General features: G+C 34.3%; 12 protein-coding genes across 16 annotated transcripts; 5 read left to right on the top strand and 7 right to left on the bottom strand.

Moving 5' to 3' along the window:
- Positions 1 to 2539: 2539 nt before the first annotated feature.
- On the bottom strand, positions 2540 to 4344 carry LOC110682641 (leucine-rich repeat receptor protein kinase EMS1-like). The gene has a single exon (XM_021858977.1). The coding sequence runs from the start codon at positions 4108 to 4110 to the stop codon at positions 2938 to 2940; it is 1173 nt and encodes a 390-aa protein (XP_021714669.1). The 5' UTR covers positions 4111 to 4344; the 3' UTR covers positions 2540 to 2937.
- A 4186-nt stretch (positions 4345 to 8530) lies between these two features.
- Positions 8531 to 13957, top strand: LOC110682609 (kynurenine formamidase-like). The gene is made up of 7 exons (XM_021858964.1): positions 8531 to 9043; positions 9296 to 9340; positions 10630 to 10702; positions 12170 to 12267; positions 12659 to 12729; positions 13346 to 13481; positions 13575 to 13957. The coding sequence occupies exons 1-6, from the start codon at positions 8635 to 8637 to the stop codon at positions 13469 to 13471; spliced, it is 822 nt and encodes a 273-aa protein (XP_021714656.1). The 5' UTR covers positions 8531 to 8634; the 3' UTR covers positions 13472 to 13481; positions 13575 to 13957.
- Positions 13958 to 14702: 745 nt separating this feature from the next.
- LOC110682624 (kynurenine formamidase-like) lies at positions 14703 to 18072 on the top strand. Of its 2 annotated transcripts, none has more exons than XM_021858965.1 (7): positions 14703 to 15118; positions 15652 to 15696; positions 15930 to 16002; positions 16242 to 16339; positions 16506 to 16603; positions 17100 to 17235; positions 17769 to 18072. In XM_021858965.1, the coding sequence occupies exons 1-6, from the start codon at positions 14767 to 14769 to the stop codon at positions 17223 to 17225; spliced, it is 792 nt and encodes a 263-aa protein (XP_021714657.1). In that variant the 5' UTR covers positions 14703 to 14766; the 3' UTR covers positions 17226 to 17235; positions 17769 to 18072. The 2 variants fall into 2 exon arrangements, with proteins under 2 accessions (XP_021714657.1, XP_021714661.1); XM_021858969.1 differs by having other exon boundaries at positions 14707 to 15118; positions 16533 to 16603.
- A 2966-nt stretch (positions 18073 to 21038) lies between these two features.
- LOC110682600 lies at positions 21039 to 23426 on the top strand. Its single transcript, XM_021858958.1, has 2 exons — positions 21039 to 22086; positions 22597 to 23426. Exons 1-2 carry the CDS (start codon positions 21162 to 21164, stop codon positions 23367 to 23369), a joined length of 1698 nt encoding a protein of 565 aa, XP_021714650.1. The 5' UTR covers positions 21039 to 21161; the 3' UTR covers positions 23370 to 23426.
- Positions 23427 to 26627: 3201 nt separating this feature from the next.
- On the top strand, positions 26628 to 33757 carry LOC110682583 (DNA-directed RNA polymerases II, IV and V subunit 3-like). Of its 3 annotated transcripts, XR_002503425.1 has the most exons (5): positions 26628 to 27321; positions 31338 to 31575; positions 32633 to 32910; positions 33198 to 33270; positions 33591 to 33757. XR_002503425.1 is itself a non-coding variant. In XM_021858949.1 (4 exons), exons 1-3 carry the CDS (start codon positions 26873 to 26875, stop codon positions 32900 to 32902), a joined length of 957 nt encoding a protein of 318 aa, XP_021714641.1. In that variant the 5' UTR covers positions 26628 to 26872; the 3' UTR covers positions 32903 to 32910; positions 33198 to 33569. The 3 variants fall into 3 exon arrangements, 2 of the variants coding, with proteins under 2 accessions (XP_021714641.1, XP_021714633.1); XM_021858949.1 differs by lacking the exon at positions 33591 to 33757 and having other exon boundaries at positions 33198 to 33569; XM_021858941.1 differs by lacking the exons at positions 33198 to 33270; positions 33591 to 33757 and having other exon boundaries at positions 32633 to 33140.
- Positions 33758 to 55880: 22123 nt separating this feature from the next.
- On the bottom strand, positions 55881 to 60670 carry LOC110682574 (cyclin-D3-1-like). The gene is made up of 4 exons (XM_021858932.1): positions 59681 to 60670; positions 59369 to 59570; positions 58506 to 58636; positions 55881 to 56897 (listed from the first exon to the last, which is right to left on the bottom strand). Exons 1-4 carry the CDS (start codon positions 60188 to 60190, stop codon positions 56460 to 56462), a joined length of 1281 nt encoding a protein of 426 aa, XP_021714624.1. The 5' UTR covers positions 60191 to 60670; the 3' UTR covers positions 55881 to 56459.
- A 13758-nt stretch (positions 60671 to 74428) lies between these two features.
- On the bottom strand, positions 74429 to 86565 carry LOC110682566 (extensin-like). Its single transcript, XM_021858924.1, has 7 exons — positions 86419 to 86565; positions 86115 to 86219; positions 85855 to 85981; positions 85676 to 85747; positions 75289 to 75334; positions 74838 to 75186; positions 74429 to 74740 (listed from the first exon to the last, which is right to left on the bottom strand). The coding sequence occupies exons 1-7, from the start codon at positions 86459 to 86461 to the stop codon at positions 74703 to 74705; spliced, it is 780 nt and encodes a 259-aa protein (XP_021714616.1). The 5' UTR covers positions 86462 to 86565; the 3' UTR covers positions 74429 to 74702.
- Positions 86566 to 87083: 518 nt separating this feature from the next.
- Positions 87084 to 93588, bottom strand: LOC110682550 (tRNA(His) guanylyltransferase 1-like). 2 transcript variants are annotated; one of them, XM_021858914.1, is made up of 14 exons: positions 93141 to 93278; positions 92600 to 92714; positions 91627 to 91758; positions 91490 to 91534; positions 91165 to 91334; positions 90958 to 91043; positions 90046 to 90153; positions 88980 to 89236; positions 88578 to 88709; positions 88441 to 88485; positions 88120 to 88289; positions 87866 to 87951; positions 87644 to 87748; positions 87084 to 87421 (listed from the first exon to the last, which is right to left on the bottom strand). In XM_021858914.1, the coding sequence occupies exons 2-14, from the start codon at positions 92701 to 92703 to the stop codon at positions 87248 to 87250; spliced, it is 1614 nt and encodes a 537-aa protein (XP_021714606.1). In that variant the 5' UTR covers positions 92704 to 92714; positions 93141 to 93278; the 3' UTR covers positions 87084 to 87247. The 2 variants fall into 2 exon arrangements, with proteins under 2 accessions (XP_021714606.1, XP_021714599.1); XM_021858907.1 differs by lacking the exon at positions 92600 to 92714 and having other exon boundaries at positions 93141 to 93588.
- A 3630-nt stretch (positions 93589 to 97218) lies between these two features.
- LOC110682542 (phosphatidylinositol 3,4,5-trisphosphate 3-phosphatase and protein-tyrosine-phosphatase PTEN2A-like) lies at positions 97219 to 104821 on the bottom strand. Its single transcript, XM_021858895.1, has 13 exons — positions 104645 to 104821; positions 103590 to 104080; positions 103060 to 103161; positions 102891 to 102947; positions 101006 to 101071; positions 100175 to 100351; positions 99967 to 100053; positions 99811 to 99875; positions 99652 to 99728; positions 98860 to 98906; positions 98618 to 98748; positions 98465 to 98534; positions 97219 to 98073 (listed from the first exon to the last, which is right to left on the bottom strand). The coding sequence occupies exons 2-13, from the start codon at positions 104034 to 104036 to the stop codon at positions 97516 to 97518; spliced, it is 1884 nt and encodes a 627-aa protein (XP_021714587.1). The 5' UTR covers positions 104037 to 104080; positions 104645 to 104821; the 3' UTR covers positions 97219 to 97515.
- Positions 104822 to 106402: 1581 nt separating this feature from the next.
- LOC110682534 (low-temperature-induced cysteine proteinase-like) lies at positions 106403 to 110195 on the bottom strand. Its single transcript, XM_021858882.1, has 5 exons — positions 109654 to 110195; positions 107718 to 107953; positions 107463 to 107603; positions 106894 to 107355; positions 106403 to 106780 (listed from the first exon to the last, which is right to left on the bottom strand). Exons 1-5 carry the CDS (start codon positions 110147 to 110149, stop codon positions 106703 to 106705), a joined length of 1413 nt encoding a protein of 470 aa, XP_021714574.1. The 5' UTR covers positions 110150 to 110195; the 3' UTR covers positions 106403 to 106702.
- Positions 110196 to 122479: 12284 nt separating this feature from the next.
- On the top strand, positions 122480 to 124308 carry LOC110682526 (uncharacterized protein At4g06744-like). Its single transcript, XM_021858871.1, has one exon. It carries the CDS (start codon positions 122558 to 122560, stop codon positions 124028 to 124030), a length of 1473 nt encoding a protein of 490 aa, XP_021714563.1. The 5' UTR covers positions 122480 to 122557; the 3' UTR covers positions 124031 to 124308.
- A 5559-nt stretch (positions 124309 to 129867) lies between these two features.
- Positions 129868 to 131217, bottom strand: LOC110682515 (protein IRX15-LIKE-like). The gene has a single exon (XM_021858861.1). The coding sequence runs from the start codon at positions 131114 to 131116 to the stop codon at positions 130175 to 130177; it is 942 nt and encodes a 313-aa protein (XP_021714553.1). The 5' UTR covers positions 131117 to 131217; the 3' UTR covers positions 129868 to 130174.
- Positions 131218 to 144179: the final 12962 nt, after the last annotated feature.

Below are 144179 nucleotides of genomic sequence, written 5' to 3'. Positions count from 1 at the left end.
AAAAATTCAAGTGGGGGATTGTTGGAACAAGTGTGTTTTGGTGTAAATTTTGTGGAAAACAAAAAGTCCCACATTGGTGGGAAATAGAAGTTTGTCCTCCCTTATATTGGAGAATGTGGAGTATTTGGGTGTGGCCCTTGGGCTACCCACATTTTGTGGAGAGGGAGGACTTACCTACCAAGCCCACTTATCACACACGCGCGCCGAACCGAACCGAGCCGAGCCGGGCTGGGCTGGGTTGGGTTGGGTCGAGTCGGGTTTATTAATTAAACTTAATTTTTGCTCAGTTTTTGAACAAGGCTTAATTACGTAATTAGTGCCTTGATTTTTGCTAAACGTTTTGACTGGTTATCTCTCTAACGTTTATTTCCAGATTAATTAAACCTTGGCCGTTTTACTAGCTGTTTTGACTGGGTAAATTAACGTTTTAATTGACCGTTTTTGGCGTTAATCACGTTGGTGTTGGAACGGTTTTTGCTACCGTTATATACCATTGTTTTGCCTATAAAACATCATGTTATGTTCACTGTTTTTATATAACAAAAAATCACAGAATTTTTCTAATCCCTTTTTTCTCTTACAAAATATTCGAGCAGTGTTCTTTATATTTTTTGGTGGTTAGTTGTCCACTGGTTCTGTGCAAATCCACTGGTATTTTCCTTGCTTAGACAGACTGTTTTATCCTGGGGAACATCCGGTTGTTGTACGAGCTGCTTGCACAAATTAAAGGGCAGTACCGTGAATGTTCTAAAGAGAGCGACATAGTCCGCGACTCAGTCTAATTCCCGGTAACTTTGTTCTGTTTTTATTGTTTACAGCAGTTCGGTTTATAACAGGTAATATACATCTAAACTCCTTCAATTTTCACCATACAATTGTTGAAATACAACTTTCTTTATATATATATATATACACACACACAATAAAGAATTTTTAGTCTAATTAAGAGTTTGGATGATCATAAAAAAAAAAAAAAAAAAAAAAAAAAAAAAAAAAAATACACTAGTACAGTAGTACTTGCAATTGTTGCAAACAAGCGAGAAACAGTCATCCAGTAATTTAATACGAGTGCTAGAAAAATCATCTTAAAATGTAATATAGTCCGTACTATGTCAATGATTTATACGGAGTAATAGCTATAAAAAGATTTCTGACTAAAGTCAGTCCAGTCAGTCATTGATTCCAATTAACGTCATTTCTAAGTCTAACTCACAATAAACTATGTGATAAATTTGATCAACGAAATTTACAGTATAGTTGAATATTGGTCATTTTATTTTATCCAAGATTAATACAGTCAAATTAATTAATCACTCCGTATCATATGATCGATCAAACTACGGAGTAATAACAGTGTCTGTACCTGGAGCTTAATTAATTGACAACATATCTGGACTGAAAATTTTGTTTTTATATTTGTACCCACCATTTATTTAATTTTTTGGGTGTGTAATAGTTTTTGTATTTGCATGGATGACATGCGATGCTGTTACTACCGACATTTACCCAACTTGGCAACGGGGTGAATCTTTGTTTTTCAATATGGACAATGTCTCGATTAGAGAGTGAGGGATAACTCAAATGGTTAGAACTTTTTTTTTTCTGATTTTAGAAAATTTTGAGATTAATCCTCACCTTCGTCCTTGTGGCTCACACTAAACTACTAAAGATCAAAAATACAATACCTCAACTATAAAATTATAATCAAACTTATGTTCCGGTAGTGACAAACAAATAATAATGTTTCGATTAAACAGTTGCAACAATTCAAAAACAAGGGTAATATATAAGATCGAGTATTATACTACTCAATTGGTACATATGCTATAGTGCTATTACTAATACAAAGGTTGCCAAAAGGTGACTATAGTTTAATATTCTTACTAAAGATGATAAATTGATTAAAGCTATGGTATGGGTAGGCATAATTTAGCAAAAGTGATTACTTTAGAAAAATTGAATATATTCTTCCCATCATACAATTAGAATAGATGACCAAGTGTTGTGCCATCTTTAAGATGAGTTCATAAAATTATTTATAAAGAAAATAGACTTATAAGAAAAGGAATCAAGGAACATAAAAATAAAAAATGGACATAATATATAATAAAAACATTAGCTAGATCTCAAAAGGGGAATAGACAATTGAAATTAAATACTAGTACTTGTTTTGAGTTATTTCCTACAATATTGTGAAAATTTGAGCAGTGCGCATATACATGTAACACACTAACACGTATCATGTTTATTGCTACTAATTTTTACTCCTTATTTTATTTACTACCTCCGTTACATATTATCTGCAACGATTAGACATTTTTTCTCTCTACTTTATGTCAAATCGTTGCAAATAATATGTAACGGAGGTAGTATTTATATACTGTAAAAGCTATACAGTGGCCTAAAAGAGCATAGTTGTAGATAAAGATTCAATCCCTAATTTGATATTTATGTTCATTACTTACATCAAATCTTTTATTCATTTACATTAATTGACAATCTTAAAATGACTAAACAAAGAAATTCATACGACAAGTAATGAATACACTACTATAAATCTGATTATTTGAATAATTCTAATATACACATTATTATACACTTTTACAAAGTAGCATAGTCCTACACTACACAAAAAAACCCATCCTCTCCAAAAAAAATAAAAAATAAATAAATAAATAAAGCAAAACTGAAAGTGAAAGAAATGAAATCTACACGCGCATGCAAATTAGTTTATAACCCTTCAAAAACACCACAAATCTCAGTTGTCCACGTAAGCCCACGAAACCACGCTACCGCCCTCTAACCTCATCGACGCCCAAATTCACATTTTCCCACCAAAGAGTATCCCCCACGCGCCACCTCAGCAAGTAGAAAGTCATTTATTCAAACAACATTTATCAAAATAAATTAATTAATTTTTCCGACAAAGTTGACTATTCAATTTTTGCCATGTCTTTTACCGCCGTAAACTTGCTTACACACTGACATCGGTTTTTGCAAAGGCAGGCATAGCTGCGACTTCGGTGGACACCCCCGCAGACAATTATCCCCTAAACTTCCGGCCACCGGAGATTCTTCTCCGACACCGGGAAAGAATCCCGCCGGTGGAATCCCCGTCAAATAATTTCCGTCAAGAAATAATCTCTTTAAACTCGCCTTTTTACTCAGCTCCAATGGGATTGCTCCACGTAAGCGGTTGTACCGTAACGAAAGTGAGGCTAATACAGGGTATTCCGTCAAATTCACAGGAAAGTACCCTTCGATTTTGTTAAACCCCAAATCAACGGCTACTAATGAGTTGTATTTCCTAGGCTTCCAGATCTCGACACGTGTAAAACTATTGTTCGAGAGGTTGATTTGTTGTAAACCCGGAAGTTGGAAGAACCATGATTGTAAAACTCCGGTGAACGAGTTAGCACTGAGTTCGACCGTTTCAAGCTGAGTCAACTCGGAGAAGGAGGATTCTGAGATTAACCCAGATAATAAGTTTGATTTGATTGCAAGTTCGATTAGATTAGGGGGTAATTTAGGGAGATTACCGGAGAATCTGTTGAAGCTAAGGTCAAGCCTGGTCAAATGAGAGAGAAAATGGAGAGTATTAGGGAGAATACCAGTGAGTAAATTACCAGAAAGGTCAAGCTCTTGAAGAGATTTAAGGGATGAGAATGAGGAAGGAAGAGGGCCAGAAAAGGAATTTGATCTAAGAGTGAGTTGTTGGAGGAGAGAGAGAGAGGAGATAGAGGGTGGGATTGAGCCATGGAATGAGTTTTGACCGAGGTCAAGGATGATGAGTTGGGTGAGTTGAGAAATGAGGGGGGTGAGAGTGCCGGAGTACCCGGCTGAGTCGAGTGTGATTGAGGTGAGTCGGCTGGATGAGCAGGAGAGTCCACAAATGAAGTGGGTTGTAATTGGTTTGGAGCATGGGTCGGATGAGAAGTCCCAGCTTGAGAGGCAGGAGGAGGGAGGGATTGATGAGGGGGTGATGGAGGATTTAAATGATTTTAAAGCGGCGATATCGGCGGGGGCGGTGGTGGAGAGGGTAAATGGGAGGTGGAGGGATAGGAATAGGAGGGAGAGGAGGTGGTAGAGGTGGTGGTGGTGTTTAAGCATGATGAGGGAGTTTTGGAGGGGTTTTTGTTTTTGGTGGAAGAAATGAAATGTAATGTGGTATGGTGTATAAATTAATGGGGTTGAATTTCACTTATATAGGAGCATTTCTCTTCTTTCAATTCTTGTCGTATCTTCAAGTAACAAGGTACGGTACTCTTAAGTGTCCTTGTTTGTTTAGAAAAAATTTGCATAAATTATCGCTAATTTATAACAAGAAATGAAAATTCAAGTATAATTTTAAAATCATAATGAAGAGATAACTAAAACTAACAAAGAGAAACAAAGAGAGTGTGTTAAAAAAAAAAAAAAAAAAAAAATTCATAGTTTCTTAAATAAGGGTCTGTTTTATTCAGATTAATTTCAGTTCAGTTACTAATTTTCTTCTCTCATAAACAATTCATTTCAGCTCTGTTCAGTTTAGTTCAATTATTTTCAGATTATTGGAACATGCCCTAAGTTAGATTACATTCTTAGAGAAAATTGTCATAACTAGCTCATAGTTTTTTTTTTTTTTTTTTTTGAAAAACTAGCTCATAGCTTCCTGTTAATGTTTATCAATAAACAAAATAAAATTTGAAGAAAAAAAATGATTTTTAAAAATATTTCTTGGACCAGGTGGAATGCACTAAAATCTAGGCCAATAATGTGTTATTTGTATATGGTTAAGTGTAATGAGAACCGGAGGTTGGGGCTGCTTGAGGACAGAGTTAGTTGAATATAACAACCAAGTTTTATCCAATTGTTCTTGTGGGTCATGATTCATCATTCATGGCATGATATAAGGTTGGTATTGTGGAGGATGTCTGATTCCTAATCATTTCTTTTATACATGTGTATAAAGTTTTTATGCTGAATTTTACCAATCATCGATTATTACTTAGTTAACTGCACTCATATTCAGGGTAAATTAGATCTCACATTGAAATGATGTTAGGATTATTTATTCAAGTCAAATTGGGCTTAAAACAATCATTTTAAACTTAAGCTATAATACCATTTGAAATTGAAACCAAATTCAAAGTTGTTTGAAGTAGTCTTATTATTCTTACATCCAAATAATAACCAACATGTTTAGTTTTCAACATGTATGGTACTTAGTATGTGTAGGTTGTTAAGTGTTCTTGTTTTAGTTAGTATTAGGTTGTAATTCTGTTTTTCTTTAATAGTATCTTTTGTAAAAAAAAAAAAAAAAAAAAAAAAAAAAAAAAAAAGTAGTAGTTATATATGATCATAACCGTATTAAAATAACGATTTCTTGTATGTAAAGCGTCATGCACTTAGATCATGCTATAGCTAGAGACCAAAGACATCAAAATGAACAAATTATAACCCCTTTTACTAAGGTAAAACCTAACGAACCCCCCCAGACGTTAAATATTAACATTAATTACTTTGTCATGTTTCTCCAAATTAATACTACTTTAGGTGATATTTAAATGTCTATTCAACACTCCGTGGGCGTTCGTTAGCAAGATCCTTTTAACAATATATAAAGAAATCATAATAAAATTAAACAGCCTATATTAGTGTAGTATCCTCTTTAGAAGCTGCATTTTTATAAAATTTTGTTGAAGTTGTTTAAATTGTTGAGGTTGGTAACATTCATATTAAGTTAAGCTAGTTGACAAAAGAATAATCAACTACTCAACTGTATATAGCCATTAGTTAACAAATCCTAAATTGGGCAATTATCCATATAAACAAAGCCAAACTCGTAGAACCATGGGAATCATATCTTTCACAATCATTAAATCAATTTAGTTAACAGCTGTTGGATGACCTGTTGTTGGATATGCACTACTTCGTACTTCATAATTTAATCTTCAAAAACAAGGATTTTCAAACTCAAGTCAAAAAAAGTAACAATGTGTACGTATTGTACGTGTTTTCTGGTCCAAGCAATATAAAAGCATATGATTGTCACTTAAATATGTGCGGCTTATATACTTGTATATTACTGGAGTGAACTTTTGAGAGTAAGACATTTGCTTAGTTGTGGACTGGCTGTGTAGCAATTTAAGTAACCAAGTACTTCTATTATATCATGCACCATATGGATTTAAAAGCTAGTATAACGGAGTGACGGATGATAGAGGACCAGTTAATTTTGATACTCGATGACGCGACATATTAAATGGATATAACAGTTACTTTGTATATAAGATATAATTTATCATGAGATCAAGGTATAGTAGTGATTAATCAATAATAGTAAGATATAAGGGCACATAACTTTTAAACATGTAGTATCGAATTGAATACTATCGATTTATCCACTTACAGGTATTATTTTGAGGCTAGGACTTGTAATTGATGGAGTATTATACAATGGTAGTGTGAGGTTTGAGAGTTGAAGTACATAGGTAAAATAGAACTATAGAATGATTTGGGCGATACGAAGTACATAATAAGCAAAAAAAAGAATCGAGAGTTGAAGAACATAAAGAACCTCGGCCAAACTGGCTAAAGTTGGACCCTGGAGTATATTGCTTAGGCCAACATGCATTATTTGGGCCTGAACATATAGTTCAACACTCATAAAAGCCTTTTTTTTTTTTTTTTTGGTAAAGAAAACAATCATGAATTATTAGTGTGTAAATTTGGAAAATTATTCAATGTTTAGGATTGTTTTTTTATTTTATTTTTACAAGGTAATATAAAGAACTTTACTAAATCGACATCTCAGTTCCGCAGGTCAAACGCTTGAGAGTAGAGGGGAGAGGTATGGGAATCCCCTTATTTCAATGGTGTTTTTTAAGGACTTGATTGCAAATATGAAAAATAATAAAAGTGTTGCTAACCATTGGAGCACTATTAAAATACCTGCTCTCTTGAGTAGTACTGTTGAGTTAAGCTACACTGCTTGAAAATATTAAACATTTATAAATTAAATTAAAAATATCATTTTTTATCTTTTGCTACAAAAATAAATATTAAGATATTATTTTCATTATTATCAACTGACATATAGATAAGTGATATTGAACCTTTTTTTTTTTTGGTGAAAAGTTTTTTTTTTTTTAAAAAAAAAATAGGAGTTACAAGACAGTAGGTTTCATGTAACAAATTCACTCGTAATGTAATGATTGTAATCTATATCTTTCACTTTTCATATTTTTTTTAATTTTTTTTTTTTATTTTTACAACCATTGGAGTACTTTGTAGCTTAAAAAGGTTGTAGCTCTAAAAGTTAACATGACAAAGCAAGCTACAAGCCTTTGTAGCTTACCGTTGGAGATATTCCCAAGCAAATGTAGTTGGTGGGGCTCAAATTCGTGATCTCAAGGTCACAAGGTGAGTTCCCCACCCACTCTACCAAGTTTTGTTACATATAGGTAAAATGCAAGCATATGAATATGATTCTAAGTGTTTGTTTGATTGACAAAATTTTTTTTTAAAAAAAAAAAAAAATTAACACCTTTTTATATTGTGATTTACTTCGTAATCCATACTCCGTACTATCTAATTTTTGAAATACATAGTACTTATAACGAAATGTGTTTTAAGAACGAGGGATAACTCAAGTGGTTAAAGCTTCTCTTCCCGTTGACATCATTCATTTATCCATTTTGTACACGTGTTAACTTCTCCTATAAAATATATATATATATATATATATATATATATATATATATATATATATATATATATATATATATATATATATATATATATAACACATGGTTTAATTATTTTAAAAAAAAACATATATTCATTCAAAGAAAATTAAATCATAAATTACAATGTATATTAACGATTAGTGAGTTTCATATAACTAGTTAAGTCTTTAAATAATGGAGTACTCTATAATTTTTAATTCTTATTGAAAATTATTACTCCATATATCTCAATCTTTTTTGTTGTTATTATTTTTTTTTCAATATCTTATGACTCAGATTCACATCGCAAAATTCCAATATGAAAAAACTTGAAGAATTAGTGTATTCGTTCTCTCCGAGCCAATTAGTTTTACCATGTATTAGGTTCTTGGTTACACAAATTATGCAAGGTCACTTGTGACAAAGTTTAATCTCATCTCAAATACTAAAAAGTCTTCATTGTTGGTCAAAAGAATAGACTAATGGACTACTAGTCAATTCTCACGAATATCTTAATTAGTTTTTGATTCTCCATTCAATTTCAAATAAAATCAAATTTTCACCTTATTTATCCTCATTTAACCCAAAAATGAATTTTGATAAGGTTAAATAAGTTTTGATAAAGATAAATTCAAGAAAAATAAGTTTTGATAAATATCGATAAAGGTTAATTCAACTTTAAATTACAACTACTGGTATATTCAGATAAAATTAATATATTTAGATAAGTCACCGAGTACCGTAATTCTGATAAGATTAATGAATTCAGATAAGTCACCGAGTATTGTAATTCACATCAGATTAATAAATTCAGATAAGTCACCGAGTAGGCGAGTATGATACGCAGTATTTAAAACAATAGTTCTCTCCAACTCCAAACAACTTCAACTCCCCTCTTTCAATCTTTCCCACCAACTCTCTCGCCATGAATCATCAACTCCATCTCCTCCTCCTCTTCACCACCGCAACCCTCCTTCTCTCCGCTACCATCTCCGCCGCAACAACCTCCGCATACCCTTCTTCATATGGCGAAGAATCATGCGGATTCTCCGGCGCCGCCGTAACCCCGGAAAGAAGGGAAACATACGGTAACGGACGAATCATCGACATTACCCACCTTATTCACCCAGATATGCCGGCCTTTGAATCTTCCGATGGTGTTGGTCAGTTCATTTGGCTTCTTAAGAGTATGAAAAATGGGTCCATTGCTAATAATTCTGAGATGAAAATCGCCTCTCATACTGGGACCCACGTTGATGCTCCTAGTCATTTCTATGATGATTATTTGGATTCTGGGTTTAATATTGATTCTCTTGACCTTGATGTTCTTAATGGTACGTTTTTGGTTTTTAAATTTCTTTGGTGGGTTAGTGATTATTGTTTTCGAGATATCGTATGACTATTTATTAATGATATTTCTCGTGTTCCCCGTTGATACGGGGATTAAATTTGATGATGGTTTAGTACTTTAGTTGTTTATGATTAGTTGATTTTTGGGTAGTGTTTTATTTAATGATTATGATGGTGATTAATTGGTTGTTGATTTTCTTATTTGTACTGTGTACTGTGTTTTGTTGTTATTACAGGTCCTGCACTATTGGTTGATGTACCAAGAGATAGCAACATAACTGGTACTTTTTTTTAGTTCAGAGTTGTCTTTATTTGCTATTTACTTCAGTACTTTCTAAAGTGTTTGTAATCTTCATTTGGTGTGAATTAAGAAATGATTAATTTGTTTAAAAGGGTGTTACTTGTTACTTTGTTGGGCTGTAAGTTGCATTTTTTGGGATGATTATTGTTAAAGTTCAGTTAATTTATAGTGGGATTTCGGATTGTCAAAAGCAAAGTCAGTTAGTCACTAGGATGAGTATTCCTGCACCCTTGGTTGATTTATCAATACCAAGGGATAACAAAAAGGCATACACGGGTTTAGAGATTGAACTTTGATGTTAGTTGCTCTTTATACTTACAACGTAAGAGCATCTCCAATGGTTCAATTATAAGGACTTGCTTGCAATTTAAATAAAGTTCCTAGCTACATGCTTACCATTGGAGAATAAAAAATTGGGCAACATGCAAGCAATTGTAGCCCAACCAAGCCACATGCTTGATTGAAAAAGAGCACTCATATTGTAACATGTGTATAATTATCTATTATTTTTTAAAATTTTATTTTTTGCAAACTACAATATGTTATGGCTTACCATTGGAACAATTTGTTGCTTAAAAAGTGTTGTAGCTTAGAAATTGATGTGGAAAAGCAAACTACAAAGCATTGTAGCCTGCCATTGGAGATGCTCTAAAAATCATAGCATTATATCAATTTTTTAAAAGAGATTAGCTGATAAAGTTATATTCTAATGGATGTGCGTGCATTATATGTAAGTATTATGAAAAAGAGGGGTTAAGTAATGATAATTGTAACTTCTGTCTGTAAGCTGTTTACTGCGCAGTACATGTAGAGATGTCAAGTCTTTAAAATCTTAAATCATTTTCTGAAAATAATTTCTGTTATTCTTTTATTCGAAAAATGTGTAATCATAATCTTGTTAATATTTTTGTAAAGAAGTATTTATTTAGTCTTGGAACTAAAGAGGATGATGTCAAAAATAGTTTAGGCATGAAATTATTTCATTAGAAGTTGACATGTTACCCTTTGATGTCAGCATGGCTTAGTCTTACATCACTTTTGATCAGTGCTTATTGACTAGAACAACTACTACATACTCTGCATAGTTTTACAGCGTCCTGTATCATGTTTGTTTCCTTTGAGAATTCCTGAAACCATGGACTTGCTGTAGCATTTGAAATGATGTATTGCATATTCTGTTATTAGGAAGCCTAATCAAGCTAGGGCTTCTTTTCCAATTGCTGAAATGGATTAATAGACTGATGGGATTGTGAACATTTTTTGTTACAGCAAGTGTGATGAAATCTCTACACATCCCTAGAGGAGTACGTCGGGTTCTTTTCAGAACTTTAAACACAGACAGGTAAAATTGATACCTGCTGTTTCTTTCTGCTGGCATATGTGATCGCCTTTTTCTTTTGAACATATTAAATTATTAGGCATTCTTTCCATAGCCATTTCTCATAGTTATAGGAACATGTAACAAGAATGGAATATTGGGTGTTTATTATAGGGATAGCTGACTTTTCATTGCCTTTTGGTGTGCGCAATAAAGATATGCCAGAGATAACTTTATGATCAGATTGCATCCTACATTTTGCTTGCAAACTGTATTGCTGTGGGCTGCATAATTGCGTAGGAATTTCCTGGCATTTTGTCATGTGGAGGTCTTTCTATTGGAGATATCATCTAAGCATCTAACTAACCTCCCAAATCTTATCAATTTTCATTGCAATCACTTCGCACATTATTTCTTCAGAAGACCATTCCCTTTAGTTATATTGCAATTATGAAGCATCACAACTCGCCTTGCCAGTTTGTTTTTTTGGCATGTGATGTGGAGTCTTGGTTGCTTCCGTGCATAAGTTTGTTATAAGGACTGTATTATAAGCTATCACAACTGAAATGGGTTGATATATTTATTGCCCTTGGTGAAGCCTATGGACTGATGGAAACCTAGGTGGGAGCCACTTCATTAAGTTTTATGAGCTGGGTTATTGGTGCATGTTGTTGCTTTGTATCAGCCACTTCACACACCTCATAAAGGGTAATATACTGTGTTTTTGCTATCTTTTAGTTCATAAGTTTTGCTGGAGTCATGTCAAAAGCATTGTTGCTATTGTGGCATATCTTCTTGCTTGATAATTAGGATTCCGAGTAGATGATAAATATTGTCACTTAACTGATTATGTTATCCACCCTCCCCTCTCCCCTCTGGCCCCTTCCTTGTCTGGTCAAAAAGCGAAGAAAAAAAAAATCTTGGGGGAAAGAAGCTCTGAAATCATTGCATGTTTTTGGGTTTGTCTTAGTCAAGCTTGTAGTGCCTGGCTCGAGTGTTATTAGGCTGCTTCATTTCTTTCTGCTTTAAGCACAGTGCATTAGCAGCTAGACAGGCAAGTAGGTGGGCTAACTGTCCAACTGGGAATACACTTTTATTAGTCTAGCAGACTTATAACTTGGTACCTAATAAACTTCATAGAAAATATGGGTGGTAGCGTAGATTATTGTACTCTGAATTAAAAGGACAGCTATAGAACTTGTTGAAAACTTTTAGTCTTGTTAAATTTAACTGATCGTGAATCCTGTAGAAATTGTGAATCAAAGATTGCATTCCCAGTCAAGTGATAGTTTTCTGGGTGAAAACTTCTCATGTATTCACAATGTTATTGATCTCTCACTCTCTCTCTCTCCAAATTACTGAAGCTAGGATCTAATGATCTCCGTGATAATTTTAGCTGGAAATTTTCTCTTTTTTGTCTTCTGTTGATGCTTTGTCCCAAGGACTCAAGGTTATTATTTATAATGAAATTTATAATTCTTCTCATTCTAGGCGCCTTATGTTCAAAAAGGAGTTTGATTCTAGCTATGTGGGTTTCATGGAGGATGGTGCTCAATGGTTGAAAGATAATACAGACATCAAACTTGTTGGTGAGTTTTTTACTGTATGATTTTACCACCCCTTCAGTCCTTATACTTACTCCTAATCACTTATCAGTCAAAGTATTATCTCTGTTAAAATATTTTGTCAAGTCATGTCTTGTTTTCCTTACAATGCTATTTGATTATGTAGTTTATCTTGCGCTTGAGGCAAGCTGAATCAACAAATAAGGCCATATGGCCCATATCATTTAAAATCGTGATAATTTGTTCTAGTTGCATATAATTTTGGCTTTTGAGACCTCAGCAATGGCCTGATAGATATTAGATGGTGATGGTAATTTGAGATGCTTATAAAAAAAACATTACTGAAAATTTAACTGTGTAGGAAAGTTAAAATTCTCTTCTTAAGATGGAACTAATAATCCTGTTGGCATTGTAGGTATCGACTATCTATCTGCTGCTGCGTATGATGACTTGGCTCCTTCTCATCTTGTTTTCCTTGAAAGCAAGGTAAGAGCCTACTTCAATATTTTTTTTTAGTTGGTTACATACTTGCATTAAGTTAAACTTCTTATTATAGCTTCGAGGGTGGAAAATTGTAATATTTGTGATAAGGACTTGAGGAGGAAAGCGGTGTTATTCCTTTTATAACTCTGGAGAGGAAAGGCAAGATCTAGTGCGGTGTCACACAAGGGAATTGTTATTTTGGATAAACAAAGGAAGTATAAGATTGTGAATTCCCAAGCTCCTCAAAATAATTGCTACTTTATACTGATAATTCAACTAAACTTGTGACTGGATATAATATAGAAATCAGTCAAGCTGGCATGATCTCGTGTCTAATTGAGAAATAAATTTTCAGCCTATATTTTTATAGAAGGATAAATTCTTGCCACTAATATGGCTTGGTATTAATAGATGTTCAACCATCTTCCCAAATTCCTACAATAGCATTCTCATATGCTGCAGCATGCAATTAAATTCTCTTCTATTGATCCGAAACAGGAAAATTTGTATTGTTTATGAGTTCCTTGTCACTGTGCTTTTTACCTTTAAGTACATATCCCTTCTCTTTTTTAACTCTATAGTAAGTAGGAATAACACTGATCATTTTGTCATGCTGCAGGAAATTATTCTAGTCGAAGCTCTAAAGCTGGATAATGTCCCCGCAGGAATGTATAATGTGCATTGCTTGCCTCCACGGCTGTCTGTTGCTGAGGGGGCACCTATAAGATGCATTCTAATAAAGTGATACTTCCACCGTAAGTGAATTTCTCTGCATTGGATTTGCTGGAGCTCCTATTATTGTTTTGATGCCCCCTTCACCTTATTTATATGCACATGTTTTTGTTCAGGTGAATCTCCAACTTGACAGAGCGTTTCTGATATGTGGATTCAGGGATGGGTTCTGGAAGTGGAATGTGGTAAGGCTGGTAACTGATGGTTGCAAGAGATTGAAGAGATTATATATGTTGTGCCACGTTACGTTGCAGTAGATATTGTGTCATAACATATTAATGTAAATTGCTTATATATTTAGCCAGGTTTCGACCAACACCCAAAATGGCAGACTTGCTGTGATGAACACAAAACAGGGTCTTGTATTGTTTCTACATAAAGCCATCTGCTGGCTAACTTCTTTGGATGCAAATTGGATTAGTTTGATCTTTATTTTAATCTATTCCAGAATAGTGGATTCTGAATTTGGAATAAGAAATTAAGAATACAGTTTAAATCACATCGTAATTTGATCAGAAGAGAACAATCTCTGTCTAATATCTTAAATTTTATCGGTTTGCATGTACAGTAATCAGGAATTCAGGATTGTGGAACCTTGTTTTCAACTATACCCTCTCCGTACCTAAATAATCACCTCATTTTACAATTTTACACTCAACTACGGTCAAAGTTTGATTACAACGTTATTTGATCAATTTTTGAAAAAATCAACATGGCTTACCTTTTATCTAAGTGTATTTTGAATTTTTGACGTTTTAGACTTTGGTCCTTTTAATAATAATCAAAAGTTAAAATCTAAAACAGTACTAACTGGTGTGGAGTATCTATTACTCTATACGGAAATTTTTCCTCCTAATTCTTTTTTATACATAATTATTAATTTTCCTCTAAGAGCATTAGTTTTTATCTAATTATTTAATTGTTATGCACATTTTCTACCCACTCTAAATTAATTAATTAACTTCGTCAAAAAAATAAAAAAAAAATAAAAAAATTTTATTATTTATTTACAAGTTAACTATTATTTACATTTATATAGTGACTTCTATATTTCAATTACTTTTCCGTATTAACTTTTAAAAATTCGAGCATGGATCGGGCTTTATCTAGTTGAGTATAACGAGTAATAATTGTGAATGAGGTAGGAAAAAGAGCGGGATGTTTTCATATGAAACAGTGAATCATCAACTTTGACTATTATTGTATTCCACTAGTACAATCATATGGATTTTAGTAGTAGTATTTAACATCCTTATCAATGGTATTTCTGTGTCAAACTCTTACTCACCAACTTCACTAAACTCCAACATGAATTCCAACCACCACCTTCTCTTCCTCCTCATCCTTTCCACCACCGCATACGGCGGAGAATCATGCAATCTTATCCACCAGAGCGTAGAGACTTTCGGGGAAGGCGGCCGGATCATCGACATCACCCACCGCATCACCCCTAACATGCCGGACTTTATCCGTATGCCTGATAGTTTGGGGCAGTTTATATGGTTTGTTAAGACCATGAGAAATGGTTCCATAGCCAACTTCTCTAAGATGAAATTTCACACTCATACTGGTACTCATGTTGATGCTCCTAGCCACTTCTTTGATCACTATCTCGAGGCTGGTTTTAATGTTGATACTCTTGATCTTGATGTCCTTAATGGTAATACAAATAAATTATGTTTTTTTTGGAAATTAATTATTTGTTGGATCAATGATTTTAGTTCTGTGTTATATAATGGGTGTTTGTGGTTGACTTAATTCTAGCTTATCAGATAAAGTGGCTTATTTGGTTATAAAGTCGTAGAATCGTAGTGGTTGTACTCAAGACTTGAGATTTAGTCGGGCTACATCATTGTCTTTTATGGCTCTAATACACGAAATAGAGTTAAGTGGGTCTTGTTAGTACTCAAGACTTGGCTTTTATTTGATTTTTGGATATTTGGCTAATGATTAGATATTGTTGATCATTTAATTGCTTATTGCTGTTGCTTGTTGATTACACAAAATAAGTGTTTATGGGTACTTGCTGTTATGTTTAGCTAGATGATGGTGATGCTTGTTATTATTTGGTAAAATTTTGGTTTTATTGAATTGATAGTACTTGGCTTTTGTTTGATTTTTGAATATTTGGCTAATGATTAGATATTGTTCAACATTTAATTGCTTATTGCTGTTGTTTGTTGTTGATTACAGGTCCTGCCCTTTTGGTTGATGTACCAAGGGATAGCAACATAACTGGTACCCTTACTAAATTCTGTTTGTTCACCTTCTGTTTTGTGCATTTAAAAGTGTGTGTAGAGTTTAATTGAAAAGGTTGACCGAAGAGTTTCCATTTCTCTCATGAGCTAGTTACTTGGCTTAAGAAAAATTTAGAGGAAAAAAGGCTACTAGAATAATGGTTTCACTTGTATCCCTAAAATGCTGTCACAGAATAATAGACTGACAGCACCATGTATACCTTTTTTTCACAGCGGATGTAATGAAGTCACTACACATTCCAAAAGGAGTACGCCGTGTGCTTTTCAGAACTCTAAACACTGACAGGTAAATTTAACATCTGGTGCTGTTCTTGAACATACTTGATCATCCATTTGCTTATTGGCAAGGACCAAGGTACAACTAGCCAGGTCTTGCATGTGGTATCATATTTGCTTCCCTGCACAAGATTGCTAGAAGAGTGTACCGAAGCTTGAACCAATCTGCATTGACATATTCTGCACCTTTTTCTTCAATCATTTATCCAAAGGTGCAACAATTCTAAAAATGTAATTTTGTCATGCTAGGGGCCTCATGTTCAATAAGGAGTTTGATACTAGCTATGTGGGTTTCATGAATGATGGGGCAAAATGGTTGGTGGATAATACAGACATCAAGCTTGTTGGTAAGTTTTTTCACAAGGATTTCACATCCCTTCAGTCTGCAGATAATTTGCTTCACCTGTCAGTCAAATAATGTCATAGTAGATTATTTGTTGCTGTCATCCTTTGAAGAGGTTTATAAATGAACAATGCTGAAATCTGTGATATTATAAGACAGTTTACTTGCAGTTTACTTGTATCACATCAATGTTGTAGGAGTTGATTACTTATCTGCTGCTGCATACGATCACCTGGCTTCTTCTCATCTTGTTTTCCTCGCAAGCAGGGTAAGAACTTTGCTCAAATTGATCCTCATTGGTTATATCAGCTAACATTGATTAGAAATTTTGAGTACAACAGTCTAACTTATGTGAACTGAAAGTTATCCTTGGGGGCAAGACGGAGCTTCTGAAAAACAACATACCAAACAATTGGTAGGGGCTTTGCAGAGCTTCTGAAAACACAACTTTTTATTCAGATGACTCAACCTGACTTTTTATTGGGTTTATTTGGTTCCATACTAGGTTCAGTAAAGCAATATATGGCCTGACCTTCGTTAGGGGGGCAAATACCTTGAGTTTGATTTCGTGTATGTAACCAATGGCCATTGTGTAGCCATAGAAGTTGATTTTTCCCACTGTGATTGAAAGGGTATTATAGGTGTGAAACTGTGATTGTGAATGTAACTTTTGAAATTTGGCTCTGGCAATTTAGGGTGTCATGTCATCTGAATCACAACAGTTTTAGCGTGACAGTAGTACTAATCCTATTGTTATGCTGCAGGAAATTATACTCGTAGAAGCTCTAAAACTGGACGGTGTCCCTGCAGGAACATACAATGTTCATTGCTTGCCCCTTAGGATGCTTGGTGCTGAGGGATCACCTATAAGATGCATTCTCATAAAATGAAACTCTGAATGTAAGTTAATTTCGTTCCATTTAGATCAAAGTCTAATTGGGATGTACTTTGTTTTTAGCAAATTATCATGACCAAAATTAAACTTCAATAGTTGATTGATCTTATTCCAATTTGTTCTTAGCACAGCTGAAAAACCTTTATTCGGAGAATAGTTGTAAACTTTCACATGTTTGTACTCTGTGTACTCTATTACCTCGAATTGTGAAGCCTCATTCATTGGCCTGCTCCTAGGTTGAAAATTGTGTTCCTGTAGTGATACATCAGTCCCTGTAATGGTTTAACCTTCTGAAATTTTCTGTCAGTTTATTAATCTATTCTCTATAGTATAGAAAGCCGGTATTATTTAACTTATCCCTCCATTGTTGCTGTAGCATTTTGAATGTTTATTAATTCCACTCTGCTAGAGTTGCCTAATTGTTTCTTGTTTTCCAGTATCATCCTGGTAGGAAGGTAGTCTTTGGTGCAATTAAGGGTTATATTGCAACCAAATAAGAAGCATGCATAATATCTGACAAATGAAACTGTGGTTTCAGGTTCTTTGCAGGAATTATGAGTTTCTGGCTGTGGACTGGGGATACCAATTGACTTCTAGTGATCATACTATGTTGAATACCGATTAACGGAACGCTGGAAGTCCATACCAGTTGTGCTGTGGGCATGTGGTTGCATGATGCTTCTTATTGTAAATAATGTAATCTTGATTTTAGAATGCTCAAACAGCTCATACAAAACTAGCAACTAGAATAAATTTCTCCAAGTCCTGTTTGTTGTACCTTTAACTTTAAGCAGTACTTCTATACTCTGAAAAACCTACAATTCCAATGAGTTACCCAATAATCCATCAAGTAAGAAACAACAATAATATGATCTCTAAAACTGAATCAACTGAATCATAACTCGAGTATGACTTAAACCGAACTTGAACAGAATCGACTTGTACTAAACTTCAATTTACTAACATAGTGTTGTGAGCATGTGATGCAATGTGGAAACTCTGTTTTCTTGTAGTCCATATCAACCAACTTAGCACTGAAGTAACATATGTTCTTTGAATCTGGCCATGTTCATGTAGAGGCAATTCCAATTTAATTTCTGAATTTCTTCCTAAGGTTACTAATCCAAAATTATTCCTAGAACTAAGTGTTTCAAGTGACAATTAATTATCTTGAGTCGATCATACTATGCAACATAATTAATTTGTAAGACAATTATTAATAAATCCCTTTCTAAATTTAGCTTCAATTAAACTCAACCTTACCTCAAAAGGCAAAAACCCAATTGACTAAAAATAAAGTATTTGATTTCTTATTTGATAATTAATCTCTCCAATTTGTTTTGCATTGACCCCTTACTTATTTGATATATATCCATCTTCAATTATAAGCATCATAAGATAAGCTAGCTCTCATTTAATTGTGCCCATTAATCTAGTTGTTGCAGTGTTGCTACATTTGAAAAAAATTAAAATGCCCCTCTTTTCTTTGGATTAGCATTCAATTTTGGAAAATTTTGACCTTTTTTGTCCTGAAATAAAAATTGCCGAGATATTTACCATGGTCCCTAATACCCCCCGGGAGTACAATTAGGTGGGTGGAATGAACCATCCAATTTGCTTTAAAACGGTAAATTTATCCGTTCACAATTTGCACCGATTTCGTGAACTCAAGCCTACCACGGACATTTATGAAACATATAATGGTCATATATGGTTCCAAACGACATTATATGACCATGAGAAGTATCCCCTAGGGTCTTAAGACTATTCGCCAACCGGGCCCCGTGACCTCCGAAATTTCTCAAAAAGTGTGGATAATAATAGCCTTCAATTTTGGAATTTTTTGACCTATTTTAGCCCGGAAATAGAAATTTCCAAGATGTTTACCATGGTCCCTAATACCCTCCGGGTGTCCAATTAGGTGGGTGGAACCATCCAATTTGCTTTAAAACGGCCAATTTACCTATTCACAACATGCACCGATTTAGCGAACTCAAGCCTACCACAGACATTTATGACAACATATAACGGTCATATATGGTTCCAAACGGCATTATATGATCCTGATATGTATCTCCTAGGGCCTCAAGACTTTTCGCCACCGGACCCCGTAACCTCCGAAATTCCTTAAATAGTGTGGATAATAATAGCCTTCAATTTTGGAATTTTTTTTACCTTTTTTCTCTCGGAAATAAAAATTACCGAGAAGTTTACCATGGTCCCTCATACCCTCCGGGAGTACAATTAGGTGAGTGGTACCATTCAATTTGCCTTAAAACAGTCAATTTACCATTCACAACTTGCACCGATTTCGTGAACTCAAGCCTACCACGGACATTTATGACAACATATAATGGTCATATATGGTTCCAAACGGCATTATATGATCCTGAGATGTATCCCCTAAGGCCTCAAGACTTTTCGCCACCGGGCCCCATAACCTCCAAAATTCCTCAAAAAGTGTGGATAATAGCCTTCGATTTTGGAATTTTTTGACCATTTTTCTCCCGGAAATAAAAATTGTTGAGAAGTTTACCATGGTCTCTAATATCCTCCGGTAGTGGGTGGTACCATCCAATTTGCCTTAGAACAACCAATTTACCGTTCACAACTTGCACCGATTTCATGAACTCAAGCTTACCACGGACATTTATGACAACATATAATAGTCATATATGGTTCCAAAAGGCATTATATGACCCTGAGATGTATCCCCTAGGGCCTCAAGACTTTTTGCCACCGGGTCCAGTAACCTCTGAAATTCCTCAAAAACCATGGATAATAGCATTCAATTTTGGAATTTTTTGACCATTTTTCGTCCGGAAATAAAAATTGACGAGATGTTTACCATGGTCCTTCATACCCTCCGGGAGTACAATTAGGTGAGTGGTACCATCCAATTTGCCTTAAAACGGTCAATTTACCCGTTCACAACTTACACCGATTTCGTAAACTCAAGCCTATTACGGATATTTATGACAACATATAATGGTCATATATGGTTCCAAACGGAATTTTATGGCCCCGAGATGTATCCCCTAAGGCATCAAGACTTTTCGCCACCGGGTTTCTTGACCTTCGAAATTCCTCAAAAAGCATGGATAATAGCCTTTAATTTTGGAATTTTTTTACCTTTTTTCTCCCGCAAATAAAAAATTGCCGAGAAGTTTACCATGATCCCTAATACCCTCCGGGAGTCCAATTAGGTGGGTGGAACCATCCAATTTGCTTTAAAACGGTAAATTTACCTATTCACAACTTGCACCGATTTCGGGAAGTCAAGCCTGCCACAGACATTTATGACAACATATAATGGTCATATATGGTTCCAAACGGCATTATATGACCCTGAGATATCATTAAATAAATTGTGAGAGCTTTCACTACATCATTTGTGTAATATAAGTTATAAGCTTGCGAAAAAAAAAGTTGTAAGAGCTCACGGAGTCGAATTCAGGGTGCATAAGAAGTGCATTAAGCATTAAAAAACTTAATGACAAGATTGACAACCAATTCAATGTAAATTAACCTTCTTACGCTCTTAGCTAGCTAGTCTGATATAGCAGAATCAATTAGGCCCTTAACATGTAGACAAGCATAATATGAATTATAATATCTTGGACCGCCATGCATGCATGTGGAAGATAACTTAATAAAGGCATACTCGTATTCATTTAGTTAATTTGTGCTCAACGCATACATTGACCCGTAATCTAAGGGACTACTAATAAATCCTCAACATGCATGGATCGGACTACATACGTACCAAAACATCTATATAAAGGGTTGGTTTCCTTTGGTACTAGATATCAGTCCTCGGCTCAAAACTTGTATACACATTAATTAATAATACAAGTTTATTATCCCTAAGTTCCATAGTTAGTCGAGGGTAAAAAAAAAACACTAGTTTTTGCTTGATTTTTTTTTAGAAATGGCTTTGCCCAAGGTAGTTTATCTTGGGTGTTTTCTTTTGTTGTTGGTTGTTGTGATAGAGGCCGCGACTCCTCCAGGAATTGCCAAAAATCCTTCAAGAGCGTCATGTAAGATAAAAAAGTATAAAATGTGTTATAACTTGGAGCATGTTTGCCCTAAGTTTTGTCCTGATAGTTGCACAGTTGAATGTGCTTCATGTAAGCCCATTTGTGGTCCTGGATCGTCGCCTCCTGATGATGAGTATGTCTCTCCTCCGTCTGATTCAGATGATAAAGGTGGTAAGAAAGACGATGGTGATGATGATAAAGAAGAAGGTGATGATAAAGGTGGTAAGAAAGATGGTGATGATGATGATAAGAAAGGAGGTGATGATGATAAAGGTGGTAAGAAAGATGGTGATAAAGATGATAAAGGTGGTAAGAAAGATGATGATAAAGATGATAAAGGTGGTAAGAAAGATGAAGGAGAAGATGATAAAGGCGGTAAGAAAGATGGAGATGACAAAGATGATAAAGGAGGTAAGAAAGATGATGATGATAAAGGATCACCATCCCCTTCAACTACAACTCCACCAATCTACAATCCTCCTACACCTACAACACCCTCTCCATCTACTCCAACCCCACCATCTTCACCATCCCCATCACCACCTTCGCCAACGCCTTCAAGCCCTACACCATCATCCCCATCCCCATCACCACCCTCTACCCCAACACCTTCACCAAAACCTCCCACACCACCATCTCCTTCTACTACCCCTTCGAAACCATCTTCTCCTCCTAATTCTTCTGGTGTTGCCTCTAGAAAGAAAGTTCGATGCAGGAATAGTTACTATGGACAATGTTATAATCAAGAGCATGTCTGTCCTGCTAATTGCCCTACTTCATGTCAAGTTGATTGTGCCAGTTGCAAACCAGTCTGCAGTAAGACTCTATTATCTCTATCTTTACCTAGAGTATTTTCAACTTAATTAATCATTTTTTTCTTTTTGAACGAGAAATTATCTGTTTCTCATATTGAGAAACGAAATTTGTTTCTCATGTCTCATGGGGGCATTTTCATGAATAAATTACCAACTTTTTCATTATCGTGACCTCCACAGTTGAATAAAGTTATTGATTTATTTACGAAAATATAATGTCATATGAGAAACAAAATTCATTATGAGAGATTGGGGCATCCGCTGTTTGAACGCATGATGAAATACCTTTAAAATGTCAAATTTTATTACAAAATAAAGAGAAAAAATAATTTATTTTTATAGCAAGTAATATTGCTATTTATAACATATACATACACCAAGAACAAATAAATATCATGCTATATGCTCATTTATTATGCTAATTCTAATTTGAGGAGCTTTAATGTAATCATGTTACTCCATATCATCTATAGTATGCCTTTCTAATTCATGTTTGATTGGTTCTACATAGGTTGTGACTATCCGGGAGCAGTATGTCAAGACCCTCGATTCATAGGAGGAGACGGCATTACCTTCTACTTCCATGGTAAAAAAGAACTAGACTTTTGCCTTGTAACCGATCCCGACCTCCACATCAACGCACACTTCATAGGAAAAAGAAACATAAACATGGGCCGTGACTTCACTTGGGTTCAGTCCACCGGAATCCTCTTTGACAACCACCGTCTCTTCTTAGGTGCCAAGAAGACCTCGACATGGGATGATGCCAATGACCGCCTTTCATTAACTTTCGATGGAGAGCCAATCTTCCTAGAGGAAACCCTAGGGTACAAATGGCAATCCACATCTACACCACAAGTAACAATAACAAGGGTTGATAGTGTTACCAACAATGTTGTTATTGAAGTTGAAGGAAAATTCAAGATCACAGCTAAGGTTGTGCCTATTACCGAGCATGAGTCTAGGGTGCACAACTATGGGATAACCAATGAAGATTGCTTCGCGCATCTTGACCTAGGATTTAAGCTCTACTCATTAACCGGTAAAGTTGATGGTGTGTTAGGAAAAACTTATAGGAATGACTATGTTAGTAAGGTGAATGTAGGAGCAACCATGGCAGTTGTGGGAGGCGAAAAGGAGTATGTAACTAGTAGCATTTTCAGTACTGATTGTTTGGCTTCAAGGTTTAATGGTGGCCAAGATGAGGCTTCATTTGAGGCCTTGGAAGTTGCTAGCATGAACTGTGCTAGTGGCACAGGAGCTGGGGTAGTTTGTAAAAGATAATTACACGTCAATATTATATATTCCCATGCTATGCAAGAATATTTGTACTAAAAAAAAGGATTTATTATTAGATACCTAAGATGTTTGTAATAAAAATTATATATGAAGTATATATGAAGTTGTAAGATGATGGTCGACTTACACACATCATCAAAAGAAGATGTTAAAGTGATACAATATAATTATATATATATATACATATATATATATATATATATATATATATATATATGAAAGGTCGGACTAGATCAACCCCTAGCTACCACACTTCACACCACGATATTCCGGATGACTAGGGACTATGAATTTCTTTTGCAAGACAATATCATTCTATGTTTAATCTTATCAAATCTTTGCTTATAAGAACTTAAGATAATAATGTGGCACCTTATAATTCTTAACAGAGGAAGTAATTCAACTCTTACAAAAAAGAAGACATTTTGTTAGATTATGCCTTGAATATGCTTGTACATATGTATATGTATATACACAAGAGTTTGTTTGAGCTTTTTAAATTTTTGTTATGAGAATACTACACTACTATGCGTCACTTTCATATATTTAAACTATCCTATATATTTTTGTAATTTGAATTATTTATCAAGATCTATTAAACTTTTAATCCTCTTATCAATCTATAAAATGACATAATATGTGCATTGTTTTTGGATGTTTTTTGCATCAATTGTTAGTTTGTAACACATTTATTGCAACCATTAACATCAGTACCTTTTCCCAAAATTATACTTGTTGAGGTCTATTACATACAATTCAATTTAGTTGGAAAATCTAATTAACTATTCAATCTGGTGATAATTTATTCGATCTCTTCCAATTCTAAACGTATAATAGCTGTAAAGTTGCTTAAAATGCTTGAAAATTCCGAATGACTATGGATTAGGCATTTCTTACTCTAGACAAAGTACCATTATCTAAATCCTATTATCACAATTCACTCAATTATTTTACATTTTTGCTTCATTTTTGAGTGATTCCAATTTCTTAAATCAAATTATTATAGGATTATACTTATTATACTAACCAAAAGGGTTGATTGTGTGTTAGGAAAAACTTATAGGGATGATTATGTGAGTCGAGTGAAAATGGGAGTAGGCGAGTAGCCATGCCAATTATGGGAGGCGATAGGGAGTATATTACTAGTAGCATTTTCGCGACCGATTGTTTAGCTTCAAGGTTTGATGGTGTCCAAGAGGGAAATTCATTAGAGGCCTTAAACCTTGCTAGCATGGATTGTGGTAGTGGGATGAATGGCGAGGGTGTAGTTTGCAAGAGGTAATAACTTAATATCTTAACGGTCAATCAAGTGAGGAAAATTACTCTAGTTTACTTTTATGTAAACATTGAATTAATTTTGAACTCGTACACAGGATAAAAGATGATCAATGAAAAGCTTGTGTAACAAAATTATCATTATTATAATTACAAATTCACAATGATTTTTGGCTATGATGATCAATGCACATACTTGGATGTGATTTTTTGCAATAACTTCCACATATCTTCGAATCAAGGCTCATTAAAATTAAAAGAATGACATTTATCCAATTATATATAATTTTAGTTGATTTTTTTTCAATTTATTTAAAAACTAAAACACCAAAAGGCTAGCAAAATGCTTGTATCATTTACTAAGCAAGGCCAATGAATTAGGTTAAATATGTTGCACAATACGTACGTATTATAGCCTCACATATTTAGATAAAATGATTTGCATGTTCAATACTCGATGCTTCCCAATTTGAAATGTTGCACAATAAACATATATATTATAGCCTCATAGGTTTAGATAAAATGATTTTTAATACTCGTTCCTTCCCAAAATTGAAATGGAACTACAATTTCCTGTTAATCTTATTCTATGTAAGTAGAACTCACCTCTATCAACTCTTATGCCTATAACAAAAAAGCTTATATATATGGCTAATTGGCTACTAAAATGAGCACAAATCTAGCTAGTCTCATCATTGTATGTGACCAAATATTATTATTTTTTTGTGTTCATTTACAAATATTACGGAGTATATTTTTGTGTGTTCATTTACAAAAAATCCTTGCATTGAGTGTATATACTTTGTTATAATTTTCTTTTAGAGTTAGGATTATTTCTCCTCGTGATAAAGACTTTTAATTACTTAGTACCATTTTTATTTAATATATTTCCTAGTAATAAAATGTATTCTTCCACATTCCCAAATCTCGAGAGAGTGAGGTATAGCTCAAGTGGTTAGAGCTAGGGCTGTGCACAATAGGTTAACCGTACCGTTTAGCCTTAACGGTACGGTTAACCGTTATGTCGGTTACTTAAAATTTTGAACCGTAACCGTACCATTAAGGAACGGTTACAGGTTAACCATTAACCGTTTTATAAATTTTAAACCCTGCATTAGTGCATTACTTCCAATAGTTCCAAACATCCAACTCTAATACAAACTTAAAAATAAAGTAATAAACTATAAAATTCATGTTCTAATTAAGATTACAAATCTACAAACCAAATACATTACAAAGTTTTAATTCGTATTAAGTTTTTTTTTTAAAGCATAATAAGTAATAACTCAAATATTAAGTGATCCTCTTCAAAATAAGACCATGGCAGTAGATTGGCAGCAAGCTTGAAGATCACATTGCATCATCAATCATCCAAAATGGAATTGGATTCATCTATCACAATTGTTGGTTGCTGGACAGTTAAATCCTTCATCCCTATAAAATTATTTTAAAGAACAAAATAGGCTTAGAAGTTAACATCAAATTTATAATTAAAATAATACAACTATACAAACAAATAAATAGTTTGGAAAAAAAAATAGTAAGATAATAGAAGACTTACCTTCCTTGGACTCCGGTGAGTCGGTGAAGGCTCCAGTGAAGGCTCCGGTGATGTTCTAGTAAGTGAGGTGAAGTGAGGGACTGAAAGGAGTGAAGGGTGGAGGCTGAAGAAGTGAATTGGGAAATAAGAGTTTTTTTAGGGTTACATTATATATTTTCCCTATAAAAAAAATTAAAAAAATATATATATATTTATTTATTTTAACGGTTAACCGATGGTTAACCGTTTACAAAAACTTGTAACCGTAACCGTAACCGTTAACCGCTATATTTAGCGGTACGGTTAACTGTAACCGTTTAATTTAAACGGTTCGGTAAATTAACCGTTTAAATGAGCCGGTTACACCGGTTAACGGTTACGGTTTTTTTGGAACACCCCTAATTAGAGCTTCTTTCCCGATTTCAGAAGATTTTGGAATCGATTTTCATCACCCGCATTTGTGATTCTCTAAACACACACACAAAAAAAAAAAAAAAAAAAAAAAAAAAAAAAAAAAAAAAAAAAAAAAAAAAACGGAGTAAAAAAGTAAAAACATTCCCAAATCCCGAACACTCACTCAGGCAAAGGGTTTTAGACTTTTAGGCTTCCCTTTCTCTCTCCCTCACAAAAACCCTGCTATCAAAAACCTCCGAAATCCAAAACCCTAACAACAATGGAGGGAATCTCCTACCAACGCTTCCCCCAAATCAAAATCCGAGAAATGCGAGATGATTTCATGAAATTCGAGCTCAAGAAAACCGATTCAAGCGTCGCCAATGCACTTCGCCGCGTTATGATCGCCGAAGTTCCGACCGTCGCCGTCGATCTCGTCGAAATCGAAGTCAATTCCTCCGTTCTCAACGACGAGTTCATTGCTCACCGCCTCGGCCTCATCCCTCTTGTCAGCGAGCGTGCAATGGCCATGCGCTTCTCCCGCGACTGCGACGCTTGCGACGGTGATGGACAGTGCGAGTATTGCTCAGTGGAGTTTCATCTTCGGGCCAAGTGTATTGGCGATCAAACCCTAGATGTTACTAGCAAGGATTTGCTGAGTTCTGATCACACCGTTACTCCTGTTGATTTCTCTGAGGCTCCTGCTTCTGATGATGCTACTGATAATCGGTATAATTTCGTCAATTTTCATCAATTTTTCATTGTTTTGTTGTTAATTTTTGTTTGATTACTGGTATTTGGTTGAAATAAACGAATTTTCCCTTATATGGGGTCATATATTCTAGAATTGTTAGGGTTTGGGATTTTCTGTGTTTGCATTTTGAGTTCTTCGTTATTCTGAATGCTTGTGATTTGGGATTAGTGAGTAGCTTGGAACCCATGCATATTTTTGGAGTTGGAAAATAGGTTGTTTATGTTATTTCTAGGTTTTTGGTGATTAAAGTTGATTTCTTTGGCCAATTATTAGGGATTTTGGCACAGTGAGGTGTGTATTTGACTGTATGAGCTTTTGAGGTAGTGAGGTCAGTATGATTTATCACTATTATGAGTAAATAGATTGGACTGTGGGATTTGGATTGCTCGTTGAGTTTCCTCTTATTGGATTAAGAACATGTTTTGTGAGGCATTAGGCCAATGAGATAAGTCACAATTGCCAATGAAATGGGCAAGATGTTGTTTGTTCTTATGGGCTAAATTGAATAATAAATGCTGGTTAGAATCTTAGAAGATGTTCAGAAGTTCAGAGGAGTTTATGAGAACTTTGTTCTAATTTACTAGGATATTATCTATTGGTGTTTGATGATTTTATAAGCTTTAAATTGAACAATTACTTTGATGTGAGAGAAGGAAAGAGAGAAAGAGAACTGGTTAAGGCTAGATTTAAAAGCTTTTAATGGATCAACATACTGCACTCATGCAACATGCAACATGCAATGCTGTAATGTAATTGCAAAAGTCATCTAGGATAAGTTAGTTGTGACTTTTGGTTTGGATGCAAATCTGAGATGTTTGTAGCCCTTGCTATTTTACGTTTAAAGGGTCAAGAAAACTATAGATGTTCGGGATCACCCTCAAAAAGAGAAATTTTGAAGAAAGTACTTGGATCCATTTTAGAGAACAATATTGAAGAAGAAAAAAAAAAGAAACAACAACAGCATTGTAGTTAAATGACAAATCATGTTTTTGTTGGTTCGATACGTGGAAATAATTTCGGGATATATTTGAATAGAACCTACATCACATTTGGATCTCGTTGTTAGCAGGGGATGAGGTTTAGAGTTTCATTTTTTAATATTTTAATATGATTGAGAGATTTTAATGTGAATAGGGGCTTATCAATGGGTGTGGTAGGTCTTAATTTTTGAGGAAGAGGTTTTAGAGGTAGAACGGCAGGGGATAGATTTATCAATTATGTGTGTTGGACACTTGGATGTGTAAATCTGTTAGTAGATAAATCATGCTTACACTGGATCTCTTGAGTGTGGTCAGTCATGCTACTGCATTTATAAATCATGCAGTGCGCAAGTTGATTACCAGTGCAAAAAGTGTACATTGAGCTGCAATAACAACTATTTTGAATCCTAGTTTTTCGGATTATGGAACCTAGCTTAACTTGCCGCTAAAGAGTTGAGAAAGATTGAGAAAGTGTTTTGGACTTCTGGGTACTCTCAAAGAAATTTATTTGAAGTGTAAATTGTGTGTATAATGGCAGCGTTGAAACATTACTATCAAATGTAAATGACAACATTACAGCATTGTCCTATGTTCAGTGGTTGATGCAGGATTTCTAACTTGGGGTAACTTGTGTCATTGAATAATAAGAAGAAAAAAAATGGTTAGAATGAGTTATTATATACAGTCTTTATATTTTAAACATTTAATTTGGTATATAAATTTTTGTTTTACAAATATGAAATAATTTTATATTATAGGAGTAGTTATCAATATAATACAATGATCAACTTTTAAAGTACTTTATACGTTCAAAATATTACCTTTTTATGTAATACGTATCATCATTCACAAGTTTAAAAATTAGTACTTTGTATATGGTAATTTGTACTTATATTATAAATTTTCTTTATTACGTTACTCATATATATAAATTTAAATAGGTAAATAAATTACTTACATATATATGTATTGAAATAAGTACGTGCAGTAGAATGGTAAGAATTTCATCAGATAAAGGAGTTTTTAAAAATAATAAGTTGCTCATTCAAGGTTTAAAAAAAATAAATAAATAAAATTGTGATTTATATCATTAAAAGTTGAATACATGATTAATAAAATTATGCACACATAAAGTAGAAGCAAAAGGAAAATAGGAAGGAAAAAAATACTATAAGAAACCTGTTGTGCTGTACAGAACAGGTCTTTTCTACTCCCTCCGTGTTTTTTTAAGTGACACACTTTCCTTAAACGACCGTTTTTTTTTAAGTGACACACTTCCTCTTTTAGAAATTCCTTACATTTTAATAATATATCTTCACCCCACTATTTCTTACTTTATCATTTCTCACTCCTTTCATGGTCCCAACTTCCTCTCACATTCTTTAACTTTTTCATTTCTCACTCCTCCAACCTACCCACTAACATCTTATTTTATTAAAGTCAATAAAATCTCCTAAAACTACGTGTCGGTCAAATTGTGTCACTTAAATAAACACGGAGGGAGTAGTTAAAGAAGCAAAAAAATCAAGAGACCCTAAGAGACCGATTGTGTACACAACGGGTCTTTTTTAGTTTGAAATAAAAAGCACGGGCTTTTGTATGGAGTACAGTCAATTTGCTATTGCTAAATCAAAGAGACTGCCTATTTATAATAACAGGTCTCTTTGATTAACCTTTTTTTTTTTTTTTTTTCCAGGGGTAGCATGTGCTACCCCTTGTGCCTTCCTAGGTCCGCCTCTGCCTATGTTGCTATGTTTGTCTGTATGATGTTCGATAAATCTGTGCATTAGAAAAAATTGTGGGCTATAAGGAATTTGGAACATCAGGTTTTACGGTTTTCATTTTAAAACTACATCAAGTTAGATTATGTCATTGATGATTTGATGGGGATTGGGGGGTTTTTAATTCTTAGCTTAGTTTTAAAAGGCGCAAGCCACCAAGGCGTAAATGGTCCTTGTAGCCTAGGCGCACGTATTTATATATTTATTTCAAATTATTTTTTACTTTGATAGTACTTAATACCAATTAAAAAGATTCATAATAAATTAAATAATTATATATTTAAAGCTAAGGTAGTCTGAATTTGAAAAAATGTCCATCATTCTTCAATTTTTAACTTAACTCTTAGTTATTTTCTTTGAGGCGCAAAGGCGCGCCTTACCAAAGGCACTTTGTGGCACACGAGGCACGCGCCTTTCGTAGGTGACTGAGCCTTGCCAAGCTAAAGCCCATTTCCCAGACTGAGGCGCGCTTTTTAAAACCAAGATTCTCAGTCACCCCTTACCAAACCAGAGACCACTCAAGAATGGATTTTTCTTATTTGAATTAGGTTGTATTCTAGTTCAGATTTTTGCCTTGTATAATTGTACTTTGATGATTTGCAGGTTATTCAATATAAATGACTAGTAGATAGCAGTTTATGTACAGACTAGAGAGTTTGGTATATCATACAGTCATGATTTCATGAATCTACCAATTTAGAATTTACATACATGTTAACATATAATTAAGTATTTGGATATATGAAATGCCACCCAAGGACATGAATAATTCTTGCATTGATTAGAGGTGAAGATAGATAACTGATTTTTCAAGGGTAAATTATGTATTTCCTCTGCAATTAATCGAACATTACTTTGTTTAGACAATGATTCCCTCTCCTCATCACATGGGTCCCTTTTATTTCCCTCTATCTTTCTAATCTCCTAAAATACAGTAAATCCCCTTCACGTTGCAACTAAAAGAATAAGCAATAGTAGATTGATTTCTTTCTATTCTCACAAATGATGCCTTCTCTTATTGCTGTTTTGGTATCTTTGATAAGAGGAGGTTCTCTCTTCAATTTTGCCAAGGCCCTTCCAAAATATAGGTTTCTTCCCCTTGTTCTTTGAGATGCAGTGCTGTGCTTTGATGGTCATGTGTTTTCTTTGGCGCTACTGAACAATATATCTCACATAGTTCGTATATTTAATCTTGCTACTGAGGTTCATTTTGGCTTTTGCGTTATGCAGAGGAATCATAATTGTGAAGTTGCGTAAAGGTCAAGAATTGAAGCTTAGAGCAATAGCTAGAAAAGGCATTGGAAAAGATCATGCCAAATGGTCTCCTGCTGCTACAGTAACCTTTATGTATGAGCCAGAGATTCTTATTAATGAGGATATGATGGAATCCTTGTCACTAGAACAAAAGAAAGAGTGGGTTGAAAGCAGTCCTACTAAAGTCTTTGACATTGATCCTAATACTCAACAGGTTGGTATCTCATTAAATTTACTGGCATGATTGTATCATTTTGCTTCTGTTGAGGTTATGTGATAAGTTGTGTGTTACTATTAAGGCAGATTTGCTGATAAGTTTTATCAGGTCATAAATAGAATTTTAGTTTAGTGAAAAATATGATTTAAGGAATCTATTGGGATGGATGGGGTTATTTCTGAGAGAGCAGCTTTGTCATATGTTGATGAGAATGAAATACCCTCATGACCTCTTTGTGAAATAGAGCATTATAAGATGGAAAAAATTCCAATTTTTTGATGTGTTGCGACATGGTTATAAGTAGGCCTCTTTGTGCAAAGCATGGTTAGTGATAGAATTTTCAACTTTGAATTTCGTTAGCTTGCTTATCAGCTACATGATTATTTATTGGGATTGTTATGGAGATGTTTTCATTCCCTATCTTGGTTTTGCTAGCTTTTTCTATGACTCGCTTAATTTGCCATTTGTACCAAAAGAATTTCATTATGCATAGCTATATCTTTCTCCTCTTGTTCCCTGTTGTATGGAGCCTTTTTCTATACAGGGCTTACTTGTACCATAAACTACAATATTATCTTATTTATATTTCATCACTTCTTTGAAACCCCTTTATCTGTTAATGTATGATCCTGCCATCTCAGCCATATAAGATACATGGCATGGCAAGCTAAATTAAGTATTCTATGGGTCAACAGTGTAAAAGCCTTTTGAATCACTTAATATATTCATGCTGAGTATTTGCTTGGGGAGGTTGATGGTGATTGAAGCTTTAATCTGTGAATATTTATAAGCTAACCTGTCTAATGTCTAAGTTGTTTGTAGAAGTGTAATGTTTGATCTAGTGGCCCACTTGGAACAGGATGTGTTTTGAGGTGTTATCCAACTTTGTTATGACCTTAATAGGCCAACACCCAACAGGTTTAACTTTATAGCTTTGTGGTTGTGTCTATTATTTATACTTAGACTCCATGCATGCATTTCATATTTCAAGATATGAACAATAATGTGGTGCCTATACTGAGCACAATGTATCTTTGTTTTGCCCATCTTACAGGTAGTTGTAGTTGATCCTGAGGCCTATACCTATGATGATGAGGTGATTAAGAAAGCCGAAGCTATGGGAAAGTCCGGGCTTGTAGAGATCTACCCGAAAGAGGACAGTTTTATATTCACAGTTGAGTCTACTGGTGCAGTCAAGGCTCCTCAACTATTACTCAATGCAATTGAAGTCCTAAAACAGAAGCTTGATGCAGTTCGGCTGCCTGAAGACACCGTGGACGCTGATGATTTTGGTGAATTAGGTGCCCACATGCGAGGCGGTTAATTAGCTTGGTACAGTTTGTCTAATTTTATATACTCGTGTATGATTGAGACAATCCTCAACTTGTTCATTACCTACTGGATATTAAACTCGTGTAATGTAATCCTAAACTCAATCCCTAAGACCCTAACTCCCAAGAAGTGGCCTGCTATTTTGTTCTTAATTAACAATCACTGGCATAGACCACTGCTGTATAGACTCTCCTTTGTAATGCATTGTCTGGTTGACCTGTTATTCTTTGTGTGTGCATCTTTTTCTAAATTGTTAACTGATGCAGTTTTATTTGTGCAACTCACAGTGAAAAGCAGAGTCTAAAGCTTTGACAAACTGTAAAATGCCGCGTCATCCTGTTATAGCAACCATATGATAAGGTATTAAGGTGTTCTTGCTTCTTAGTCCCTACTCCCTACTGCACATTCAGTGCCAGTTATTTAATTATGCTCCTAACTACCTTACACTTTTGTTGGTTAATTGTCCCTTAATTCAGTATATTTTGGAATGTCTAGTTTTGTTTGTGTTATGAATTTGAAATGAGTTATTTGTGACAGCTGCTCTAATTGACTCTTCAACATCAGCAATTATACTGCCTGATTTGAGACAAATTATAGTACTGATTTGTCATCTATGTAGTAAGCTAACTCTTGATTTCCTCCAAGCTTTTGAGTTTTGATGATAAAATTTGGTTTTGTAGGACACCCCAAACCCAACTGTTAGTTGTTGAAGCAGTCACGAGATTACTACTATGTTTTAAAAAAAGTTAATACTATCTGTTATATTTGTGGTCCGTTTAATTCCCAGTTTTAGGTGTTATGTTATGTCCTTGTTTTTGACTATGACATCTTATTTTTGGATATCTCATTTACCTTAGCTGTTGTTTGTTTTCCATAGTTGAGCGTCTTGTTAATTTATACTTATCATTGGTACCGCCTTCTTGTGGTGGTTCTAACCCCTTCTAGGCCTGATATGTTTGTGGCATCGGCAACATGTTTGATGATTGAATCGCAACTAATGTTGTTTAGCTTAGAATGGCCAAACAGATTTTTACATTTCTTTTAACTTCTAAGATGTTTGAGATATGAAAGTATTATTTGTGATTTTGTGTTAGCTCTCCAATGAAATGTAGTACTAATGCTACATTGGTAATATATTGTATTAAAGATTGTAACATAGTCCTGCTGTTAACTCTTTAATAGTAATGCTCCTATGATGCAAAATTAATTAAGAACTGGAAAACATGTAGAACGTAGAGATACTATCTTGGCTTGGATAAGTTTAGCCACGCTTTTGGAAGGAAAATGCCGCAATAAATTGCTCATTTGAAGCAATTGAATAAATCAAGATTTACATTTGAAGAAAACCACTCATTTACGCGATTAACTACACCTGATAAACATACACCCGAATGTATTATAGGAACATTAGGAATTGATCAACAAGTCAATAACTTTATTTGTTCTTTTTGAAAGTAATGTATATGATAGTTCATACTTCTATAATAAACCTTGCCTCCATTTTTTTTAGGAAACCTATCTCCATGATTATATCTTGCAAATTAATTTAGAAAAACAAATTCTCAGTATTCTCATGATTATTTATTTACACTCGACCGTAAGCCAAGGCCCTTGTTTTTGACGCTTCTCACATAATCCTGTCATGATTTGCCAATCATCCATCTTTTATCAAAAAATAAATTAAGTCAATTATGAGTTAATTTCTTTCTTTTTTCTTTTTTTTTTTTTTTTTTTTTAAAATAAAAATGGTCCTTTCTGCAATATATATGTAAAATTCAGGATAAAATCTGAGAAAAAAGGGCTGTTGTTTTCTTGGTAAACCCACATCCAAGTGGGAGGTCAGACATTGTGAGATTGTACATTCATTTCTTAGCCAGTCTTTTTTAATTTTAGAGGGTAGGGTGGTTGTAGTTGTGTCCCCAAAAAAAAAATTACACATAAATATAAGGGAATTTTGTGTAGAACTACCCTAAAGATATGGTCATTTGTGAATAACTACCCATTTTTTTTATTTGTTTAGAACTACCCGTAAGTTTGGAGAAGTTTGGGTAGCACTACCCACTAACGTTTTTCGTCCATTAAAACGTTATTTTGGCCCAATTTTTTACTTTTTTCAAATACAATAGTCAATTAATGCTAAAATAAGCAAAAACCCAATTCAATTAAACCCCAAACCTTAGAAATTAAAATCCCCAAATAATACTACACTCATGAACCCTAAAATAAATTATGATTAAACTCTTAATTAGGTTAATTAAGGTAAATTAAAACCTTTATACAAATTGGGAGAGTTAATTGGGTGGCAAAAGTGAAAAAAGTGAGCTCCGATAACGTCTTAATTGGACGAAAAATATTAATGGGTAGTGCTACCCAAATATTTTCAAACTTGTGGGTAGTTCTAAACAAATAAAAAAAATGGGTAGTTTTAAACAAATAAAAAAAAATGGGTAGTTATTCACAAATTACCCTATCTTTAAGGTAGTTCTACACAAAATTTCCTAAATATAATTAATAATTTAAAATTAAATAAAATTTATTTAAAATAACAGTATCTCTGTCTGAAAAACAAACATGCTTACAAAATTGCAGCTTAGTATCACAGATTTGAGACATACTTGTATATAAATGGTGTCCAACAAATTTTCATAGAATTATAAATATTCAATTTTAGCACTTGTCCTTTTCTTTGGCCCTGAATCCCTGATAATAGGGACCTCTTTAGGCTCCCACAGGGGCAAAATTGTAATTAACTATATAATTCCCGAAATTTTTATTTTTGAGTAGTTAAGGAGTTCATGTCTTCCTTCAATGCCCCTATTAATTTGGACTCCTTAACAAATTCACAATTCACTATTTTTTTTCGTATATTTACTCTTTTATAAGATCTTTTTTGGTGAAATATACATAGTATCATTTAATACATGATAGTTTTTATTAATCTTACTATGTGGTATAGGAGTATGTTTTTTCTTGACCATAGAATAACATATACTCCGTACTAAAAATGTTTTTTTTGGAGATTTCCTATGACAGGTTTCAATCTTGATTGTACAACATGTTTTTTTCTGGTTGGAAGTTTACTCAAAACTTTGACGGTTATTTTCTTTCAATATACTCGTATGGCATTGACAATAATGAAGTAAAAATTGTATGAACTTAATAGTAAGTAAATGATTACTTTATATAACAAATTAGATGATAATAATGCACAATATTAATCTTACACGGGTTCATTAAGAATATTCATGTGAAATGTTACGAGAAGTCTGTTTTGGAATTTCATTCTACAGAGAATTCTTGAACATACTTTTCAAAATTGATACATATTAAGGAGTACAAACCTTGTGTTTAGTACATTGTCTCCAATTTGAGTTACTTTTATTTAATGACTTACATTATCTCCAACTAATTCCCTATATGGTCCACAACTCTAAAGTAAAGCTGACTTACAATGCTTATTATGAGACGTTAAATGTAACTTTTAATGTATGAACTTCTAGTAGTAAGAAAATTTGAGAAATAGCTCAAGTGGTTAGAACTCCCCTTTCAGTTTAAGAAAATCCTGGGATCGATCGATTCCCACAAACTATAGTATGATTAGTATCCTTAGTTTTTCGACAATAATTTGCAAGAACATAACTTCTAAAGAGAAGGGTGCTCCTAGTATGATTTTAAATGCTAGGACCAGCATGCTTGCTCCTGTAGACGTCGCGCTGAAGTGTGTAACACAGAATGGCTTAGTTAAAGGACATCAAAAAAAGATAAATAAGCTTGTTTATATCCAAAAATACCAACATCTTCTTGTTTAATTTGTTTGTGAATATCATATCGTATTCAAATTCAATTTTCATTGATAAATACAAATTCTAAAAGTAAGATTGCAGAAGCGCTCCTATAAATGGTTACATGCTTTTTGGCATTACATTAATTTTTTTTCATTCCCTTGATAATTGCATTTTTTTTTATGACCTTGATGAATGATTGTTTAACGTTACATTAGATGGTGACATCTTCGCATTATTCTACAGAATAATACAGATACATTTCGTCTAATAGAACGTACTAGAGCTGTCTATTCGGTAAGTGGGTCGGTTAAGAGCGGGACAGATCAATTCAGATTAATTCCATAACCTATGCGAGTCGGGTTTTGGTTGGATCATGCTTGAGTCGGGTCACGTTAGGTCATATTTCTTATCGGGTTTGGATTGGGTTAATAACGGGTCGGGTTACATTCGAGTCGGGTGAACAATAGGTCGGGTTTAATTCAGGTTTTCACGGGTTAAAACGGGTTACGGTAATTCTCGGGTTCGAGTCGGGTTCGGTTCAAGCCAATAATTTGCGGGTTAGAATCAGGTCGGGTCATTCTCGGGTTTGAGTCGGGTTCGGTTCAAGTCAATAATTTGCGGATTAGAATCAGGTCGGGTCATTCTCGGGTTTAAGTTACGTTCGGTTCAAGTCAATAATTTGCGGATTATAATCAGGTCATGTCATTTTCAAGTCGGGTCATTCTCGGGTTTAAGTCGGGTTCGGTTCAAGTCAATAATTTGCGGATTATAATCAGGTCAGGTCATTTTCAAGTCGGGCCATTCTTGGGTTTAAGTCGGGTTCGGTTCAAGTCAATAATTTGCGGGTTATAATCAGGTTGGGTCATTTCCAAGTCGGGTCATTCTCGGGTTTGAGTTGGTTCGGTTGAAGTCAATAATTTGTGGATTATAATAAGGGCAGGTCATTTTCAAGTCGGGCCATTCTCGGATTCAAGTCAGATTCCGTTCAAGTCAATAATTTGCGGGTTATAATCAGGTTGGGTTATTTCCAAGTCGGGTGATTCTCGGATTTAAGTCGGGTTATGTTCAAGTCAATAATTTGCAGGTTACAATCAGGTCGGGTCATTTCCAAGTCGGGTCATTTCCAAGTCAGGTCATATTCAGGTTCAACTAATTATAAATAGATAATTATTATTTTTATCAAGTTAATTATTTCCTTTGACTATAATATATATGAAAATATACTAGGGAATTATAGTCTATAATTTAGGAAGATAATTATCTCCTTTGACCATACAAAAAAGATATACTATATTTAACTCTTAAATTTGAGGATGATGCTCCTTTCTTTTGCTAGCGTGGACGGACTTGGTCTCCCAAGACAAAATGCTTTGATCAACAATAATAAGGTGGTCTAAATTGCAGTTAAAGTGATTTGAAATCGGGTCAGGAACAATTTGGGTTGAATTTAAGTCAGGTTAATAACAAATCGTGTTAATTTCGAATCATGTTAGTAATAGATCGGATTAAATTTTTAGGTTGGGTAAGTAATAGGTATGGTAAAATTCGGGTAAGGTCAACAACAAGTCGGGTTGAATTTTGGTCAGGTCCATAACAAGTCGGGTTGATTTCGGGTCGGGTTAAAACAGGTTGGGTTAAATTCAAGTCAGGTTAGGAACGGGTCGGGTTAAATTCAGATCAGGTTCATAACAAGTTGAGTTAAATTCGAGTTTTGACGGGTTAAAACGGGTTAGGGTCAAATTCGGTTAAAGTCGGGTTCGGTGCAAGTTAATTGAACTGGCCGTTGTAAACCGGTAAATCGGTGCAAGTTGTAAATCGGTAAATTGGTCGTTTAAAAGAAAATTGAATGGTTCCACTCACCCAATTGGACTCTCAGAGGGTATAAGCAACCATGGTAAACATTTCGGCAATTTTTATTTTTGGGCAAAAAAAAAAGTCAAAAAAATCCAAAATCCACGCTTTTTGAGAATTTTGGAGGTTTCGGGACCCGGTGTCGAAAAGTCTTGAAATTCTATGAGATACATCTCGGGGTCATATAATTCCGTTTGGAACTATATATGATCATTATTTGTTGTCATAAATGTTCGTGGTAGGCTTGAATTAATGAAATCGGTGCAAGTTGTAAACCGTAATTTGGTTGTTTAAAGGAAAATTGGATGGTTCCACCCACCCAATTGAACTCCCGGAGGATATTAGGGATCATGGTAAAAATTTTGACAATTTTTATTTCCGGTCGAAAAAAAAAATCAAAAAATTTCAAAATTAAAGGCTAATATCCACACTTTTTGAGAAATTTTGGAGGTTTTTGGGCCCGGCGTAAAAAATAATAATACTTTAGGGCATACATCTCAGGGTCATATAATGCCGTTTGGAACCATATATGATCATTAAATGTTGTCATAAATGATCGTATTAGACTTGAGTTAATGAAATCCGATCCGTGCAAATTGTAAACCGGTTATTAAATTTGTCGTTTAAAAGCAAATTGGATGGTTCCACCAACCCAATTGGACTCTCGGAAGGTGTTAGGGACCATGGTAAACATTTCGGAAATTTTTATTTTTGGGTGAAATAAAGACAAAAAATTCCAAAATTGAAGGATAATATCCACGCTTTTTGAGAAATTTTGGAGGTTTCGGGACCCGGTGTCGAAAAGTCTTGATATTCTATGGGATACATCTCGTGGTCATATAATTTCGTTTGGAACTATATATGATCATTTTTTGTTGTCATAAATGTTCGTGGTAGGCTTGAATTAATGAAATCGGTGCAAGTTGTAAACCGGTAATTTGGTCTTTTAAAGGAAAAATGGATGGTTTCACCCACCCAATTAGATTCCCGGAGGGTATTAGGGACCATGGTAAACATTTCGGCAATTTTTATTTCCGGTCGAAAAAAAATCAAAAAATTTCAAAATTAAAGGCTAATATCCATAGTTTTTGAGAAATTTTGGAGGTTTCGGGGCCCGTTGTAAAAAAGTATTAATAATTTAGGGGATACATCCCGGGGTTATATAATGTCGTTTGGAACCACACATGATCAATAAATGTTGTCATAAATGATCGTAGTAGGCTTTAGTTAATGAAATCCGTGCAAGTTGTAAACCGGTAATTAAATTGTTCATTTAAAAGCAAATTGGATGGTTCCACCAACCCAATTGTACTCCCGGAGGGTATTAGGGACCATGGTAAACATTTCGGCACCTTTTTTTTTTGGGTGGAAAAAGTCAAAAAATTCCAAAATTGAAGGTTTTTAAAAATTCCACGCTTTTTAAAAAAATTTGAAGGTTTCGGGACCCGGTGTCGAAAAGTCTTGAAATTCTATGGGATACATCTCAGGGTCATATAATTCCGTTTGGAACTATATATGATCATGTTTTGTTGTCATAAATGTTTGTGGTAGGCTTGAATTAATGAAATTGGTGCAAGTTGTAAACCGATAATTTGGTCGTTTAAAGGAAAATTGGATGGTTCCACCCACCCAATTGGACTCCCGGAGGATATTAGGGACCATGGTAAACATTTCGGCAATTTTTAATTCCAGTCGGAAAAAAATTAAAAAATTTCAAAATTGAAGGCTAATATCCACAGTTCTTGAGAAATTTTTGAGGTTTCGGGGCTCGGTGTAAAAAAGTATTAATAATTTAGGGGATACATCCCGGGGTCATATAATGTCTTTTGGAACCACATATGATCATTAAATGTTGTCATAAATGATCGTAGTAGGATTTAGTTAATGAAATTTGTGCAAGTTGTAAACCGGTAATTATATTAAATTGTTCGTTTAAAAGCAAATCGGATAGTTCCACCAATCCAATTGGACTCCCGGAGGGTATTAGGGACCATGGTAAACATTTCGGCAACTTTTATTTTTGGGCGAAAAAAGTCAAAAAAATTCCAAAATTATTGAAGGCTAATATCCACGCTTTTTTTGAGAAATTTTGGAGGTTTCGGGACCCGGTGTCGAAAAGTCTTGAATTCTATGGGATACATCTCGAGATCATATAATGTTGTTTGGAACTATATATGATCATTGTTTGTTGTCATAAATGTTCGTGGTAGGCTTGAATTAATTAAATCTGTGCAAGTTGTAAACTGGTAATTTGGTCGTTTAAAGGAAAATTGGATGGTTCCACCAACCCAATTGGACTCTCGGAGGATATTAGGGACCATGGTAAACATTTCGGAAATTTTTATTTTTGGTCGAAAAAACTCAAAAAAATTCAAAATTGAAGGCTAATATCCACACTTTTTGAGAATTTTGGAGGTTTCGGGGCCCAGTGTAAAAAAGTATTAATAATTTAGGGGATACATCTCGGGTTCATATAATGCCGTTTTGAACCATATATGATCATTAAATGTTGTCATAAATGATCGTAGTAGGCTTTAGTTAATGAAATCCGTGCAAGTTATAAACCAGTAATTAAATTGTTCGTTTAAAAGCAAATTGGATGGTTCCACCAACCCAATTGGACTCTCGGAGGGTATTAGGGATCATGGTAAATATTTCGGCAATTATTATTTTTGGACGAAAAAAGTCAAAAAATTCCAAAATTGAAGGCTAATCCACGCTTTTTGAGAAATTTTGAAGGTTTCGAGACCCAGTGTCGAAAAGTCTTGAAATTCTATGGGATACATTTGGGGTCATATAAGCCGTTTGGAATTATATATGATTATTATTTGTTGTCATATATGTTCGTGGTAGGCATGAATTAATGAAATCAGAGCAAGTTGTAAACCGTTAATTTGGTCATTTAATGATGATTCCACCAACCCAATTGGACTCCCGGAGGGTATTAGGGACCATGGTGAACATTTCGGCAATTTGTATTTCCGGTCGAAAAAAATCAAAAAATTTCAAAATTGAAGGCTTATCCACACTTTTTTTAGAAATTTTGGAGGTTTCGGGGCCCGGTGTAATAAAGTATTAATAATTTAGGGGATACATATCGGTGTCATATAATGCCGTTGGAACTATATATGACCATTAAATGTTGTTGTAATAGGCTTAATTTAATGAAATCCGTGCAAGTTGTAAACCGGTAATTAAATTGGTCGTTTAAAAACAAATTGGATGGTTGCACTAACCCAATTGTACTCCCGGAGGGTATTAGAGACCATGGTAAACATTTCGGCAATTTTTATTTTTGGGCGAAAAAAAGTCAAAAAAATTCAAAATTGAAGGCTAATATCAACGTTTTTTGAGAAATTTTGGAGTTTTGGGACCCGGTGTCGAAAAATCTAGAAATTGTATTGGATACATCTCGGGGTCATATAATATCGTTTGGAACTATATAGGATCATTATTTGTTGTCATAAATGTTCGTGGTAGGCTTGAGTTGATTTAATCGGTGCAAGTTGTGAATCGGTAAATTGATCGTTTAAAGGCAAATTGGATGGTTCCACCCACCCAACGGGACTCTAGGACGGTATTACTGACCATGGTAAACATTTCGGCAATTTTTATTTCCGAACGAAAAAAAAAGTCAAAAATTTCAAAATTGAAGGCTAATATCCTCGTTTTTTGAGAAATTTTGGAGGATTCGGCGCCTGGTATCGAAAAGTTTTGAAATTCTAGGGTCATCTCGGGGTCATTTAATGCCGTCAGGAAACATATGTGATCATTATTTGTTTTCATAAATGTTCGTGGTAGGCTTGAATTAATGAAATCGGTGCAAGTTATAAACCGATAAATAGGTCGTTTAAAAGCATATTATATGGTTTTGCCCACCCAATTGGACTCCCGAAGGATATTAGGAACCATAGTAAACATTTCGGCAATTTTTATTTCCTGGCGAAAAAAAAAACTAAAAATTCCAAATATGAAAGGCTTAATCCACGCTTTTTGAGAAAATTTGTAGGTTTTAGGGTCCGATATCGAAAAACCTTGAGATTTTAGGGAATACATCTTAGGGTCATATAATGTCGTTTGGAATCATATATGATCACTATTTGTTGTCATAATTGGTCGTTAAAAGAAAAATTGGGTGGTTCCACCCACCCAATTGGACTAACGGAGGGTATTAGAGACCATGGTAAAAATTTCGGCAATTTTTTTTTCAGGCGATAAAAAGTCAAAATGTTACAAAATTGAAGTCTTATATCCACGCTTTTTGAGAAATTTTTTAGGTTGGGTACAATGTCGAAAAACCTTGAGATTTTAAGGAATACATCTCAGGGTTATATAATGACGTTTGGAACCATATATGATCATTATATATGTTGTCATAAATGTTCGTGGTAGGCTTGATTTAATGAAATCGATGCATGTTGTAAATCGGTAAATTAGTCGTTTAAAGACTAATTAGATGGTTCCACCCACCCAATTGGACTCATAGAGCGTATTAGTGACCATGGTAAACATTTCGGTAATTTTTATTTTCGGGCGAAAAAAAAATTTTAAAATTCCAAAATTAAAGTCCAATATCAACGCTTTTTGAGAAATTTTGGAGGCTTCGGGGTTTGGAGTCGAAAATCCTTGAAATTTTAGGATTACACCTCGGGGTCATATGATGTCGTTTGGAACCATAAATGATCATTATATGTTGTCATAAATGTTCGTGGTAATCTTGAGTTAATATAATTGGTGCAAGTTGTAAACCGGTAAATTGGTCATTTAAAGGCAAATTGGATGGTTCCCTCCACACAATAGAATTCCCGGAGGGTATTAGGTACAATGGTTAGCATTTCGGCAATATTTTTTACTAGCGAAAAAAAGTCAAAAAATTCAAAAATTGAAGGCTAATATCCACGCTTTTTGAGAAATGTTGGAGTGTTCGGGGCCCGGTGTCTAAAAGTATCGAAATTCTAAGAAATACATCTCGAGGTCATATAATGTCGTTTGGAACCATATGTGATCACTATTTGTTGTCATAAATGTTCGTTGTATGCTTGAGTTAATGAAACCGGTGCAAGTTATAAATCGATAAATTGGTCGTTTAAAGGCAAATTGGATGGTTCCACCATCCCAATTGGACTTTCCCAGAGGGTATTAGGGACCATGGTAAATATTTCGGCAATTTTTATTTCTGGGCGAAAAAAAGTCAAAAAAATCATTATTTTTAATATATATCCACGCTTTTTGAGAAATTTCGAAGGTTTCGGGGCTAGGTGTCGAAAAGAAATGAGATTTTAGTAGATACATCTCGGGGTCATATAATGACGTTTGAAACCATAAATGACCATTATATGTTGTCATAAATGTTCGTAGTAGGCTTGAGTTAATGAAATAAGTGTAAGTTGTAAACCGGTAAATTGGTTGTTTAAATGCAAATTGGATGGTTCCACCCACCTAATTGAATTACCGAAGGGTATTAGGAACTATGGTAAACATTTCAGCAGTTTTTATTTTTTGGGCAAAATAAAGTCAAAAAATTCCAAAATTGAAGACTATTATCCACGCTTTTTGAGAAATCTTTGAGGTTTCGGGACCCAGTGTCGAAAATATTTGAGATTTTTGGGGATATATCTCGAGGTCATATAATACTATTTTAAACCATAAATGATCATTATATGTTGTCATAAATATTCGTGGTAGGCTTGAGTTAATGAAATCGGTGCAAGTTATAAATCGATAATTAAATTCACCATTATTTAAAGGCAAATTGGATGGTTCCACCCACTAATTGGACATACTCTCGGAGGATATTAGGGACCATGGTAAACATTTCGGAAATTTTTATTTAGTGGCGAAGAAAAAGTAAAAAAAATAAATCAAAATTTAAGGTTAATATCCACGTTTTTTGAGAAATTTTGGAGGTTTCGAGGCCCGGTGTCGAAAATCCTTGAGATTTTAGGGGATACATCTCAGGGTCATATAATTCCGTTTGGAACCATATATGATCATTATATCAGTAGTAGAGAAAATCAATTGGGAAGCCCCAAATTGGAAGCGGTTATTGAATTCCGCTTCCAAAAACCCGCCAAAAAAAGAGAGAAACATACAAATGGGAAGCAGTTTATGAGTGAACCGCTTCCAAATATTCTAATTGGAAGCGGTTTGAATAGTGAACCTGTAGGGAATAATTTCAAGCCTTTAAAAATCCCACTAGCTTGAACCCCACTGTGATCATACACTAAAGTACGGTGGCGTCCAAAAGGGAAGATGATAGAGCAAAAGAGTCGCCAACAAGTTTTTAAGGAACTTGTAAACCGTTCACGAGGTGAAGGTTACACCCCTTAACGATCCAAGTGATCGTCAACTCCATAAGGTCATGAACCAAATAAGGGTTCGGGGATGAAGGTACAAATCCAACCTAAAAGAGATCGAACCTTCCCTAATAATAGGCCTCTACTTTATTCTGATCGTATTCATGTGCGCTTTCTGACTAACATACAATCAATAGATTAACCCTAAACCTGTTTAATCTATGTTGGTTGAACATTAATGCACAAATAAACCTATTATTGGCGATCACTTGAAATTATAATCACAATTAACCCTAAACAAGATTATTAATTATCTTATTAAGCGTGATTACAAGTACCAATTCCCTTTAAACATGCAATAAAAGGTGTGATCAAGCAATAACAAATAAAATAATATGCATATCAAGCAACATAATAAATAATCAACATCATTAATAATAATAATATCAATCATAATCATAATCATGTTAAAGCATAGCAAGATCCTAGGCATGATACTAACAAGATTAATAACAAATCCTAACATGTCACTAAGCAATAAAAATCAAATCTTTAACCCTAACATGATACTAACATGAATAAATATTAGGAAGAGAATAAAAGGCATCATACCAATCATATTTATCATTAAAATTACCCTAGACATGATACTAGGAATATCATAATAACAATCTAAGCATGATTTCTACATCATAATATCAATTAATCAATTAAATTACTTACTTGGATGCCTCGTACCTCTTTCTAATAACAAATAAACACGTTAGTAACTTCAAAGAAAATAATAAAACAAAGCAATTAAATAATTGAAAGAAAGATTTGGGACCAAACCCTCATAAATTAAAACCTTTCACGTCTAGGGCGAAGGCAACTTCGAATATGGCTAGGTGTTTCTAGATCTTGCGAATGCGGAATTTTGTATGTGAAAACAAAGTTTAGAAAAGAGAGAAAATAATCAAGAAAATCTTGATGAGAGTTCGTGAATGAAGAAAGTTGATGATTGAAAACGGAGTTTATTAAAACTTAAGAATAAAGAGAATTGGTTAATGATAGATGTAGATGATGAATGAAAACGGAGTTTTTTTAATACGATATTTATAGAGAAAATCAGCCAAAAAGATAAAATTAACAAAACAGAGTCTGAAGACCGCAAAATAACCTTGGCGTCAGCCCTGGCTCATTGGCGCCAGGACTAGTGGCTAGCGCCAGGCGCCAATGGCTGGCGTCTGGCGCCAATCCTGATTCCAGGCGCCAAGGCCTGGGGTTGGACACCAAATCGACTTTTAACGCGTTTTCGAAATTCTGATAAAATTCCCGTACTGGAAGATAAAATAATATAATTTCCAATCGAAAATGCTATTTGATCTTGATTAAAACTCTGAAGAGTCCTAACTGAATCAGGAATGAAAAGAACCTTCTAGAATATTCTAGAAGACTAAAACCATTTCTAATTGCATTAGGAATGAAAAATCATATTAGGCCCTCCCCTAGATCATTGGGCCGTACTTAAAACTCAAACCGGGCCCAATTTAGTAAATTGGCCATAAATTCCTCAATATTCATCGGAATTGGGCTTATAACATATCATTGGAAAGTTCTTTGCAAGCCCCATCCAACTACACCAGTATTGGACCCATATCATGGACCAACCAAACTGGATTGGCTGTTTTCTTAAAATAAAGTTTTCAAAAACAGAGAGAAAATAAAAGAAATAAAACTTTCCGCAACACTAGACCTTTCCACACTTTCGTTTCATTCGATTATGATTCGACGTAAAAGGTACTCATCACCGGGTTTGGTTTAGGGGAGACACAAATGGGTGTCTACAGAACCGCTTCCCTTTAAAAAAACCCTAAAACTAATATTGTACAACTAGTATCCGCCCCTTATATTCTCCCTCCTTTCATTTTCTTATTCTCTTTCTCTCTCCTCTCTTCTCTCTTCTCTCTTCTCTTGGCGCTTTCTCTCTCCTCTTCATCTCTCTCGTTCTCCTGCTGTTTCCTCTTCTTCGATCTCCTTCTCTCTTCGATTTTCTTCTCTCTTCTAACCACCACAAATGCCGACCACCACCACAAACGCCGACAAAGCTACAATTTTTTTCGGTTTTTATGTCAAACCGAGCAAGCACCACCGACTCACCTAGCAAGCACCACCATGGATTTTTAGGTTTTTAGGTCAAATTCATCCATGAAAACCCTATATCTAGAGTTCTTCATGGTCGAATTTGACCTTTAAAATCATAATCTCAAGCCAAAATTGGTGTTTTGGTGGATTTTAAGGTATGTTCCTTTTTTTTGAGGTTTTTTATTTTATTTTACGGTGATGTGTGGTTGTGGTTTTTTTTTTCTTTTTTCCAGGTGGCGGCTGATCTGGTTTGGGTGGAGGTCGTGGTTGGTAAGATGGGTTTTTTTAAAAAAATTTAAAAGTTGGTTAAAGGTGCTTGGTGGTGGTAGTGGTGGTGATACAGTTTTGGTGGGTAAATGTTGGTGTTTGGTGGATGAATTGCGCGTGGCTGGTGGCGGTTGGTGGTTGCGGTGTTGGATGCTTTTTTTTTATTATTATTATTATTTTCTTTTTTTCAAGGAAAATGCTGTATTTTTTTATACGTATGTTAATTGTTTGTATTTTAATTTAAGTATTTTGTCATATTACAATTTTTTTTTTGATGAAAATGTAGTATTACATCATTTGATTAATAAAAATTATGTTTATGCATATGTTAATTGTTTGTATTTTAATTTTAGTGAAAAAAAATTAATTTTTTTAGGCATAATGGGAAGCGGTTTGACGCCAAAACCACTTCCCATTATCTCTAAAAGGGAAGCGGTTTGAAACGCTTCTTATTTAATGGGCAATGGGAAGCCCCCTAAATCGGAGCGGTTCAAAACCGCTTCCCATTAGGAGGTTTGAACCGCTTCCCTTTTAGTGTTTTCTACTAGTGTATGTCGTCATAATGTTCGTGGTAGGCTTGATTTAATGAAATCGGTGCAAGTTGTAAACCGGTAAATTAGCTGCTTAAAGACAAATTGGATTGTTCCACCCACCCAATTCTACTCCCAAAGGGTATTAGGGACCATGGTAAAGATTTCGGCAATTTTTATTTCCAGGCAAACAAAATCAAAAAATTCCAAAATTGAAGGCTAATATCCACGCTTTTTGAGAAATTTTGGAGATTTCGGGGCTCGGTGTAGAAAAGTTTTGAGATTTAAGGGGATATATCTCGGGGTCATATATTGTCGTTTGGAACCATATGGGATCATTATACGTTGTCATAAATGTTCGTAGTAAGCTTGAATTAATGAAATCGGTGCAAGTTGTAAATCGGTAAATTGACTGTTAAAGGCAAATTAGATGGTTCCACCCAGCCAATTGGACTCCTGGAGGGTATTAGAGACCGTGGTAAACATTTTGGCATCTTTTATTTACGGAAGAAGAAAATTAAAAAATTTCCTAAATTGAAGGATAATATCCACGTTTTTTGAGAAATTTTGGATGTTTCGGGTCTTGGTGTCGAAAAACCTATAGATTTTAGGGGATACATCTAGGGGTCATATAATGCTGTTTGGAACCATATATGATCATTATATGTTATCATAAATGTTTGTGGTAGTCTTGAGTTAATAAAATCAGCGCAAGTTGTAAACCGGTAAATTGGTCGTTTAAAAGCAATTTGGATGGTTCCACCCACGCTTTTTGAGAATTTTTGGAGTTTTTGGGGCCCGGTGTCAAAAAGTCTTGAAATTCTAGGGAATACATCTCAGGGTCATATAATGTCGTTTGGAACCATATATGATCATTATTTGTTGTCATAAATGTTTGTGGTAAGCTTGAATTAATGAAATCGTGTAAGTTGTAAAACAGTAAATTAGTCGTTTAAAGGCAAATTAGATGGTTCCACCCACCCAATTGGACTCCCGAAGAGTATTTGAGATTATAGTAAACATTTCGGCAATTTTTATATCCGGGCGAAAAAAAGACAAAAAATTCCAAAATTGAAGGCTTATATCCACTTTTTTAGAGAAATTTCGAATGTTTTGGGTCCCGATGTCGAAAAGCATTAAGATTTTAGGGGATAAATCTCGGGGTCATATAATGCCGTTTGGATCCATATATGATCATTATATGTTGTCATAAATGTTCGTGATAAGTTTGAGTTAATGAAATCGGTGCAAATTGTAAACCGGTAAATTGGTCGTTTAAAGGCAAATTGGATGGTTCCACCCACCCAATTGGACTCCCGGGGGGTATTAGGGATAATGGTAAACATTTTGGCAATTTTTATTTTCGGGTGAAAAAAAGTCAAAAAATTCCAAAATTGAAGGCTAATATCCACGCTTTTTTAGAAATTTTGGGGGTTTCGGGTAGATGTGTCAATTTAGGTAAACGAGTCGCGTCGGGTTTGGGTCGGTAAGAGTGGGTCGGGTCAACTAAGGTCGGGTTAATTCGGATTAATTCCATACCTATGCGGGTCGGGTTTTGGTTGGGTCATGCTTGAGTCGGGTTACGTCGGGTCGTACTTCTTATCTGGTTTGGATCGGATTAATGACCGGTCGGGTTACATTCGGGTCGGGTGAACAATAGGATGGGTTTAATTTGGGTTTTCACGGAAAAAACGGGTTAGGGTAATTCTAGGGTTCGAGTCGGGTTCGGTTCAAGTAAATAATTTGCGGGTTAGAATCAGGTCGGTTCATTCTCGGGTTTGAGTCGGATTCGCTTAAAGTTAATAATTTGCGGGTTATAATCAGGTCGGGTCATTTTCAAGTTGGGTCATTTTCGGGTTCAAGTCGGGTTCGGTTCAAGTCAATAATTTGCGGGTTATAATCAGGTTGGGTTATTTCCAAGCTAAGTCGGGTCATTCTCGGAGTTTAGTCGGGTTATGTTCAAGTCAATAATTTGCAAATTACATTCAGGTGGGGTCATTTCCAAGTTAGGTCATATTATAGTTCAAGTAACTATAAATAGATAATCATCATTTTTATCAAGTTAATTATTTTCTTTGACTATAATATATATGGCAATATACTAGGGAACTATACTTTATAATTTAGGAAGATACTTATCTCCTTTGACCATACAACAAATATTTACTATATTTAAATCTTAAATTTGAGGATGATGCTCTTTTGTTTTGCTGGCCTAGACCGACTTGGTCTTCTTAGATAAATGTTTTGATCAACAATAATAAAGTGGTCTAAATTGCATTTAAGGTGATTTGAAATCGGGTCGGGAACAATTTGTTGAATTTAGGTCGGGTCAGTAACAAGTCGTGTTGATTTTGAGTCTAGTTAGTAACAGATCGACTTGAATTCTTGGGTCGGGTTAGTAATAGGTTCGGTAAAATTCGGGTCAGGTCAATAATAAGTCGGATTGAATTTGGGTCAGGTCAATAACAAGTTGGGTTGATTTCGGGTCAGGTTTGTAACATATTGGGTTAAATTCGGGTCGGGTTAGGAACGGGTCGGGTTGAATTCAGGTCAGTTTAGTAACAAGTCGGGTTAAATTCAGGTTTGACGGGTTAAAACGGGTTTGGGACAATTTCAGTTCAAGTCGAGTTCGGTTCTAGTCAATAATTTACGGGTTACATTTGGGTTGGGTCATCTCCGGGTCAATTCATGTTCGGGATCGGGTCTCACATACTCGGGTCAAGGGTTGGTTTCAGGTCGGGTTTGGGTCATCATTTTTCGGGTTTAAATGAGTCGGTTAATAATCGAGTTTGAGTCGCTATTTCGGGTTGGGTCAACTTTTGACAGCTCTAGAACGTACCCTATTGAACTTTTTTTTCACTAGTGAAATTTACGTGAATTGTGTACTCGTACATCGCCTTAGTTTTTTTTTTTTTTTTTTTTTTTTTTTTTTGTGTGTGTGTGTGTGACAAATCATCAATTCAATGAATAATCATGAGTTCACATACTCTTTCAAACAATCAATTTTAAGTAAGAGTGTAGTGGTAAAATCTATCACAAATCATTACATGTCTACAACAATTTGTTCAAATTAAACATCTTTGAATAAGACATACTTCGTATGCAACTATTGATTTCAACATGTGTATCTCCATCAATTTTTTATATGTCATCAATCTCATCATAGAATATAAGCGATAAGTATTATTTTCAAACCGAATGAATATATGAGAACCATTTATTAGCCACTAATAAAACTTTTTATTCTTATTTGCTTATTTTCTCTGACTGCTTAAATTTACTCTTATTTTGACTAAATTATACCCTCTTTATTTATTATTATTATTTTTTTTAAGAAACGTATCTCTACTCATACAATAAATCAAATCATTCAGATGAGGAGAACAAAATCTAATACTCGTACCAAGTAACATTATTGATTCATTCAAAGGCTTATGCGATACTAACATTGTTAATTAACACTTAACAGATTCATTCAAAGGCTAGCTAAAGAGTAGCTCTGATTTCAAGCAGATTGACTTGATGGTTGTTACATTGTTGTTACTCCATAGTTGTTACACCCTGTAACATAAAATGTGTATATAACTATATATAAATAGTGACAACATTTTATAAAAAGATTGTAAGTTTTGTGTGGTTTTGAGTCAAAATGATGAGAGTGAGTTGCACAAAGTTGGTAAAGAAATGTCAGAAAGCTTTAAAAACAAAATGTGTAGAAACTGTAAAAAAAAACAACTCACTCTCACTATAAATGTGTTTAGTTCAGATCAATTCAGAATGTTATTGTAATGTTTATGCTGTTGTTGCTTTATTTCTTCCATATATTATAGGCTCTCTTTGTTGCTGTTACTTATCAGACCACTAGGTCAGCTGGTCCATTTTTCTCTCTTTTCTTTTAATTTTTTTTGTCATATTTTAGCTTTACAGCTGTAATCATAAAAAATAGTGATTTCTCTGAGATGTTTTTCATGCAATGCGACTCTTTATAAGCATAGCAGGTTACCCTGTAAAAATATTAGGACCCGGAACCGAAACCTGTTGCAACAGGTTCCTAAAAATAGGAATCGGAATCGGAACCTGAACTTGTTGCAACAGGTTCTTAAGAATTGAGAACCGGAACCGGAACCTGCAGGTTCCAGTTCCTAAACAAGGTACCCTGTCTGTCAAAGTAAGTTTAATAGTTACTTGATAAATTGTGACAAATTTATTTTTTTTTAAAATAGATGATGACAATAAAAGCTTACAACTTTAGTATAATACTTCAAATATAACAAACCAACACTAATTGTCTAGAATTTTTAATACCATATAAGTTCCGGTTTCATGTACCCTATAGGGAACTTGTACTAACAGGGTACCCTACAGGTTCTAGATCCAAAATTTTATTACCCGGAACCGGAACCTGTTGCAACAAGTTCCTAATTTTATTACCTGAAACCGGAACCTGATCAACAAGTTCCGGGTTTGGAACCTGCGGTTCCGAACAAGTTCCGGTTCCATATCAGGGTACCCTGAATTTTTGCTCACCCCTACTTTATACTATACTACTAGTCCATATGGAATTGACAAGTTAATTTGTTCTTGTTAAAGCTAATGTATAGTAAGCTAATCTAGCTTCATAATATTAATGTTGATAGATTGATCATTATATGATAATGATTTTTATACATTAGTGAGACATACTATAAGTCAAGCCTATTATTCATCACAACAATTTTGATGTGGACATCTGTTCAGCTAATACTATCTCCGTTAAATGTTATGTACAACTTTAAAATACTTTATATCTCACAAACAATACCCCAAAGTTGTACATAACATTTAAAGAAGGTAATATTAACGATCTAGCATTCAACAGTTCAACAAGGGCGTTGTTCATATGTCTAAGGGAAATGATTTAATTTGAAATCTATAGACTTTTGAAACAAACATTAGGTGTCTTATTTTTCAAATTAACTTTACTTATTTAATCAAGGAAATAACTTTCTAGACTTTACTTCCTAGAGTCAATTGTTTGTTCTTTTGGTCATTTAAACTAATATATATATATATATATATATATATATATATATATATATATATATATATATATATATATATATATATATATATATATATATATATATATATATAATTTAAGCTACTATCTTCAATCAATTATCTTATTACTTGGTACACTTTTCTATACTAAATCACATGTATTTTTTACTATATTATTTCTTACAAGCTCGAAAATTGTATACCACATACATATACTGACCAATATAATGTATACCATATTGACAAAAAACAACACATTCAAACGCTAACAATATACTAGAAAAGACCAATTCAAAGCACTAATTATAAACAAAGAGACATAAAACCATCTATTATTATAAAAGGTTGGAAAGAGGTTAGCCATCATATTATTCTACAATAATAGAAGTGGGGACTAGCTGGCTTGACCTCAATTTTGTTGGTCTTAATTTATTTATTTTTATGGGGAAAAATCAAAAAATAAAACCAAAATAATACTTTCGCCATTTTTATTTAGTTAACGCGTTTAATTTAGGCATATATCTTAGGGAGGGAAAAGAGAGAGTGAGAGAGAATGATAAAACAAATAGAGTAGCTAGTAAATGCAAAAATAAAACTAATTTCACAACGAAAATATGTCAACTAAGAAAAAAACTGCCTACAATAAATACGTGTCAATTAAAAAAAAATAGAGGTAAATATACTACTTCCGCCCATAATTATCTGCAACATTTACCATAAATGGGTGATTTCTATTATGTGCAACAAATTATTTTCTTTCCTCTTTAGTAAAATTTAAAGTGTAAAAAGACCATCTTACCCTTACTTTTATGTTTTAATTTTGTTTAACCTTTTTTAATTAAACATATGCGGCACATTCTCTCTCCTCTTTCCCACACACTTTAATCCATTATCACACTTAAACACATGGGACCACTTTCTCTCTCCTATTTTCCTCCCTTTTATTTCGTACTACTTAATTAAACTCACTCAAACTTAATTAAACTACACTAAAATTTTTGCCAAAAATCCGTAAAAAGTACATTTGGTGCAGGTAATCGGCTAAGGAAGTAAATTGTCCTATAAATCATGATCTCCAGCATGCACCTATTTTCTCTTACCCAACCTTGAAAGTAGGGAACAAAGTAGTAGGAATACACTCTCTCTCCTCCACAATCAAAGATTTTGTCCCCTAAATAATTCAATTTTACCCCCAACACTATTGACCTTTTTGCTTTTTCATGGATTGGTGACTCCTCTATCTATGGACTCCAAGTCTCCAATACTCCATCTCATTCTCATATGATCACCTCATATAATATGTAAATCATCTACTCTATGAACTTCAAATTCAAAGCAAATGATACAATTTAATTGTTAATGCAAAATTTTAATTAATAATATCATTATTTATCAATAATTATAAATGACACTTCATAAAATCGTCAAAGTGATTGGAATCACCTATTTTACATTTAAACTGCCAATTTAACCGTTTACGTATACGTATTACTTAAAATCATCACAAGTCTTTTATTTGACCTTAATTTATATTGTTGCAAACAACATTATTCCTAAGGTGTCGTTTGATTAACATACAGATGTGTGAAGAATGTTTTAAATGTAACTTAAAATGCCTAGGCAAGACAACTTTTCCTAAAGGTGGACTAGTGAGTAGTTTGAGCGTTGCCCCATATTGCTACTTTTGTAGTTGAGCATTTGAAGACGCTTAAATATATGCATGTGTTTTTAAAACTTTGTAGTATAATATTAATTTGTGTGCAACATTAGATCATAATTGATAATTACTCTAGATGGTAAGGCTGAGACATGAAGTAATGAGGAGTTGAGTAAGTGGTTCATTTAATTCACTTCGATTAATGTTTGTGATTACATAAGAATAGATATAATCAAGTGAGTACTTATTGATCTATCATTGACATACGTAAACAAGGGGAACACTTCACTTATTTAAACACGGAGGAGGCATTAGTATAGATGATGATTATTATTATTATTATTATTATTATTATTATTATTATTATTATTCCATTAAAAGTAAAGGACATGTGATATGTAGGGATTAGCTCGGATTGACATGTCAACCGGCAAATGGGGCCCTCCATATTATCGTGGATTTATGCACAAATTAAATGGCTCGCATGCACTGCTTAGATTCATTTTTGTGGTTCCAAAAGTGGAAAACCTGGTGAATAAAGCCAAAGCAAAATCTAAACCCCATTAGAAAAGAAGACTATACTTCTTCCCATGATATGATCATCCACTAATACGCACATTTTAGCTTAAAGATGTTTTATATGTGGCCCAATATAATGTTTATTGCCCCTTTTTCTTAATATACTTTGTTTTGTACAAGTTTTCTTTTTAGAAGAATGTATACTTTACATGCTTAAGTTTCTTTTATAGAAGAATGTAAGCTTTACATTGCTTAAATGTAAGTTACCGACAATAGTATAATGAAAAACGACTTGATTGCTCTTCAATCATTGATTTATATCGTGAATGTTTCATGTATGTTACATTACTGTTATGTGCTTTCTTCCGATTTTTTTTTTTTTTTTTTTTTTTTTTTTTAAGTTGTATAACATTTTATAAATAGAAGTTTTAATTTAGTTGCATCAAATTTTCTTTTATATTCTCTTTATATCTTATCTATCATATCACATGAGTCCTTTTTATTTCTTCTCTCTATCTTTTTCTATTCCAAAAATTGCATGACTCACTAAAAAAAACTGAAGAAGTATGTTAGTTATTTGAGCTAGTGATGATCAAGTAGGGGTTTAAGTTTAATTGTGTGCTTAATGTGCACAATGTAAAACTATCAATATGGATTATGAATCAACTTACTATCTCGCATCGTAATCAACTAATTCGCTGTCTATCACAGATCAAATGCTGTATACAACCCTAATGGTTTATACTTTGTACCAAGTGCATCTTACTATTAGTTTGACCAAGTAAAAAAAATAAAGTCTCAATATGCATGATTATCATAGTACCTATAATCCCGTTCAAAAAAAAAAATCATAGTACCTATAAAATGATTTCAATCAACCCCAATTGACAATTATTCACAAAACTGTACTTAATACTAATTTTTATTAATTAATCATGATTGTTGGAGTAGGTTAAAATGAATGGTGTACACTCAATTCATTCCCCTACTCTAATAAAACCAAAGAAAAATTAGAAAATAGATACAAAAATAGTACTTCCTCTTTAGTCCTTTTTTTAGTGGTGGCCCACTTCTTCTAGGTCAAACCCCCCATTATAAGGTCCAAAGTCTTGCTCCCAAAAATCCTCATTTGGGCCCCCACTCCATGTTTCTTTTCTTCACATGCATGCATGCATGCAAAGTTTCTTCCCCCATGTTATGTCTTCTCTAATTCATCATGTAATAGTAAATGTTTATGCATGCATGCACATACATGAACCATAACATAATTGCATGACACATACATACATACATGAAATTTAAAATGGTAGGGCGGGAATGAATTTATAACCATATAATATATAAGTGTTTACTATTATATGATATAAATATGTCCCCAATTTTTTTGCAAGTATATAGGACTTCAAGAGAAGAAGTAGAAGAAAGGCTCTAGTTCGAAAATAGACCGCCAAAAGGAGAGAATTAGACCGGAATAAGCTTAACGAGGACTACCAACGACGTCGACAAAGACTCTTGAGAGAGAAGGCAGCTGCAATGGCATGAGCTGTTCATGAACTCTACTCTTCTTCCTGCTCATCACTGGTGAGGAGGATACTGAAGATGACAATGAAGACGATGACAATGACACCGAAGATGTTGATGATGTTCCCATCATTTGAGTTGTTGTGGCAGCCCATGAATCGTTGGAGCTGTCACAGCTAAGATAGTAGGCATCCATTACTCCACTCGGGCTACTTGGGATAACATCACTGCTCGAAGTAGGTTGTTGAGGTCCAGGAGGAGGAGGGGGAGGAGGATAATTGTTTTTCGCCGTCATCATTTCGTCGAACGTTCTCTTTACCTTGCGATTGTCTTCGGTTTTGCTTCCGCATAATGATTTCTCCACGATCAGTTGATAACAATCATTCACCTTGTCCTGTAATAGTACGTTCAATATGAGAAGAAGCAAAGATAATGATAATCGTACAGATTATTTATGGTACGTAGGCCACACTCTAAAGATCAAATACTATCCCCGTTTTTGCAATAATTTGACATAAAGTGAGTAAAAAATGTCTAATTATTACAAATAATATAAAACGAAGGTAATAGCTCTCAAAGAACCTGTTATTTAAATGGAGATAAAATCTTTTATCCCACTTTTTGTGTGTGCACGTAAATATGTCAAGTTAACCGTACAAGTGTATAACTTAACACCAAAAAATAATTCTAAGGGACGTATAGGATTGTTAGCATGCACTATATTGGAACTATGGATTTATTTACTATTAGACCATACTCAGTAAAAAAAAAAAAAAAAAAAAGTTACTCCACTTTAGTTAAATCATAATTTTGAATTTGAAAGTACCTCGAGAAATGATGAAGTCACACACTGTTTTAACTTGATGTATACACAAATAATCGACCACTAGGAATAAACAATAATCTTAAACCAATAATTTTGAAGCTTGAAAAAATCAAGAGTTTCAAGGGAAGACTGGATCGCACTGAGCTCAAACAAATTATTATTCACGCTTATCGAAGAGACTTTAGTGATTAAAGTTCGATTAACACAAGCAAGTTTTGTGTACAAGCAATGTAAGTTTTAAACTTAAGAAAACAAAGGAGTTTCCCAATGTGATGGATGGAACAAACATTTAACAACAGGGAAAGAAACACGATGAACTTTGTCTTGTCATTTCTATGCAACTAATGAAGGTACTTTTTGAAATATACGGGGTACACTGTAGTTTAAACCTTTATTTTACGCGCTGGCATACTATTGATAGGTTTAACTCTCTTACAAAATACGAGCATATTTTTTTAAAAGATTATTTTCCGAATTTTAAAGGTATTTTAAGAATTATGTTAACAGTCTTACTGAGTAACACCTATAAAGAATAAAACAACGGATTAATCAACAAACAAATTTAACAATTGCATGCATTTCTCAATTTTACGATATTATACATGAATTATTTGTATTAGCCTCGTATATACTTATGTTAGCCCTCAAGAGGAGGACATCCATGTTTATTTTAAATAAAAGAGGCGGACTAGGAATTTAAAGATAAGAGACAAAGGTAGAGAGGGTTATTGACCAAGTGTACCAAAACATGTGATACATATAGCACATTGAATACCTAAAGATTTTCGTGAGACAATATATCATTATTGTTTTTTTAATATAAAATGTACTATTCTTGAGGAATGAAGTACAATACATTCAAAAAAAAAAAGAATGACATTGACCAAACTACCCTTCCATACAAAAACCAAAACTGCCCTAAATATTTTGGGACAATGACACCTCATCCATATATCTTTGGACAAAAGGTTATTATTTATTATTTTAAAGTGTGAATCAAAATTAATTATTAGATCTCTAAGGGATTAATTATGACCTAGTGACCTACCCACAATATATAAAATGTGATCCCATTGACCACTAGTAAATTAGAATTAGCATTCTTAATTAGATCAGATCTGATGATAAGTTTAATTAATAATAATTAGAGGGAATTAATTAGAATTAGGGACTAACCTTGCTGATATTAAGCACACCCAAAAGCTGATTTTGGTAATCAAGAGGGTTACATGGCTCAATCTGGTCAATGACATGCATCATTGTGGCAGTTGCCAATACTGATGGTAGATAACTCACAAATCTCCAATCTACATTTCATCATCAACCAACCAACCAATCATCATTACCAATTTTTCCAACTAAAAATATGAAACATTGAAATATACATGTATATATTAAATGCTTCTAGTCCCTACATGTTAGATTATTCATCATAGTGATACTTCAATGTTTACTATTAACGTGACAACTAATACCGAGTATTGGATAGTGAATAATACAACCAGTCAATTTAGATGTAGTATAAAATGATATAGATCGGTTGTCTTGTTTGATATGTAATACGGAGTATAAACGATTAGTGTGACAACTGACTAACTAGATAAAGTACGAGTCTCCAAATTAGTCATCATCAATTAGAACTAATAACGTGACAAGAACTAATAATGTGACGAACACTAGGACTAGAGCAAAACACATTCTTAAGTAGGAGAGCAAACTTCACATGATCTTATTCATGGACATCTACACTATGAGAATGTATGAAAATTTACAGTTGTAGAGCAAATAATAAAGTCAAGATTTACACATGTAGAAAGTCACACTATAATTAAATACAGTAGAATAATAACAAAATAAGTCTGAACGTTTTTACTCAAAAAACTAAACAAATTCTAGAATAGGTGCACATTATGGTTGTACACTAGAAGTAGAAACTCAGAATAATAAATTACAAGAAACAAATTAAATACTTATTACAAATATTTATTAATTTATATAAAAAAAATTATAGTTTTATTTTATTTTAGTTAAAAACTTACCAGAGAGGAGAGAGAGTAAGAGTCCTTGACATCTCCTGAGAAACTCCCAATGAAGATGATTCTTCAATCCTAGCCGTCTGATTATATGATCAAGAAACGAAAGTGGGGTCACTGGATTCATCTTCCAATCCAATGTTGACAACACTAACAACTCCATCTTCTGTATTGTCTTTGCATCAAACACATAGTTTCCTCCTTTCACCTTTAAAACACAAACACAGTCCCAATTTAGTCGTCACATTTTGATTACAACTATTAAAAAAAAACCCGAACACAGGTACGTAGTAAACAAGAAAAGAAAAGAGGACATACGAGAACTTGGAGATCAAGGAGAAGAGGAACATGAGTTTCTTCAACTTTAGCAGCAAGAGAAAGACAAGTAACAGCAGTAAGCTGAAACATCCAAGGTTTATCCTTTTGAAAACAGAAACTTGATAAAAATCGATCAAGATAATTTACAGCAAGAACAGAGGTTAAGGTACAAAACCCATAATAGGAATTGACCTTTAAAATCAATTCAACAACTTCGTTTCTCGAAGAAGAGAGAGTTTTAACATCAAATCCACCATTTTCGTTGGAAAAAATAATCCCCTGTTTTTTTTCTTCCTCTTCTTTGGAAAACAGAGACCGAATTTCTTCATCTTCCCAGAACAAATCTTGTTCTAGTAAAAGAAGTGGCAGTAAACATCCGCCATTGTTTGTTTTATCCCATTCTTCGTCATCATCGTTGTTTGCTTCGTCGTCTTCCAATTTCTCTTCTTCGCAATACAGAGCGTCTAACAGAGAGAATGGGTTTTGTTGGAATTCATCCGAAGATGCCATTTTTGTGGAAAATTTTCAACTTTAGATTAAGAAAATGGGTTTTTTTTTTTTTTTTTTTTTTGGTGGTTTACATAGTAGTTTTCATAATGGTGAAAGATTTAACAAATGATAAAGATAATCGTCATAGATGATAGTAATCTCTCTTGCTACTCTGGGAGTAGAGTAGAGAGGAGAGAGAAAATGATGTGAAATTTTTTAATGGAAGAAGTGAAGTGAAAGGGGAGAGGGGGGAGAAGAAAAGGGAGAGGGATGAGATTTATAATCTCAGAGAAGTAAGGAGATATCACGCTTGTCCTTTTTTATATAAGATGGGATTTTGAGGCAGAATTTATTTTTATTTTTTTTACTTTTTTTTGTTTTTTGGTTTTGGGGTTTAGTACAGAGAAAAGCTCTTGCTTTCGGTGGTAAGTACTCCGTATGTGACAGTATAGTAGATTACTCCGTAGTATTATACAGAGTATTGTATGGAGTACTCACTTAGGGCCTATTCTCATTGACTGAATTGAGCTGAACTAAACTAAACTAAACTAAACTGAGCTGAAATGAACTGAACTGAAATGAATATTTTATAAGAGAAGGAAATTGGGAACTGAGCTGAACTGAACTGAACTGAAATGAATATTTTATAAGAGAAGGAAATTAGGAGCTGAGCTGAACTGAACTGGACTGAGATGATCTGAGCTGAAGTGAACTGAATTTCAACGTAAGAGAACAGACCCTTAGACAACAGGCCCTTAGACCTTGTTTTTTGAGCTTCTGGCAGAGTAGAGCAGGGTAGGGTAGAGTAGAGCAGTATAAAGTAGAGCAGAGCTAGGCTTCCATACACTGCGGAGCAGAGCAGGGCAATGCAGAGCAGAGGAGAGCAGCTCTAAAAAACAGGGTTACTTAGACCTTGTGTTAGTTCACCTTATTTTTACTTATTTCATACGGAATTATAAAATAAGTTCATATCATATCAGATAAAAAAATTATAATTTTTTATCAGAACAAATAAGTTCATATCATATCATCGTTTTATGTACAGTTTTGTATCGCTAAATATCTTTGATTTCGTAATAAAAATAAATATGAAAATTACATATTAATAAAATACACATTATTACGAATCTAACAAGACCTCACTTAATATATTTATTTCGTATAGATTATCGTAAATTCAAGGTCAAATATGACATTCAAATTAGACTAAATCATATTAGATCAAATAAGTTCAGATAAACAAAAATAAGGTGAACCAAACAACCTCTTAGGGTTTGTCCACTTCATCTTAATTTCAATTCAATTCAGTTTAGCTCCTAATTTTCTTCTCTCGCAAAATATTCATTTCAACTCAGCGCATTTCAGTAAATGTGAACAGACCCTTAGTGCACAATTCAGTTAATTTTGAAGCCTCTGTTTAATTTAGTTGATCCATAACCATTTAGGCTCTAAATAAGATTATGTGTCGGTAACAATTTAAACAAGGTTTTTTGCAAATAGAGAGAGTAAAATGAGCAAGTGTGATCACGTCACAACTAGTATGATGTGGGTATCAAGCTACTCCGTATAATATATGAGATATGAGACTATAATAGTTGACTAATTCTTCAACTTTCAGGCGTGAGGTCAGTTATCGAATCTCACATTGCACATTCTAAAATGAATTTCCCTTACATTCCCCCGTTATAGGATGGGTTCATGGCCGTTCTTCGTATAAAAAAATTATTTGGGTGGGATGAGTATAATGGGTGTAAAAAATGAATAAGCTGTGCAACAATTGGATAACTAACAAAGACATGACATCAATTGATTCATATCCTTAGTTCTCTCTGGTAATATAATTAATTTTCAAAGTTTTGTCAATTTAAACAATTAAATTAGATTAAATCAGATCAAATAAGTTCAAATCAAATCAGATAAATAAAAATAAAATGGACTAAACAAGTCCTAAAAATAAAAGAGTGAAATACCTTAATTACAAGGAAAATATTTTTTATTTTTTTCCCTACAAAAGTACGGAGAGAATTAGCCAACTACTTATGGAAAAATTGTTTTCTACTCTTTAGAGCATCCACAATGGCTAGCTACATGTACATGTAGTTTTGGATTGCCACATCATAAATCTCTAAGATACATAATTTAAGCTATAGCCTCTACAATGGTAAGCTGCATTTTCTTATAATAAATAAATCATTAAAAAAATACATAAAAATATATTAAATAAATAAATATAATAGCATGGTGGAGTGAAATTACATAACTATATACAACTATGTAGTTTGGCTAGTTATAAGAGGTTGTAGTTTCACAATGGCTAGTATGTAGCTAATAATTATTTAAAAACTGCTAGCATGTCCTTATGCACCACAATTGACAATACTCTTATGTAAACAAACGAATGAAAATGGGGAAAAAAGAGAAGACCATTTTTTTACAATATTTTCCACCAAAACAAATAAATCCATAAACTCTAGAGGGGAAAAAAAAAGAAAGAGAGGTGCAAGTTATACTCCGTATATATTTTTTAACAAATATGCTTCGTATTTTAGGGGCGAGATGAGACAACTCACGAGCTATGATATTAACTCGAAAGATTAACGAGTCGAGTTGTGTAGCTCATTACTCAACTCAAAAGTCACGAGAAGCTCGAATTCCATTATATAATATTATATTTACTAAAAATTTAAAAATTTTGATACGTATTTTTTTTTACCATTAATAATTAATAAATAAAAATTGCAAGTTACTTGAGATCGACTCGGTCACAATTCGACTCAACTAAGCTCAACACGATATGTTAAATAGTCAAATCGAGCTATCCCAATAGCACCCTTACTATATCTTCCAATCGTGAGGAGAGTTTTCTTGTATTTTCCAATTTCTTACCTAAAAAAAGGAAAAAAGAAAAAAAAAATGAATTTGAGAAATGTAAACCATTTATGTGGGAGGGAAAAAAATTTGAAGGCACACAAAACGAAATGGACCCCCAATGAAAAGAACGTGTAAGAGAAGAGGAAGACGAAAAAAGAAGGCTAACACTGCTCGAGAGATCAAACAAAGAGAACCATTTGTTTGGTTCATTTGTATATATACAAATACAACCACTCTATATTTAGCTTAATACGAATAACGTAAAAGAATAATTGAACTATTATTAGGATTCAAATACTCCTGAGAGACTAAAAGTAGAGTAGTGGGACTTCCTTTTGTTCTGGAAACTTCAAGGAACTCTTCGTGTGTCTAATCTTGTATACTTGAATTCTTATTTTATTTGTAAATGTGTTACGCGTTTTGTCATTAAACATTATACACAATCATAATTCATAAAAACTTACTAGTCACGATATTAGATACTCCGTGTTCGATTAAATTTCAATATGAAGAATCTGCTTGAACAACATCCAATTATACAAATGGTTAAATATCCAATTATTATCACTCATGTCATTGTTTATCATGTGATGATGGAAACATTATTGCATTCTTTTATTTAACAATACTAGTTTGATTTATAATTCAATTCTATACAATATACTTACACAACAAAACACATTCTTGATTAAACTAAACTCAATATTAATAGTAAAAATTAGTTCAAAAAATAAAAAGAATTCAATTCCACAAAACTTCACCAGGGAAAAAAATAGCATAGCCTTGTTTAGTTTAGTTAGTAAAATTCAATATCTTACCTTCGATAGTCGCGACTAAGGGTCTGTTCTGATTTACTAAACTGAGTTGATCTGGACTGAACTGAATATTTTAATAGAGAAGGAAATTAGGAACTGAACTGAACTGAAATAACATGCCATGAATCCAAAGAGCTTAGCTTCTATTCAACTTAGGGTCTAAACTAAGTTAAAATGAACTGAATATTTTATGAGAGAAGAAAATTAGGAACTGAATTGAAAATAAGGTGAAGAGAACATACCCTTAATTTCAATTCAACTCCAATCAGTTCAGTTTATTTCATAGTTTCTTTCTCTCATAAATAATTCATTTCAGCTTTGTTCAATTCAATTCGGCCCCAATTAGGATATGTTCTCATTGACTGAACTCAGCTGAACTGAACTGAAATGAACTGAGCTGAACTGAACTGAACTTAACTGAGCTGAAATGAAATGAATATTTTATAAGAGAAGGAAATTAGGAGCTGAACTGAATTGAACTGAATTTCAACGTAAGAGAACAAACCCTTAGTTTAGTTCAGTAAATTGGAATAGACCCTTACTATTATATTTTCATTTGTGTTTCCATTTTATGCTTCTTTTATGTAGCACCATAGATTATGTATAACATTTTCCTTTTATTTTAATTTAACAAATATTATCTTTATTTTAAATTTGAGAAATGCAAACTTTTTTCTCCTAATGTGGAGAGGGGGAAAAAAAAGAAAGAAAGAAGGCACATAAAAGGTAATGGACCCCCAATGAAAAGAACATGTAAGAGAAGAGGAAGACGAAAAAGAGAAGGCAACACTGCTCGAGAGATCAAACAAAGAGAACCCTTTGTTTGGTTCATTAGTATGTACAACCACTCTATATTTAGACTAATACGAGTAACGTATAAAGTTAATTGGACTATTATTAGGATTCAAAATACTCGAGTTCTTTCAAAAAAGGATTCAAAATACTCGTGAGAGACTAGAGTAGAGTGTGGGACTTTCTTTTGTTGTTTTTACTCTTCTGGATAGCTCAAAAAGCTCTACCTCCACCAATTCTTGCATTCTTATTTTTTTCTAGGTGTGTTGTGCGTTTTGTCCTTAAATACTACACATAACCATAAAAACTAACTATATTCACAACATTAGATATCCCGTGACAGGTTAAATTTCAATATGAAAAACCTGCTTGAACAATGACATATACGACATATTAGACATGTAGATTCAACTTACTTCGTATATAAATTCAATACCTTGCCTTTGCGACTAAACCAAAAAAAACTTAACTTCTCCTATACCATAATGATCTAGCAATATGAGTATATTCTTTCATCAAAAAGTTAAGTAATAAATACAACAAAATGTCTGAGGGCCTGTTATGATTTACTGAACTAAACTGAATTGTTTATGAGCGACGAAAATTAGACATTAAATTGAAATGATTAGAGAGCTGAACTGAATTGAAATGATTAAAGAGCTGAACTGAATTGAAATGATTAGAGCTGAACTAAACTAAAATTTAGCTGAAGAGAACAGACCCTAAGTTGAACCTATTTTTATCAAGTTCTCGAGATTTAAAATTGAAAACCGTTTGTAAGTAAGAGGTCGAATCTCATAACTATTGGCAACTATAATCATCATTATTCATCCTTTCCTTATCAATACATTCTAAGAATAGTTCTCTCTTTCTTTGGTAATCAAAAATAGGTTACTATCACCAATTCACACCCTGTCAATTCCCTTCTAGCGTGGGAACTCCATCATTACTTGCATTCCAAAACATTAACACAATGTACATTTTATATTATCAATCATTAAATATTAACTAAAGGGTAATTCCTAATTTTATTAAAAGTACAAACACACGAAAATTGTTCATTGTTTTTGCAGCACTTCCTTCTGACAGACAAACTAAAAAGCAACTCAAACCTAAAGGACTCGATCATCAATAAAAATTACTATTCCAAGGTCAATCTATAGTTGACTGATATAAAATTAATTTTAATTATACCAATTTTTGTCCTCATTTATATTGAATAATCATGATGTTACATTTTCCAAAAGCACTCCCTAAAAAAATTATTATTCTTAAAGTATAAATTAAAATTATAAAAACTTTAAATAAAGAGACACCGTGATACTATGGGACTACGTATTTCAATGCATTTTTTTGCTCTTTTTACTTTGGTCCTCTCTTGGGTAAATTAAAAAAAATTAATTTAGTTTTTTTTTATAAAGGAGGTCTAAAAAATTATACTCTTAAATCTTAATTAGAGATAAGGTAAAAAAAAGCATATAAAAGATAAATAAAGGGAATAAATAAAGGAAAAAAATTAAAAAAAAAAGTGAGTTTGTAAAAAATAAAATATCACGAGAGAATTATGAAGTACAGTTTAGGATGACAGTTGTAATCCTCAAAATAATATTAATATGAGTGTTATATAAATGAGGAAATAATATAAGGAGGGGATAAATAAATTAAAAAAATAAAATAAAATAAAAATGAAGCGAAAATTGACGAACGAGAAGCCATACCCTGGCAAAAGAGCACGCTCTTGTAAATGCAATAGGGAAAATAGGCATGTCGATTGGGAAGGAGCAATATAGCTATAGACGTAAGACGTTGCCCTTTAATTCTAGCTTTATGGGTTTTGCTATGTGTTTCAAGTACCACGTACTTTTTTTTTCCCACAATGTTATCATGGTACATTTGGCACCTTTTTATTGTAAAATTTGTAACGCTAGTTTGTTTGGACGTTTGTATTATCCGTATGCTAATTAAAATTACGTAGATTTGTATGGAAGCATAATTATGATTTTACCTTGCTTTGATCAAGTATACTAATTTGTTGTGATGGTGAGTTGGATTCCACTACCACTAATCTCTAATAAACAACCTGGTTGGTAAACAAAGTTTTTTTCTCTTACAATCCTACTTTCTTTCATGACCAAGAACAAAAGGAGACAAGAGAAGTACTTCTCCGCAACCCACATTAAATAAACAGTTGAAGTTGAACAAACATACATAGGTGACACTACCCATGCCTAACAAGAATACCCGAGTCGGAGCAATAGTACAAGGTGATGCAATGTACTCCGGTGCATTATAAGCACAATCCATAGAAGCAAGTGAATTGGAGGAGTGTAGAAAGTCATAATTAATGGTGTCTTGTAATAACAGAGGAGAGAGGAAAGGGAAGATTGCTGAAAAACAGCTAGCCAAAGAGAAGGTACGCTACTATTGACGTGCACCAAAGTTATGATAAAACAAACCAATGACACTTCAATTTTTACCCCTTTGCTCTGTCACTAGTGTAACAATATTATTTTGGAATTTTTTACAATTCTATCTTAATTTATTTTTGTCCTCAAATTTTTAACCCTATTCTAGAAATGCATGGACCTACATGCAACATTTTTTTTTGGTACGTCATAAATGTCATGCAACTATATTACGGGGTTTATATATATTCCGAAAGTATATATGAATATGACAAATATAGTATTTGGTATAAATGTGTAGGCAATTCGAAGAGTATATACTTTATACTACTACTCTACTAGTATGAATAATTTATGTGTGTTTGGAATTATGTGTTTATTTTTATTAGCAGAATTAAATAGAAAACGTACGTCTAGTTTGTTGGTGTTTTACGCTGATAGCATGCATTAATCAAACATATTTGTCCCTCTTGCACTGACAACTGACTCACTGACAAGTTAAAAGAGTATGTATGCATGTTGGACTTTGTAGTAGTATTACTAATTCAGTTTTGGCGTAAATCTTAATCTGACTAAATCAATATTTAAATTTTTAAGTAACTTATTTAAGATTTGTGTATTTAAAATTTACAAGGTACTCCATTAGATAGGAAAAAAAAAATTGGATGAAAGCTAATTAATAAAGTGGTCCTGATCTATTGAAAAAAAAAAGGTTATTTTTGTTGATAAACTTGTCATAGTAGTTTTTCGATGTTATTTTTATATATACAATAAATTAAGTTATGCTTAAACGATACTCCTTTTTATAAAATAAAAATCAAGTTAATACATAGACTATGTTCAACTCATATGATTTGATTTAATTTCGTTTTGCCGACTAAATTTTTTTGATTATTTTATAAGTATGCAATTTTTTTTGCTTACATAGACTAGCTCGCAGTCCTCTTGACTTAAATTAGTCTTTCCAAATTATATACTTCCTCCGTTCTTTATTACTTGACCCGCTTTGACTTTTACACTATTCACCACCCTTCCTTTGACCGTCTTTTGTGAATAATATGTAAGGAAGAATATATTCATGTTTGATCTTTTTGGATTCGTCTCAATAAGTACTATCATAATATATAACTTTTATAATTTTTACTTATGGAAAATTTAAGTTATTGATCGTTAAAGTTTTGCATTGGCAAGCGTGATAAAAGAAACAGGTCAAGTAAAAATGAACAGAGGAAGTATGTCTTATGAGAATCATAAGATTATCTTATTTATAGTGTGAGACGGTGATTGAGAATTGTTGTTGAAATTTTCATTTAATCGTTTGTATTATCTATGAGTTGTATACTTGTATCCTTTCTTTTCTCTAGTAGCATTTTTGTCATTTTACACTCTCTCAATTTCTACTTCTATCCCGTAGAAAATTGTTCGATGATCAGAGTGGAACTAAGGCCAATATAAACAAACAAAATTAGTTGAATACAATACACATTCTTGAATCAATTCCAACATTAGATTTTAAGTACTATTACAATTTTTTTTTTTTCTTTTCTAAAAGTAAATGAAAGAAAAGTTATAAGTGACCTCCATGTTCTATATCCCCCAGCTAACAATTTAAATTTATTACATACTTTTTTTTTTCCACAACAGTATCATCTTTTAATCTTTCAATTTGATATTAAAAGATTAATAAGGACTTAAAGCAAAACTTTTTTATTTATTGAATATATTCTTTTTGATTTGTTTTGAGATAATATCCAACTTTTGATAAAGGATCGAATCATTGTACAAAATGAAGATCAAAGTTTCATTTTTCAAATCCTATCATAAACACAAAAACAGGACAACTTTGTACACTTAGTAAATAGTAAATCACAATAAGAATACGAAATAATAAAAATCACACAACTTTAATTGATAAATCCACATCAAATTATGCATACATGTGTACGATGATTCATTAATCATTGCATAACATACGTCAATGCGTATAATATGTGTGGATAAATATGACATTCACATAAGAGTAAATCTCAAACCAATTTACATGTATAATCATAAGTACTCACACAACGTACAAGTACAATACGAAGTAATAAAGAAGTAGTAAAAAATTTTATGTGATGATCACAATTCAAAAGTACTCCAATGTATTTGAAGGTTGGCATCTTCTCTAATGAGTAATGAGAAGCTCCCTATGGGCTAGAATTCCACTATGATTAGCATATCCGGTTTTATCATGTAATAAGGTTCTTTGAGTGTGGAGAGATGGGTAAGGAAATCCTTGTTCCAAATTGTCTTTGTTAAAGTTAATATAACTCAAGATTACGTGATAATTCGTGTAACATTTACTACTACACATATAAGGTGCTTTATACTAGAGTTGACAATCCTGATCCGACTCGAATAACCTGACTTGTGACCCAAAATTGACCCAATACTCGACCCAACCGGAATTAACATTGGCACAAAACTCATGAAGGCCGAATTGACCTGACCCGACCTGTTTACCAGGTCTACTTTATACTATGTACTTCGTATTATGTACTTGTATTCTGTAGTGTATGCCACGTATGTATATAGTGCGTATGGTACTATGGTCGGCACATACCTGATAAGAGTGATATTTGAAACCTACTTGCACAATGTACATATATGTCAGTCACAATCACCTGACGCAAACCATTTCTATGAAAATTAAAGACTTGTTAATTAATGATGTTCAGACCAAAACTACTGTAAAACACAGGAAATAAAAAGGTAAAAACAAAGTTTGCAAAACAGTTAAAAAGAATCATCTCCTTATGATGAAGCCCTAACCACAAACAACACATAAAACAATTGCCCTTCCCAGCTGGTTTGCATAAAGATTCTATTTCATTCACCTTCTTCTTTTCTTTTCCTTTTTTTTTTTTTCCTTTCTTTTTTTTTTTAGAAATTCAAAGTCAAAACTCAGAAGTACCCCACCAAATACACAAACATATTTCTCAAAAAGATTTTGAATGTACTACACCAGAACTGCACAATCAGTAATACAGTAATAAATTTCCTTAAAAAAAAAAAATACTCTTGATACAATATATAGCAAGAAATAATTCCCTTCAAATTACAACATGTTGAATTTTACGCTTTAATTACTTTGTAGATTTTTACTAATTATTGCAATATTAAGGAACAGAGGAAGTAATTGAAAAATCAAATTACTTTATAAAATTGAATTATTTTACAAAAAAATGCAGATAATCATCTTCCTTCCCACTAAGTCACTAAAAACTGCCTCTTGGATCTGTATAATATGGGACCCAATATCCCTTTGGTCCTGGATCTTTGTCCTTTGAGAGGGAATTTGTAACACAAAAAGGCAAAATTTGGGATAATTGTTTATTATTTTTTTTTAAAAAAAGATTAAGAAAGATCCAGTGTTATGGGTCAGATATGATTTGGTAATAATCATTGAATCAATTAAAAGTTAAAAGAATTTTGTTGGGTCATTGATCACATTCTAATTGTGTGCTAATTTTTCATTAATATTGCAATTTTACAGCTTTGACTCACTCATTACTAATTAGTTAGAATGTTACCCTGGATTAACTTTTGCCTAAAAAAGTTTAAAGTTTCAAAACAAATGTAAATATAAGATATATCAGAGAGAAAGACTTACCATGATTTTCTGTAATGCAATATATATCACAAGAGAGTAATCATAAAACTATGTAGTGGGATGTTTTAAGTTTCAATTCAAGGTTTTTACAGCAAATAAAGGTGAAAACAAGATCCCCATTTTTCCAATTTGATATTACTTGATTGATACTTAGTCTTAAATTCTTCATTAATGTAATCATTAAACAATGGAAGGAAATGAACTCCCACATGTGCACTAATGTCAGCACTGTAGATTAAACTAAAGACTTCTCGGTCACTAGCATTAAACCAAGCCTTGCTTGATCTTAATTTTTCCCGGATAAATAAATAACACTTTGTATGTATCTTAAGGTCTGTTCTGAACTGAATTGATTAGAGCTGAGCTGAATTGAATAAGTCTGAAATGAATTGAAATTAAGTTGAAGAGAACAAGTCTTTAATGAGCATATTGATGATGTACAAGAAACTTATTTAATATTTACCTAATGACAATCTTCAACATTTTCCTTCCTAAGGTATTAAAATTTAATAAGGGTCTGTTCTCTTACGTTGAAATTCAGTTCAGTTCAGTTCAGCTCAGCTCAGTTCTGTTCAGTTCAATTCAGCTCAGTTCAACGCCGCTCCTAATTTTCTTCTCTTATAAAATTATCATTTCAGTTCAGTTCAGTTCAGCTCAGTTCATTTCATTTCAGTTCAGTTCAGTTCAGCTGAGTTCAGTCAATAAAAACAGGCCCTAAGAGTACATAAAACCATCAAATATATCAAATCAATAACTAGTAGGAAATCCTAGTTGATCTTTAGATTCAGACTAGAGTCCATTACCAAGTATTTTTATTCCAAAATTACCCCTCTATATAGTTACGAACTTACTATATGTAATCATAAAACACCCTTCATTAATACTAAAAATATCAATAACATCCTCCGTGATTGGACTAAAAAGTTTACGCGAATATTAACCATTGCTCACTAGGCAAAGTGGGTTTAGTTAAGCATCACAGACACAAAGACACTACAAAGCCTTTAGAACATACATTAAAAGAAAATGTCATTATACAAGAACTAACAATTTGACTAACAAACAGAATAGTTGGCCAAAGTTTGCACAAAGTCTTTCAATTGCTGAAGTTTTTGTTACTGATAACAACTACAACTACAAAGAGTGAGTATAATGTCAAACATGATTCAGTGACACAAATTCTTAAGTTTGAATAAAGAAGAAAGAAGAAAGAAAAAAGAGAAAAAAAAGAAAAAAAGAAAAAGGGGAGAGTACAATTACATACTCCTCAAACTTCTCATAAAGTCATCTCATCATTTCTCAACTAAGCTTGACCCTTTTGACAACTACACTCAACCACTCACTTGGACAAACTATTCGGTGAATTTCAGTGGGAACATTTGATTTTTAATTTTTTAAAATTAATTTCCTTATAAATTTAAATTTTTATAAAAAAGATATTAATTGTCATGTGCTTTTCAGGTTTCAACCTTGCCTAAAATAAAAACAAAATAAGAATAATTTTTTTTTTACGAAGTATATATTAAAAAAACAACAACAAAAAAAATAATATCAAAATTGAATGTGACATTACACAAACCTTACCCTTAATTCCCCCCTTTTTTTACCTTTTCTTTTTCAATTTTTAGGGGGGCTAAAATTTCTTTATTTAATTATTTTAATATATGTTTCTTTTTGGTTTTACTTGTCTTTTTTTTATAGTTGGATGGTCAAAAGGGAGTTGAAAAGAAGCATATACTTGAGTAGGATGACTAGTATGATTCAAACACAAACATCTTTGTTATATGCATGATGATCATAGCCTTAGTTTTAGTTTCCTCCATGTGATCATAATTGCAACCGGGGTTTTGCATGCGTGCTAGCTAGCTTAGCTTCTTTAGTGCCATACAACTCTTTTTATAACCTCTATGGCTTCTCCATACATAGCTACTTCATCTCATTATAGAATTGATCACATCACACTTCTTCGATTCTTTGTCCCTAAGTAATATGTTACATTTCCACGGAGTATTTTAACTCATCCTCAAGACCACTTTTTTTTTATTTGACTTACGCAGTTTAGAATTATCTAAATTGTTTATCTACACTTACTTTAACTAATCTGAATTTATTCTCTAAAAAGTGAAATCGAATCGAGCAACAATAAGCTTCTTTCTAGATTTACTGTTTTTCCCCCCTTCAACATTACCCTTAATGGTACATGAATGATAAAAGGAATTCAAACTCAGTTCTTAGATGATATTTCTTTCAAGTGTGATCTTCATTATTTAGACATGAAAGGAGTATTATAGGAGTGTTTTATGTAGAGTAGTTGGTCAAAATGGTAGATTCAGTAGCCCTTTGACTTTCTTAGGACCATTTCATGACATAATCATTCTTATTAAAGAGAATGGTCGGATAGTTAAATTGATGAAAGTTACAGTCAGTTCCTTTTTCCAGGCAGTTTATAGGCACTTGATATACTCATTTTGCTGGCTGATAAAAGTGACATGTGAAAGGCCTGGATATGAATTGGTATGGCAATGCTACAAGGAACCAACCTAAATCAAGAGCAAAATCGATGACAATTGTTTTTAACAGTTAAACAAGGACTCAATCTTGTGTATTCTCTGAAAGGTTTAGACTTCCCAATCTCTCAATTTTACAAGTTGAGTTCATGTTTTATCTATGAGCATGAAGGGTCAAAAGACAATTAAAACTAAGTAAACTCACGTCATGTCTACCTCGTCTTAGCCATTGCGAATCACCTCCTCATTCCTATCATGCCTGGTCGTTTCCAACCTCACCTAAGCCCCAATCAACCGGAAAACAAAATCTACCAGTTTATCCATCAACCTATATTAACTCACATGTAAATTCTAATACAATACTTCAGACTATTTTAGGTTTTATGCCATTTATAATAGCCTTTTTGTACACAATTCTTTGGAGCTATCTAGCGCGTTTTTTTTATGAAACGGGCTATTGCTTATTGGCTTTAGCAAAATCATAAAAAGCTAAATACCAATTTGAGTCTAATCAAGGTCTTGCATGCAGGAGTTATAGATTACAGTTTTCATGTCTGGTAGATGTAAGGTCTAGAGTCACCATTATGGACCCAAGTCACTCCCTTAAGGCTAAAATTTCCATCCAGGGCATCCAACATTATCGAGCCAACAACCCCCTTTCAGCCGTGGCAGTGTTAAACAACTGTTGCCCTTTGTGTCAACAGAAATTAGTCGCCACTCCAAACCACAGTGATATAAGGTCTAGATCTCATTTGGTTCCTCATGGGCAAGGGAAGGTATCCTGGAATGAGTTAAAGTCTCCTAAAAAGCCTGTTGGAATTAGCTCCAATTTCCTAACACTCACTGTAGAGTGTAGAATATGTCCATTGTCATACTCAATAAGGCAATATGCCATTATAGATCATCACACAATTCCAAGAGCTATTCACTGCCACAAAAGAGCTCCGATTTCAAGTCAAACTTTTAGAACAAGGTTCTAGATTCAGTTGTGTTCAAATCGATTAGAAGGTGAAATAGGGGAAGCTCTTATCTTGAAGCTACATCAAAACTTTTTCCTCGTGTATTCATTGGTTCCTGGTACAGTTTCTAATCTTTCTATATAAGGGAACTTTTGGGGTTGGGGACGACAACTAGAGACCTACTTTATAAACAAAATTCCAGTTTCTGCAGTGACATCTAACGAGAGCCTATATTCATTATAAGCATAACCTATGTGAGACAAATAGGTGAAATAGCCACTACACCACAACAAGTAATTAGATGTTTTCATAGCTAAAATGAAAGCAATGTTCTAATCATCAAATACATTAATGTCAACTTATACCAGCCCATACCACAATATGAACAGTTGTAAAGAATACTTTTGCCATTGAATTCAATAGCAAAACAGCCTTAACAGCTATAGTACATTGATTTAAACGGTTTACACATAAAAAAGAGGTTACCGAAGCAGATTGGCGTGTCTTGTCATCAAACACTACCGTCTCTTCAGTATGGTGGTGGAGGGTACATCCCAGGGTGATGCCCTATATCAAGAATATAAAAAAATAAAATGAACAACAGTGAAATACCAATTTTTTTATTTTTTTAAAGGGTGGAATGTACAAAGAAGATGAAAAAAACCTGAATGAGGATAAGGTGGAGCTTGATGAGGTGGAGGATATGATGGAGGAGGATATGCTGAAGGAGGTGGTGGGTATGCAGACGGAGGATATGCTGAATGATCTGGGAGTGGCAGATATGGATAGGATGGGTATGCTGATGGATTAGGAGGATACGGATAAGGTGAAGTAGACGGATATGCAGGGTAAGCTGTTGGTGGAGGAGGATAGGCATTTGGAGGGGGTGGGTAGGCTGAGGTTGTATTTATATAAGACATTGAAGCCGCTGGAGGAGCCGAGTACATAGATACTTGAGTTTGAGGTGATGCACCATAAGGTGGAGCTGAAGGAGCACTGCTTGCATATGGCTTCTGCAATATAGCAAGATTATCTGTTTAGGTCATGATAGCCTGATAATACAGGGGAAAGATACTGATAGAGATTCATGGAATTCAGGCTGAATATGAGCTTACATTGGTTTTGGCAAAATGCATAATCAATTTGACTTCTCCAGCATGTCTGCAATACGATATAACAGTTAACTAGTTAAGTAAAATGGAACATTAAGAATGGAACAAAAAGCAAAGTAGTCATTGTGAATTGCACAAACAGTCGGCTGGAAATTTGAAGATTCTGTAAACTAGCATTATGCCGTATCATTCTCCATAAAATTTAAATAAATGTCTTAACATGTAACTCCCACACTCAAACAGTTCCACTCAAAAGATTTCACAGTGAAACAATGAAATAGCACAGAATTGACGCTCTCATTAATGATATATATAATCGAAGTTCAAAAGCCATCTGTAGTTTATATGATTGAGGATGTGGGGAGCTAACATTGCAGCAAAAAAGATAACTTCCTACTTCCTAGACAATGTGAGTATCATGTTTGTGAACAAGGGCATAATACAGAACAATCATTATATAACTCAAGAGGGACAAAGGATTATTGAGTTTTCGAGCCTTCACAGATACACCTAGACTAAAGTTTCTGGTTTTTTTATCTATCAATGAAGCTTAGAGGAAAACTCAGGCCATAAAACAATGACCTCATTTATATTCACAAGCATCACAGCTCATAATTGTTTAGGCAATACAATCTGAATCCACATTATCATATGAATCACACCCTATCCTAATTCCTAACTAAAAATCCCAAAGTTGCCAGGAAAGCTACAAATGGCACTCCTGTAAACACACAAAGCAATTAATAAACCTTCACAAAAATCGCAATCAGCTGTACAAAAACAGCCAAACTTGACAACCAACCGATCCATGACATGCTGATAAAGATCACTCCAATAATAAGTCTCTCCCAAGTATTTTTTAAGTATCTATAAAAAATATGAATCAGAATTAAACCAAAATTATAAGACAACTGTAATAAAACACCATAATTTCATCAAAGTTGCCACAAATGATGCAGTAATTTCATGGAAAAGCCAGGTAAAGGGGAAGTTTATTGGACATATACACAATAGCTCAAGCAAGCATACTTCTTATTACCAGTACTAATTCAAATTATTGCTATTTCTAAGGTGCTTACTTTGACATTTTTAACCTTCGTTTTCCACAAAGTGTCACTTGTCATGGTAAAATTGCCTGTTGAGTGCTGATCATCCATCTGCTTCTTTTAAATGACTCTGAGTCCAACCCACATCCTCTAAACAAGCATCAAGGCAGATGGAAAATTCTTTCCATGTTTATCAGCGGTTACATATATACCTTCCAAACCAAATCTGCCCATGGTCTGACAAGGAACCCTTGGACCTTATAATTCATAATTTATCATCAACCATTGAATTCTCTACGTAATCATAACTTCAGCACAACATAGATGCTAAAATATTGATCAATAATCATAGATAATAAACAAGAAGACTTCAATGATTTCTTCCTTCTAACAGCACAAGTACATCTGTCAATTCGGGTAAACAGGTCGGGTAAGAGTGAGTCGGGTCAACTCGGGTCGGGTCAATTCAGATTAATTCCATAACTTATACGAGTCAGGTTTGAGTTGGGTCATGCTTCAGTCGGGTCACGTCGGGTCATACTTCTTATCGGGTTTGGGTCGGGTTTAGGTCGGGATAATATGTCAGGTTACATTCGGGTTGGGTGAACAATAGGTCGGGTTTATTTTGGGTTTTCACGGGCTAAAACAGGTTAGGGTAATTCTCGGGTTCAAGTCGCGTTCGGTTCAAGTCAATAATTTGCAAGTTAGAATCAGGTCGGGTCATTCTCGGGTATGAGCCGGAATCAATTCAAGTTAATAATGTGCGGATTACAATCAGGTCGGGTCATTTTCAAGTCGGGTCTTTCTCGGGTTCAAGTTGGGTTTGGTTCAATTCAATAATTTGCGGGTTATAATTAGGTTGAGTCATTCTCGGATTCAAGTCGGGTTATGTTCAAATCAATAATTTGCAGGTTACAATCAGGTAAGGTCATTTTCAAGTCAGGTCATATTCGGGTTCAACTAACATAAATAGATAATAATCATTTTTAACAAGCTAATTATTTCCTTTCACTATAATATATATGGCAATATACTAGGCAACTATAGTCTATAATTTAGGAAGATAATTATCTCCTTTGACCATACAACAAACACATATTATATTTAACTCTTAAATTTGAGGATGATACTCCTTTTTTTTGCTGGCGTGGACCGACTTGGTCTCCCAAGACAAAATGCTTCGATCAACAATAATAAGGTGGTCTAAATTGCAGTTAAAGTGATTTGAAATCGGGTCGGGAACAATTTGGGTTGAATTTAGGTCAGGTCAATAACAAGTCGTGTTAATTTCGAATCATGTTAGTAATAGATCAGATTAAATTTTTGGGTTGGGTATGTAATAGGTATAGTAAAATTCGGGTCGGGTCAACAACAAGTCGGGTTAAATTTGGGTCAGGTCAATAACAAGACGGGTTGATTTTGGGTCGGATTTGTAACAGGTTAGGTAGAATTCAGGTCAGGTTAGTAAATAAGTCAGGTGAAATTTGGGTTTTAACGGGTTAAAATGAGTTTGGGTCAATTTCGGTTCATGTCGGGTTCGGTGCAAGTTAATTAAATTGACCGTTGTAAATCGGTAAATCGGTACAAGTTGTAAACCGGTAAATTGGTCGTTTAAAAGCAAATTAAATGGTTCCACACCCCTAATTAGACTCCTGGACGGTATTAGGGACCATGGCAAACATTTCGACAATTTTTATTTGCGGGCGAAAAAAAGTAAAAAAATTACAAAATTGAAGGCTAATATCCACGCTTTTTGAGAAATTTTGGAGGTTTCGGGGATCCGGTGTCGAAAAATCTTGAAATTCTATGGGATACATCTCGGGGTCATATAATGCCTTTTGAAACTATATGATCATTATTTGTTGTCATAAATATTCGTTGTAGGCTTACATTAATGAAATCAGTGCAAGTTGTAAGCCGGTAAATTGGTTGTTTAAAGGCAAATTGGATGATTCCACCCACCCAATTGTACTCCCGGAGGGTATTAGGGACCATGGTTAACATTTCGGCATTTTTTATTTCTGGGAGAAAAAAATCAAAAAATTTCAAAATCGAAGGCTAATATCCACGCTTTTTTAGAAATTTTGGAGGTTTAGGGGCCCGGTGTAGAAAAGTATTAATATTTTAAGGGATACATCTCGGGGTCATATAATGCTGTTTGGAACCATATATAATCATTATATGTTGTCATATATGTTAGTGGTAGGCTTGAGTTGATGAAATCCAAGCAAGTTGTAAAACGGTAATTAAATTGGCCGTTTAATGGTAAATTGGATGGTTCCACCCACCCAATTGGACTCCCGTGGGGTATTAGGGGCCATGGTAAACATTTCGGCAATCTTTATTTTCGAGCGAAAAAAAAGTCAAAAAATTCCAAAATTGAAGGCTAAGATCCATGTTTTTTGAGAAATTTTAAAGGTTTCGAGTTCTGGTGTCGAAAAGCCTTGAAATTTTAGATACATCTCGGGGTCATAAAATGCCGTTTGGAACCATTTATGAACATTATATGTTGTCATAAATGTACATGGTAGGCTTGATTTGATAAAATCGATGCAAGTTGTAAACCGGTAAATTGGCCGTTTAAAGCGAAATTGGATGGATACACCCACCGAATTGGACTCCCGGAGAATATTAGGGACCTTGGTAAAAATTTCGGCAATTTATATTTGCGTGCGGAAAGAAGTCAAAATTTTCCAAAATTGAAGGCTTTACCCACGCATTTTGAGAAATTTTTTAAATTGGGTACGGTGTCTAAAAGTCTTGAAATTCTAGGGAATACATCTCGGGGTCATATAATGTCGTTTGGAACCATATATGATCATTATTTATTGTCATAAGTGTTCGTGGTAGTCTTATTTTAATGAAATCGGTGTAAGTTTTAATTCAGCAAATTGGCGTTTAAAGGCAAATTGGACCGTTTCACCAACCTAATTGGACTCCCGGGGGGGTATTAGGGACCATGGTAAACATTTCGTCAATTTTTGTTTACGTGCAGAATAAGGTCCAAAAATTCCAAAATTGAAGGCTAATATCCATGCTTTTTTAAAAATTTCAAAGGTTTCGGAACCGCTGTCGAAAAGAAATAAGATTTTAGGGGATACATATCGGGATCATATAATGCCATTTGAAACCATAAATGATCATTATATGTTGTCATAAATGTTCGTGGTAGGCTTGAGTTAATGAAATCGGTGCAAGTCGTAAACCGGTAAATTGGCCGTTTAGAGGTAACTTGGATGGTTCCACCCGCCCAATTGGACTCTCGGAGTGTATTAGGGACCATGGTTAACATTTCGACAATTTTTATTTCCGGGCGAAAAACAGTCAAAAAAATTCCAAACTTGAAAGCTAAGCTAATATCCACAGTTTTTGAGAAATTTTGAAGGTTTCTGGGCCCGGGATCCAAAAGGCTTGAGATTTTAGGGGATAAATCTTGAAATCATATAATGCCTTTTTGAACCATATATGATCATTATGTGTTGTCATAAATGTTCGTGGTAGGCTTGAATTAATTAAATCGGTGCAAGTTGTAAATTGGTAAATTGGCTGTTTAAAGGCAAATTGGATGGTTTCACCCAACCAATTGGACTCCCATAAGGTATTAGGAACCATGGTAAACATTTCGACAATTTTTATTTCGGGAAAAAAAAAGTAAAAAAATTCCAAAATTGAAAGCTAATATCCACACTTTTTGAGAAATTTTGGAGGTTTCAGGCCCGGTGTCAAAAAGGATTCAGATTTTAGGGGATACATCTCGGGGTCATATAATGTCGTTTGGAACCATATATGATCATTATATGTTCTCATAAATGTTTGTGGCAAGCTCGAGTTAATGAAATCAGCAAAAGTTATAAATCGATAAATTTGTCGTTTAAAGGCAAATAGGATGGTTCCACCCACCCAATTGGTCTTCCAGAGTGTATTAGGGAACATGGTAAGCATTTCGGCAATTTTTATTTCCGGGCTAAAAAAAGTTAAAATTTCCAAAATAGAAGGCTAATATACATGTTTTTTGAGAAATTTTGAAGGTTTCAGGGCTAGTGTCGAAAAGAAATGAGATTTTAGGGGCTATATCTCGGGGTCATATAATGCCGTTTGGAACCATAAATGATCATTATATGTTGTCTTAAATGTTCGTGGTAGACTTCAGTTAATGACATCAGTGCAAGTTGTAAACCGATAAATTGGCCGTTTAAAGGAAAATTGGTTGGTTCCACCCACCCAATTGGTCTCAAGGAAAGTATTAAGTACCATGGTAAACATTTTGGCATTTTTTTTTCCGGGCTAAAAAAAAGTCAAAAAATGTCAAAATTGAAATCCACACTTTTTGAGAAATTTGGGATGTTTCGAGGCTCGGTGTCAAAAAGTTTTGAGATTTAAGTGGATACATCTCAGGGTCATATAATGTCGTTTGAAACCATATATGATCATTATATGTTGTCATAAATGTTCGTAGTAGGCTTGAGCTAATTTAATCGGTGCAAGTTATAAACTGGTAAATTGGTCGTTTGAAGACAAATAGGATAGTTCCATCCACCCAATTGGACTCCAAGAGGGTATTAGGCACCATGGTAAACATTTTGGCAATTTTTATTTCGGAACGAAGAAAAGTAAAAAATATTCCAAAATTGAAGGCTAATATCCACGTTTTTTGATAAATTTTTGGAGGTTTTGGGGCACACTGTCGAAAAGTCTTTAGATTTTAGGGAATATATCTCGAGGTCATATAATGCCGTTTGGATCCATATATGATCATTATATGTTGTCATAAATGTTTGTGGTAAGCTTGGGTTAATGAAATCGGCGAAAGTTGTAAACCGGTAAATGGGTCGTTTAAAGGCAAATTGGATGGTAATACCCACCCAATTGGAATCCCGGAGGGTATTAGGGACCGTGGTAAATATTTCGGCAAATTTTTTTTCCGGGCGAAAAAAAATAAAAAATTCCAGAATTAAAGGCTAACATCCACACTTTTTGAGAAATTTTGGAGGTTTAAGGGCCCGGTGTTGAAAATTTTTGAAATTCTAGGGGATATATCTCGGGGTCATATAATGCCGTTTGGAACCATATATGATCATTATTTGTTGTTATAAATGTTCGTGGTAAGCTTGAGTTAATGAAATAGGTGGAAGTTGTAAACCGGTAAATTAGTTGTTTAAATGCAATTTGGATGGTTCCAACCACCCAATTGGACTCCCGGAGGGTATTAGAGACCATGGTAAGCATTTCGGCAATTTTAATTTCCGTGCGAAAAAAGGTTAAAAAATTCAAAAATTGAAGGCTATTATCCACGCTTTTTGAGAACTTTTGGAATCTTCGGGGCCCGGTGTCGAAAAGTCTTGAAATTCTAGGAAATACATCTTGGGGTCATACAATGTCGTTTGGAACCATATATGATCATTATTTGTAGTCATAAATGTTCGTGGTAGGCTTGAATTAATGAAATTGGTATAAGTTTTAAACCGGTAAATTAGTTGTTTAAAGGCAAATTGGATGGTTCCACCCATCCAATTGGACTCCCGATGGGTATTAGGGACCATGGTAGACATTTCGACAATTTTTTTTTTTCCGGCCGAAAAAAATTAAAAAAAATTTCAAAATTGAAGGCTAATATCCACACTTTTTGATAAATTTTGGAGATTTCAAGGTCCGGTGTCTGAAAAGTTTTGAAATTCTAGGGGATATATCTCGGGGTCATATAATGTCGTTTGGAACCATATATGATCATTATTTGTTGTTATAAATGTTCGTGGTAAGCTTGAGATAATGAAATTGGTGGAAGTTGTAAACCGGTACATTAGTTGTTTATAGGCAATTTGGATGGTTCCACCCACCCAATTGGACTCCCGGAGGTTATTATAGACCATGATAAACATTTCGGCAAATTTTATTTCCGTGCGAAAAAAAGTCAAAAAAATTCAAAAATTGAAGGCTATTATCCACGATTTTTGAGAATTTTTGGAATTTTCGAGGCCCGGTGTCGAAAAGTCTTGAAATTATTAGAAATACATCTCGGGGTCATACAATGTCGTTTGGAACCATATATGATCATTATTTGTTGTCATAAATGTTCGTGGTAGGCTTGAATTAATGAAATTGGTGTAAGTTGTAAAACGGTAAATTGGTCATTTTAAGGCAAATTAGATGGTTCCACCCACCTAATTGGACTCCCAGAGGTTATTAGGGACCATAGTAAACATTTCTGCAATTTTTTTTTCCGAGCGAAAAAAAGTAAAAAATTTCCAAAATTAAAGGCTAATATCCACATTTTGAGAAATTTTGGAGGTTTCAGGGCCGGTGTCGAAAAGTCTTAAAATTTTAGGGGATATATCTTGGGGTCATATAATGTTGTTTGGAACCATATTGATTATTATTTGTTGTTATAAATGTTCGTGGTAAGATTGATTTAATGAAATTGGTGCAAGTTATAAACCGCTAAATTAGTTGTTTAAAGGCAAATTAGATGGTTCGACCAACCCAATTAGACTCCAGGAGGGTATTAAAGATCATGGTAAACATTTCGGCAAATTTTTTTCCGGGTGAAAAAAAGTAAAAAAATTCCGAAATTGAAATCCACGCTTTTTGAGAAATTTGGGATGTTTCGAGGCCCGGTGTCGAAAAACCTTTAGATTTTAGGGGATATATTTCGGGGTCATATAATGCCGTTTGGAACCATGTATGATCATTATATGTTGTCATCAATGTTTGTGGTAGGCTTGAGTTAATTAAATTGTTGCAAGTTGTAAACCGATAAATTGCCCGTTTAAAGGAAAATAGAATGGTTCCACCTACCCAATTGGTCTTCCAAAGGGTATTAGGGAACATGGTAAACATTTCGGCAAATTTTATTTCCAGGTGAAAAAAAGTAAAAAAAATTTCTAAAATTGAAGGCCAATATACATGCTATTTGAGAAATTTAGAAGTTTCGGGGCTGGTGTCGAAAAGAAATTAGATTTTAGGGAATACATCTCGGGGTCATATAATGTCCTTTGGAACCATATTTGATGATTATATGTTGTCATAAATGTTTGTGGTATGTTTGAGTTAATGAAATCGGCGCAAGTTCTAAACCAGTAAATTGGCCGTTTAAAGGCAAATTGGATAATTCCACCCACCTAATTGGACTCTTGGAGGGTATTAGGGACCATGGTAAACATTTCGGCAATTTTTATTTCCGGGAGAAAAAAGATCAAAAAATTCTAGAATTGAAAACTAATATCCACGCTTTTTGAGAAATTTTGGAGGTTTTAGGTGAGCTGTCAATTCTAGTTAACGGGTTGGTAAGAGTTGGTCGGGTCAACTCGGGTTGATTCAATTCGGATTAATTTCATAACCTATGCGGGTCGGGTTTGGGTTGGGTCATGCTTGAATAGGGTCACGTCGAGTCATACTTCTTATCGGGTTTGGGTCATGTTTAGGTCGGGTTTAATAACATGTCGGGTTACAATCGGGTCGGGTGAACAATAGGTCGGACTTAATTCGGGTATTCATAAGTTAAAACGGGTTAAAGTAATTCTCGGGTTTGAGTTGGGTTCGGTTCAAGTCAATAATTTGCGGGTTTGAATCAGGTTGGGTCATTCTTAGGTTTGAGTCGGGTTCGGTTCAAGTCAATAATTTGCGGGTTATAATCATGTCAGGTCATTTTCAAGTCGGGTCATTCTCGGGTTCAAGTCGGGTTCGGTTCAAGTCAATAATTTGCGGGTTATAATCAGGTTGGGTCATTTCCAAGTCAGATCATTCTCGAAGTCAAGTCGGGTTATGTTCAAGTTAATAATTTGTAGGTTACAATCAGGCTGGGTCATTTCCAAGTCAGGTCATATTCGGGTTCAACTAACTATAAAAGCTAATTATTTCCTTTGACTATAATATATATGGCAATATACTAGGGAACTACAGTTTATAATTTAGGAAGATAATTATCTCCTTTGACCATACAACAAATATATACTATATTTAACTCTTAAATCTGAGGATGATGCTCCTTTCTTTTGCTAGCCTTGTGGTCTCTTGGACAAAATGCTTTGATCAACAGTAATAAGGTGGTGTAAATTGCATTTAAGGTGATTTGAAATCGGGTCAGGAACAATTTGGGTTGAATTTAGGTTGGGTCAATAACAAGTCGGGTCAATAACAAGTCGTGTTGATTTTGAGTCGGGTTAGTAACAGATCGGGTTGAATTTTTGGGTCGGATTAGTCATAGGTTTAAAAAAATTCGGGTCAGGTCAATAACAAGTCAGGTTGATTTAGGGTCGGGTTTGTAATAGGTTGGGTTAAATTCGGGTTGAGTTAGGAACGGGTCGGGTTGAATTCAGGTCAGTTTAGTAACAAGTCGGGTTAAATTCGGGTTTTGACGAGTTAAAACAGGTTTGGATCAATTTTGGTTCAAGTCGGGTTCGATTCAGGTCAATAATTTACGGGTTACATTCGGGTCGGGTCATATTCAGGTGAGTTCATGTTCGGGTTCGGGTCTCACATACTCGGGTCAACTCAGGTCTAGGGTTGGTTTCAGGTTGGGTCAGGTCAGGTTTGGGTTACCATTTTTTCGGGTTCAGATGGGTTGGTTAATATCGGGTTTGAGTCGGTATTTCGGATCGGGTCACTTTTGACAGCTCTAAACACAAGCAATATAGACCTCAAATCACTTGTTCTTCTTTCCACATCAGCCACAAATTCTTATATGTAGTTCATTACCTAGTGATAAACTTAAATTCTTCCGACAAGAGCAACAAGAATCCAGTAATTATTCTGCTAAGGCAAGGTTAGATAAGTTCTAGATGTACGCAGACTTTACCAACTTAAGGCTGTTTATGATCAACAAAAACCATTGCTCTTTAACACTTCTCATTAGCAGCAAAAGCTTCACACTATGATCGTGCTCCTCGACAAGTAACTACTACCTCCGTTTCTTTTTAGTTGACACGTATTTTTTTTAGGAAGTTTTTTTTAGTTGACACGTTTCCTTTTAGTGCAAATTTTTTACCTTGCATTTACAAGCTACCTCACTTGCCTTTTCCATTCTCTCTCACTCTCTCTTCTCTCCTTAATATATGTGCCTAAATCAAACGCGTCAACTAAATAGAAATGGAGGAGGTATATTGTTTACTATAAAGACTAAACAATTAAATAGAATTGGCATTAACCAACACACTTCAATAGTAAGAATAATAGCATCAACAATTCAACAAAAGACTGTTTACTATAAAGACTAAACAATTAAATAGAATTGGCATTAACCAACACACTTCAATAGTAAGAATAATAGCATCAACAATTCAACAAAAGACTAAAATCAGCACGATTGCGAAACAAGATCTAGATTTGAGAGTGTGATCATAGAGACATACCGGCCAGTTTTAGTCTGAATAGGCCAGGCTCTATCATCATATCCACGGGAAAGAACATCATGAAGTTGAACTCTAAAACAAGTAAAGGGTTTCACTTAAAATGCTCAATATACCCATAATCTCATCCCAAAAACTCTGAAAAAAAACTCGAAATTTTATGTGAAATTCAAGCAACTTACTTTCCACTGCCTATATAATCATCAAAAGTGAGAGTATTGCTATTCCAAACAACAACATCGATCTCTCTAAGACCCTCAATTAGTGTAAATACAAACTTCTCCTGAAAAACTGGGTTTTTCCCTCCATCTATACAGTAAAAAGAAATACACCCACATCAAATTTTTTGATAAATTTCAAGATCAATTAAACAACCCATTAATCAAATTCAACCAAAATTAAAAACCCAGATCATAAATTATGCAAAAAGAGAGGAATTAACCTGTGCAAGTGCGAGTTCGAAACTTATTGCTAGCATATTCAAGACAAACATTAGGATCCTGTCTTGAAATCCATTCTGTATCTTTCAATTTGTTACATCCAACAACTGCAAACAATAAAAATGCAAGAAAAATATATCAATTGACCAAAATTTTGACGAATAAACCATCCTAACAAATACTTTGATTTGATTAAAGTATTATATTTTGATTTGATTATAAAGAAACATAAATAACGTAATATTAAAATTAGAAAAAGCGGAAAATTTTGAAGGGTTATTGTGTTAATTAAAAATGAGTATTGACCTGTAACTTTCAAAAGTTGACCCTGGACGCCAGCAATCGACATGGAAATGCAGAAAGGGCTTTGTTTTGTGAGTTTTGTTTGACTAGACTTCAATGATGAAAAATATACGAGGTTCTTTTTAATTTTATATTTTTCAAGTACTCTATACTTGTCTAGTGTCGAATGGGCTTCCATTATAAATAAGGTGTTAATTCGCGTGACTGGGTCGGATTTAGTAAGATTGGGTTGAGTCTATTTCAAACGAGTCAGTGTTAAATTATTACGAAGTATGTCTTTACAAATCGAAATCCAAATCGATTGTTGCTTGGGTTGGTTTTTGACTCCTCGTTATCTACTCTATACATAGTACGAGGCAACAAGCATTGTATAGTACGAGGCAGCAAGCATTGTAAATTAGGTCGTTATAATTCTCAGTTTTTCTCACCACAATTTTTGTTCATAATTTTATACAAAGTAATTCTCAAAAAAAGTGGAAAAAGAAAGAAAATATTATGATATACTCAGCTCTAATTAGTTCATTTCAGTTCCTAATTTGACTTCACTCATAAACAATTCATTTCATCTCTATTCACTTCAGTAAATCAAAATCTATTGTGAAATTGTTGGTAAGTTAGGCAATTAGCACAAAAACAAAAATTGCATCAAGCTATCTATTTGGAGCATGTTGGGCAATAACTTTTAAACTACTCCATAACTTTTAATGCATGCCTACATATATTTTACATTTTTAAACTCAATTGTTTCCTAAATGGTACTCCGTATTACATAGTATTAGAAAACGGGCATTGTTACATGATTCAAAATACATCTAATCTGCTAATTTACAGATCATCCAATTGTCCTCTTCATGGCTCTAGTATTAGCACTCTCCAAAGGGAGTTTGTCACCAAGGATCCATGGGTGTGAATCCCAGAAATCGTCATCGATTATGTTACAGTGTTCAATCACAATTTTCTTTCTAGAATCTTCAGCACAATTTACCTCCATAAGAGTCTTGTTTTCCTACACAATAGAAACAGTTGCCTTAGAGAACATTATCCAGGGGTAAATCTTGTTTGGTAGCTTAAATGACTTATTCACGCATATCCAATGATCAGACTCGATCTATAATTTCAGACAAGGTGCTAAAGAAGAAAATGTGCAAGATTGAAAAAATCAAAGAAAAGAGAAAAGTTGCAACTTACATCACTCAAGGCAGACAACAAAAGAGAGGGAGAGCCATACCTTGTCCCGAAAAATACTTGAACCTCGACGAAATATATCTGGTAATGCATTATAATCAATACCATTTCGAGCAAGCAAGTCATTCTTTTCTTGTGTTTGTGTTCCCTGCATATCACAAGATAATAATTACTCCAAAAGAATTAAGCCAAAAGAAATCAACATTCTTATCACATTCAGAATATGCAAAAAGCTGCCAGTTCTAGTAAAGAACAAACGATGTACCTTCAAATAATTTTGGGCTTCACGCTTGCTTTTCACAGAGTCTACCAGCATCCAGAAACAGGTATTATACTGGTTGTTTATATGACCTGAATTTGCAAAGATAAGTAGTCCAAACTAAATTCAACATATTCCATGAATACCATGATAACTGACCCGAAAAAAGAGTAAAATTTAATTCCAATTGATTACTTTTGAAGTGAAGTAGATCTACACGCATAACACATACAGGACAAATAAAAAGTGATGATACTTACAATCAACTTGTCTCCAAGACAAATAGTCTCGAAGAATCTTAGACGATGGGTAGCAAACAGCTCTTCCATCAAATGAGGGGGGATAATTCAACTCTGTTTCTGGGAAAAACTCGTTCCATTTACTGATGTACATTGTTGAAAAGAATGATACCATTGTGGACACTATTGCACTGTACAGATAAAAGAGATTAGATTAATTATATATATATATATATTAAACAAAAAAAAAAAAAACTTACAGAATTCCTATGTTTTCATTATTTAACTAAATTTACACCAAGGCCCGCCAGATAAGAAGCCTAGGGCTAGACAAAGACATACCTGGGTTGCCGTTCATAAAATTTGGATTCCTTTTTCACAACAAAACTGCAAGTTGTTCATCAACAAAAGCAATTAGAATTTTTCGACTTCAAGCAATTATAGAACTGTTGGTAGCAAGAAATCAACAACCAAATTACCTGAACTCATCACTGACACCATATGCAAAGGTTATGTCTTGAAACTCTTCCAAAAGAGCTGCAGCACATGCATTCATAAGCTTCAAAGCTTTTTCATCATTGGGCTTCTCAAATTTATGAATATCAGAGAACCTAACAAAAGCCAAACAAATTCAGTTGCAAAATTCATTTTCAGCATCTCAGCTTTGAACCAAACAACAGGCTAAATTCACCATGCACCAGTAAAATTGAGATACATAAACTGATTCGTCAGCAAGAAGATAAAATCATGTGTGCATCGAAGCATTAGCCCATACTGATTATGATGAGACAATACATCACAAGTACAACAACAATCATTTAATTCGCAGTCTTACGTTCATATTGAGGGAAAATAAAATCTTCATCACACAAGTCAATTACCTATGGAAATGGCAACCATCAATTCTGACCACTATCCAAGTGGACAACATCAATTTATCCTGAAATAGAAAGGACTCTACATATTCTGGTCTAATTTTATGAATATCTACTTCAAATCTTCCTAGTTCTGAAAGAAGAGAAGAGTGCTGATTCCAGAAGCTTTTGCCAGCTATATTATCTGAGTGAACTTCCATCATCTTTTTCCGAAGTCTCTTGATAGGATCACCATTTTCCTTGTACTTGACAACCTCTTCAATCTATATCAGTGGACAAAAATCACAAATTGGTATACTTGGAACCACTTACAAGGAGACTGAGAAGGATAACTGTTACTCCATAGAGAACTTATCTTTAATCAAATTAAAACTCTATTTACATTCTATGTGAAATTTTAAACTGTGACATGGAAAAACTTAAGCACTCTTGAACAATACCTCTTATATGTAGTTTTTTTTCTTTAATTAGATTTCAGTGTTTTGGTTTTGTTAGATGCCATCATGCCAATGAGTGTTGACACAAGTAAATTCTTCCACAGTGGATAAAAAATTAAATTATTTCCCCACAATTATAACAGTAACAAAGAGTCCTTTAGGGTTTATTTGGGCTTAGTTAATTTGCCAGTTGCCACTACCATTAACACCACTCACTCTTATTTCTGACAACATAAAGCTCCATATAATCACCCCCCACCCGGGAAAAAAGTTCATATCACCAAAAGCTAGAACTTAAAAGGGGCTTATACAACCATTTTTTAAAAGAAGAAAAGGATAAATGAGACTCCTCCATCTGTGTTTATCTACCCTAAGTCAAACAAAAAGTTCCAATAGAGCGGTTAGAAGTTGCTCATATACCCACATGACAAACTTGCACAAATACAATGTTTTGGGCCCACTCACTGACTCACGCGATGCTATTTCAATAAGATGAGTTAAGAATTAGTCAATTAGAAAATGCCAATTGACCAAAGCTTGATGGATTTTGAAATTCATATCAATGCAAAAGAATATAACTTTATTGAAGAAAAGGGGGGGGGGGAATAATCCAAAAAACAGTAGCAAATGTGCACCTGAGTCTTAAAAAGACAAGTTCCTTGTCGTAACATTAGATGAAGAGTCTTATAGTTAAAGCAAAATTCCTGGAAGAGAAGCTCATTTTTTTCCCGTTTTTGTGTTCCCTGTATTTACAGATATGACACAACATGAACATATACATCAACAAAAAGAGTGATCGGAAAAGAATATATGCAATGACTACTATGCAACACACACAAATCTACCAATCTGAAAACTATCAACCTCCCATATAGCTCTAAGTCTCTGACAATGAAAGCAAGAGATAGATTATGAATCTAGAAAAAATTAGTCGTCACCCTCATTATCATTCCGATTATCAGAAAGCCAATAAATTTAATATTTGGCAAACAGATATACATACGAGGCGAAGATAATTGTAACATATGAGTATCAAGTGATAAAGTAAAGCAACAGTTAATAACTTCTGCACTACAGCATGCCGTAATTTCTATCAACAGTGAAGATTAATAAGTTGTAAGGTTTCATCTCTATGATCTCATTACAGAATTCTTTGGCTTAGCTTGCCAGAATTCAAGTAATACAAGTAACCATAAAAAATACGCCTTTATTTAATAAAGATTCCCAAATAAATGCAACACCTTATTACCATGACCAATATAGATCGGGGCATTGTGCTACTGACATTGCTTGCAGTAGACCGGAGATTGAATATCTACATCCTCAAATTCTTAACCCACAAAAGAAATTACAACTTTACGAGTATCATAGGTGATCAATAACACTACTAAGGATAAATCAAACAGAATGGATATATAGTAAAATACTAAACTCTAAACGTTTTTACTATATGCGACAAATGCACCAAGCATCCATTAAATTCACACGTCTGTTATATCCTTTAACATAAAGACACCATATGCATACAAGAATTAATTTGGAAGCACCTTGAGACGTCCATGGGCTTTAGTTTCACTCTTTTCTCTTTCAAAGAGCTTCCAATAACACGTATCATATAAATTGTTGAGGTGACCTACGAAACAAAGTGAAATCATACATTGCGGTAACAGCACCCCATATAATAACAGTATTTATAGCTTCATAATGGAAACATCAGAGCTTCAAAGCAAATAGTCATGAGGTAAATTACTTACAATCATTCTGCCTCCATGCAAGATAAGTTTGAAGAACCTCCAAAGTTGGACATTGAATGATTTGTGCATGAAACGAAGGTGCATAGAGCAATTTCTGATGTGGAAAGAAGTCTTTCCATTTTATGGTATACACAGAAGTGAAGAATGACACAAGTAGGGACAATATCTTACTGCAAAAGAGATGTTTGAAGATTTTAAGAATTTTCTACTGAAAAATAAAAAAGAATATGAAAATCATGTCCAAACAGCAACTAATAACATGTATGTCAGCATGGAAATTTGTGAACCCAGGCACTAACATCTGAATGTAGATTCAACCACAAACCTTCCACGTCTCTGGTAAAATTTGGACTCCTTTTTCAATATAAAACTGCAAAGGGCAACAGCAACAACCAGTTGATAAACATCAAATTCAACAATTCAATTTATAGCAAGTAAGTAGTAACTGAGAGTTACAGGTACCTAAATTCATCACTATATCCATACGAAAATATTATGTCAGCGTATTCCTCCATTACAGCAGCAGCGCATGAAATCATCAAGTCCAAGGCTTTTCTATCACGAGGCTTCTCAAATTTATGAACTTCAGAGAACCTGACATATCAAGTTCAACCAGGTAAGAGAAACTTAGTTAGCAGTACAGGAGACAACCATGCAAAACAAGGGGGAAAAAAAAGGTTTAGTAGGGTAGTTAAGAAAACAAGCCTTCAACACTTCATCATATACAGTATGAAAATAACTTTCATATTGTGACAATTAATACCGTTTCAACCACTCAAGAAAATTTATCAACTTGATTTTAGCGAAGAACCAAGAAAAAGAGTTGTCCAAACTCTAAATAGAAGCAAGTCCTCCGGTATATAAACTTCTACCCATTAATCAGATTCAACTCATTATTCTTAACAATAATCAAAGTAGCAAAGCATGAGTTTAAAATTGATATAATCAACAAAAAAAAACCCAAACAAAGAAAAATTTTGTACTTTTAACACTTATTTACAATTATTAGAAAATTGACCAAAATAGTGTACTTAACAATAATTTGAGGATGTACGGAGTATTGATTTTTTTATTTATGTTTACATCACATGGATTCTTTAACACTTGCTTCTTTGTATTGGTTGTTGTTGTTGATATCTCAATTTAATATTCATGTTTTGCTACTTTGATTATTTGTAAGAATAATGAATTGAATCTGTTTAATCAACAACACCCCTAATGTTGTGTGAATAATCCAGTTGAACTCTAACAATGGAATGAGTGTGAATCTTGGTAAAATGATTATTGGCAATGCCAAGTTATTTAATAAGCTGATAAATAAGTGGCTATAATAATCAAGCAAACGAGGATATATACTCGAATAAGCGGCTATTATAATCATGATACAAGATCATCTAGGAAGACCATCTTTAAAGCAAAAAATAAAAAGACTCACCTACGAAAATTCTGGCCATCAATGACAACAACAATCAGAGTGGGCAGCATAATTTTGTCTTGAACTTCAAAGGACTTAACATACTCATATTTGCTGTTTGCCATGGATTATTCAGCTGAACCAATTTTTTTTAATATAATTAAGTAATTCAGACATCAAAATTAAAAAATTAACGAGAAAATAAGATAAGCAGCTAAAATGAAAGCCAAGGTTAAATAAATAAATTTGATATTAAACTATGGTCCAACAAAAATTAGTTAACTTAAATTTCTATAAACAACAATTGCAAAAACAATGTAAAAAATTCAAGGGTTTTACAACACATTATCAACAAAATTTGAGTCAATTATCTTAATACAAAAAGGTAACCCGCTTACACCATTTTTGCCATCCTATTACTTTATTTTGTAGATTGTATAATAAATTGTCTGGTTTGTCTTGTTGAGTGGCAATGGTTATATTTGTTATTTCCTCAAATGTTTCAAATTTCAGATGAACCCAAAAACATAAATCAAATTAAAAGAGAGGAAAGCGGGTTTACCGCACAAAATGGAGATGAAGTGCGCTTGCTGCTAACCGGAGTTTCTGCTTCAAACTGTACGCCGATCGCCGACTCGCCGGAGAAGAGATGAACAGAGAGGGGTTAGTCAAACTGTATAAATTCAAGGGCATTTAAAATGAGAAAATAAACCTAAAGACCGAGGGAGTAAATTCAAGAAATCAAGGGTAAATACTAAATCTAATCTAATAAAGGGAGAGACTTTTTTCTCGAGTATTTTTTTTTTTTTTTTTGGAATAAGTTTTTTCTCGAGTTTATAAAGAGTCACCTAAAATTTAATTTTCTTATCGCGTTATATACGATTATAAATTTTTGTATCCAATTAAATAAGAGATTATTAATTTCCTTTACAATTAAATAATCCAAATGCTACGTAAGCAAAATTAATGAATGATATTTTAAAGTTTAAATTAATTAAATACAAATTATTATCGATTAAGAATTTTATCTAATATTTTAATATAAGACACACCATCAATGACACGTGTCATCTCTATTTCCTTAGTATTTTTTTATTTTTTTTTGGAAAAAAAAATTAATTTCAAAAATAAATCTTTTTACATAGTATTATAAGGTAATAATTACATAGAAAATATAATTGAAGATTTGATGTATCTTTCCAAAATAAATATATTGACAACTATAAAATTAAGCAAAAAAATATGGAAAATAATATTCTTAACATCATTTGTTATTGACTATTTTTTTTAAGAAATATAATTTTTTTATTGATTTTTTAAATTATGTAAAGAAGCTACAAGCTTAAACAATGAAATGCGAATATCAAATCAACAAATGATACTTTTGTTATTTACTTGAATAATTTATGATTATAATTTCAATCAATTAGCACTCCATGAAAACTTCAATAATACTTGCTAAAGATCACACATGTCGTTGATTAGTAGTGTGACTTTTTCTTGCCATTTTTGTTGTTTTTTAGGATTCAATTGATATGAATGTATGTAACATACGAAAGTATACAATGTTAATTTTAAATATAGTTATTGAAAATTACCGTGTATGGCACAGAACCTAACCTAATTACAGAATAAAATGTGGTAGGTTGCTTTAAAAAAAAGTGTATTAAAAAAGTGTAACATTTAATTAAGAATTCCCTCCACAAAGTTTTGAAAAAATTGACATGAATATAATATAATGATCTTTATTCGTTAATCATTATGGCATAAATAAAATCATCTTTTGATAATCCTCTAATCAAGCGACCTTTGTACATGATTTTTCATAAATAGGGCAAAATCGATTGGTAACCTGTTTAATGGGTTAGAATGACACATGACATGTGTCACTTTGTAAATTGGTTAATTTTTTTTACTACGTAATACTTCCTTCGTTTTTTTTAGTTGACACCGTTTGACTTTTACACTATTCACACAACACGCTTTGACTTGTTTTTGTGGTTTATAGATACGATAAAACATATTTATGTGGGATCTTGTTTGAATCGTTTCAATATATATTTTATTAATATTCATTTTTTATAATTTTACAATGTTGATAATAAGAGATATTTATCGTTAAAAACAAGCGTTGGCAAGCGTGAAAAGAAAAAGGTTTCAACTAAAAAAAAAAAAAAAGGAAGTACAATTTTCTTATTTTTTTAAAAAAATATTTTAATAAAAAAATTCTTGTGAACCCCTACTCTCGTGAATCCCAACACCGTCACGATCTCACCCAACTAGTAGAGAAAGGGCGGTAGCCTGATGGTTAGGTCTGGGTGGTGGACTGGTGGTCAGGTTTAGGCTAAGCAAAAGAGAGAGGTTGAAAAGTCTAGGATGAGAAGGAGGAAGAAGTAGGCGGGTTTGGGCTACGAAGGAGAGAGAGGTGGCGAATCGGGCAAAGGTAAAAAATATTCCTATCAGTTGTTCGATCGATTCCTACATTTTTCACAAATTCATATGTGGCTGTTTGGTTGGCTACAATGTATGCCCGAGTTTATTCGGTCGGTTGAGGATTACGAGCTTAGTATTTTGGTGTGTATCAGTCGGCCACCTAATGTTGCCATCTACACTGAAAAAGCGCCACAAAGCTTCATATGCATGTGGCTGGCCAAACTGTGTGGCCGGGGAACTTATTCAGGGGTTACTTGGTCGGTCAGGAGTCATTCGGTCATGGTTGATAATTGGCTTACATAGTTAAATAATCATTGATCCTTCTTATAAGAGGTTGAGTGTTTGAATCTCCGATCCATAAGTAATGTAGTACTTTACCGAGTGATGGACCCGTACAAGATTTGTTATCCAAGAGAAATAGGTAATCTTGTAAACTTAAGGCATATCCTCGATGACGACGACATTGGCATACCTGTGGGTTTGGGTCATTTGACTGCTCTACAAACTTTGCCGACTATCAATTTAGAAAGGAATTGGGGTGGAAGATTAAGTGATGTTGGTTTGTTGACAAATCTCAGGGGTACATTGGAAATCCAAAACTTACATTTGTTAAGTGTTGAAGAAGAAGCTCGCGGCTTACTTGTTGGCAACAAGTCATATCTTGATAGTTTAAGTCTCAAATGGGATTCTAGCTATCCTCCAGTTATGAAAGAAAACCCTCATACAAATGAAATTCTAACTTGAAAATGCTTGAGATTTTTAGATACAACGGAACTAGATTTCCGAGATGGTTGGTCGAAGGAGGAGGTTGTTCCTCACTTTCCAACCTCATCTCCCTGTCTATTAGTTGTTCCGAAGGCCATGGAGATCTGAAATTGAACGAGTTGAGGTCTCTTCAATTCTTAAAATTACAGGGTTCCAGTGTTGCAAATCGCTCCAAGAAGTGGTGTTAGATGGTTGTTATAAAGTTGGAGATGTTTGGTTTTCGAACCAGATTCGTTCTTTGACTATGATCAATAACCAAGTAGTAATAATAGGGTCATCAGGCAGTCTTCCTTGTTTAAAGGAACTACACACTGATGAATTACAACTAGTTGCACAGTTGGGCGAAGATACTCCTCCTGTTTGCAATTCGCTTGAAATGTTAACATTACAGAATGTTTTGGAAACGCTGCCTGACTGGATCGCGAACTTGACATCTCTAAGAGAGTTGTCGCTTTATCGCATGCCAAAGTTGAGGAATCTGCCTTCTCAAGATGCAATGCCGCCAATGAAAGGGGAGAGTGGCTTAAAATTGCCCAAATAGCTAACCAGTGCCAACAACTTTGTCTTCACAAGGATCATGTATGTTTCCCTTTACATTATTATTATGTTCTAAGATTAAGCCCTTTCCAAATACTGTATAATTCAAGTAATTTGGTCTGTTGTTTACAGTGTTTTTATATTTCTACATATATTGCATTCAACGAATTCACCTCTTCAAATTTATCTAATGAATATACTTCGCATTATACTACGAACTACGAAGTATGAGACAAGCAAATATTGACAAGTGAAATCGTTAGACACTTGAACATTTTAATAATCACATAATTTGTTAAACCTTTTATAGTTTTATTTATTGCTAATTGAACTATCTTTGGGTTTTAATGCTTTTGTAAAAAAAAAAAAATTAATAATTTGATTTATAAATCCCGCATGGTGTGAACACTACGCTATTTATTCGGTTACAGAGATAGTCTTTCTTATTCTTAGGGAATAAGTCTTCGTATTTCTTAATTTGTCTATTTGGGAAACTCTGATTTTGGTTGCGTAATTCAGATCAAGTAACCAATTTTATTGTCAGCTTTACAATGGGTAAGGTTTTTGTTTTTTGTTTTTTGTTTTTTTTTTTTTTGGGTGCAGGTTACAACTCCGACTGAGATGTCACAAACATTTTGGCTGTTCAAAATCTGACTAGCTATGCACAACAGGGAGGTTGCAGAAATTTTCATAAGAAGTACCAAGTACAGTAGAGGATCAAAAACAAAACATTATAATCATAGTTAATGTGACATGTCTAGTACAATAAACTTAGTTAAGTACTATGGAATTAGTGGAAGTATGTTTCACTTTGACTGTTATTTGCTACTGATTTTGACTTCGTTTTGCTGATGCAATAATATATTATACAGTATTACAGTAGTTATTCACCACTCATTCTTCGATGTCTTTAAAAAATTGTTTGATTTGTACCAAAATAAAAATCATTGTGTACAAAGCCAGAGATTACAAACGAACATCCGGAAAAGAAAAAATAAAAAAAAGTACAAACTACAACACAAATTTTTATCCACAGTTCACAATGGATGAGCCACAAAAACAAATTGACATTCCAAAGTAACATGAACATAAAATGAATAGGGCAGGATCTTCCTTAACAAAGAAGTGCTTTTGCTATGGTATGGAAATTTTTTATGTGCAGATTGCTGAATTGAAGAAATCAGGCAACAAACCCCTGTAGCTCAGTCACTTTCATAATCTTCATCATCACCAAAGGAAAAGACAGAAGCATCGGCTGCCATTGCCTTGAAATCACTAACCCCTTCAGAGTTGGGGGCTGAGAGGGCAGCTCCAGTTCCAACAGCCTCGCTTTTAGACTCTTTTACTGAATGGCCCTCTGTCGATCCTCCTTTACTAAGCGATACTTTTTCAACTTTTTGTGTCAAACCATCCACCTTCTGATCTGAAGTGGACTTAGTTTCAGCAGGAGGGGCAGTTGACTTTTTTGTATCTGCTGAAGAAGCTGCTTGAGCCTTTTTACTCCTTGATGAGCCTGATCCATCGGCCTCATCATCTGAAAACACATCATCTTTGTCTTGTTGTTCACTCTGAGCTTGACCTTGAGAATCTTTGCTAGCTTCTGTAGCAGACGAGACCTCATTTACTTGTTCAGAAGGGGGGCCAGTCTGGTCATTGGGCTTCTGGACCACAGGTTCAGGCTGAGGTGTAGGAGATGGAGGAGTGCCATCATAGTCTACAAGAACAACCTCAACTTGGAAACCAGGGGAAGGCAGCTTCCGCTGTACAAGTTCAAAAAATACATACAAAATCAGCATTTAAAAAAGGATATAATTTGTCAGCTAAAGGACCAATCGGTACCACTAAAAGTATTGATTTTGAGAATTTCCAAGTCATATGATATCAGTTGCATAAAGAACTTCAGATTAGCTACACTTCTATCAATTCTATTACTCTGTAAAATGTTAAATTCGAAAACTAACAACAATAAAATAGAAACTACTTTTATAGATATCATATTTTTAAAGTTTTTAAAATTACTGAAAACTGAAAACAAAAAACAATAACTAAGAAATCCAGGTAATTCGCAAACAGAGACTTTTCGAATAAGTGTTCAATAAAAATGTGGTGCTTACAAGTAAATTAAACCACCTCTGAAAGGTTGGTGCTTACCTTGTCAAATCCATCCATATCACTGGTGTTTAAGATCTTCCTATTTTCTATCATTGTCGTGTTTAGCCAACTGTCAGACACACATAAATTATAAACAATGGCACCGATAAAGAGCACATAATATAAGGGTTTAGACATAGTAAGGTTCCGTACAAATAGAAATCTCCTTGTCGATCATGAAAGAGGACTTTAAAGTCACCACACAACTCTGTTAATCCAGGCTCTCCTGGCAAAGCAAACACCATAATTCCTTTCTTTGGGGCAGTAAACCAGAAATCTTCTGTCTGCCAAGAAAATGGTATGAGTTAATAAAATTCCAGCTCAAATCCAATGTCAAATGACATGGACATATTTCAGTGTCAATTCTAATGATATAAACTTATCAAGCAACTTACCGACAGATCCTTCGTTCTTGGATGTTTCTTCGTAGAAAAAAGAACACCTGTCCCCAGTAATGTAGAACAATTAATAATAAACTATTATGTAAGTTTCCAAGGAGGGGAGAGAGAGGGGGGGGGGGGGTTACGTACAAGAATCACTCTAGAATTCACACAGAGGAAGAATTTCAAACACTCAAAATAGTGATGATTCAAACCACAGTCAAGGATCAGGCCTCAAAAGTGTGTATACATTGTAATATTTTGTAAAAGATAGGAATAAAATGTACTCTGTAACAAGGCAATCTAAGATATTGCTCTACAATTCAAAATGTTTTGCAAAGTGAAAAGGTAACACATTTTATTATTTTAAGAAATCTACTGAAAGATCCAAATAATCTAGAGTTATCTGCCACTTCAAAAATATAAGAATATCATTTTGTTGAATATTGGAGAAAAGCTCAACAACAAAAACAATGACCACAAGTCCCCATAACCAACATGGCTTTCACCATTTGTGCGAGTAGGGAAGTTATGTCATTTAATCGTCATCTTGGCACTAGCTGCACATGTTCACATTAATATTCAATTGCACCAAATGCAAAATTTTGACCACTCAATAACAAGGAAAACTAAATGTGACCCCATAAAAATATTCTTTTGATAATACTCTCTAGCTGTTTTCACAAGATGTCAGTTGTTATCATAAAATTAAAGTACAATGCAGATAGTAGATAATTTAATTGTAGACTTGCAGATTATTTACATTCAGAGCATATTATTCAAGATAAAAAAACACATGCACCATACCATTGTGGTCTGAGACAGTTACATGGGGTCTGATCCAATAAGGACACCTGTGAAGTCGAAACCCCCTAAGCATGCACCTGGAAGTAGGATATATACCAAATTTAGTAAAAAGAAACAATTTAGAAATTATTGACAAACATCGAATACAAAGTGTCATACCTACGCCCAGGCTGAATCTCCCCATTGAAATATGTTAATGTTCGTTCAAAATACTTGACATACCTCTGTAAAATATTTATGGAAAATAAATTACAAAATGCTACAAGACAAGACAAGTTGGCAAGAGGAGCATAAGTTGATTGAGTAAGAACTGACAATCTGACTTGGCAGAACAAGAGCCTTTCCGTCAAAACATCTTTTTTGATTATAGTAATCAATTGACTCCTCAGCAGTTGGGAAAAACTGTAGAGGTTAAACAGAGATTGGTTAGTCTTGTAATCTACAAATAAAAATCAGAAGTTCAGGGCAATGGAGCAAAACTGGTTGGACACTTAATGAGTCCCAGAGGTTTATCAAGTGTCACCTTCAAGTACACAAGAAGACTGCAAATCATTAAACCAGTCCGAGCCATTCCTGCCTTACAATGCACAACCACAACATTCTCAATGTCCTCCTTCAACCAAGAGTAAGCACTTTGACAAAACGATTTAATGAGTTGGATTGGTGGGCAATTGTGGTCATCAAATGGGCAACTAGCAACCTGTCCATAACAAAACTCAATATATTCAGAAAAGTGAGAAAATGCACAGTAGAAAACAATTAATGTGACTGTGTCAGCAGCATGAAACACTCTCATACTTTATTCAACTTTACAAAGCAAAGAGCATTTACTGTAAATATTAATCATCAATTTTTGTAAGATTTAGAACCTAGAAAGTGTGTTAACGGAACATGTACAGCCAAAATCAATTTAAACAAGCAGATAGTGAGTCCAGAACGTCAAATCAATATTACACTATAAGTTCTAGTACATAATTCTGAAACCCTATCAAACACCAGAAAAATTATAAAGCAGGAAGAGCCCAACTAAGCTGCTGTTAGTAATAATTCTTAAGTTGGGCCCCAATAAACATTCCTTCTCTTTTGAATTACTTCATACAGCATCAATGAGAAGAAAAGGAAAATAATGACACGCACAATAAGCTGGAACTTCCAGTAAAGTGATTAATTCAAAGAAACTTAAAGAAATATAGCTCAAGAAAAGCCAGGAGAAATTCATAAACCACAATCTGAATCAATAGTACAAAGTAAAAAGCTATTACATTAAGCTAATAGATGCTTTTTTATTGAGAAAAAAGGGTATTCAAAATGACAAAAATGAAGAATAAACATGAATAGGCTTATAACAGCATACCTTTCCTTCAAAAAGAGAGGCATCATACAATCTCTCAGAACAAAGATTGTAAACTTTGTACTTATCCTGCAAAGTAAAAGGTCAATTCAACATTCGTCAGATAACAAGATTTAGGATTTCACAGAAACACAAAAGACCATTTAAAATCTTGAGCTTTACCCCTTGATTCTACATGCCAAGAACTATGGTGACCACTTTATACAAGTTTCTAATCTCATTTACAGTAGATTTGGAGGTTCCAAGTTTCCAAGAAAACAGATATACCCAGTGGCGGATCCAGGATTTTACGGGTGCTAGGTCACCGTTACCCATCGACCGCATACCAATCATAATTAATGCATTAATATTATAAAAGTTAATTAAAAAAAGACATTCCAAAAATATTAAATGTTATGGGGAAGGAGAAGGATAATGACAAGTCACTAATGAAACTACCAAAAAAATTTCTAAAAAAAGACATTCCAAAAATATTAAATGTTACGGGGAAGGAGAAGGATAATGACAAGTCACTAATGAAACTACCAAAAAAATTTCTAAAAAAAGACATTCCAAAAATATTAAATGTTACGGGGAAGGAGAAGGATAATGACGTCAGTAATGAAACTACCAAAAAATTTTCGAACAATGACTTTAACAATGTACCAGTTTGAGAACTAAGTAGGTAGTGGTAGATATATGTAAAAAGGAAAAAAAAAAAAAAAAAAAAAAAAAAACGTTGTCCTTAGGAGTCATACCCATAACCTTTGGCAAAATTTACAATGCCTCCCACCATTACAACACTAAGCACTTACTTGTATAATTGCATTGTTAAATGTTTATATATTACATCTTCTTAATGCAAGAAAAAAGGAAGGAAAGTAGCTTCCCCTAGGAGTCGAACCAGTAACTTAAGTCTAAAAATATGAAGCCTCCACCATTGGACTACGGAGTACATATCATTACTAGTTGCAATATTTAATATTTAAACCTTCTCTGTTTTTGTGCTAGGTCACGTGACCTACCGTGCACAAGGGTGGCTCCGCCACGGGATATACCCATCCCTAAAAAATCACAATGGATTATAATACCAATAACATAGGATAGGGAGGAAAAAAAGAGTAGTCCAAGAAAATGAGTCTTTCACTATTTCACGAGGGTTCTGGATAAAACGCTAAGAGGCTAAGGTGTTTAATTATGAAAAATCAATGGTCAGACTACAAGCCTATCTTACCCCATGAAAAAGAGTTCCACATCAAAGTACTAAGTTGTTTGGTTATACGAAGCAACTGCAACAGCCAAGAAGTGGAAGACTGGAATATATCAAAAAACTATTTGGTTGACTTTAAAAAAATAAGCTTCTTGAGGTTAATCCCAGTTACCTGAGGAAAATAGGTAAAGAAAAAAAACTCCTCCATTTTGTTGACGGCAGAACTTTTGTGGATTTCCGGTTTTTGTAAACTCTACATCCTTTTTTAATTTCCAAAGGACGACTATTTCTGGTGTAATCAAAAAGCAATTAATAACTTGTTAAGTCTTAAAGAAGAAATACAAACACATACATTTAATTTTTGAAATTTGCGAAGTGGCAATCCCCAAAATTGATCCAGTAAATATTCACTCCCTAAATTAACAGATCAAATAATGGTTCTGCATTTATGACACACGTAATCATGCAGTACAATTCTATAGAACTCCCTAGACCACAGTATTGGATTTCAGCACATCTGATATACCAGTACATTATATATTAGACAAGTGCATTTAATAAAAGGCCATGATATAGACCACATGCAGAAGTGATAATATAAGCAATTAAGCAGCAACATATTATAAATAAAGGCCTGATAGATAAATAGAACCACACAACACTGCCTCAGGGAAGACATGACAAAAATTATCCAATTACCTTATGATGGCTATCTAAGAAACTTATCACTTCTTCCATATGATTACGGTACAAACCCTGCATCACATTTTTCAATACTGTATTTAGAAGGGAAAAAAAAAAAAAAAAAAAGGTTGGTGAATACACAGAAAAAAGTACATGGAAGATGCGGTGTCGTAAAGTCAAATACCTCTACATAGCCAAAAAAGCCTGAACTCATATCACCGGCTGGGAATCCCATAGCAATAATGTTCTCAGTGATATAAGTCATATCCAAATCATATCCATCTTCCTGCAAAACACTAACAAAATCAGAAGCACATACAAGCAATTATACTTAAAAGATAAATCATCATATTCTTTCTTCCCCATCCCCGCTTTCACCCCACACACGCGCAGAGAAAAATATAGCCTATATTATGGTTGAGATGACATCTTATTTGATCTCATGGAACAGGGGGATACAGAACATCAGGTTTCTCTGATAAATAATCGATCACAAGTAACTATTAGAATGATTTCATAATCTTTTATTAAATTTACCAATACAGGAATTGTAATTAAGTCACATCATCAATTTATTGCTGCTGCAAGACATTGATTAAGCGAGCAAATGCAAAAAAAATTTACTGTTTAATAAATCTAATATTTTGGTTCATAGAGAAACTCATGATTCGAAGCAATGCAAAGAGATAAAACTCTAAAATGAGGTAAAGTCACCTGATATCTTCGTTTGTTTTGAGAAACAACATGCCGAGCCTTGACTGATACCGCCCTTACTGCATTTTTCGATGTGTCAACCAATCCTTTGGTGAAATTTCCAATAAAATTTGACTGAGAAGATCCTACATCAGAGGCATCTTCAGGAGCAGAAGCAGCATCTCTTGGGGACAATCGAGCCGTTATTCCACTGGTAAACCGAGCAAAGGCTGACTTTGGAGAGTTCTCAGCAGGCAACTCAACCTGTCCTCCTGCTGATGACAGCGGAATTTTCAAGTTTTGCGCCCATGATGCTATCCCCGAGACCGGTTGCTTGGATGACGCATCATCACTCGCTGCATTACTCACAGCGGCATCCCCGGGAGGAGTAGGCTGTACAACTGCAGCTCCAACAGGAGGTGCGGTTGACGAAGCCACAGACCCAACATCAGTTTCGACACCACTCATTTCGGATTCAGCATCCAACAACACCAAACACTACTGCAATGAAACTGTGATCAAATAACACCTAACTAGTCAGAAACGTCTTCCTCTCACCTACTAAATTAAGTAAATTTAACTAACAAAGTAAACTTATTCATCATCATTACAATAACAATTATAGAAACCTTTTCCACCCTAAACCTCCCACTTAAAACTATGTTCATATTATAATTAATACTCTCCATAATTAGAACTCAATCCAATCACTCGTTCTTATCTTATTCATTTCATCATATCAACAAAATTGAATCAACATTTCATTCTAATAAAATCAAAAAAAATATGCATACAATCAGCAAAACCTATTTTCAAATTTAAAAACTTAGCTCAAAATAAAAAGCAAAAAGAATTGAACATTTCTCAAATTAACAGAACAATAATTAACACAACATGTAAGCTATAAAACTTGATTCGATAAGATTTATGACGACGATAAAGAGGAAATCAAATAGATACGAAAATTGCAATGATGAAAAATAATTGTAGTAATTGCAATCAGATAACCCTAAGAAATTCAATTAAAAATCCTTGATTTTTATCAGATCTGTTGAAGAATAAGATTAACAAAATACCTAGAAAATTCGAAGGTAATTTGCAGACGAATTGAAGATTAATGGAGTAGTTCGATTAAGAGAGGAGAGAGAAAGTATGTTCGATATTTGGGTGATCACGAGATGATGAATGAGAGAAATGAGTTGATTGTGGAAAAGGTCACGTGCGTCGGACGTTTCTGAACCGTTGATTAATTTTGATCTTTGCTAAAAATATGTAGACGGTTATGATGGATTTGACTATTTGGGGAATTGAGTTGCCTGCGATGTACCGTATCACACCCTTTGGTGAGACTGGCCTTAATGGCGTTGTTATGTCTTTATGAGATCGACAAAGATGCATTTCCAATGAAATTATTTTGATAAAATAATTAAAATTTTCTAGGTGCATTCATTCAATCATACACCTTGGAACATTTTTAAGTAAGTTTTCCTCATTATTTTTCAAGTACACCTTGGAGTATATAATTAAGGGTTTATTGGTTAGCTTATGTCCTATTTTCTTGAATGTTGTGATTCAAGCAATCAATTGCAATTTACAGTAAGAACTTATTTCCACTTAAGGTCTGTTCTCATACGTTGAACTTCAGTTCAGTTCAGCTCCTAATTTCCTTCTCTTATGAAATATTCACTTCATTTCAGTTCAGCTCAATTCAGTTCAGTTCAGCTGAGTTCAGTCAATAAGAACATGCCCTTATTTTAGATCTTATAAGTTTAGACAAAAAATAATTAATACTAAGAGTTACCAACGTACAAATTACTACTTAAAAAGATCAATGTCTAATAAGTTCAAATGCGTAAAAAAAAAAAAAAAAAAAAAAAAAAAAAAAACAGTTGAATAGAACGCATCCTTAATTAAGTTTGTTCATATGAATTCTTGTGACTTGGATAGTTCCTAGCTGATTTTTGCTCTACTTTCTTCATTACAATGATAATTTATTGATATCAATACAAAAGATTGTTTTTTTACATAAATAAATCAAAATACTATCTATTCAATGTAATAAATTAAAGCTCATTAATTCTTAGGGTAACGAGGGTTTGTTTACATTTACTGTACTGAACTGAGCAGAACTGAACTGATGAACAGACCCCTAATATAAGTAGTCTTAAGGGTTATATATAACTATATAAGCATTAAATATACTTTCTAAAATAGAATTAAGTTGGTAATTTACGACAAAATCAAGAGTAAATCGGTGTAATTAATGTTAATCTATCCTCAATATTTTCTTTTACAGCTTCTTATATGGGCTATGTTTATCATTTTTCTAATTTTTAAATTAAATTTCAACACTTCTAAATGTTGGAGGATTTGATCTTGTGACCTTCCAATGAGGAGATGGTTCTTTACATATCCTAGCAACTTCTAAATGCCTCTTTACTTGTGCATAATGTTCTCAGAACAAATCTATGTGTGTTTGTTTTTTTTTGGTATTTATAGAGCCATTATGGCAGTTAATGAGAATCGATACCAAAATATCTTGAAATCGAGAGAAAAGTTCTAACCACTACATATAACCTGTACATGCACCAACAATCCAAACCTCTACTCATACATGATCAAATAGATCCCAATTGTATCATGTACACAATACAACTACGAGTACTCTGCTACTTTACTCACTTGTAGCTCCACCCAAATCACAATCGTACCATGATCAACCACTTGCATGCATAAGATACACCAAAAGTATTTCAGCAGTTCTAATCCTAAACCACAATTTAATTTGTCAGACATGCATATGAGAATGCAGAGATTAAATAAGAATGCAGAGATTAAATAAGCAGCCATAATGAAGTAAAGGTAGCATAAACTATTTACATAACCAATGATTCCTTAAAGCCAATGTGCATTGTGTCATGTCTTGACATAGTAGTAACTTCGTTGCCATTAAAGAGCATTAGTACAATTTTTTAAATAATACTTCGTATTTACAAAACCACCATGCTGAAAGAAACAATGCATGGTCAACAATGGTATTCCTGAATGCAACCTAAGCAACCCTAATTCTTCCGTATTCTGCAGTTGCCAGGTTCAGAAATCCTTCGCAGTTGCAAGCTTGCAATGTCAAGTGCTTAAAAAATGCCGAACTTTGCGTGGAGCTTTGCAGGAGTACGCTTCATTGCTTTAACGCTCAATGGGCTGTTCTTGCTCTGTTAGGCAAAAGAAAAATATATCAGCTCTATAGCTTTAACAATAACAAGACAGATGGGGTAATGATTACTAAATAATACAAGTATGAAAGTAGTTATAAAAGTGTGCTTACCACATTGCAAGTACCCTGCCTAGCGTTGCAGACGGGATAGTCATGAGGGCAGCAGCTAGAGTGGTCAGCACAGCACACAGCAGCCTCCAATGGGCAGCAACCCCAAGCGAAGCAATAAGGGCCATATTCGTAGACACAGCAGCAGGTGGTTGCAGAAGGGCATGAGTAGTAAGTATCACAAGTTACATCCTCTGAAGGAGGAGAAGGGGGAGATGGAGGAGTAGGACCTGGGTTAGGAGGGTTCTCGCTGGTCTTGACTGGGTATGATGGCTCCACAGCAATACCACATTTACCAGTTTTCAAGTGCTCCACATTCCTCTCCATCCTTATGTATCCGCCCTCTCCCCAATCAGCACCCCATGAATTCCTCACGATCCAGTAGTCCTTTCCGTTTTCAGAGCCATAACCAACTGCCACAACACCATGATCCAAATCTGCTCCACATCTTCCGGTAAAAACACCCTGCATTTGATTTAAACATTGGTCATTCACATTTCTTCAGGAGCAGAACAATAAAAAATCGGTTTTCTTCCAAGGAAAAAAAAGGGATAACAAGGGGAAATGCATACCGACTGATAGAACTGGAAGGAACTGCCACCAGCTTCAATGGCAACACTAACGGGTTGGTGAGCAACTGCCTTCTGCAATGCCTTTTCATCATTTTCAGGGACATCTTCATACCCATCAATTGTAACAACCTTGGCATTCTTCTGCAAGAAGGGAAGAAAAAAGAGAGTAGGTCAATATGTGTGACAATCTAGTATCAGATACATGGAAGGTGTCCTCAATGTTCCTAATTCAATGCAAAATATAACAGTACATACCCTGTACTGATCACATTTGCCGTCTGTTCCTTTGTAGGGATAATCCTCATCAGTATCAATTCCACCATTGTTAATAATGAATTCAAATGCGTAGTCCATAAGTCCACCATCACATCCAGAATTGTAAGTGGTATCACAATCTACAAGTTCTTGCTCAGACAACGACAACAGATCCCCAGTAACAATCTGGTTAATTCCCTCCACAGCAGCAATTGTGGAGAATGCCCAACAACTCCCTTCATTTCAATAGCAAGTAAAAAGGTTCAATACATAATACTTCAACTTTAATCAAAAGATTCAAAACCCAAATGTATCTTCCATAAATAAATAACACTACAGCAGTAGAAATAGATCCTCTGAGCCAGCCTTGCTCGAACACATTAAGGGTAACTACTTAATTAAGATTTATATTAAACACCAAGTACTAGATAATAATCACACTCTTTACTTTTTCAATAAGACTAGCATAGAACACTGGCCCCTCGAAAACATCAATTATTCACATCAAATACACTCATGGATTCATACCTTTCACATAATTACAAATATTCACATCAATTTAACTCTCATAGACCACACCTTTTACAAAATTAGAAAAATTTACATCTTAGTTAACACCTCCATAATATTTAAGCATCACTTATACAACATCATCCACCTGCTATCTACAAGTCAATCATACTCATCTCAACAACTATTCTAAATTTCTAAAGATTTTTTTTCTAAAAGATTCATATCCAAGCCACATAAGAAGCATATACAAAATAGACAAGTATAGATACTTTAGAACACACTAAGGAAATTAGTGGGGCATCTAATTATATGGGCCATCTAAACGCCAAGAGTAGAAAAAGATAGTTTATAGAATGAAAATTGTATTAAGGCACTTTTAGTGGGGCCAGTCTACAACAAAAGTTTACAATTCACACTAGATAATTGTTATTACTCCATAAAAAATCATCATAATAGTCCTATACAAAATAATAAATTAATAACCCAATTTTATTTCTTGATCTACAATGATTAATGATTAGAGAGGAAAAGGACAAGTTGATAAACAAAACAAATATCAACAATATTAATGAAATATATTACTCATAATATAAATTAAGATAATATTAAAAAGCATGAACAGAACCACTATCCTGATTTCTAGCAAAATAATAGTACGAAGTATAAAACAATATAATTCAATTTCTTTCATTTAAAGATAAAATATTTTCCAGTTCTTGACTTCTTCTATCTACTTTAACTATTTCACCTTTTCCCTAATTTACAGGCTACATACACTGAACCTTTACACTATGATAATCTACATGATAAAAACAAATCTAATCAACCAAAAACCTCCTGTTCGCATTATTCGCAACAAAGAAGTATTATTGTGTGAGACATAAAATATTCTTGTTACGATAATATGAGGTAGTATAAAAAGAGCCAATTTTTAAGTGAATTGGAATAATCGAACTTATTTTATCTTATAAGTGTATATAAAACGATTTGTTGTATAAAGAACTACTAATAATTAAATTTTAAAAAAAAATAATCTTTATATTTTTCTGTATAACTTTAATAATGGAAAATAGTGGTAGATATCAGCACGATAAAAGCATCTTATTTAGTTGAAACAACACAATTCCACCCAATTATACGCAACCACTTGCTCATAAAAAAACAAACAACAGTCCAATCCGGTTCTTCTGCAAAAAAATTCATCCAATTACCATAAATTCTTAATTTTTCCACTAACCCTACCCAAATTAATCATTATTCAAATCTAAACTAACATATAAATATAAAAATTGGAAAAATTACCATAATAAGTTAAAATCTGAAACAATTAAGTAATTCATCAAATAAAGTAAGATAAGCATAATCAACAATCAAAGAACAAAAAGATTCGAAAATAGAAGTGAGAAGGAAGAAGTGAAATTACCGCATTGCCCTTGATCTTTGACCTTAGCAACGGCGCCTTTCGCTCTCCAGTCAACGGACTCCGGCAACTGATCACCTTCCTTAAACAAATACCGATCACTCTTAACCTTCGATTTCAACATCGAAGAACTCTCACTCTTCTTCTTCCCCAAAAACTTAGATCGAAACTCATCGTTCGTCAAATCAGCGAACTTATTAAGCCCTAATTTAAACGAATTCGAATCATCGGAATTATGTTGATCGATTAACTTCAAGTTATCCTTAAAGATCTTGAATCTCTTCTCCTTTTCACCCAAAGCGTTGTAATTCTTGTGGTGTTGAACAAGCCATGATTCGTAGATGTTCATGACTTCGTCGTCGGAGCGTTCGGAGGAAGAAGGGAGGAGGTTGTGGGATTGGTCGTAGGAGATGATGGACATGTCGACGGCGGAGGAGACGGCGAGGAGAGAGAAAAGGAGGAGGAGAGAGAAGGAAGCCATTGATGAAGAAGACGCCATTTTTGAGGAGGAGAGAGAAAGTGGAAGGATGAATTTGTGAGAGGAAAAGGGGAAGAGGGGATTGGGGTTATATATAGAAAGGAGGTGGGGTTGGTTGAGTATGGGATGACAACTACTAATCAATTCGAGACAATTGTAATTTGTGGGAGGTGACAAAAGGATAAAATTGGTAAACTCTGAAATTAATTAATTTAATTTAAAAATAATACGGAATAATTAAAAAAAAAAGTATGGATTTTTTTTTTTGGGGGGGGGGGGGTATTTTTAAAATATTTGGTTTTTGATGACAAGGTAGTGTGTCATTGACAAACTTTGATAATTGTGATTATTAGAATAGTTAATTAGGGGTTGATTTTTAAAAATTGGATAGAATTGATTCAATAATGAATAATGGCTATTGGAGGGGATATGGGGGAGATTCTTTTTCTATTTTTGACTTTTTGTGGAGAGTTGATTATTGTAAAACAGTACAAATTTTTAAGAGAAAAATAAAATATGGAGTATGTTTGTTAAAAAAATTAAGATATGTGTTTTTTCAAAAAAAAAAAATGTGTGTTTCTTTTCAAAAAAAAAATTATATTGTTGCGAGTTTTTACAAGGTATATAAGTATATTACGGAGTAGAAAGATACTACTTTATAGTTTTAACAAGAGTTAAGCTAAAATACGGTCCCTCAACTTTAGTATTCGTAGCATTTTGGTCCCTCATCTTTCAAACGAAGCAAATTGGTCCCTCAACCACCCATAACTTACTTTTCCGGTGGAAAAAAGATGAGTCACCAAAGTTTAAGGACCAAAGTGCCCATGTGGGCACCCATGTGGCAAAAAAATAATATTTTAAAAAAAGTTTAGGGACCTATCCTAGTTAGCAAAAGTTTAGGGACCATGATTAATTAAATTTTTTTTATTTTTTTTGTTAGTTTTTTTTTTAAAAGGGAATCTTTTAACTAACATTAATTTTTTTTCCCATCAACATTAATATTTTGGTTATGATTTGCATTAATCAAACTATAGAATTTCCACACAAAAAAAAATTAAAAAAAACTATAGGATTTTTCACCTTTTCTCACCCCACATCACCAACAACCTGCCACAAACACATAACCCCATTTCCACCCGTCTACAGCCTCACCACCGTCATTAATCAACTACGCAACCCAAACCTCCGGTTCGGCTGAACTATATTGTGCATGAGCTTGTACAGAATTAATTAAATCAGGAGGCCAAGATTAAATCACAAAATAAATCAAAGGCTGGGATTAAAAGATGGTGATTGATGATGATCGTTAATGAGGTGCAAAGTAGGGGATTCCCCATTAGAGCAGCCAAACCGAAAGAGAAAAAGAGAGGGCCGACCCTTTTTTTTTTTCCTTTTCCTATTTCTTTAATTCGAATTTTTTTTTTGAAAGAAAGTCAAAGTATTTAATTTTTTAAGTCATATTTAATTTTCTTCTTTAATTCTCTAAGTCATTTTTTTTTAAATAGTCATTTAATTTTAAAAAAAGCAAAAAATTTTGGTATGTTTTCTTTCATTTTAATCAAAGTTTGTACATAATAAATAATAAATATTAATTAGTAGCTGACAAAAAAAAAATGATTTGTAATCCCTAAACAAATGCTAACTAGGATAAGTCCCTTAACTTTTGCTTAGTTGGCAGTACACATCCCCAAACTTTACTGACTCATAAGTTCCTCCACCGGAAATGGTGAGACAAGGGTGATAGAGGGACCAATTTGCCTCATTTGAAAGATGAGTGACCAAATATGCAACTAATGCCATAGTTCAGGGACTGTATTTTAGCTTATCTCGTTTTAACAAATTCTCTTTACTTTATGTCAAATCGTTACAAATAAATAGAGGTAATAGTTAATTTCTTAATAAAAAATAAAAATTACTACATAAAAAAAAAGAAAAATTAGAAAATAACACCCAAAAATTGTCACAATTTTGATAATAACACCACAAAAAAAAAAAGTTTTTATTATAACACCACAAAAAAAACCAAAAATTTGCTTTCACCACCACTTAACTTTACCATCCAAAAAAACCGTTAAGTGGGCCCCACACAGTACACGTGTCAATCAACTATTGGATAAAAAATTCAAAAAAAAATCAAAAAAAAAGAAAAACCCTATAATCCTAACCCAGCCACCACCACCACCACCGGCGCCCATGGCCGGCACCCCAACCCAGCCCCTAACTCAACCCTACCATGGTCGGCACCCCAACCCAGCCCCTATCACTGCCTCCCAGACGTCGCCGAACCACCCAGACCCCAAACCAGCCAGCCCCCATCATCGTCTCACCGCACCGTCGCCGAACCACCCAGACCCCAACCCAAACTAGCCCAGGCCCCATCATCGTCTCCCCGTCGTCGCCGAACCACCCATACCCCAACCCAAACCAGCCCAGCCCCCATTATCGTCTCCCCGACCCGAATCCATCGCCAAACCACCCAAATCCAACCCTAACCAGCCCAGCCACCGTACTCCTCTACCAAACCCAACCAAAAGTCGTCGCCAAACCGCCGAAACCCCAACCCACCCATTCCCAAACCCACTAACCGCCCTACTCTTCTCACCCTCACCTTGAACCAAATCGGGGTTCGGGTTCTTTCGTGGGTACGTTTGGGCTGATTTCGGCAGTCAAGGGGTGGTCGGCTGGCTGGTTTTGTGGGTCGAGGGTGGTCGGTTGGGATTGGGTGACGGTGGTGGAGGCTGAGTTGGAGAACGGAGGTAGGAATGGTGGCTGGGTATTTTAAGGGTTTTCCTTTTTTTTTTTTAATTTTCTTTTTTTTTTGTTTTTTATTTATTTTAATCCAATGCACAATTGGCACGTGTACAATGTGGGACCCATTAACAGTTTTTTGGATGAAAAAGTTAAGTGGTGTTGAAATCAAAATTTTTGGTTTTTTGATGGTGTTATAATCTAAGTTTTTTTTTGTGGTGTTATTATCAAAATCGTGACAATTTTTGGGTGTTATTTTCTAATTTTTCCTTAAAAAAAATGAGAAAATGCTACTCAATAGTCAATAGTTTAAGTTCTACCAAAATTAGGTTAATCGTAACTTTTTGGTCTTTGGAATAAAGTGGAGTGTAGAAATAATTTGCACCATGTACAAAACCCCAAGATGAGGAAAAGTTGAAATTGATTCCTTTTTCCTTGTTAGCGTCACCAACTAAAACTTCTAAATTCTAATCACAATGTTACTCGTATCATTTTCCTTGTATTGTGCAATTGGTTCACCTTTTCACACTTATGGAGTAATCTAGTTATTTGGTTGGATATCTCCATGATAATAGGGTCAAAGTAAAGGTTAACGAGTCTTAATAAACATGGTCTAGATAGGATTATTATTGGGTATGATTAATATAGGATCAAAATATTTGCCCAATTTAATACGATGAGTAGATAATGTACTACCTTCGATTCAAATTACTCGTAACAAATGAATATTTTATGTCTCACAAATAATACCCCTTTGTTGCGAGTAATAAGAACCGGAGGTAGTATATTACATGGATTTTTTTTATAAAAAATACTACGGAGTAACTACTTGCACAATCTGCATAGGGGTGTAAATGAACCAAGCTGATCAATAAACTACTCGCGTTCGGGCTTGGTTGAAGCTCGTTCATGTATGTTTATTTAATGAATGTGGCGAGCTTAAACAAATTTTGAAGCTCGTTTAATAAATGAGATTGAACATGAACATAGATATGCTCGTTCAGATAAGTTCATGAACAACTCGTTTATTTATGTTCATGAATCATGATTTACTCGTTTATCTATGTTCATGAATCATTGGTTTATTTACCATTGTTAATTTAGTTATTGAATTCATAAGTTAAGATTCAATTATCATGCTAATTTTGAAATTTTCAAATATCAAAAGTACAAAGCTCATTTATTGAAGAAGCTCGATTATTATTAAGTTATTAGTTCATGTAAGGTTCGTTTAAATAAACAGGTTGTTCACAAACCGTTCGTGAACATATAGTGTACTAAATGAGCCAAGGTTGAACAGAAATTTGAGCTCGCTTGAAAGCTCGGGATCGTGCTCGAACTTGCCTAAGTTGAATGAACTTGAACAAGCTAATACTAGGCTCGGCTTGGCTCATTTACACCTCTAAATCTGCATATAATTGCCGGGATTTTTAATGTGAGAATGAAACTTCTAATACAGTCGACACCTCATACTACACATTGACATGGTAACACCAAAATCCTGGATTTGCAATTGTTTGTTGTGAGGTAATCTTAGAGCATGCAACTCATTTTCTCTCAAAGATAATCTTAATTTTAGTTAATGTTACAGAGAGATCAAGATACCGAGCTAATTCCAATAAATCATGGCCATGTGAAGAATCCCAAAATTCCTTTGCATTTTGGGATTTCAGAGAAACAAAACCATGTTGTACCATCCAAAACACCTCATCTGTCATCTCTATAAGTCATCTACTCCCAACTTGACGTTGTCCTATTGGGAATCGCATCTTTTCCAATTTTGCAACATACATGCATTGTTCAAAAAAATCTCCAACTTTTGTACGGAGTACATTTTAAAAGGTTTGGACCAATTAGAGGAACCCACAATGATTAGTTAATATTACCTCTGTTAAATATTATGTGCAACTTTAGAATTTTTTTATTTTCATAAATAATACCTCAAAGTTGCACATAACAATTAACGGAGTAAGTATAAAGAAACAATTGAGACCAAAGTTAAAATTCGATACAACGAATATCAATATCGATCTGTACTTAAAGATTTAAAATCTTATTCGTGGTACAATTAAATACAATAAGACTATACGAAGTATTACATAAGAGTAATTATAAAAGATAATGACATCATGAAGACCAAAGAGACTTGCTTGAGTTTATATTGTCTTTCCCTAATTAAGCATGTTAGTCTCATTCATATATAATACTCGGTGTTCCTTTGTCATCCCTAAAAAATGATCATACGTATATAAAAAATATGCCGTAAGAAGGGATGTTTAAAATTTAACGGGCAAAACATAGAAATAACAATTCTCACCAAACAAGTGACCAAGTAGATGTATAAAATGCATAATTTGCAATTAATACTGAAAGAAAAGTGTATGCATAGTAGTAGACGCCAAAATATCTTGATCTAAACAGCTGACTTGTAGAGATGTAGTGTATGTGTTCTTAAACAGACCTCAGATTCACTTCCAACCCTCATGGGCCTCATGGCACATACTTACAAATATATAAAATCTACCTTATCTCAATTAATTCTTCAATTTTAAATTTTCTATCCTCATCTACCCATTTCTTTTTATCTTTCAATCATAAAAATTCCAGCTATTTAGGAATCAAGATAAGCTGATTAATCTACACTCCAAATATTACATGTAATGACATAATAATCTCTCTGAATTCTGATAGCCTATAAATTTTTCGTACTTTATTTGTATAATTGTATATGTTTGTCAATGCATTATTTTAGACATGATTGATAAGTTAAATTACTTCACTACAAGAAAAATGTCTTTTCGTAGCGATTGTACATTTGCTACAATATACAAGTATGTTTGTGAAATAATTAAGGAAGTCGTATCACTTTACAATCGTTATGGTTTTCCCATATAAAATCGATACGGAAAATATAATAATACATATCTACTCTATTTTTACACATTTATATAATTTTGAGAAATCGTATCATTTACAATCGCCACTAAATCCTAAAAATCGATACGAAAAGCCTTTTCAACACTAGATATATAAATATTGTTTGACAAAAAATACATAAAATATGTCATAACTTATTGGTGAAACATTTAATATAAGAGTTTGAGGTTGCATGTTCGAATCTGGTAAAGATCATACCCATGTTTTAATATTTTTTCCAAAAGTGAAAAACTTTTTCCTTATAAAAATAATGAATGTCATAATGTCTTTCTTGATCTTTACAAAGTGTTTCTTTCCTCCTATCCTTCTTATGTCTTTCGTTCTAAGGATATAAACAAAGAAACTTTTCACAAATTTGTTTTTTCCCTTAATCCCTTCAAAATTGTTTAAATACAAAATCAATTACATTTTTTTTGGTTCTATAATAAATGGAGCCTAAAAGAGGGAGAAAAATTAAACCAAAGTAAATAAAATAAAGTATATCCCCTTAAACAACAAAGTGTTGGCTCACTTAATAAATTTCTTACTTCAATTTTTAAAGGTTCGGAATTTGAATTCTATTAAGTGAAGGTGCTTTTGTAGGGATTCCCTTATCCTTCCTCTATTCGTAAATGCTTGGCTCGTAAATATTAAATGACCAAGATTCTCCTTATTTATTAAAAAAAAAAAAATTGTCAAATTGGCAAGTGTGTAGACAAATTTCTCATCTGGATGATAGATGATAGAAGTAAGGTTTCTCAAGTAACAAGGAATCTCTTCAATCAAAGTCATGGTAGATATTTAGGTGGGACGTGGATTATCTAGTAGCCGACTTTACTAAAAGATTTTTTAGTCGCATAATTTTGATGGCTAAACATAACCTTATCACTTATCAATTCAAGACCAACCCTTTAAGGCATTATCATACACCATGACACCAATCACAAGTTCACAACTTATTGTGAGGTGCAATTTATCACGTAAGTTGCTAAAGTTTTTCGAAATTAATTGTTACATTGATCAAATAATTTGTATATATACAAAAGAAATTTTTTTATACTTTGTAATTGAATTTGAATTTTTAAATATGTTATATTATTTATATATAATATATACTCCGTATTACTTACAAATTTATCATTTAATTTGAATAGAGAAATATGATTAATTTAATACTTCATAATTCAATTACAATCAATACGTATTTAATTTATTTAACTACTTTTATATAGGTGCAAAAATAGGGGCATGTCAAGTGTCAACTAGATTAAGCTAAACTAATAAATCGGGTATAGTGACAAATCTGACAATAGCCACCTCGACTATATTTTTCTTAAAGCGCTACTTTGTGTGACTATTAATTTAAAATTAAACGCCGTATTCATAATTTTTTAACATGGAATAGCAAACTTTTCAAAATCTATCAAGAGGATTAGAGAATCATCTAGTATGGCTTTTGAGTTGTGATTTTTAATGCTAAAAGAATCCATACATCGTATTCTCCTCAATGAGGAGAGGGATAAAAAAAAAGGTCAGAAACTTAGAGTAAATGATAAATATTCTAAGAGGAAGACGCAACTCTAAATTGACAATTTCATCTAAATAATAATTTCAAAGAATCTCTTAATTTTCAACTTATAAAAAAATATAAAAAATGGTTGTTGTCTCAAAAAAATCTGCAATCTCACAATAAAGTAATTCTAATTCTGGACTGCACAATATTTATTTCTTTGAAAGGTATTGAGCCGGTCATTCATCCAAGAACCGTTCATAGTTACGAGTCTTGCAACCAATTAGAGTGATTTTCCAATTTTTTTTTTTTTTGATGCAACAAATGAGATCTAACCACACATATAACTTAACTTCGTATTGTACCAAACTACCAATTAAGCACTCCATTCTTGTAAAAACTCTAATAAGTAATAATATCTTTTCATTTATAAGTGAGATTATCACATGCAATTATCATGAAAGATTTAAAGAGACGTTTTTAAGACATGAATACTAACACGTAATTAATTTAGTAGCTTAATGGTTATAAACTTATAACAGTGTTACAATATGATCGAATTACTTATTCTGAATCCCCTTTTAAAATTCTTATACATACCTCTTAGGGTCTCTTTTAAAAACTGAAAAACGAATAATAACAAAAATATATATAAAAAAAAACCCCCCTAATTGGCCCTAAAGTAAGATTCGTCATTTGATTTGATGACCACTTCTTCTTGAGCTAACGTAGATGACGTTTAAATCACTAATTTCAATTGACAAGTACTTAATTAGATGACTTCTAAAGTCATAATTAAATACTATCACATGATGGAAGATTAATCTTTTAGCTATCCCCAATTATGTTGGATTATTTTTATTACGAGTAATAATTTTGTAAAAGAAAGATTGCCTTAAATTACATTATCCCTTGTAAGTTGCTAGGAAAATCATCAAGAAGAGATCAAAGCATATGATATTAGAGACATCCATGTGCATGCTGGTTGCAAGTAGCAATCAAAGGTAGCTTAACATAGATGATCCAACCAATAATATTTATGCAATTATTGAGAATAATTCTCAACTTGACCAACATAATAAATAAGAGATGGGGTAGATAGTATATTCTGTATATTTTAGATACTAGAATCTTATTTTATTTAACTTTTTTGTTGTTGGATTTTTTTTCCAATTCTTGATTCAATGTATATAGCCAATATAGGTAACATAATTCATATTTTCCAAATTAGTCTTGATTGTAATTTTGTTTCTTCTTGATATAAACAAGTAGATCATATATAGAATTTGTAACATGGAATTGTCATGAGAAAATAAGGTGATTGTCTATGGAAGATCCAAGTGTTACCCGTTAAATAATCCCTAGTTAAGAAAACGAAATTAAAGTTAGCATTATATTTCAAGTAATAACACATAGACTAGCCTTCGCTTTAAAGATCTTATGGGTGTCCCAGGGTGAATTTATGACTATAATTATGTCCATTACTCCACTTTAACCTATGAGAATCATTATGCTATGTTTTTTTTTTTTGGTGTTCCACCCGGATTAGCTCAACCCTTTGCGCTAATTCGGATTCGGGGATCAGTTATGGGTGATAAGGTTCCAGTCCCCTCCCGATTGTTGTTGCGGGGATCGAACACGAGCCCTCCCTACCAAGTGTAGTCTCAATCACCACTACACCAACAACCAATTGGTAGAAATATTTTGCTATGTAAATGACATCTACAGTAGTTTAAATAAAATACATTACTGTAGTAAAATTTAATAAATGCATAAAAAAATAAACAAATTACTAATACAGAAAAAGTGTCTTTCGAAAAAAATAAAAAAATAAAGAAGTGAATGAGTATGACTACAACGTCTACAAGTTTAAAAATTTAGCTGAAGACAAGATCTCTTCTTACAATAAGGCCTTGATTTTGTGGAGATGGACTAGCCCAATGATAGAAAAATGTGATAAAGCCCATTATGAAATTTTTGAGGACGGGCCTAGCTTCTACAATGGGCTTAAAATTACAATGTGAGTTTTTCTGACCCACATCATTAACTAAATATGCACTGCCGTTTTTGATCACCTATGAATGCTTATTATGAATTATGTTATGCCATATAAATAACTAATTTTGATGTACTTTCTTCTAATCCAATTTTTTTTTTTTTTTTTTTTTTTTTTTTTTTTTTTTTTTTTCCCATAATGAATGTGAATGTACCTTTCTCATCATAATAATAATAAAAAAAATAAAAAAAAAAGGATCGCATATGGTAATTAATTCAATTTTCAACCACCATACATACCAAAGTAATTACAAAGAGGCCGGGTGAAAAGGACCTTTAAACGATCAAAAGATCATACATTGTCTTTGAAGGAGTAATATAATAAATCGTCATCTGATAACTTATGTAGTCTAGTACAGATCGTTTAATCTTTCCTTTGGATGTTGGTCATGTCATGTTACATGAATATGTAAATTGGTAAATTAAAGCTAGCATTTTATTAGTCCCAAATTTACTTTCTCAAGTATGGAGTAGATTGTAACGACATGGAGTTGAGTAGGTTGTGAATCTATTGTAAAAGCACTGTATTGTATGATTTGTATCTCTATTGATACTATCTATCTCACCTGTTTTTTTCCATTGATCCGTGAGAAAAGTAAATATCTGTATCTTTTACTCATACCTCTTTTACTCTCTTCTAAGAAATCAATAATGTTTTTCATGTCAATGTGGATTTGTTATCATGTTTATTAATTTCATGCATACATTTAACACATTTCGTCCAAAACCCTCTAAATTTGTCCATAATGCTCAACTAGCTCAAATTCATACATTTTGGGAGGGATGTGATACATCATACATGAGCACATTGCTCCTACTTGTGCAACCGATTGTTAAAATCTTAAAAGAAATGTGGCTGTGTGTGGAACTGTGGATTCTTATTTATCACTTCAAATAACGAGATTGACTTATGCGTCCTATATACAAAGTTGGTGACCTATCTGCAATTGTGAGTTAAAAGTTAGAGAGTGAGAGATACCTCAAATGGTTAGAGCTTCCTCCCGATTTCGGAGAATTTAGGGATCGATTCTCATCTCCGCCCTTGTGGCTCCTCTAACACACAAAAAAATGCAAATATCTTGCAAAAGTTGATTATAATGTACTGTCCACTAAACACACAAGTGTGCAATCTACAAGATTACCATAGTCATTTTGCTTAGTCAAAACTCTCACACCTAAATGAACAAATGAGAAATTAAAATAAATGGATGTACGATATTTACAATGAATAATTATTGTTATTATGTAGAATTGTAGATGATGTAAATTTTCTTTTTTGTATAAGGGCAATAAGGCACATCAGGGTGGGGAATAGGAAAAAAACAATATGGGAGCTTTTTTGCTTTTCTTCAATACGGAATAATAATTTTAAATGTCGTTGTTATCTTTTGAAAGATTGATGTTGATGTACCCTTTTCTTGTCACATACTAGTATGAAATTAATTCCAAAAACTGTTTAAAAACAGTGTTTGGACATATGAATGGATAGTTGATACTTAATAGTGTATAACTGCAGTAATTGTGAAACTAACAAATTAAAACTGTTTTACATATATACGAGTGTCGAAACTCCTTAATTGACTAAAGCTTCGGTTTATTATGCATAATGCTTCTTAATGGTTATCAATCCATATATCATAACAAATTTTTTTACATAATTCTTCTAAACCCATGCATGCAAAATATTTCAACTAAGTAAATTATAAGGCATGTTTTCTTCACATTATTTTCAGTTTTGTTCAGTTCAGTTATGCTCCTATAAGTTTGAGTTATTAATTTCCTTATTTCATAAAGTATTCGGTTCAGTTCAGCTCATTTCAATCAATCAGAACATGCCCTAACATTTTTTAAAAAAATTCTATCAATTAACTTCCATTCTTTCCTACCTTTTCTTACCCTCATTCTTAAGCAAACTCATAATACATATACACTATACATTTATATAGTACTTCCTTCGTCCCTTAATTAAATTCTACTTCTAGTATTATTTATTCCTCACATAATAGAGAGAAGTAGAAATTTAATCAAGGGATAGAAAGAGTAGTAATACTCTATACTTATAAATTTTTTGTTTGTACATAATGATACCTAATATATATGAGATTATGAGGAGCTTATTAGACTACGTACAACGGGCCAAAAAGGCACTAAAGAGGCAAAGACTTTAAAAAGTATGGTCAATACAAATAAAAAAAAAAAAAAACTCAACAAAGTAATATGAACCATATGCTATAGGCCTATAGGCAAAGACTTTAATGTTGCCCTACTCTTGTAAAAAAAATATCTAAGCCTATTTGCCGTGACTCTTGACTTTTCAAACTAGAACAAAAAAAAAAGGTTGGCAACTTGATAGAAGTATGTCTTTTTCTACTACAAAAATCCATGATTCAAACACTCTTGGAGTTTAACGATCGATCTTCACGAGAGTATTTTTTTCTTTTCTATGATGAAAACTATGATTAGGAATTTATCAATTACAGCTATTTAAAATTTGTATTTTATAGATTGCAGCCACTTAAAAAAAGTACAAATTACAGCTCAAAATTAGTAATAATTGACAAAAAAATAATTTAAGAGACTCATTTTAATGACAAAAAATCTACAATTTTTTATGTGCAATACGAGACACTTACATTTTTTATATGCAAAACAAATACCCTACTTTTCCTTCACATGATTACAAAGGAAATACATTGTATTGCCTAGCATGGCACAACTATTGTATGAGAAAACATTATTGTCCATATGGCTATACCCAATATTGCCCAGCTCGTTAAATAATACAACATTTCTTATTTGTCTCATTTAATCTAAAAATAATTAAAGAGTGTATTTATATTACGTACTGTACTTTGTATGTCTTTAATTATAAGATAACTCGACACAATCGATTAAAATCATCAAATAATTTATGAGGACATTAATGTATATGCAACTATGCATATATACCTTAAATTTGGTAGCTATTTCAAGAACAAAAATTAACTCAACTCCCACCCATACATGAGTACAAACGTACTCATCCTCTACATAATTAAGAAGACTTAGTCAACTTTTGTCTAAAGCACAATGGCAGCTGTACTGATGTCCACTCCAATTATTTTTCATCTTTATATAAGGGGATAAGGAATACTAAATGAGGTACACTCATAATAATCACCACCAAACTAAAAAACAGTGAAAACCTTAGTTGCAAAATTATGAGCACCAAATCCTCTATTCTTGCCATTCCTACTACCCATTTCATGCACATTATTTTAATTTTTGTGTCACTATGTTGTACGTACCATGTTGTAGTTGTAGTTGCCACCCATGACATTCAAGCCACTCCTAGACCAAATAGGGAAGCCTTAGGCATTGCCATTGGCGGCGAGCCTATTTCCATTGGTGGCTCGCCTGCCCCTGAAATGTCTGGGAGTTGTCCTCCACCACTACCACCACCAGCACCATGCCCCCCTCCTCCGTCGTTACCACCACCGACCACCCCACCTCCACCGTCACCGTCACCACCACCACCATCCAACCCCCCTCCATCGTCACCACCACCACCCCTCGGAGAATCCCGTGTCCTAAAAGCCACACGTGTCATACAACAATTCATTAAAGGGATTGATACTGACAAGTGTGGCTTATCCACAAAGGTTAAACATATGAAGAATCCTAACTTATGTGTCAACCCTAAGTTTGGGTGTGCACCTCTTCCCAACACAAAGGAAAACGGCCTCTACTCGTTTCAATTTAACGAGTGTAAGATCATGGGGAAAAACATTACCCTAGATAACTTCATCAACAAACTTGCCGACGTGTCAATTTTCCACGCTAATACCAATAATTACGGAGGAAAAATCCCGGTGTTAAGCGGTCTTCCTTACCTATTTGAGTTAGACCTTAGTAACAACAAGTACACAGGGAAGTTCCCTATGAATGTACTTACTGCTACTAAGTTAACCTTCTTGGACCTTAGATTTAACTCATTTGTGGGCCCCGTTCCGCCCGAATTGTTTGACTTACAAGTGTTAGCTCTTTTTATTAACAATAATCAGTTTGAGCATGACCTTCCACTTAATATGGGCTCAACCCCGGCCGCTTTCCTAACCTTTGCTAACAACAAGTTCACAGGCCCAATACCAAGATCCATTGGGCAGGCCTCAAACACCCTCCTCGAGGTCCTCTTCTTAGGAAACAGGTTCTCGGGCTGCCTTCCTTATGAGATTGGGCTTCTAAAAAAGGCCCGTGTTTTCGACGTCTCGAAGAATGTCTTAACCGGCCCAATACCCCGATCGTTCGCATGTTTGGGTAAAATGGAGTACCTAGTGTTGGAAAAGAATGAGTTCTATGGTCCTGTGCCTGAGGAAGTATGTATGTTGCCTCACTTGACGCAATTGAAATTGTGTGATAACTATTTTACCCAAGTTGGGCCGGAATGTATGAAGCTGATCCGAAAAGGAGTGTTGGATGTGAGGCACAATTGTATATTGGGCCTTCCGGATCAAAGAAGCCCAGATGATTGTGCATTCTTTTTTAAAAGGCCCAAAACTTGTGGTGACTTGGATAATAAAATGCACAAATATATGCCTTGCAAGAAAACTACTCCATATTTGAATGCTGAAATGTTAATAGAAGGTGTCCCACAACCTCAGCCATCAGTAACTTATGGAGCTCTTAGTCCTTGATTTTAATTAATTAGTTGATTAATTTTAAGGGTTTGCTATTGTAGTAGAGTTTGAGTTTGATGTATAAGTTGTAATTGTTTTCTTGTAAGTTGTAACTACGACATTGTTGTTTCTATCAGTTCGAACAAATAATGTTGCAATAGTAGTCTTAACTGTTTTATGGAGTACGATTCTGGACTAATTTTTCTGAATTCTATCGAAACATATCCAATGTAATTAATGTAGCCTTTAGGGCTATATATAAGCATACACTTCCTAAAACTGAATTAAGGTTGCAATAGGTTTGCTCTCATTAATTGTTTTCTTGTAATTAATGTAAATCTATCCTTAATACTACGTATTTCATTTTTAGCTTCTTATACATAGGTCTTAGAGGCTCTATCATTTTTCTAAAAATAATTATCAATTACTTTTTGGAAGGGTTGTTCTTAATTGTTGTAAAGAGTGAGGGCAATAATACAAAGTATTCTGTAGTAATTTGCATTCATATAACAAGACTCTGTTCCAGTTTTTCAGAGGGCTGATGGAATGAGTTTGGATGAAGTGGTTGGGCTTGACTGAAACTAACCAAATTGGGCCATCATTGTAATTGGCCCGAATATAGATTAGATTGTAATATGGACTGATGTACCAGATTTTTGGCTATATAATAATTTAGCAAAGTACCAGACTACCAGGTACCCTCCCTTTCACAAAAAAAGCAAAAAAGTACAAGGTACCCTAACTTAAGTATATTTTTTGTAAAAGCTACTCTGATTATAGATTAGTCTGAATCAATGATAGAGTATAAAACATATTTCTGGGTCTCAACCATCAGTTTAAGCTTTTGATTGACTTGGTCCTCTAACATGGTATCAGAGCCAGCGTACGGGTTCGAATCTCATCCACCCTTACTTTAAATGTGTTGCATCCACATTTCAAGCCCAAAGGATCTTTCATGTGAGAGGGAGTGATAGAGTATAAAATATATTCTTGGGCCTCAACCATCAACTTAAGCTTTTGATTGAGTTGCTCCTCTAACAATGAAATTTCTCGATCTATTCAACTAAAATTTCAAACATTGCAATTAATTTATAAAGAAATGCAAGTAGAATCAGAATCAATTATCATCACATAAAACTTCGTACAAAACTAAGTTTCGTTTGCAACAATCACATTTTTACTAAGAAACTACGCATGTTTTAGGAATGGACCCATAAATGGTGATGGTCTCATGGACTATGGTCCAGTACAATACGCAACAGTTATTAAGAGCAACATCACATTTAGGTGAATTAAAATTAAACCATTTTCTTCACCGACACTCTTCTTTAACTTCTTTAGCCCTCCATTTGTGACGAGTGGTTATCACTTGGGCTACATGTACGGCATTTGGTCACGTGGGACACGTGATACTACAAAGGTACACCTACTAAAAAAAAGAGTTTAGGAGATTAATATAATATTGTGAGGGAGTGAATAAATTATTATATTTCATAGTAAAAGTAATATGGGGAATGGGGATCATAAAAGAGAAAGTATGTGAGAGGGGATAGATTTTTTTTATTATTTTAGTGGGGACCATGGAAGAGAGAGAAATGATAAAATAAGTTGAGTGGGGTTTAAAGTAAGAGAGATAAATCATAAAATTTAGTAAAAAGCTACCAAATATAAAAGTGATGCATTTAAAAAGAACACCTCAAAAAGAAAAGTGATGCATATAAAAAAAAAACGAAGGGAGTATTATATTTATATTAATATTACATCATCGTCACTAAGTAAGTGAGTTTGTGATAAATGGCGAGAATTCGAAGATCACATGATATCCGTCTGACCTTAACCCCACCATTGCTTCCCAAGAACCTTCATTTTTTCCACTTTTCTTTAGACCCATTGCAATTGCATTTACCACCACTGATTATGCGCTCCCGTTTTCCCATGGTGTATTACATGTACGCACTTTGCGCAATAGTACAATAGTTGCTAATTTAGAGTTGGCAAAAGTTAATTCGATATAAGAATTTTGTTTTCCAAATGAGCGAGTTTGAGTTAACAATATTAGTCTACTTGTTTGAATTACTAATTAGACAATACGAAATCTGCTTGATTAAGTGGGTAATGAAATTGCATTATTTTTAAGATAAACCTCATAGTATTCATTTCAATATGTTTATATTAAACCGTGTCACCGTGTGTATGTGTCTATGTGAGTAGGTTTGGCATTTTTAAAAAAATATAAGACGTGCGTGTTAATATAGAATTGCAAAAATTAATTAGATAAAGAGTTAAGACTTAATAGATGAGTTATATATTACTTACATTTATCCAAAATAAATGTTTCGTATGATATTTATAGTAGAACATTTTCAAACTTTGTAGTTTCCATCCTTCACCGACACCGTACTACAATCATTTTAAGTTACTTAGAAAATTTCTCACAAATGCAAAAACTAAACTAAAAAGACAAAACTTAATAAGAACAAAAAGGAAAAAAGAAAAATAATAAATAAATAAATCTTTTATAGACATGCTAACTACCATATTGCCTATTTAACTATACTAAAACGTGAGACATGTAAATTGTAAAATGATGTGAGACTATGCGTATGATCACTTTAGCTTAATTTTAGTTTAACTCGTAATTTTCTTCTCTTATAAAATATTCAGTACAACTTCAATCAGTTCAGTTCAGTAAATGTGAACAGACTCTAAGCTAATCTATAATTTAATAACTTATTATGAAACTTGTGAGCTTTAATTTATGCTTCATCTAAAGGTTGTTTGATAATTCATTATTTTGGTTCAGTTTCAAGTATATAATAGTTACAATTTAACCATCACATTAGTCTCATCTAATGGTCGGCTAATTACCGATTCTTCTAAAACAAAAAAACACCATTTAAATTTTTATGTCTCCCACATTTTTGTGAAGTAGACCTCTTTCTTCTAAATCAATGAAATAATTGGTTCACTTATTGTAGATAATTTAACTAATAATTAATAATGAATTGACTGATTAGTGATTAGTTTTGTAATATTGTTTGAAATAACTACAAATTGTAGTTCAAGAAATAGAACATACACTGTACGTACACATCATAAACTTTAGACTAGCTACATTCTCAAATGTTCGAAAGAGATAGATGTTTTTACTATAATTTTGATTGATTGATTGTATAATAGTCGATTAAATCTTACTAATTAAAGTTAAATAAAGTCATTTTTTTAATTCAAAAATTGGAACTAGCTATAATAAACTTTGATTTATAGGGAGTATGTAGGAAGCAAGCATGTCTTTATAGAATCACGTGATCTCAGCTTCTTCATTTCCTTTTAAAGCAGAAAAACAAATTAATTAAGCTCATATTTAAAAGTTAAAAACAAAGCTAAAGAAAAAATGGCTTCTTTAGGTAGCTAAAGCTGTGAGATGTCTGCTTAACACACATGATCCAGTTGTGTATGTGGGCTATCTTATTTCATGTTTGTGAGTTGTGACTTTCAAGAAATCAAGATCAAAGTGTACGTAAAGAAAGAAGCTAGCAAGTGTATTTTGTGCATTACATTAGTGCTTAATGCTTAAATTTAGCTTCTTGATTATGCAAATTATAGAATACAAATATTAGGAAGTTATTAGGACCTCTAGTCTTAATCATATTGTTGATGTAACTCTAAGCATGACAAATATAGAATTGTATTATGTATCGTGAAGTCGTAAACTAACCACTAATATACCAAAATTGCCTTAATTTTTTTTTTTTTTTGACAGGAAAAATGTTTTAATTTTAAAGGAAATGTTATACGTAGCCCTAAGGACTATATATATAAGCATTAAATATACTGGAAATTGTATAAAATTAAAAATTCATGACAAAAACACGGGTAAATCAGTGTTATTAGTGTTTATATTTTGACGATTTCTTAACTTTTTACGATTTTCAAGTGTAAATTTAATGCTTATATGTAGCCCTAAGGGCTATGTATAACATTTCCCTAATTTTAATATGCCTTGATGTATAATAGAATTTGTGACTCATAAATGTGCTACGTATGCCTTTTATATTCCCTGAGCTATATACTATCTCCGTTTCGCATTACTCGTAACAAAAGGGTATTATTTATGAGATATAAAATATTCCTTTGTTACAAATAATGCGAAGCGGAGCCGTAGGGATGACAATGGATCTGGACCCGACCCGGATCCGTGGATCCAGATCCGTTTTTCACTGATCCGGGTCTTCAAATTTTGGACCCGACGGATCCGGGTCCTGCTGACAAAAACGGATCTGGATCTTGGTCTGGGCCCTAGACCCGGATCCAGATCCGTGGACCCGTTTTTTTTTTTTTTTTTTTTTCCTATTAAAAAAAAACTAAAATTGTTTGTTTCTTTATTAAAAATGTTGATAATGTTAGTAATGATAAAGATTAACCCTTTCAAGAGATGAATTTTGGATGCTCATATTATTTACATCATCGTTGTTTTTTCACTTGCTCATATGTAACATCGTATTTTTTTTTTGTTGTTTTTAATTTTAATTCAAAATATGAGTGTATAAGTTGGTTAATTTGGGGTTCAACTTAATAACCAACAATGTAAGTTTGAAATAAAATTTTTGACCCAAACATTACATTTTTTGCAAAAAATTAGGCAAAATATATTGGACCCGTTTTGGACCCGGATCCGGATCCGAGTCGGATCTGAATCCTACATACAAAAACGGATCTGGACCCGGATCCAGATCCGACCCGTTGCCATCCCTAAGCGGAGGTAGTATAATATATAAGCACTGTTCCACACCACCAAACGTAGCACATACAGAAATAAATGAGTAAATAGCCCAGGCCACTTCACGAGGGCTGTTTCATGCGCCACCCAAGACTTTGGCATGAGCAATTAAATACTTACGTACTCCTAATTAAATTTATATTAATTTAATTTTGATTATTTACCTATTTGATCCATATTATATTAGGCACCTTATCAACGCACGATCTTCAAGGATCTGGAAGAATTTTAGCAACATATTTCATGAGGTTTTGTCACATTATACATCGAAGACCCACACAACAAACTGCTACGTAATCTATATGTTATTCTATGCATTAACAATTTACGAAGTACTTGTATTAGTTTATTGATGTTAAGGTTTACTGACTACACTTTTGTGACAGAGATGCATGAACTTAAAACTGTTGTGAATAGACCAAAACAGAGAAATTAAGATACATTTTCAAGATAATGGAAAATATATTCTGGCTGTATATAAAACATGAACGTGCTTAAAAATAGTGTATTAGAGTGTACATAACGCAATAAAAAAGAGCATAGAAAATAGACAAAAAATTCTAAACCGGATTTCAAAGCTAGATTTTAAGCGGAACGAAGAAAATATAAAATTCGTTAAATTTGAAATATACTCCGTTGTCTCGAGTATAAACCACTATGTCAAAGTACAAACCTAAATAATTACCGAGTACTCTCTTTATTCTGTCACTCTGTATTAGTCCAAATTATATTGTTCTTACCTTTACTCATAACAAGAATCAATATCAGGACAAGAAAAAAATCTGTGAATTAAGGTAATATATTCCCTCTTCTTAAAGGCAAGATTTCATTTGTAAGTTCAACCTTATCACATTCATTGAAGTAATAACCTGAACCCCAATTATTCCGGCTTCAATCCCTTACCCATGTGTAGCTGTGTACGAGTACAACACATGATTCAAATTATCAGTTCTCATTTTCTACTGTCACCACCATGCCACAATAACTAGTACATTTTCATACTGCTAGTCCACATCTTTTGACCCCACTTCATACACATCTTGCAATTCACATTCCTCCAATTTTCAATCTTTCATTCATCAAAAAATTAAAACGTACTTTCATTTAATTTACTTTACAGTTTACATCACTCTGATTACTAATAATCGACCTCTCTTCAGACCGATAACTATATACACCCGACTGTACTTACCTCTAATCCCCGTACAATGAACCTCTAATAAAAAACGAGAAGAAATAACATAAACTACGTCTTAGATATTCTATACACCCGGGTGTATACATGAGTAGAAATATAGTAAATTTATAACATACCTACCATGAGTTCATGACTACTACTATAACTCTTAATCAATTCATATAATTATAATTTATAATGATGATCAAGAAGAATTGCTTGATTCTCCTAAACAAAATTCAAAACTCTCACCCTTCATCTCTTTTACCACAAAATGAGCCAAAGAATCTCTAACTTCCACCAAATTCTCCTTACACAAAAACTCTTCACTAAAAACCCTTTCAACTTCTCTCCCATAATCATGAACAAAAATCTCAGTCCCTTTTCTTTTACCGGACTTTCTCTCTCCTCCCCTGCTCCGCCCCATCACGGCGGCGCTAAATATCGCCGCCATTCTTCCCGGCATCTTCGCCGAGTACCCTCTTGGACCATCGATCAAGATTACGTCCCATGAAATCTCGTACAAATGATTCGGAAGATCGTTAATCGCTAATTTACATTCGGAAAAGAGGAGATTCTGTACTGGTCTACAATCACCCTTACGGTGGATTCTAGAATGTTCGATGAGTTCGGCTGATTTTCCGACTTTGGTGGTGTATTGAACGTCGTAACCTTCGAAATCGGTGAAGTTTTGCTCGAATTTCGAGATTAAATACTCGTTTTCGTCGAGGAAGACGGTGCGACCGCCGGAGTTGAGGGCACGCCAGAGGAGGGTTTCGTGGGTGAGGCCGAAGATGAGGAAGTTGCACGGCGGAGAGCAGCGGCGGAGGGCGGTTGCGACGGCGGAGAGTTCGCCGGAGGTCATACGGTCGGTGGTGTTTGAGATGGCGGCGTAGTGGAGGAGGGCGGCGGATACGGCGGCGGATTGGTGGTTGGCGGTGGTTGATGGGGTGGTGGGCGGTGTTGGGGGTGGTAGGGTGGTGTTTTTAAAAACGGTTAGGAGGAATGTGAAGGTGAAGAGAGTGAAGAATACGAGTACCCATATACGGTGCGATAGCGAGGATGGTAATGATAGCGACGAGATAGTGGAGGAGGATTGTTTGTAGAGGGAAGGGTGGAAGACGATGAGTTTAGGGGTGGTTTTCATTGTAAAGAGGAGAGAGAAAATAAGGTGGGAATTTGAATTGGAGAATTTATTTTATTTTTTGGATCCGTTGTACTAGTAGAGTGGTATATAAAGGGGTGAAATTTGAAGGGTATATTTAATTTCTTTTTCTTGGGTTTGTTTTTATTAATTGCTTTTTTGGGATTGTGGGTTTGAAGAAATGAGGGAGAAAGAGAGGAATTACGGAGGAGATTTTGGGGGGTCGGAATGAATGGAATGCAAATCCTTGGTGTTGGAGGGTGAGGGAGAAATTGGGGATGTGGGTTTAATATCACCCGACTTCAATGCGGATTGCTTGTGATTTATGAGGTTCGGGTCGTGGAAGCTTGTGGTGTTTTGGTAGGTTAATACGGAGAACTCCGTAGCATATAGAGGTTTTAGGATTACCTTCGTTATTACTTATTACTACGTATATTGGTTTTATAACGATGAAAAGGAGTTTTAAAATTAATTAGAAGTTGAAAAAATTAATTAGCTTTCACAATTGTGGATCATTTGTTACTCCGTACTCCGTAATTTTTTTTAGAGTGTAAAGATCGAGTAATATAGAATTCTACAAATATCGATCATTTATGTAACAATTGTGGATCATGCTTTCTTAAATTTATTGGTTTCATGGTTAGTATTGTTTTCGGGTATTTATGAGTAGAAAACAACTCATATGAGAATCATACGAGATAACTAGATACATTCTCCGTATTCAATACGAAGTATTGACATATATTTTCATTTTCCTTTAAATAGATGGGTGATTTTATATGCATATGATCAATATGATGAATATATGCATTTTCTGAAATGATATTCCACTCCTTACTAAGATAGAGAAATTATGACAAAAATACATGCCAATTTGTGTTAGAAAAAGCTTAATTATTCATGGTTTCTTTTTTGTATTGTACTTTTTATATGTTTGCACATTTATCATTTTCCTAAATAGAAAAGACATGATATGTACCATATTTCAACAAAGTTTTGGGCATTCATCTCAACTTTCCCACTATCACCGGTGTTTTAGAAAGATACAGTGATACACATTACTAAAATACTAAGTTGCCAATAATGTATTTTTAGGATAACCAAATTGTCAAGATAGTTATCATGCCCACTATCAAAACGCATAAATATTACGGAATACGTAATAAATAACACACTCAACCATGAACATGGTTCAAGGCACACCATGTCACATCCTACATGGTACTTGATCCATACTAGTGATACTTGTTTCGGAGTTTTCTGATGTCCTGCGGGAGAGTTACAATTCCGAGACTGGAACCGGACGCCTGTACCTGCAAAACAACGGAGACTCCTGGTGGTGGGAGCTCCGCCTCCAACGGTCAAGTTAGTACTTGTTTGAGGAGTAATTAATGCGGAAATTAATGTGATTGGGTCTCTCTAGGTGAGAGTGTTTAATTGCTTAATCCCCTTTAATGAGGATTAATTAAGTATTTATAGTCTTTGAGAAGCGTGCCAACCCTAGGTTTAGGTTAACCTTGGGCTGATGGGGCTTCCCTCGGAAGTTGGGCCTGGGTGGCCGGTTTCTCCATTAGGCATGGAGTATGCCACGTGTCATGACATAATAGGTCCAAGGTGGACAAATAAGCGGGTGCCACGTGGCAAGCCCTGACAGTTCCAACTGAGGGACACTTGGCAGGACCTGATTGGCCCACGTGGCGCATTCCGATTGGTGGGAGCAAAATCCGCTTGACCGGAACGGCCTTCGCAAGCCGCTTGACCGGAAGAACAAAGAGGTAAAGGCTGCAAAAGCTATGGCCGCCTCTGACTGTGATAAGGCAATGTTTCAAATTGCCCAAAATGAAGTTCTGACCATTGATATTCTTTATTATCAGGCGCAGGCTACCGCCGCTATCCGGGCTCAGTTAGAGGCGGCCCAGAAGAGGAATAGCGAGCTGGAGGCGACCATCAACAATCTCAAGGCCGAGCTGAGACCTCTTCTCCAAAAGATGTCCTCATACGAAACCTTGGAGAAATCCTTGGCGAGCGTAAAGGTACGCCTGGTGACCCAGGAGAAGAGTCTTACTCAGGAGCTCTCGGAAAAGGCCGAGCAAGAAAAGAAAGAGCTGGTCCGGGAGATGATGGAAGACTCTGCTCAAATCCAACGCATGACTTGGGGCCGCCTCTTCCCCAATGCCGACTTTGCCTCCTGGGAAAAAACGTACCGCCAGTGTTCTGATAGATATAATCAAGAGATCCTGGCGGCTGCTGAGGAAGAGGCGTTGGAGGAGGAGGAGCAGCCGGTAGTGGAGCTTGTGCCGCTTGGGGGTAATGCATCAAAGAAGGATGCAGCTGAAGCCGAGTCCAGCAAGAAGAGTGCTGACCAGGCGGCAGCTGCTAATATTGAAGATCTGCCCCCTTCTTAAGCTTTATGTCTTCTTTCCACGGCCTGCGTGCCGTTTGTTTGTATTTACCCGGCCAGGGGGCCGGGGCTCTGAATATTTTGCCGGTCTTTAATGACCGGCTTCTTTTTAATGAATTTTTTTTGTTTTGCTTCAAATTTGTTTAAGTATTGAATATTCTGATATCCAATTGTACACTATACCGACTGTTTTACATGGCCGGTAGTTGCAAACAGGTACGGATAGTTAGTCACGCCGCCTATGCCCCTGGACGACTGGTTGTCTGTTTCCAGGCTAGACGATCAGTCGGCCATTTATCCAATCGGTATTCGAACCATTTTTAAAGACTGGATCCCCTTTAGGCAGGCGGTCCTGTCATTTGTAAAATTAACCAAGTAGGAAAGTGGTTTGACCAAGTAAACATGATTGTTACCTAGTCACCAAGTAACTGAGTAGTAGAGGTATCAAGCGGTGGGTACCGGTTGTTCCCCTTTATTCGCCAATGTTTGTTGGCTTTTAACTCATAGGTTGTTAACCTAGCAGGAGTAGTGGTTGAGAGCCCCTGTTTGCTAAAAACAGGCGGACGACTCATACCTTTTAGGCTCCATACTAAGTTTGAGAGAGTGACTATGAGTTAACTTTGGTGTTACTCAGTCGCCGTCACTCCTGCTTGAGTAGTAAAGGTACCAGGCGGCGGAGGCCGACTGAACCTTTTGATTCGCCAATGTTTGTTGGCTATTAACTCAAGAGGTACCCCTTGCATTTATCCCAAGTAATACAGGCGGTCATCTGACTCAGATGTCAACTGCTACCACTGGTTTGGTTAGTGATAGAGTTATCCTTGTCTCAAAAACGGCTACGTGGTTGCCCTTGGGGACAGTCGTATAGGTGTCGTGTAATTAGTTTATAGAGCAATGTTCCACCCAAAAGGGAGCTGCTCTCTGCGACGAATTTCATCCGGAGGGATGCCGCCGGACGCCTGCTATGATGTTGGGACAGGTCGTATTAGTTTTGAAGATTTGATCAGTTGGCTTGGCGCCTGGTCTGATCATTCGGCCTGTGGCCTTGGTTAGTTCTTGGTGAACGTAGGTGCTAAGTAGAAGGAGGGTAGCCGCCTGTTAGGCACAGGGTCGGCCAGGCCCTGATCATTTTTAGTTAAGGGGGGTGGCCGTGTGTTTGGAACCAGTCGGCCCTCTTTTATGGAGAGTAGCCGACTATATGTCCAGACGGCATGCCCCTATGAAGAGTAGCCGACTGTAAAGGTACAGACGGCATGCCCCTCTGAAGATAGAGTAAAATACTTTATGGAGAGTAGCCGACTGTAAAGGTACAGACGGCATGCCCCTCTGAAAGTAAAATACTCTATGGAGAGTAGCCGACTGTAAAGGTACAGACGGCATGCCCCTCTGAAGATAGAGTAAAATACTCAATGGAGAGTAGCCGACTGTAAAGGTACAGACGGCATGCCCCTCTGAAGAAAAAATTAAACATGGAGAGTAGCCGACTGTTTGTTAGTAGGCGTGCCCCTCTTAGTACAAAATTGAATATTAAGTACGCAAACTTTTATTAAGTAGCCCTTGACTATTTACATCATTCAAAAGAAATTTTTCTTAAGATTATCTACATTCTAAGTTCGAGGCAGCGGTTGTCCGTCTGGTGTTCCCAGACGGTAGGTACCGTCCCTGACCTCTTCACAGATTCGGTAGGGTCCTTCCCAGTTGGGAGTTAGTTTGCCAGACTCATTAGCCCTACCAACTGCTTCCATTTTTCTGAGTACAAAGTCCCCCACTTTGAGTGGACGCCTGTGTACTTTTTTGTTGTATGATCTAGTCCTTCTCAGGCGGTAAATTTCATGGCGCAAGACAACATTGCCCCTCCTTTCAGGAAGTGAGTCTAATGCCAGGCGCATGGCTTCCCAGTTTGCCTCTTCGTCATATAGCATTACTCGAAGAGTCGGCTCGTAGTGTTCTATTGGAAGAACAACTTCTGCACCATAAGTTAGGAGGAATGGAGTTTCTCCAGTCGCCCCTTTTTCAGTCGTCCTAATGGCCCAGACAACCTGTTAACTTCTGAACCTCTCGGATGGTACGAGGCGACTGCATGTCAATGACCGCCTGCACCTTCTCAGGGTTCGCCTCTATTCCTCTCTGATTGATAAGGAATCCGAGAAATTTCCCAGACTCAACTCCAAAGACACATTTCTTGGGATTGAGCATGACATGGTGCCGCCTGTGTGTGGCGAAAGTTTCTCGGAGGTCCGACAGATGATCTTTCTGAAGTTTAGTCTTGACAATCATATCATCAATGTATGCCTCGACGTTTCTCCCAATCTGATCAAAGAACACAGTGTTTATCATTCGCTGGAAGGTAGCCGGGGCATTCTTAAGACCAAACGACATGACCGTGTAACAGTATAACCCCTGATCAGTGACGAAGGCCGTCTTCTCCTGATCTTTCTTCCATAAAGGAATTTGATGGAAACCAGAGTAGGCGTCCATAAAGCTCATCAAAGCATGGCCGACTGTTGAGTCGACCAGGTTATCAATTTTAGGCAGAGGGTAACTGTCTTTGGGGCACGCCTTGTTTAATTCTGTGTAGTCTACACACATTCGCCAGGTGCCATTCGGCTTTTTAACAAGCACCACATTTGCAACCCAGTCTGGGAAGTAACATTGCCGAATGAACCCTGCATCAAGTAATTTTTTAACTTCGGCGGCTGCCGCCTGACTTCTTTCTTCGCCATGGTTCCGCTTCTTCTGCCGTACCGGCTTCTTTTTCGGATCCACGGCCAGTTTATGTACCGCCAGATCAGGACTAATGCCTGGCATTTCATGGACTTCGAATGCAAAGATGTCCTTGTATTCTTTCAATAGTTTGTGAAAGTCGTCACCTAGGACTCTCAGAGCAGTCGTCCCAACTTTGACTGTTCGGTCAGGACGTGAGTCGTCTAGGATCAGGTCCGTATGCTCACCAGCCGGCTGAGGGCGGAATTCATCCGACCGCTCCTCTGCCAATGATTGCTATTTTCTGTCTTTTCTTGCGGCCCCTGTCTGGGATGCCTTTCTCTTCTTGCCGCCTACTTTTTGAACAGGCGCACTTTCCTTGACATTGTCAAGGTCTATTTTTCCACCACTCGACCCAGTGGCCATAACAGTGGGCTTGACATCCGAGAGATAGCACTCTCGGGCCATCCTCTGATCTCCCCTTAGGGACCCGACTGTTCCATTATCCCTCTCAAACTTGAGCAACATAAGAGATGGGATTATAACAGCCTTGGAATTATTCAGGGTTGGTCGTCCCAGAATCATGTTGTAAGCCGAGAGTTCTTCTACTACCAGGAACCGGACTACCATGTGTCGTCCTTCCCCTTTTTCGCCCAGGCGGATGGGTAAATCCACTCGTCCCACTGGGTGGACGACTCCTCCTCCAAACCCTACTCGTCCCCACAGACGGCGCCAAATGTTTCGGGGTTTTCCGATGTCCTGCGGGAGAGTTACAATTCCGAGACTGGAACCGGACGCCTGTACCTGCAAAACAACGGAGACTCCTGGTGGTGGGAGCTCCGCCTCCAACGGTCAAGTTAGTACTTGTTTGAGGAGTAATTAATGCGGAAATTAATGTGATTGGGTCTCTCTAGGTGAGAGTGTTTAATTGCTTAATCCCCTTTAATGAGGATTAATTAAGTATTTATAGTCTTTGAGAAGCGTGCCAACCCTAGGTTTAGGTTAACCTTGGGCTGATGGGGCTTCCCTCGGAAGTTGGGCCTGGGTGGCCGGTTTCTCCATTAGGCATGGAGTATGCCACGTGTCATGACATAATAGGTCCAAGGTGGACAAATAAGCGGGTGCCACGTGGCAAGCCCTGACAGTTCCAACTGAGGGACACTTGGCAGGACCTGATTGGCCCACGTGGCGCATTCCGATTGGTGGGAGCAAAATCCCCTAATCAATACTCGTATATTCATATAATCTTTAATCAAACGGGCCATCAAGATTACACTAAATCGAGCACGATTTGATAGCTAAACCGACTAACTTGGGCTAGAACCACCCTAATCCCAAGCATTGATTATGAAGACCAGAGTAAACAATGGATGCCTGAAAAGGACATGAAAACAAAGAATGGGCACAAGATACACACACTTGACTTGGACTGTCTGTTTGGGAAATGACAAGCTTGCATTTACTCCGTAATAACCGGCATGGACCCTTCCTTAAGTTTTGGGGTTGGCCCTATTTATTTGGTCTTCTTTATATTTTCACTCTTCGCTTTAGCATGACTTCATAATCTGTTACAACTGTTACTACTCAAATCACTGCAAAATTATCTCGTGCTTACCAAATTAAAGTATACTTTTTTGTAATTTGCAACAGTAACATTATAATTAGACTTTATGACTACTTCTTTTTAAGTTAGTTACAACAGTCTTATATTTTCTGTTGGCATGCGTTTTGTTTGGAGCGTTATTTCATTATCAGTTTTATTTCAAATTTGCAATCTTACTAAAATCACTGGTTTATGTTTAGTAAAGACACTACATAATTAGTGCATCTCTAATCAAATCTTAATATCTTATCTAATCACCCATGATTACTGATTGTGTGCGATAATTAAGCACTGGTATCACCTTAACACAAATTAAAAATAACACCCTTTTTTTTCACTAGGTAAGACATTATTTTTTTTATTTACCTGAATTTTACGGTACAAAAATCATGCACATAATGTGAAAACTAAAAAGTATAGAAGAGTAACTCACTAACTCCTCACTAGGTTGGTTGGTGTAAACATTAACATACTATAGCCTCTATGATAACGATTTAGAATATGGTAATAAATTTAATATGATGCTATATACTCCCTACGACGACTAGCCTAATCGACAAAGATAATAAAAGATGGTACGTAGTATACTGTATACTAGTATGCACTCAATAACTAAGATTAAATTCCGTCTATATTATACAACAGTAACAAACTTCTGATATGATGAGATGTACTTAGGGGTGGGACTTTGGTCTGGCAGTTCGGTTTGACCTCGGTTTGAGTCGGTTTCGGTTTGGAGCGGTTCGGATTGAAACGGTTTAGTTTAGCTGGCGGGTCGGTTTGGTTCGGTTTGGGTTAGTCACGGCTCGATTTGGTTTCGGTTTATTTCTTTGCGGTTTAAATTCGGTTTGGGTCATAAGCGGGTCGGTTTATAAACGATTCGGATTATGTCGGTTCGGTTTGATACGGGTCGGTTTAAGGGGCGGGTTTACCCGGGTCAATGTCAGTTCGGTTTACAAACGGTTTGGATCAAGCCGGTTTGGTTTGAAATGGGTCGGTTTAGGGGCGGATTTACCCGGGTCAATATCGGTTCGGTTTATAAACGGTGCGAATCATGTCGGTTCATTTTGAAATGGGCCGGTTTAGTAGAGGGTTTACACAGTTCAATTGGTTCGGTTTATGAACGGTTTGGATCATGTCGGTTCGGTTTATAAGCGGTTTGGGTCATGAATTGAATTCATGATTGTTTTAAAGATCGCGTCATGACCACGATTTAATGAGTTGATACTTATAATACGATAAATCGATAATTAAGAATGTACAAATATTCAATTAGATTGATCAACAAGTGTTTTAAACTTTTAAGTTTTAATAATCAGATATGTAAATATGTTTATCGATTGTAGATTTGTAGTACATACCAATAATTCAATTAGGCAATGATACTTATGATAGTATGATAATGATACCAACCATACATTCGTACGATATGATATACATAATAATTAATCTATAATTACATATACATTAACAATATCGTATTGAATCAATTTCCATTTCCAAACATTGCATTTCTTATAAATTATAACTTACACGAGATTAAATGGATTCGTTATTTAGTTTGTTACTTTATTTAGATTACTAACTCAAACAACTTAATAAGTTAAATGGACGAAATCACGAAATCACTAATTAAAGTGGTGATGAAAGCATTATGCAATACTAATGTACGAATAGTCAAATATACAACGGTTAGATTGAATGCCCATGAAAAACAATGGTTAGATTTTCATTACTTTATTAGTTATTAGTATTATTACTTATTAAGTTATTATTAGTTTTATAGTTTATTATATATACTGATATACAATCACAGACTCACAGATGTCAGATATTGTCATATTGATGAGCATTAAGCCATTAACTCATTAAGTCATTAACTATGTCGTATTGAATCAATTTCAATTTTGAAACATTTGCGTTTCTTACAATTTATAACTTATAAGTAATAAACTAATAATAATAATAATAATAGTAATAATAATAATAATAATTATAATAATATTATAATAATAGTAGTAGTAAACTAGTAATAATAATAATATTAACAAATAATTATACTAACAATAATAATAATAATAATAATAATAATAAATAATTAAAAAAAACGGTCAAAAAGACCTAGAAAAGCACAAAGAAAATCTAGACCGTTAGATCTAGATGAATATTCTAGAATCTACAAAAAAAAAAAATAAAAAAAAAATGAACGGTTAGATCTAACTTAGATGTTGAGATTGAATATGGACGGTTAGATCAACTGAAGTAAAACCTAAACCTAGAAAAAAAAACCCACTCTCACTCTCTCAGCCATTCTCATTCACTCATTCAGCCGTTTCTCTCTCAATCTCACAATCTGTCATAGTTTCTCTCTCTAACTTCTCAGTTTCTCACTCTTTCGTTCTGAAATTCTCAAGAATCTCAAGCTCAATTTCGTTTCATTTGTGTTTTGGATCTACATTTCTGATTTCTAGCTTTATGTTCTCGTTTTTTTGTTAATTTTTGTTGTTTTCGTTTTGATTTTTTTCGTTTTTGTTCCGGTTTGTTTATTTAGGGTTTTTGTTTTCGTTTCATTTGTGTTTTGGATCTACATTTCTGATTTCTCGCTTTACATTCTCGTTTTTTTGTTAATTTTTGTTGTTTTCGTTTTGATTTTTCTCGTTTTTGTTTCGGTTTGTTTATTTAGGGTTTTTGTTTTCGTTTCATTTTTGTTTTGGATCTAAGTTCTGATTTCTGATTTCTGATTTCAAATCTTCCTCTCCTTCAAGCCGTCAAACCCTAAGGTAATTTTTTTGTTAATTTATTCGATTTTTTTCGTTTTCGTTTCGGTTTTTTTATTTATTTCAAGTTCTGATAATCTACATTCTTGATTTTTTCTTTTGATCTCCAGTTCAGGTAGTTCTCCATCTTCAAATCTCCTTCAAGCCGTCAAAGGTAATTACTTTTTCCTTTTTGTTTTTTTTAATACAGTTTTTCTGTTTTTGTATTTGATTATTGTTGTTGTTCTTGCTTGAATATAGTCGAAATATGCCTAAAATGAGTAAAATCTGTTGTTGATTGTATTTTTGTTTTTTACGGGAAAATGGTAGATTTGTGCTGTTTTGTTGTTTATTATGCTCGATTTAAAAGTAATGATGATGGGTTGTTCAGATTATGTGATTATAATTGTTGGAATACATGCATTGTTTATTTATTGGGATTTTAGCTTTATATTTTTAACCCATATTGTTGGAATACAAGCATTGTATATGATTGGCTTAAAGTTAGTACTTAAAATGTACACATATGTGACTGTATCGTATATAACTTTCTATATTCTGTTAGGATATATGTTGTAATCACGTTTGTTGTATAATTCTGAATTTTGAAACATTGACTAGTGCAAATAAAATTCTGAAATATGAACTATCTATTTAGTTGAATTTTGGTATTGAGTGAATAGGATTCACTGTCGTGACTTCAGTGTTAGTCACATGAGACAACACATGCTTAATTGCTCACTATTAGTAGAATCTGTCACTTAATTTGGTACTTATAAGTTATAAATGCTGTTTTTTTTTTTGTTTCAGTCATGTCTCACGAGTATGATGAATTTGACTATGAGAGGCAATCAAATTTTGATACTGTTATCTCTCAAGCTGCCTCTGTCTCGGTTGATGATGCTAGTAATACCGGCACTATCAATCCTTCTGTTAATAAACGTCAAAGAACCGCAGGTATATGGAAGCATTACACTTTTTTTGTAAAGACGATAGGTAATGAAAATGTAGATTATGCTCGTTGTAATTTGTGTGGCAAAGAATATAAAGCACCTGGTAAAGCGGGTACTTCAACTTGTAGAGCTCATATTAATGCATGTTTGGAAAAGCATGGTCTCCAGTCCGGTAACGAATCACAATTTGATCAAAAAACTTATTTACAAAAGTTTGCTAAAGCTATAATCTGCCATGCATATCCTTTAAATATTGTAGAGCATGAATATCTTAGGGAACTTCATGCATATTTGAATCCTAAGGTGCAGCATGTTTGTAGAAAAACTATGTTAAAGTATGTTATTGCTGAGCATGATAAATATAAATCCTTGTTGCTTGAGTCTTTGGCTAATGTTTCTGGTAGAGTTAGCTTTACATGTGACTTGTGGACTGCATGTACTAACCGAGGCTATCTCACTTTGACTGCTCATTATGTTGATAACAGTTGGTCTCTTAGGTCTAAAATTTTAAATTTTAGATATTGTGGCCCTCCCCATACTGGTGTTGAGGTTGGAAAGTTTGTGTTTAAACTGATTAAAGAGTGGAACCTTCAAGGTAAGGCTTTTTCAATGACTGTTGATAATGCTCGTTCTATGGATGTTATGGTTGAATATTTGAAAAAAGAATTAATTCAATGCTCTCCTCTTCCTTGTAATGGGAAATTCTTTCATGTTCGATGTTCAGCTCATGTTTTAAATCTTATTGTTCAAAGAGGTTTAAAAGAAGTTCATGAAAGTGTTGAAAAATTGCGTGAGGTTGTTAAATATATTGATGCTTCTGATTCTAGATTAACTCAATTTGGGAATGCTTTGTCTGAGTTAGATTCTGCTTTTAATGGTAAGTTATGTCTTGATGTTGTGACTCGTTGGAATGCCACTTATACAATGCTCCGAAAAGCCTTAGAAGCTAAGGATGCCTTGATTCTATATACTAGTAGGTTTTTGGGTATTTCTTATAGACTTGATGCTGATGAATGGGATACCATTCAAAAAATTTGTGATTTCCTTCAGCCATTTAATGATATAACTGTGTTATTTTCTGGTACTGAATATCCCACTTCTAATTTGTATTTTGTTAGTGTTTTAAAAATTGAGTACGCTATTACTCAAGCCTTTAAAGACCCTAAACTTGCACCCATGGCAGCAGTTATGCTTGAGAAGTTTGAGAGTTATTGGGAGGATTATAGTTTGATACTTTCAGTTGCTATTGCTCTTGATCCTCGTTATAAGTTGTTTCGAGTGAGACATATGTTGAACTCGTTGTATAATGATGAGGCATGCGACGAAAAGATTATGATGATTAAGGAAGCTTTTTATGACCTCTATAAATTTTATTCTACTGCATCTAATACAAGCTGCAGAAATCCTGCCTCTTAAAACACAGCTCAATCTGAAAATTCTAATCGTACGTTGAGATCTCAAAATATTTTCACGGTATTTATGTTATACAATATACTCAATATTAATGGTATTCTTCTATTTTTATTTGTAATGTCATAATTTAACTTTTATAATAAAAAATCTGTTGCAGTTGCGTGAGGTTGATGACGAATGTGATGATTCAACTAGATGCCCTCTGGCTGATCTTGAGGCATATTTGAATGGACCTCGTTTGCGATTAATTCAAGGGGAACATTTTGATGTTCTCAAGTATTGGGAATCTCAAGCTTCTTCACTTCCTATTTTAGCTAATATGGCAAGGGATGTTTTGGCCATTCCTATTACATCGGTGGCCTCTGAATCTTCTTTTAGTTTGGGTGGTCGTATTTTGAACAAATATAGGGGTAAACTTTTGCCAAAGAATGTTGAGGCATTGGTTACCACCCAAAATTGGTGCCGTGGTTATCAAGCGGATGTTGAGGAAGACGTCCTCCTTATTGGTAAAGAGATTGAAGCCGAAAGTGCTTCATCTGCATAACTGGTATTTGTGTCTCATTGTGGTTTATTTTATCTTGAAAAATCGTTGCCCTTGTCTTTTATTTTCAGACTTGCTGGCAGCATTTTTCAAGACTTTTAAAATCGTTGCCCTTGTCATTTATTTTCAGACTTGCTGGCAGCATTTTTCACGACTTTTAAAATCGTTGCCCTTGTCATTTATGTTGAGACTTAAATAGTTAAATGTATTTTGGTACTTGCTGGCAGCATTTCTCAAGTTTTTGTTAAAACAACCATTGCTCTCTGAGAGCAATTTTAAAAAGCAAAAGCTATAATTTTGAAGTTGCTTGAACTTGTTATGAGCTGCTGCCTGCTGGTAGTGCTTTTGCCTTTTGGTTGATGTCTCTGCTGAGTTGTTGCTGCTGCTGTTTTGTTGCTGCTGTTTCTTATGCTTGCTGCTGTTTTGTTGCTGCTGTTTCTTATGCTTGCTGTTTTAATTTTTCTTGAATCATCGTTGCCCTTGTCATTTATGTTGAGACTTCAATGTATATGTACTTGCTGGCAGCATTTTTCAAGTTTTAAGTTAAAACAGTCATTGCTCAGTGATGATACGATAAACGTAAATCTAAGAGCAATTTTGAAAAACAAAAATAAGTTCCTGCTGAGTCCCTTCTGCTTATATTATTCCTTGCTTCGGATAAGTTGCTGATATGTTATTGCGTGTGCTGGTTCCTGC

This window comes from Chenopodium quinoa, unplaced genomic scaffold, assembly GCF_001683475.1.
Source record: "Chenopodium quinoa cultivar QQ74 unplaced genomic scaffold, ASM168347v1, whole genome shotgun sequence".
NCBI classification, from domain to species: domain Eukaryota; kingdom Viridiplantae; phylum Streptophyta; class Magnoliopsida; order Caryophyllales; family Amaranthaceae; genus Chenopodium; species Chenopodium quinoa.
Note: the sequence above shows the minus strand (reverse complement) of the source record. Positions and strands in the feature narration are given on the sequence as shown.

Bases quoted from the DNA above. Each gene is read 5' to 3' on its own strand.
- LOC110682583 (XM_021858949.1), top strand. From the start codon at position 26,873: ATGGAGGGAATCTCCTACCAACGCTTCCCCCAAATCAAAATCCGAGAA. The intron at 27,322-31,337 runs GTATAATTTCGT...TGCGTTATGCAG, and splicing joins GATGATGCTACTGATAATCG to AGGAATCATAATTGTGAAGT. The intron at 31,576-32,632 runs GTTGGTATCTCA...CCCATCTTACAG, and splicing joins TTGATCCTAATACTCAACAG to GTAGTTGTAGTTGATCCTGA.
- LOC110682641 (XM_021858977.1), bottom strand. From the start codon at position 4,110: ATGCTTAAACACCACCACCACCTCTACCACCTCCTCTCCCTCCTATTC.
- LOC110682624 (XM_021858965.1), top strand. From the start codon at position 14,767: ATGAATTCCAACCACCACCTTCTCTTCCTCCTCATCCTTTCCACCACC. The intron at 16,340-16,505 runs GTAAGTTTTTTC...GTTTACTTGCAG, and splicing joins TACAGACATCAAGCTTGTTG to TTTACTTGTATCACATCAAT. The intron at 16,604-17,099 runs GTAAGAACTTTG...GTTATGCTGCAG, and splicing joins TTGTTTTCCTCGCAAGCAGG to GAAATTATACTCGTAGAAGC.
- LOC110682542 (XM_021858895.1), bottom strand. From the start codon at position 104,036: ATGAGTGGTGTCGAAACTGATGTTGGGTCTGTGGCTTCGTCAACCGCA. The intron at 102,948-103,059 runs GTATTTGACTTT...AATGTGATGCAG, and splicing joins GCTTTTTTGGCTATGTAGAG to GGTTTGTACCGTAATCATAT. The intron at 101,072-102,890 runs GTAATTGGATAA...TTTACTTTGCAG, and splicing joins TCTTAGATAGCCATCATAAG to GATAAGTACAAAGTTTACAA.
- LOC110682600 (XM_021858958.1), top strand. From the start codon at position 21,162: ATGGCTTTGCCCAAGGTAGTTTATCTTGGGTGTTTTCTTTTGTTGTTG. The intron at 22,087-22,596 runs GTAAGACTCTAT...GGTTCTACATAG, and splicing joins CAGTTGCAAACCAGTCTGCA to GTTGTGACTATCCGGGAGCA.
- LOC110682526 (XM_021858871.1), top strand. From the start codon at position 122,558: ATGAGCACCAAATCCTCTATTCTTGCCATTCCTACTACCCATTTCATG.
- LOC110682574 (XM_021858932.1), bottom strand. From the start codon at position 60,190: ATGGCATCTTCGGATGAATTCCAACAAAACCCATTCTCTCTGTTAGAC. The intron at 59,571-59,680 runs GTATGTCCTCTT...TGTGTTTTAAAG, and splicing joins TCCTTGATCTCCAAGTTCTC to GTGAAAGGAGGAAACTATGT. The intron at 56,898-58,505 runs GTTAGTCCCTAA...GTACTATTACAG, and splicing joins GTGTGCTTAATATCAGCAAG to GACAAGGTGAATGATTGTTA.
- LOC110682566 (XM_021858924.1), bottom strand. From the start codon at position 86,461: ATGTCGATTGCTGGCGTCCAGGGTCAACTTTTGAAAGTTACAG. The intron at 85,748-85,854 runs GTAAGTTGCTTG...TACTTGTTTTAG, and splicing joins GATTATATAGGCAGTGGAAA to AGTTCAACTTCATGATGTTC. The intron at 75,335-85,675 runs GTATGTCTCTAT...ATCGTATTGCAG, and splicing joins ATTCAGACTAAAACTGGCCG to ACATGCTGGAGAAGTCAAAT.
- LOC110682609 (XM_021858964.1), top strand. From the start codon at position 8,635: ATGAATCATCAACTCCATCTCCTCCTCCTCTTCACCACCGCAACCCTC. The intron at 9,044-9,295 runs GTACGTTTTTGG...TTGTTATTACAG, and splicing joins TGACCTTGATGTTCTTAATG to GTCCTGCACTATTGGTTGAT. The intron at 9,341-10,629 runs GTACTTTTTTTT...TTTTTGTTACAG, and splicing joins AAGAGATAGCAACATAACTG to CAAGTGTGATGAAATCTCTA.
- LOC110682550 (XM_021858907.1), bottom strand. From the start codon at position 93,271: ATGCCCTTGAATTTATACAGTTTGACTAACCCCTCTCTGTTCATCTCT. The intron at 91,535-91,626 runs GTACCTGTAACT...TGCCCTTTGCAG, and splicing joins GGATATAGTGATGAATTTAG to TTTTATATTGAAAAAGGAGT. The intron at 91,044-91,164 runs GTAAGTAATTTA...TTTGTTTCGTAG, and splicing joins TGCATGGAGGCAGAATGATT to GTCACCTCAACAATTTATAT.
- LOC110682515 (XM_021858861.1), bottom strand. From the start codon at position 131,116: ATGAAAACCACCCCTAAACTCATCGTCTTCCACCCTTCCCTCTACAAA.
- LOC110682534 (XM_021858882.1), bottom strand. From the start codon at position 110,149: ATGGCGTCTTCTTCATCAATGGCTTCCTTCTCTCTCCTCCTCCTTTTC. The intron at 107,954-109,653 runs GTAATTTCACTT...ATTGAAATGAAG, and splicing joins CAAAGATCAAGGGCAATGCG to GGAGTTGTTGGGCATTCTCC. The intron at 107,356-107,462 runs GTATGCATTTCC...AATCAAATGCAG, and splicing joins CCTTCCAGTTCTATCAGTCG to GGTGTTTTTACCGGAAGATG.